Source organism: Nelumbo lutea, chromosome 2 (genome assembly GCF_056320005.1).
Source record: "Nelumbo lutea isolate HS-2025 chromosome 2, American lotus-T2T, whole genome shotgun sequence".
NCBI classification, from domain to species: Eukaryota; Viridiplantae; Streptophyta; class Magnoliopsida; order Proteales; family Nelumbonaceae; genus Nelumbo; species Nelumbo lutea.
The window spans coordinates 75,596,980-75,741,158 of NC_142685.1; the positions used below are offsets into that span (position 1 = coordinate 75,596,980).

Here is a 144,179-nt window from a genome sequence, read left to right on the forward strand (position 1 = left end):
CAGAGAGGCGACTGGGTTTTACATCGTGCCGAGGTCTCTTGTCAACTCGGCACCATAACCGTTAGGCTTCTAGGAGTGACTTAAGGTCCTCTCTCCACTTCGTTGTCCATAGGATCAACTCGGTGATCCTATGGACTTAGTTGTTTTTGCTTGTGTTGAGGTTTACAGGTAGTATCTCCTTAGGTTATCAATGTTCCAAACTCGAGGTATCTATTTCCCTTCCATGGTCTCAAGCTCATATGTTCCTTCTCCGAACACCCGTCTCACCCAGTAAGGACCTTCCCAATTTGGACTGAGCTTACCCATGCCAGGCTTACGTACCATTACCTTATGAAGGACCAGGTCGCTAACTCGGAGTAGTCACTTCTTGACCCAGGCATTATAATACCGAGCTACTTGTTGTTGGTAAGTTGTAGTTCATGTGGGCCAAATCGTGTACCTCCTCGACGAGGTCCAAGTTAGTTATAAGCTCGTAGTCGTTTGCCTCTTCGTTGTAAGCTTCGAGCCGCAACGTCGGTAGTTCAATCTCTGCCAAGATCACGACTTTCGTCCTGTATGTGAGGTTGAAGGATGTCTCACCAGTCACAGTCTTGATGGTAGTCCGGAAGGCCCAAAGGACACTGGGTATCTCGTTTGCCCACAACCCTTTAGCTCGCGCGAGGTGAGCTTTCATTTCGTGGAGGATAGCCCTATTCGTCACTTCGGCCTGTCTATTTGCTTGTGGATGCGCTATTGAGGTGAAGTTTTTTTGAATCCCCATCTTGGCGCACGAGTTCTTGAATTTGATGTCCTTGAATTGCTTCCGTTATCCCAAATCAAGACTTTGGGCAGTCCGAAATGGTACATGATGCTTTTCCAAAAGAAATTATGCAATTCGGGACTGTAATGCTTACCAACAGTTTGGGTTCCACCCACTTCGTGAAGTAGTCCACTGCCACGACCAAGAATTTTCTCTATCTGGTTGCCAGCGGAAAAGGACTGAGGATGTCGATTCCCCATTATGCAAAGGGCTATGGGCTAGTAAGATACTTCAAGTCGGAAGCAAGTTGATGAGGGATGTTGGTGTGCCCTTGGCATCTGTCGCATTTCTTGATAAGCTCGAGTGAGTTTTCCTTCATTGTGGGCCAATAATAGCCCTACCTTAATGCTTTTCGGATGAGGACTCTACCCCCCAAGTGTCATCCACAGAATCCTTCATGGATATCGCGAAGTACGAACTCAGCTTTTGAGGGTTGTAGGCAATGTAGGTAGGGGAGAGTGAAGGATCTCTTGTACAACGTCCATCTATAAGAACGTACCAGGCTGATTGTTGCTTAATCCAGCTCAGTTCCGCTTGCAACACGGGAGCGATCTCTTCTGCCCCCCGAGAATGCTGGGCCGAGGCAAGTCCTCTATGTACACAGTTCGCATGGTGTTGTCCCTGGTACTTGCTAGTCGTCATAAGGCATCGGCCTCAACGTTCTCAGACCTTGGAATTTGCTTGATGAAACAAGAGCTGAAGCCTGGTAGGATCTACCTGACTTTGGTTAAGTAGGCCGCCATAGTTGAGTCGCGTGCTTCGTAGTTGCCATTGGCTTGGTTGACCACCAGTTGAGAATCACTGCACATGACGAGATGTTTTGTTTCCATTTCTCTTGCTAAGTTTAGCCCGACAACTAGTGCTTCATACTCCGCCTCTTTGTTCGATGCCTCGAATCCAAACTGGAGAGCGTACTCCAACTTCACCTCACTTGGGCCATACAGTATCAGCCTTGCACCGCTTCCTCACTGGTTGGACGAGCCGTCTATGTGGAGGATCCAAGGCTCCTCATCCCAAGACGGTACTACTCTAACTGGGACTGGTATCACGTTGGTTGACGCCTCCGACGCGTTAGTGGGCTCAGTCAGTTCAGGGGCCGGTGTACTGAACGTGCATTCTGCTATGAAGTCCGCCAAGACTTGGGCTTTGATTGATGGTCGTGGCTCAAACTAGATGTCATACTCGCTAAGCTCGATGAACACTTCATCAATCTCCCTGACACCTCGGCCTTAAGTAGGATGTGCCTCAAAGGTCTATTAGTAAGGACGACGATGGTATGGGCTTGGAAGTATGGGCGTAATTTCCGAGCTGCTACTACTAGCGCGTAAGCCAACTTCTCGATGCCGGGGTATTTGGTTTCTGTATCATGCAACACTTTACTTACATAATAGACGAATCATTAAATCCAGTCTACCTCTCTAATTAGTACCGAACTGACCACTTCGTCACTCGTAGAGAGGTACAGTGCCTAGGTACCTCTTTAGCTCATCAAATGCGAGCCGTCACTCTTCAGTCCATTCAAAAGTTTCATTCTTTTTAATTGCTTTAAGAAAAGGGGAGGCACCGACCTGCCGATTTAGACATAAATTGGTTTAGGGCAGCTACCCGGCCAGTTAGTCGTTGTACCTTCTTGATTTTCCAAGGTGGTCACATTTCTAAGATAGCCTTGATTTTGTTCAGGTTTGCTTCGATGCCACGTCGGTTCACTATGTAACCGAGGAACTTGCCCGACATGACCTTGAAGACACACTTATTTGGGTTTATCTTCATATTGTATTTCCTTAAAATTTGAAAAACAACATCTAAATCATCAATTAAAGATCTAGAAAATTGGGTATTCACGACCATGTCATCAACATAACATTCCACTTTATTGCCAATCAAAGGTCCAAAAATTTTGTTTACAAGTCGTTGGAAAGTCATTCCAGCATTTTTTAAACTAAAGGGCATAACTTTATAACAATACAGCTCGAGCTCGGTTACAAAAGCAGTTTTGTCTTGATCAGCCGTGTCCATCCTAATTTGATTGTAGTTGGAGTAGGCGTCCATGAAACTCAACAACTCATGCCCTGAGGTCATGGCTACCAGGTAGTCAATTCTGGGTAGGCTCTATTCAGTCCGGTGTAGTCGACGCACATGTGCCACTTGCCATTGGCTTTCTTCACAAGCACGGGATTGGTGACCCAACTTGGGTAATGGACCTCCCTGACGAAGTCTATGGTGAGGAGCTTCTTGACCTCCTCATTGACTACCCTCCACCGCTCCAGGGAGAGGTTGCATTTTCTTTGTCTAACTGGCATGTCTAAAGGATCCACATTAAGTTTATGAGTTATCACACTAGGGTTGGTTCCGGGCATTTCTGCCGTGGACCAGGTGAAAACATCTAAACTGTTGAGTAAGAAACTTACCAGCTGTGTTCAGAGTGGTTCTCTTATCAGTACACTAATCTGGAGAGTCTTGGTCAATTCGGTCTCAGATACTGGTATGTGGGTTGTCTCTTCCATCGGGGCAGCTCGCTCCTCGATGTAGTCTACTAGTTGCTCTAGTAGACCCCTACTCCATAATCTATCAGAAATTTCATTGCAAGATAGTAAGTTGACACTATCGCACATAAAACATGTGTATTAGGCCGACCTATGATTGCATTGTAGGGGGATGGAGTCGTGACCACCAAGAATGTATGCTTGAACTGTACAATATTCGGCCACGTGCCTGCCTCCACTGGTACTATGACCCGATCTATAGGCCTAACTTCCTCTACGCTGAACCCTACTAGTGGGGCATCTACTGGTTTCATATTGCTCTGTTGTAGTTGTAACTTGTCAAAGGTTACTTTGAAGAGGATATCAGTCGAACTGCTTGAGTCCACCAAGATCCGCTTCACATCAAAGTCATTGATGATCATCTTTATGACTAGGGCGTCATCATGAGGATACTGAATCCCACAGACATCGTCCTTAGTAAAATAAATAGGTTCTTCGATCCGAGGTCTCTTGGGTGGGTTCTTTGCCTCGTGTTCCAGATCTCAGACTGAAGTTTTTCCTGTTGCTACTGTCCACCCCGCTACAATGGATCCTCCAATGATCATATTGATCACCACACAGATCAATCTTTCTTCTGGTAGCGGGTGAGGTGGTTGCTCATTCTACCTTTTGCTCTCCGGGGCATCTTTCTTCCGATCTCCCTATCGGTCCCCTATCTTTTCTCCTCATGCAAAATGTATTTCTTCAAGTACCCACAACGGATGAGTTCTTCGATCTCGTCGCAGAGGTTTCTGTAGTTCTCCGTGTTGTGACCATGGTCCCAATGAAAGTGACCATAGTCACCGCTGGTGGATTGTTCCTTGCTGAGGAATGACAAGTCTTGCCACGTCGCCGTTGTTGCTTCTTTGGTGGTGCAGCGTTTATACTGCCAGCCTCAGTGTTGTTAGGTATCTCGATCTTGCTCCAAATGGTGGGGCGAGGTGATTCAGGGGTTCTTCTCGCCGTTTCTTCTTCGTCGCGTGTCCGGTGTTAGCTGTCGTGGGGAACCGAGGGGTCTCCTCTCAAGCTTGTGCCTCAGGCCCCAAGCTGACGATCTACATTATCTTGACGCGGGAACTGTAGACTATGCCTCTCAAGCTGGCTGGGTTTGGGCCTATCCTTTGAGTTATCTCTTCGGGAAGCAGGGGAGTACGCCGATTGCCTACTATACTCCATGGTGGGGTCCGTCCTGAGGGAGGGACCGATACCTGCAAAGTTCTCTCACCACGGGGAGGAGACTGGCGGATGTTCTGATAAGCCCGGTGATAATTCTGGTTTTGAGTCTGCCCTTGATGTTGATTTGTCGACTGGTTCGGCTGCAGTGGTGTGAACTGCTACTGGTACTGTTGATAGAAATAGTACTGCTGAAACTACTAGAATTAGTGGATCTACTGTATTTGAACCTGCATCATCTAGACACTCTGGACGAGTTCGTTAAATTGGGAGTGCCCGACCCCAGGGGGAATCACGGAAGACTCCGAGAATGTGGCGCTCACTTGGGGGAGTGGGACACTCACCTGTTGGGTAGTGTGCGGAACTGACAATGATGAAACCCCGGAGATAGTCAAGTGGATAGTGAACTAGCCGATGGTCACTAAGGAACCCTGGGAAGTGGCTGTTTGTTGCTCTTGCCTCCCAATGACATTCATGTCGCTCTTTCCGTTGTGGCTAGAAGATGCCATTGAGGTTGATATTGGGATTAAGATTGTGACTAGGATTGGGATGACCTTTCGATCGGTTTCCATAGATGGCGCCAATTGATGATGCACAATCTGGAAGCTCCTAGCAAGAAGGTTGCCTAGACGTTGCTCACGTTGTGAGGTGGATCAAATTACAAAGCAAGGATCAGAGAGACCGGGGTGGATGACCCGGTGAGGTTGCTCCAATGCTTAAGTTAGTATTCTTGTTGTGGTTGCGAGCTAAAAGCTTGAATGCTAGAGAGCTTGTATGTAAATAATCATGCGTACCTAGACCCTGGAGGGGTTGATGCCCTTATATAGTTGAACTGCCGTGGGTCTCACAAAACGGTTCCGGGATCTTCAGCCTGAATAGGTGAGATCCATTTCCGCTTTAGATGGGGAGAAATGTATCAGCCAATAAAGTCTATCGTTACCGCCCGATCCGAGTGGGGAGAGGATAAGGCCTACCGTTACGTGGCATGATCCCGGAAGGCTTGGAGTCCGCTAAGAAGCTTCTGGAGTCGATTACGTCTCACTTCGGTTCCTGCGCCCCGAACTAGCTTATGTTCCGAGGTGCCTCTATACCAAGGTGACTCTATGCCAAGATGAGAAAACACCCGAGCTCTGAAGACTGCTGACTAGGCTCCTCTTGCTGAGTTGTCATCCTATGGGTAGATCACGTCCACGTGACCTTTACTGACTAGGTCGTGCCAAATTAGCCCTCATCAACCATCAAAGGGGATGGTTCTAGTCCCGGACCTTCTTCAAGCCATGTGAAGTCATCTTCTTAAGAGACTTTTATCCGAAGTTGAATTAGTAGTTCGATCCGAGAAAGAGAGTTTAGATAGTGTGTCTGAATTGTGTGATAAATTGCTAAGTCGTATTAAACATTTGTACGTCCAAGATGTTTAATTCCATGGGATCTGGTTTAAGTTCCTTACTGTTTGACCTGAACTACCATCTGTATGTCTAATAGTTGGTATGAATATTGTGTTATAGTGACTGATCCCCATCATTTGGGATACTAAGTTGGCATATTGGGTTATAGTGACTGATCCCCATTACTTAGGTCATTACATTTGAAGAAGATACTAAGGCTCAGTTTGGAAAGAGTACAAATGCAAATATATGTACAGTATAAATACATACAAAATGATACAAAATATAAGGTTTTGCACTCTACATATTTGTATTTATACTCCTTCCAAACTGAGCCTAGAAGGAGTACAAATACAAATATATACAGTACAAATTCAGACAAAATAATACAAAATATAAGGTTTTGTGCTCTACATATTTGTATTTGTACTCCTTCCAAATGGAGCCTAAGTTGCAAACATAAACCCACATATATTCAATCAATTCAATAAAAATTGCTCAAGTAAGTCATGAGCAATTCAATGAATTCAATTTTGAAGGCCCAGAAGTTGGTAAATTTTACCATGACTGAGTGAAATGCAAATACACAAACCAATCCAACCTAACTCATACCAATTCCAACCCTAGTGGATCAAGACAATGGTTAATATGTACACATTTTTTTTTCAATATCACTATTACTTTGAAGAAGTTTTGTGAATAATTTATTGTGAATAACTATCACAATTTGTGCACATCTAAAGGTTTATGGTGAACATAATTTCTTCATTTAGTGAAAGAAGTATACTTTCATGTATTAATCTAATAAGAGAAAAAATTGCATAGTTTATCACCGAAATATCCAAAACCAACAATATCATAACACCTACAACAATATGGAAAAGAAATAAAACTATTACTTAGTAATGTCAAGGGACTGGATTAGGTGTAGCTATGTATGTTACATATATATTATTTTTCTAACCCTTAAATGTACTGAAATGGAGGGGGGCACCTAAAACTTATATTTATTAAACACTAAATATAGGGAAAAATAGACAAATATTATAAATTGAATAATTAAAGTTCATCAAATGCCAAATATGTAGAGGTTCCTCTTTATTCTATAAAAGCATGGTGCATAATTGGTTCATCTGATATAAATTGTTGTAGTAATTCATTCTAACCTGCTTTTGCAATCAAAATTCTCCTAAACTAATCTAGGATTCTCATAAAATAGGGGTTTCATAATATAAGATTCACATATGTTCATTCACACAAAGCACAGGTGAGCAAAAAAAGTGAACATGGGTGTGTCAAAATGATGATATAATTGTGACTATCAACCATGAGTTTAAGTATACTTGAGATACAATGTGTAATCAGCTGTTCGTTCAAAAAAAGAAACAAAAAAAAAAAAAACAATGATTTGCTAAGCAAAAAAGATGCTGAATTGGTGACCGTGGGTATCACTATAGCTGCTATACATGGGACTATCAGCTATACAAAATATACAAAAAAGACAATGTAATGAGTTCATTGGATAGTCCAAAATAACTGTGGGACATGTCCCTTAGAAAACACGGAATGTACAGAGTTCTAGATGGTGTATAAATTTCTCATGATTGGGAGTATCTAAGCTACTGACCACATTGCTCTTGAACCTGCACATAATTTAAACATCTTACCACATTGTATCACATGGAGTATATAAATTAAAAAAAAAAAAGGAAAAAAATAACAAATAGGCAATGGTTGACTTACATATGCTGAACTAGAGGATAAGCCAACAACCCTTGTAGATGGGGGTGGGACTGGATTTTGATTGAGTAGGGCTGGAGTGAACTGACTGCATGAAGGAACCCTTGTCTAAGGGGCTGGGGACTGGAGTGGAATGATTGCATGGATGAACCATTGTAGATGAGGCTGGGCATGGATTTTGATTGAGTGGGGCTGCAGTGAACTGATTGCATGGAGGGACTTGAATGGGATGCCTCCCTCCACTTGCTTCCCTCTCATTGGAATTGCAGCCCTACCTTTAGAACCAGAACTACCTTTGGACTCAATCCCCAAACTAACATAGGTGGCCCTAGATGAAGACCTCACTTCATGTGTGCTATTGACATGATTGTGAGATGCACTCCCCACCTCCTTGGAGATAATATCTTTTGCCTTGCGAATGTGGCTGATTAAGTTTGACCAGGTACAGGCCACTGCATTATACATCAATTCAGTTAAATCTCAATTCCCTATAATACAAGAAATTCACATGGTTACTACTTAGTAATTGAACAAACTCACCTCTGCTCCCACAGTTGTTGAAGTATGGGTAAGGGGATCACACTAATTCTTTCTGTTATGAGAATACCCAATGAACAATGAGCAATTCATTGTCCTATTTTGGATGGGGCACATGATGATGGGCTTGATTCACCCTCTTCCCTTCTACCGAACCCTACAAAAAGGTTGAGCAAAATTTTAAAAATTTCTCTCTCCCATCTAGGAATCACATTCCTAGAAAACTGCATTTTCAATGATCATTCTTGAAATCAAAATCGGACCAGATTTGAAACCAAAAGGGAGTGAAGGTGTTTATGCCCAAGGAGAAGACCAAACCCCGCTTTCACTGAATATAACACAATGTGTGATGAAGCGGGATCAGTAGGATGGCTCTTTAGCAAGAACCAAGATTCTTCAACAAGAATAAAAAAGGGGCTGGTGAGCACGACTTTATATTGTTTCTTCAACCAATAAACAATATCAATAACCTTTCTTGATAAATTCTACAAAAGGAGGTCGAACTAGGTAGGGATGGCAAGAATATGAGAGAATTCTACAGGTTGTTGTGTGTTAAAACTGAGGAATTCGCCCCCTATTTATAGTCTTCTTTGGATCAACCTCCTAATCTAAATATGAGAGAGTTTCTTCATCCAAATATGATATTTGGATCTGGACTCTTAAATGGATAAGACTTATCTTATCGTTTTAGCTAATCCTAATCAAATTATAAATTAGATATGCTACCCAATTGGCTCTCTTTGTATAGCGTGGGACCCAAACATTGATCTATACATCAGCCACATGGGTTCAGCCCAATCTTTGTTACAAGGCTTGGCTGAATTCACTATAGGAGACACTGAACCCTTGAGTCCATCACCATGGGATCTTAATGGGCCCAACATTTACACTAAATGGTCCTTGGGTCTAGCCACCATATGAAAACCCAAGGATTGTGAGCAGATGCAAGATTAGCCCGTTAGGTATTACCTTCAATAGTCTTACACTTAGCCTCTCAGCCCATAATGATCAAACACTACCCGACAAGAGATGACCTCTCCCTCGGCTACAAAGAACAGTGCTACACTCTCTACTCATATGGATCCCGAGAATTAAAATATTTTGCAAACATTTTGAAACCATAATATATGTATATATTTTGCAAAACAAATCTCAACGTTTGAAATCAACTGCCGACATTTTAGGTTTCCATCAGAGAGAGTGCATTCTCCGATCATTCACTTTGTCCGACAAAGGGGTTGATCCTATCATTATGACCACCCACTCAGGTGAATACTCGGGCTATCCCAACATACCCAGGTTTTGACCCTTTCTAAGAATCTCACTAATTGGCATATCAAAGACAGCCCAATCCGACAGATAGTGCAGTACCATAATCGAGTCTAGGGGTCAGGTGTCACATCCAGTTTTGTTCATCTATATCCAAGGTCCAGGGTTTCAAGAAAGCCCACATTGCATGTACCTCAAGTCTCGCCCTAGCAGCTGAGATAAGCCACCCCAACCAACTTGGCGACACTGAAGGGATAGAAAATCCATCACATGGATGCCCAAAGAATGCGGAATAAGGGGGCAAATTTCAAAAATTTTTCTCTCCCTTCAACTGGGAATCGAATTCCCTATTTAAAAAATCATATTTTCAATGATCATTCTTGAACCATAAATTGAACTAGATCTGAACCAAAAGGAGTAGGGAGAGATAATACCTAATACAGAGAAGTAGTATCTCCCAATGGAGGTGTTCATGCCCAAGGAATGATCCAAAATCTGCTCCCACTGAAAATGGCATAATGCAAGGTGGAGCAGAATCAATAGTGTTCTTCCAAAAGAACTTGATCCTTCTCAAGAATCACCTGGACAGCTTGTGAATACAACTCCCTCCAATCTTTTCTCCAAAAGATTGGAATCAAGGTCCAATCTTGATTTCTCCCAAGAACTGGAGATCGAACTGGTGTAGGCGGCGGCTGCAGGAAGGAGGCGGCAAGAGAGTATTTGCAAGGTGCAGAATTCTCTCTTCTGTGATTTCAGCTCTGAAGGCAGGACTATCTGTTTCTTGCTTGTGATTGTGTCTAAAGGCTGCTGCCCCCTCTTCCTTTTATAGACTTAAAGGGATCAGCTCCTAATCCCATTAGGAGTTGCTAACCCAAATCATATCTGGATTAGAAGTCCCTTTAAGATAAGGGATAACCCTTATCTTATCTGCAGATTAGATCAGTCATCTCCTAATCTAATTAGGAAATTTCCAGATCTAAATCTTATTTAGATCTTGGACTCTCTAAGTGGATAGGTGTGGGCCCAATCCTATCAGCTGATCCATCTCAGAATTCGCCCCTTAAGTGACTAATCAAATTAGCCTAGTTCGAAATGGGCTTAAGGCCCATTTAAGTTATGTATTCATTTAGCCTTCCAAACTGCTGCCCAGTTGGGCTTCCTTGTATGGCGTGGGACCCTAACATTGATCTACACATCAGCCACATGGGTTCAGCCCAGCCTTCGTTATAAGGCCTGGCCGAATACACTGTTATGGAGAATGCACCCCCTGAAACCCATCAGATGGGCTCTATGGGCCCAACACTTACCCTAAGCGGTCCCTGGGCCAAGCCACCTTGTAACACCTAGGGACTGTGGGCAGATGCAAGATTAGCCCATCAGGTGTTATCCTTAATGATCTTACACTTAACCTCTTAGCCCATAATGATCATACACTACCCGACAAGAGAGGACCTCTCTCTCGGTTGCAAGGAACAGTGTTGCACTCTCTCTTGTATGGATCCCGGGAATTAAAACATTTTTCAAATCATTTCGAAACCATAATTTATATATTTTTATATCTCATATAAAATATATTTTGCAAAAACAAATCTAAACGATTGAAATCGGCTCCGGCAGTCTTGGTTTCCATCAGTGAGAGTGCATCCCCGATCCATTACCTTTGTCCAACAAAAGGGCTGATCCTGTCACTATGATCACCCACTCAAATGAATTCTCAGACTATCCCAACATACCTAGGTTTTGACCCCCGCTAAGGATCTCACTGATTGGTACATTAAAGACAGCCCAATCCGACACCTAGTGCAGTATCATAATCGAGTCTAGGGGTCGGGTGTAACTTTCCAGTTTTGCCCATCAATCTCCAAGGCCTAGGGCAATATTGGAAATCTGGTCCAGTTCAAAGATTCAATTAATCCTACACTCTATGTGCCTAAGGTCTCATCCCGGTAGCTGAGACAAGCCACCCCAACCGACTTGGTGGCACTACAGTGTCAACCTTGTCAAGATAGGTCTCCCCAGACCGACCCACTGGCTGTGAACATTCTAAGCTAACACAAGTCTCATTAAGTGTCCAATTTAAGGGTATTACACAGAAACATACCAAGGGAACATGAACCAAATATGCACTTTTATTCATTTACAATAAATTCATAAAGTACATCATTTTGATTGAATCTAAGGGCATACAAAACTGACTAACAGATACATTAGTGTCAGCCTTGGCAGGATAGATCTCTCAGATTTATCCAATGACTGTGAAAATTCTAAACTAACATGAGTCTCATAAGTGTCCAGTTTAAGGGTATTACACAGAAACACACCACAATGACATGAATCAATTATGTACTTTATTCTTTTATAGTAAATGTCAAAAGATACATCAATCTGATTGGAGCTAAGGGCATAATTATTTAACAACTCCCACTTGCACTTAGGTCCTATTGGGTACAAGCTGGAGTCCCATACTTTCCACATGTTTCTCGAACAATTTCTATGTCAGTGGCTTAGTCAATGGGTTTGACACATTCTCTGTTGATGCTACCTTTTAACATCAATCTCCCGTAGATCTAGTGTTGTCACACAACAGTGGAATGGGTGATGTGCTGAATTCCAAATTCTAGAATGAATACCTTCATTCATTAGGCAGCCTCAATTACGACAATGTGCTCAACTTGGGTTGTGGAATCTACTATTCTTACTACACAAGACCCCATCATAAAGATGTAACTAGATTTAGACATTCTACCATCTGGATCTGATTGGCAGTCAGTATCAGTATACCTGACGGTGTGTAGTGAATTATCATTGAATATCAGACAAAACTCATTTTATCCTTCGAAGGTATCTCAATATGTTTTCATAACTGTCTAGTGTTCCTGTCCTGGGTTAGACTGCTATCAACTTACCACATTCACTACCTGAGCAATGTCAGGACGAGTGCATAGCATGGCATACATGATGCTCCCTATGGCTGAGGCATAGGGAATCTCCTTCATGCCCTCAATCTCCTTGGGAATCTTGGGTGACATACCCTTGGAGAGAGTGACTCTGTGCCTGAAAGGAACATTTCCTTTTTAAAGTTCTTCGTATTGTATCTCTTGACTATTTTGTCAATGTAAGTAGATTTGGATAATCCTATTATCCTCTCTGATCTATCTCTATAGAGATGAAGTCCCAAGATATGAGTGGCTTCTCCAAGATCTTTCATGGAGAATTGTTGTGAAAGCCATACTTTCACCGTAGTTAACATTCCTACATCATTCCCAATGAGTAGAATATCATCTACATCAAAACCAATAACGTAACCTTATCCCCACTAGTCTTTATGTAAACACAGGATTCATCCAGATTTTGCTCAAAGTCAAACTGTTTGATAGTAGAGTCAAACCGGATGTTCCAACACCTAGACGCCTACTTCAGTCCATATATGAATCAGTTATATTTGCATACCATGTGTTCCTGACCTATAGCAACGAATCCTTACGGTTGTTGCATATAGATATCTTCAGTAAGATCTCCATTCAGGAATGCAGTTTTGACATCCATTTGCCAAATCTTGTAGTTATGGTATACTGCTATAGCTAGCAAGATCCTAATAGACTTTAGCATAGCCACCAGCGAAAAGGTCTCTTATAGTTGATTCCCTCTTTCTGAGTGTACCCTTTCGCCACAAGATGAGCTATATAGGTCTCAATGTTACCATCTGGGCCCTTCTTTCTCTTGTAAATCCATTTGCAAACAATTGCTTTCACCCCAGAGGGTGGGTCCACAAGAGTCTAGACCTTGTTAGTCTCAATCGAATTTATCTTGGCTTTAATGACATCTACCCACTTCAAGGAATCTATGTCCAACATAGCTTCCGCATAAGTCGTGAGGTCCTCCTCACTTGTCAACTTTCTTGGTCATAGCCATAATGAACTGGAGGCCTGGATACCCGGGTAGACCTTCTAGGTTGAGTATCTGGAGCTTGTGGGACTTCTCCCACTACTCCTAGGCTCTCCTCATCAAGAACAACTTCTTGCTGAATATTCTCCAAGATGTAATCTTCTTCTAAGAAACAGACATTTTGACTGCAAAACACTTTTTGTTCTTTTGGATCATAAAATAAGGTACCTATAGAGCCTTTGGGGTAACCTACAAATAGGCAACGACTAGTCTTAGATTCCAATTTGTCAGTACTAGTTTTTTTAACATGTGTCGAACAACCCCAAATTTTTAAGTGTCTCACACTTAGTTTATTACCAGTCCAAAGCTCATAGGGAGTCTTTGGAACGGATTTGGTTGGAACCCGATTCAGCATGTAAATCATAGTCTCCAATGCATATCCCCAAAAAGATGTAGGTAATTCTGAGTGGACGAGAAGTGATCGGACCATCTAATAGGGTCCGATTCCTCCTCTCTGACACACTATTTAACTGTGGTATAGCGGGAAGGGCTAATTATGATACTATCCCATTGTCCTTTAAGTAGTCCCTAAATTCATCAAAGAGATACTCACCACCTTGATTTGATCGAAGGGCTTTAATTTCTCTCCCTAACTATTTCTTGACTTCTTGTCTGAACTCCTTGAACTTTTCAAATGATTCAGATTTATGTCTCATTAGGTACATGTAACCATACCGAAAATAATCATCGGTAAAGGTTAAGAAATAAATGTGTTGATTTCGTATCCTAACATTCAAGGGACCACATACATTAATATGTATCAGGTCAAGTGTGCCTGTAGATCTTTCAGGCTTACCGTTAAACAGTCGCTTTGTCATCTTACCCTAAAGGCAAGGTTAACAGGTTGGAAGATCTTCTATGGTTAGAAAATCCAAAGGACCATCATTTACCAACCTTGTGATACGATCTATGTTAATGTGGCCAAGTTTGTAATGCTACAGGAACGTGGGACTAACTGTATCACGGTTTCTTTTCTTAGGGATTATTTCCGACATAGTTTCGGTAATGTTGGTTTCCAGAGAGGGATGGAGAACATAGAGACCATTCTCAAATTCCTCATATGCGAGGAATTTGTTATTTCGTTTAATAGTAATCACATTACTAAACAAAATAGAATACCATCCATGCACAATTTTGAGACAGAAGTCTAATTTCTTTTTAAATTAGGTACGAAAAGACAATCTTTTAGTACAATAATCCCTTCTCTGAAAACTATTTCTATAGTGCCTATGGCCGTAGCTACAACAATTGCAGAAGTCCCCAAGTAAAGTATCACTTCTCCATCACTCAATCTTCTGCTTATCTTGAACCCCTGCAGTGAGTTACACACATGAGTCGAAGCCCCGGAGTCAATAAACCAAGAAGTAGAACTGAGCAACAAATTGGTCTCTATGATGAAAGAATCGAACATACCTTGTTTCTTAGTCTCCATGTATTGAGGACAATTCATCTTCTAGTGGCCGGTCCGCTTGTAAAAGTAACAGGCATCTGATGCCTTGTCTTTCTTTTATTTTTGGTCTTGCTACCCTTCTTATGAGCCTTCATTTTAGCCTTCTTCTTTTTCTTACCCGATTTGCCACCTTCAACAAGCATGGCTATTGGTTTATTCTTCTTAATCAGTTCTTCAGCCCTCTACAACATATTGTTGAGTTCCTAAAGGCTAACGTTCAGCATATTTCATGTTATATTTCATGATAAACTGAATGAAGGATGGAGGTAAGGAATTGAGGACAACATCAATTTTGGTGTCATGATCTAGCCTTGACCCGAGAGCCTCCAGTTCATTGATATAATCTATCATCTTTAGACAATGATCATGAACCTATTGGTTCTCGGTCATCTGTGTCGTCATAAACAATTTTAAGACCTTTTGTTGAGTAGAACGATTCTGCTCTTCGTACATAGTCTTTAGACTATCCAATATATCTTTGGACACTTTGATCTTATCGAATTGTTGTTGTATTGGATTGTCTAAAGATGTTATAATATAACATCGGGCAAGAGAATTTTTCTCTTCCCATTCTTGATACTCTCTTCTTTGGGCCTTAGAAGCCCTGTCACCCGGACAATCCTGAGCAGGGTTCTTAGCAATTTTGTCCAATTTCTTGGGCATCAGAACCAACATAAGGTTTTGGAACCAGTCAGCATAATTAGGGCCCTTGAGTTTGTTATCATCCAACAACTTAGTGAAGTTTCCGTTTGCCATTTTTGGTAAAGGCAAAGCAGATTTATAAGTCTACAACCTAATTGATTCATGTCATTACATAGAAAGGGCTTTTAATCTATGTTCAATTTCCATTTTGGGCATCTTTGAGATTCCCTCCAATCTCAGTGACGGAGACAATTGTGTCTCTGGAAATGTGGAAATCCACATGGGGTGCATGGAGTCAACTGTTTCAACTACAAAACCCCACCACCTTCTGTGAAAGATCACATCCAATCATCTTATGAGCTTTCCCTTTGGCCTCTATCAGACAAGGTTCATAGCTATTTTAGGTTAAACATTTCTGTCCAGTAAGTGCTCACCTATCATGTTTGTGAATGCCAATGTATCGTGAGAGAGTCTTTCATTTTAGGATAAGCCTTTCCCACATCGGTCTATGACGCCTCTATCATCTCATGAAGCAATCCAATCAACTGCATTAGCAAATGGATAGCCCAATTTTATGGTGCATCTCCACCCACCAATACAGCCAACCTTCATACTAATGATGGAAGGCCTTTAAAGAATTCATCATATGAAATTCCCTCACATGCACTCATTTTTAATGGAGGGAACGAAAGTAGCTCCCACTGACTTTCATAAAGCTAGATTCAAAGTGGGCCCAAAACGGCTAGGGTTCCAGGGTGTTCCTCCTGGGGAGAAACTGAAGTGGGCCCCACTATGAAAGGGAGATCATTCAATGATCTTAAGGGCACCATGGCAATGATGTGCATTCATCCATAGTGTCCAAAAGAGCCATTATAGAATTAACATGGGCCAAACACCTATGGCCCATGTACGCAACACATCACATCACATACATCACATGCATGAAATCCAAAATTGATCCAATCAATTAAATAACTGTAAAACCCATAATCAAAAATTAAAAACCTTTCAGCCTATTTAAGCCCATAATATTATCTAGGTATATGGGCTGAACAACAAAGAGCAGTTCAACCCATATAGCATTTATGCTGAATTGGGCTAAATAAAATTTAACAAATCAAAACTGGGTTTTACAAATCTAGGCCAAATTGCATCTTACAATTAACCATTAAACCCTCTGCCCATGAAGGAAATTTTAGGGCTGAGAACAACCCCATCGAACCACAGATTCAGTCCAACTAGTTTGGTGCAATCTGGTTCGAATAGGTCCAGGATTTGATGTTTAATTCAAGATCCAATTCAAGAAACATGATCTAAAAATAAAGAAACTGGTACATGACAAACAATAGCAAGATGTCTGTTCGTAAGGCTGAAACCCTACAAAACAAAAGTTAGTTCGCAGTTTGCAGTTTTCAAAAACTGCAAATCGCAGATTATCGAACCCAAATCTACAAAATTTTCTCCTTCGCCCTTCCAGCTTCGTCTTCAATGAAATAAAATAGAAAACCTAATTTTTCTATTAATGTTACATCAGAATCGAATTCCTATACATTTCGTCTAAAATTAAAAAAAAATAATTACAGACCAAGAATGAATAGAAAAAAAAACGCAGATGCATAGATTTCTTACGCCGCAGAAAGATTTCGATCTCCTCCATACGAACAACCCAATGTTCAAGAAATATAAGTAGAACAATTCTAAATATATAACAGAATAATAAAGATTTATTTTCATATCATTCGCCCAAAACTAGGAACTGATTTCCCTGGAAAAATCGCTAATTGTGCAAATCGGGTAGAACGCCTTCTGCCCATTTGCGCAGATCCAAATCAGATTTAGTTCAGTTCAAAACTTGAAGCATGGCTCTGATACCACTGAAGGGATGAGAGATCCATCATATGGATGGCCAAACCCTACAGGAAGGTTGGGCGAAATTTCAAAAATTTCTCTCTCTCCTATTTGGGAATCGCATTCTCTATTTTAGAAAACTGCATTTTCAATAATCATTCTTGAAACCAAAATTGGACCAGATCTGAAACCAAAAGGGAGGAGAGGGATATACCTGATACGAAGTAGCAGTAACTCCCATTGAAGGTGTTCACGCCCAAGGAGAAGACCAAAACCAACTTTCACTGAAGATGACACAGTGTGTGATGAAGTAGGATTAATAGGATGACTCTTCAGCAAGAACCAGGATTCTTCAGTAAGAATCGAATAGGGGCTGGTGAGCACGACTTCAGATTATTTCTTCAACCAAGAAACAATATCAAGAACCTTTCTTGATCAATTCCACAAGAGGAGATTGAACTGAGTAGGGGTGGCAAGAATATGAGAGAATTCTACAGGTTGTTGAGTGTTAAAACTGAGGAATTTGCCACATATTTATAGTCTTCTTTGGATCAGCCTCCTAATCTAATTAGGAGAGAGTTTCTTGATCCAAATCTGATATTTGGATCTGGACTCTTAAATGGATAAGACTTATCTTTTCTTTTCATCGAATTGGGCTTCAAGCCCATTAAGCTTATGTGATAATTTACCCCTTAACCTGTTGCACAATTGGCTCTCTTTGTATGGCGTGGGACCCAAACATTGATCTACACATCAGCCACATTGATTCAGCCCAGCCTTTGTTACAAGGCCTGGCCAAATTCACTATAGGAGATGGTGAACCCCTGAGTCTATCACCATGGGCTCTTAATGGGCCCAACATTTACACTAAATGGTCTTTGGGTCCAGTCACCTTATGAAAACCCAAGGACTGTGGGCAGATGCAAGATTAGCTCATCAGGTATTACCCTCAATGGTCTTACACTTAACCTCTTAACCATAATGATCAAATACTGCCTAATAAGAGAGGACCTCTCCCTCGGCTACAAGGAACAATGTTGCACTCTCTACATGTGTGTGTGTGTGTGTGTGTGTGTATTTATAGAAATATATTTTGCAAAACAAATCTCAACGTTTGAAATCAATTGTTGGCAGTTTGGGTTTCCATCAGAGAGAGTGCATTCCCTGATCATTCACTTTGTCCGACAAAGGGGCTGATCATGTCACTATGATCACCCACTCAGGTGAATTCTTGGACTGTCCCAACATACCTAGGTTTTGACCCCCTCTAAGGATCTCACTGATTAGCATATCAAAGACAACCCAATCTGACACCTAGTGCAGTACCATAATCGAGTCTAGAGTCAGGTGTAACATTCCAATTTTTCCCATCTATCTCTAAGGTCCAGGGCAATACTGGAATTTGGTCTAGTTCATGGTTTCAAGAAAACCCACACTACATGTACCTCGGGTCTAACCCTGGGAGCTAAGACAAACCACCCCAACCTACTTGGCATCACATTAGTATCAGCCTTGGCAGGATAAATATCCCTAGATTTATCCAACGACTATGAAGATTCTAAAGTAACACGAGTCTCATAAGTGTCCAGTTTAAGGGTATTATACAGAAACATGCTACAATGACATTAATTAATTATGTACTTTATTCGTTTATAATAAATGTCAGAAGATACATCAATCAAATTGGAACTAAGGGCATAACTGTCTAATAGAGATAGCATGCACAAAGTTTCTATACACATTCTTGCAAGTCTGTCGATGGAATTCCTTATCACAAAAGTCCTTGGGTATGCCCTTGATGAATGTCAACATAGCCAGTGCATGTATACATGGGATGTCACTCACATCGCATACTCTACATGTGCATGTTTTGGCATCCATTCTAGTCACATGGTCAACTAGATCACTGCCTAAATTTTAATACTCATGTGGCCAATAACCCTCACATTCCTAGCATGAATAGGTAACCATGCTTAGAATAATATGCATTGACCATTCAAAATAGACAAAATGTTAGAAAAAAACATGTAAATGTGTATTACCTAGCTTCTTTTCATCTTCTATCAATGACACTCTATACCCTTGGCAGCACATCGCCATTGAAGGTATTGACTTTATCACGCTTTCAGTAATCTTCTCCATCCATCTCTTACGAATGTCTTCCAACATCTAAACAATTGGCTTTGCCCTGGCCTCCCCAATCCATGAGTTAAACGATTCAGTCCAATTATTGGTTAAAGTCATCTGACTTAACTATTGGATCAAAAGCATGCCTAGACCATGTTTCCTTAAAGGACTCTGCGAAGCCAGTCATAAGCATCCTCGGACAAACTCTTCACAACCTGTGTGTAAGCCTTACCAGAAACCCAAACATCTTTCAGTGACTTGCCTTTCAATATCTTCTTAAAATTGTCGTATATGTTCCTTAGGCAGAACCTATGATTAGCTCCAGGCATGCATGTATGGACACCATCAACTATCCCCTATTAGAAAACACCAACAACTATTAGTACTATATATATTAGCAAATATCAACTACTACTTTTAGTACTAGGCATGTATCAAAAAACACCTACCACTATGTTTAGTGAAAAGCATCTACAGTAAGGAAATTAACAAGTCAATGGAAATAATTATATAATAAGTTGATACAATACAATAACATGTGGTTCAATGATATAGGTGAGATTAGAGTTATAGCAATATGGCATATACCTTTTGCCTGTCAAATATAAAAGTCTACTTATGTGGATCATCGATACTCAATGCATCTCTTAGCTTTGTGAGAAACCATAGCCAACTTTCCTTGTTCTCAACTTCTATAGAAGAATATGCTATAATCTTCCTAGCCAACTTTCTTTGTAAGAAACCAGTCTTCATGTGACAGTCATCCAAACCAATAATCTTCCTACAACGCCCCAAGAATCCCCTCTTTGTTCTTCCTAGACAAATGAACAATCTTTTAAAGGTCCCAACTGAGTCTCCTTCTGAAGCAAGTGGGGCATGTAACTTTACAACTAAACCCAGATTTCTAGCCAACAAAACTATACAATACTATTTGTTTCGATCATTAAAAACTATACAATACAATACTGTACTGAGGCAGCCTAGTATATGACTGATTCAAACACTCTCTAATCCTATCAAAGGCCTTTAACTTGGCCCTATGAATTTTCTTCCAATATACCTCTATTCCAAACACTTTTTTAATCTCAGCCCTAAGTGCATGAACTGACATGTCTGCATCCACACACACAAATATTCCTCCATTTTTGTTGAAATCCAAATGCGATTGTCTTCAAGAGTATTCACAAAAAAACTACCTCCATCATGACTAAGAGACACATGTATCCTCCATTTGCATCCCTCACCAACACAAATTGTAGTGAACCTACTCTTTTCATTTTGTTTCTTATAATCTCAATGTCTTTAACCACACAATATTGTCTAAAGGAAACTCTGAATTCCTTAACATTGACATACTCCATACCAAATTAGAATCTTGGATGTTCAAAGTCAAATTCATTATCATTCCTCCTATTCCTCTTTTTCACCTTCCCATCACATGAACTTGTTGGACTCTCATAATCACTGACAGGTTCATAATTAGACAACAGATCATTCACATTACCATCAACCCCATTACGAATGCCTTCATTACCACCACCATCATCCTCTCCTTCATCTTTAGATCCTTCGTGTGAAAATTCATCATATTCTCCTACATAATCATCTTCCTCTTCATTATATTCATCCCCCTCTACCTTATATCCGGTTTCATCAGCTTGCTCACCATAATCACCTAAATCAACAAGTTCTACTTCATCTCTATCATCTCCTCGAATTGGATTAATACTTTTGGCTTCTATATAAGTGGCATAGAACAAAATCTAACGCAAGCTCCCATGGATGACAAACATTGCCAACAACTTTCACCACTCAACTGTCCTATAATCTCTTTTAGCTCACAACCAGGTATTTTGTATTTAATGGTTACCATACTGCTAGTAGGTATATCAGTTAATCCACAAAAGTCATCAAGAATGTCAAGGTAGCAAATCCTACCACTGTCAACATTGTCTACATACCCTACATGACCGTTCACATATTCCAGCTTCCCATTCTTTGTCCTCCACTCTCCATCATAATTTACAATAAACATATACTTGCCACCACCCATACCCTACAAATGAAAACACAATTCCAAACCACAAACATGGATGATGACTTGTTTAGACAATGGTTAATTACAATTTACATGGAGTGCAACTAAATGAAAAAGAAGAGTTATGTGACATATGCAAGTCCATATCAACATTAATTATGCAATAGAATATATATACATTTACATGAATGCAGTCCAACAACCATATATACATCCTAAATCAAACACATTATCTGCTTTCCCAAACAAAAGAAAAAAAGTGGGTATCTGTCCCATACGCACCCTGCACATATACATGTATATAATCAGAACAAGCTCGGGTTGGGATAAGGTTGGATTGGGTGAGAGTCAGGTTTGGAATTCCTAAGGGCTATGCCCGAGTCCAGCTCAAAAATTTTAAAAACCCAATCTTTTGGGCCCAGACCCATCCCAAAGACCGAGAATTTGGGAGGCTCGGATTAGGCTCACCCAAATTGCACCCCTAGCTAAATAATATGGTTTAGGGGCCCAGTTAAAAAATCAAACATATAATTTGTTTTCCCTAACTAAAAAAATCCTATATACACCCTAAGTCAAATAATAGGTTTTAGGGGTCCCTTAAACCATATGCACTCTAACAGCAATATCTTGATAATTATACCACTAAACAAGCTTAAATGAATCAGGATTAATTACAAAATGGGGTGCACCTAAATGAATCAGGATTTCACCTACATGAAATGCATGAATGTGGAACCCCCTATGCATGAACACTTATGTAGAATTTCACCTACATAAGTGTGTCCATCTCAAATAATATGGTTTAACGAATCCCCTATGGGGCATCTCATCGTTTTAGTATGTTTGTCTTGAATACACCCGAAGCCAAATAATATGGTTTCGGGGACCCCTAAACCATATACACCCTAACAACAATGTCTTGATAATCATACCACTAAACAAGCTTAACATCAACATAAAGCTAAACATGATTAACATAAACATAGGGTATAACTCCACTGTGTAAGTGTTGATAGTCATACCACTAAACAAGCTTAACATTAACACAGAGCTAAACATGATTAACATAAACATAGGGTATATCCCCACTGTGTAAGTGTTGATAACCATACCATTAAACAAGCTTAACATCAACATATAGATAAACATGCTTAACATAAACATAAAAGGTTAAGACAGAGATAAACATGCTAAAATATAGACATAAACACGGTGTAATTAAACATAACCCCACTGTGTAATTAATGTGTTGGGTGATAATCATAGAGATAAACATGCTAAAACATATGGTGTCTTACCCCAAGCTTAACACTTAACATTAACATAGGTTATAACCCTACTGTGTAATTATTGTGTAGGGTGATAAACATAGAGATAAACATGCTAAAACACAAGCATAATATGCAAGCCCATTTTTATCACTTCTTATATATTGCTTGCCCTTATTATATAAATTAAAATTAAAATTAAAATTAGTTTGTACACATGGGGTAGCAGCTATTTAAGGATCTCTAAGAGAGTGCTAAACAACCATTTATGGATCTTTGAGAGGGTAGGCATACACCAATCACCTATTCAAAACAGCTAAACATGGGTTCAACCATTCACGCATTATATCGAATACATGTTCCTATATACAAAAGAACTAGCTTAAACAACAATATAAACACATGAACGAGCGTCTTTTCCATACACATGCACATGATTGTTGGGATGAAGCCCCCAACACAAGGTCTAACCACCACACCCAAGGATTAAAATACTAACACGATATGCCCGATACAAGGCATATCGGTATCGGTAGGGGAGGATACGAGATACACCACGATTGGCATTGTATCCGTACTAGTCATGCGTACCAACACGTATCACACAGTTTTGGCCGATACGCATTGATACAAAGGCGTATCAAACTTGAGTTTAATAGAAAAGTGCTTCACTAGAAAAAGGGATTTAACATGATTCGATCCCTGAAACCTAAGTCGCCTAGCATCCAGGAACACAAGGATCTTAACCATCAAGACACCTTCTATTTCAATATAATAAGTGAAATAAATTATCATTTATTAAAACTAATTCTTATATTTAATTTAAACAAATAATATATTCAATAACTCCAAGTACAAATTAAAAAGAATAATATTCAAAATTATTATTTTATAAACCAATAAAATAAATAATTTATCAAATCCACATATATATATGAATGATTTTTAATTTCAATAAATTTATACAAATACAAATATTATTAATAGAATAATTATTTGAATACTTATAATTATTTGTGTAGACTTGATAAATTATAATAAATATTTTATAAATTATTAATTAATATTTTAATTTGCATTAAATAATAATATATTTATTAATTACAAAGATAAAATATTTGAGAATACAATATAAATTTAATATATCAAATACAATAATCTACATTTAAATAAAAGTTCATTTTTTATTTTAAAAATTCATAAAAACAAAAATATTAATAATGGAATAATTATTTTAGTAATTAAAATTTATGAATTTTCACACGATATGCATCTTAAAAAATTTAATAAATTTGGTATATTTTAAGTTAAGATTATATATTTTTATAAATTATTGATATTTTTTATTTACATTTTATATAAACATATTTATTGTTTACAAATATAAAAGTACTATTTACTGAACATTTGAAAATTAATTTTTAGTTGATTTTTTTTGTTCATGCTAAAAATTGAAAATAGTAAAATAAAAATAATTGATATAAATTCAAATATAATGGTTGCATATGTTTTGTGCCTTGGATTTTAATAAAAAAATGGTGCATTATCAATAAAATTGTATAATATCTATGCATCCCGTTATATCAATAGTAATATATTCTTTCAAATATACCATTAAAATATACAATTCCTATGTAGTTATACATTATTTATAGTTATTTTGACATTAAACTTAAAGTTATTAATATAATTATTAAATTTGTATGCATTTTCTTAACATATTCAAGCATTTCCATATTTTTCGTCAATATCCAATGGTTTCCCAAGCATATTCATATCCAAGTTGTCTAATACAATACCTGATACCGATACTTAAATCCTTGACCACACACAACAATTATAAAAGATTCCAAATGTATAGTTGCAAAGGTATTGGGGCCGATTGTTGGGGCCCTTGTTGCGACCACACCCTTCCTCTCTCTATAGCCATTAAAGTCACTGAATGTGAAAGTCAATGCCACCATTATCCATTCGAGACTGTTCCCCCACAAACAACTCAGTAGAAAAGAAGGAAAATAGGAAAAGGCAACAACAAGACACTAGGTACTTTGTGCAACCCTCGCAACCTACTGAACAAAACATCGAAAAAAGAAAAGAAATTAGGGCTTTAAAGTTACTGTCAACTATGCAAAATAAGGCTGAGGTTAACTTGCTTACCTCTAGCCAGTAGCATCGCCTTTCAATGGCACAGAACCGTCGAACGCTATAGCAACCACTGCGTTTGGAGAGCTTCAACAAGACGGGGAGTTGTGGCACTATTCACTTGACAAACTGGGTTGTCTAACCTTTTTAGGTGACTTAAACCGAAAGGGTAAGACAGTCATTTCCTAATTCATATGAATTTTAATTTTTCACATTATTTTTCAATAGTTTTAGTCTGGGGGTAAATGTGACATTTTGTCTTTTCTGTCAAAAAACTTGAGGGCACTTTAAGGGAATATGTAAACAGTAGGGATATAGTTGGTCCATTTCCTAATTAATATACTAAGGGGTAGTTTAAGAGAATTTCCCTTTGCTATACATATTTGTATTTGTACTCTTTTCAAACTGAGCCTCAATATAATTTTTAAGGATGATGTCAATTGTTAAAAAATCTAGGGATACTTTAAGGGATTTTACAAATAATAAGGGTATGTAGTATAAGTTCATTAGCTAAAACTTAGGAATAGTTTAGGGGATTTCCCCTTATGTTAATTGTGATGTATCCTTAGTTGGTAAGGTCTTTAAATAGTTACAAGAGAGACCCCAGGTCAAATCATATTGCTACAAGGGTTTGGGTTATGGGTATGGGGAATAGGAATGGCAATGGGACGGAGACCATACTCCCCATTCCCAATCTCAATTTTTTACTAATTCCTCATCCTTAACCCCAATCCTCATTGGGGAGAAAAATCAATCTCCATCCCTCACCCCGATAAAGATGAGTCCATAGACCCCAGTGAACCTCCAAAAAAAAGAAGAAAATCATATAGTGACTCATAAAAAGAACTCTCCCTAGTGAGTAGAAAGAAGTAGCCAATGAACACCTTGTAGGTATATGATGATCACCTAGACTATTAGAGAGCACAAAAGGTTTTAAACCAATACAACATGAATGCATGTGATGAGTTTATAACTCACACGCACATCTGTGATGAGCTCAGAACCCGCGTAGACATGCGATGAGCTCATGACATGAAATGAGTTGCAATGAGCTCAGGACCCATGTAGACTTGCAATGATCTTAAATCCATCGTACAACCGCGACGAGCACAAGTTCATTGCAAGTCAGAAGCAAGTAAAAGAAACACATGTGTCACTAATAATGTGCGTAATGGGATGCCTTGCAGGCTTAAAGAGGATACGCGAGATAAGTAGTAACATCATCCACGCCACATAGGTTTAAAAGGGTAGCGAAAGGAAGTAGCACACATGTATTATGAGAATCCTCAACCAAAAGGAAAGCTCGTCCTTGGGATATCTCATAAGACATGTGGCGAAACCCTAGCAATGTTCCCAGACAACTAACACTGAATCCGAGATTCCCTTCCCTAATTGGAATCAAACACTTTTGGCTCCTTCCTTTCGGGATCTCAGGATCTCTCCCTATAAATAGGGGTCCAACTCAACGCAATCATCATTCTATCATTTCATTCGCAATAGCCTTTAGCCTACCTCCTACTCCCAGCTTTCCTTTGTCCTTCAAGGAGACCCCCATACATAGCCTTACCTCCCTACTCACACACCTCATTACAAAAACATGTAGAAAAATGATTTTTAAACTTCAAAAGAAGATATAAAGTGAAAGTTTGAAACTAAGAAATCAATATAATGCTTGAACCAGAAGGAGACACCCTAGAGTCTTGAGTTCATAGAGACAAAAAGCTTCAGTTGTCGGAGACGAGAAAGAAGAAAAAAAGCTCTCTTCCTTTACATGTTTTGCTTATAGTTTCAGCTACATGGAGAGGACGCTTCTGTCCCTTAATTTAAATCTCAAAAGGTACTCCTTGAATGGGTTCGACTATGATATGGAAAAGATATGATATCCGAAAAACAACTGACCAATAAACTGGAATCATAAACATGGTAGCGAATCAAGTGTTATTTATCAAAATTCATGGGTGGGTTGATTGGTCAAAACTCTTTCCATATCATATCTTTCCCTAACATAGATAAGTTTTTTTTTTTGAAGCCAATAAGAGATAAGTTTGAACAAGGAAATCTATGTATGCTGATTAGTTGCACTAGGAAAAATCTATGTACGTTAAAGACTAGATTCTATGTTCGTACTAAGAGGCATGATTCTTCCTCCCACTCCCTGTCCCCAATTTGAATTGGGATCTGCTCCTCATAGAGCACGCCTCACACCGACCTTACAAGCGCATCCCACTGTGCATAGGGAACATCTCCCATGAATAGTAACATATAAATATGGGAGATGTTCCTGATGCATGGTGGGATGTACCTGTGAGGTCAATGTGAGGTGCAATCTATATCATAGTTTTTCCATATTATAGTCAAACCCTTTTATGTACCTACTAAGAGGCATGATTCCTCATCCCAATCCCCATCCCCGATTGGAATTGGGATCTGCTCCTCACAGAGCACGCCTCACACTGACCTCACAGGCACATTCCATCGTGCATAGGGAACATCTCCCATGAATAATAACATATAAGTATGGAAGATATTCCCAATGCATGGTGGGATGTGTCTATGAGGTCACTACGAGGCGCGCTCTATGAGGAGCATATCCAATCTCCCCCGATTGGGTATGAATTGCCATCCCTAATGGGAATGGGCTACATCCTATTGTAGCCCCATAAAAAAGGATCATTCCTAAAACTAAAAATGCTACAGATCATAGTTCAAACTATCCAACTATTGGGTCAGCCCATTAACCCATGACATCATTAAATAAAATATCATGCACATTATCTATGAAAAATTATGGTTATACGTTTTTCTTGGTTTTAATACAAGTGATTAGGATTTATGTTTTTTCAACTGATATTTTTATTCGAAGATATGTATTTATAATTTAATCAAATATTTCCCGTGATAAATTAATGATCTGGGCAAGTTGTTTCTTGGAGCCAATCAATTTTTTAAAATTTTGAGAAACCAATCTATATCTATATTACTATTTCAATTTTTCTTAACTAAAATACCCCTATTGTTGAATTTGGTCTCTCTTTATTATAATTCGTAAAACTACTATTAAAAATATGAATGAGGTTTAGATTCTAGAATTTTTTGGACTAAAATAACCTTACTGTTTAACTGATCCCTCTTTTATAATAGGCAAAAATATGTAATTTGAACTATACTTATAATAAATTCATCGATTCTCTCTTATTAAGTCTTGTATTCAAGGTATTAACTCACATTTCCTCATTAAATCTTGTAGATTTTTTCTTGATTAAAACATCCCAACTCTTGAATTTGGTCTTTCTCTAATTATGAGGAAAATATATTATTTAAATTATTACTTTTCATTTCATTCCATTCCTTCTCATTAAGGTGTTAATTCTCATTCTTCAATTTTTATTTCAAATGTTTTTGTTTCTCATTAATAAATTCTACTGATTAAATCCATACTCAATAATTTTAACAATACAAAACTTATGTATTCAAACCCAACATAAAAACTAAATTGTTTGTTTGTTTGTTTGTATAGTGGTTTAATAGTTACACTATTTGGGTAAAATGGATTTCATAGCTAAATAATAAAAGTTCAAAAATACATACAAATGTAAAAATTACAAAAAAATTAAACATATCTCTAAAATTATATACTTATCATGTTAAAAAAACAAATATAGTAAATAAGAAGTATTTATACTAATGATGGAAATAAAATACAAAATTTAAACATACGCATCCCAACATATTGTAATACATGTCTATTTCTTTCCTTGGGGAGTACGCTTCCTAATACTGATATTTGAGCCTTGCTCATGAACCATGTTACCATCCATGGAAATAAGCATCACCTCCCTTGTACAAGATTCTAAACGCTGTACATCTTAGAACTAATGTACAACATTTTCAATTTTCCAAAGAAAATAGCAGACCTCTCTTATCTCCCTGGTGCAGGAGGTTTCACACTCAAAACTTCCCATTCCTCAAAATCTTCTCAGCTTCACCTAGGGAGATGTGTACAATTCCATAGAGACGCATGCATTCACTTTTCTTTTCCTTTAATAAAATAGTATGGAAATGCTTCATATTATGTTCATCCATTTTCAACAATTTGAGAGAATCTTGGATACGAGGAAAAAATGCTTCAGGGCGAAGGCATAGAAGCTTGAAAACAAGGAACAATCCACGCATGTCAGCTTCAAATTGATCAGCCCCCCTTTTGGAGAATCTCGCATCATTCATGAGAATACCGTAAAAAATAAAATGGTCAAGCCCACCAGCAACACTTCTCCATAAATCCAAGAAATCTTTGGTATTGAGGCCCACCTTCAGAACACGGAATCTGTTTCTCAAAGTATCTAAAGCTTCGGCAAAATTGGTGGATATTGTTAAATCCCCAGTCCCCAAAACTCTATTCTGACCAAACTCTTCTACTTCTAGACTCCACTGTTCCTTGTTTTGGACATATTCCAAGGAAAGAGTGTTGAATTGATTCAGAAGATCAGTTATTAAATCCATGAGCCATTCGGTCCCTAGATCAATCAAGCACTCTATTTGTTCTCCAAAAAAGCAACTACGTTCATCTGGGATATTTCTTACCCCGTTTTCTGAATCATCTTCAGCAATTCTCATCTCCAAGAAGTTCACATCATCATTCCATTCCTGCAGAACGGATTCACAGTATCTTGCAGCATTAATAGATCCACATACTCTCATCAAGGCATCACTTTCTGCACCACAGGATATGACTTCTGCTTCCTTGCAATGCCGACGCAACAAATCAATGAAGTACCACAAAATCCTACAAGCTGAAGATCTGATAAATTTTTCTTTGAGATTAATGCTTGGTAAAGTTTGGCACCTTTCTATTACTGCCCATGTGAGTTTAACAACAGCCTCTGCAGCGAATGGGGCTCTGTAGTCTTCTCTAGTAGAGAGATGAAATGGTTCCACTTCTTGCTCAGTATTAAGCTCAGATTCTTTTTTAATGTCAATCACCCAAACCCTTTCATTTTCCATCTCTGCTTTCAGTTTCTTCCTGGCATCCTTGAATTCCATCCTGGCCCAAATTTTGAGCCAATCAGGCTGATCACAAAATATTGATAACATAGACATCCCTCTATCTGGAAGCCCGGCAGAGTCTCCCACAAGGTAAGAAGTTCCCAAATTTGTAAGTGCTTGCATCCGTTTATCAAAGGCAATAATAAGGTCAACCAGATGGAGCCATGAAGAAACAACCTCTGATTTCATGTTTCTATCCTTGTATTTATTAGCTAGAACAGTGAAAATTCTTTTTGAAAGATACCCTGAAAGCATTTTCACCATTGCTGATACCCAAGCTTCCCTAGCACTATAACCCACCAACCTTGCTTTATCAATCAAAGGCTGCAAAACATCATCCACTCCTCCAACAAAATCCCGAGTTATTTTATATACAAGAGCAAATATAAACTTTGGTTGTTCAGACCATTCAGAGAAGTGGTGCATGATTCTCGATGAAATAGGAGAAATAAGTTCATCAATGGTCCATAAACTTGGACTATGATCTTTTTCATGTCCAAAACCAAGTTGCCGTTTTTCTCTTCGGGTCTGCAGATGTTGCAAAGAACAGAGAGAGAGAAAGCTTTTACAATACTTATCTTTCTTATCCTCTTTCATCAGCACTAGGGGGTTAGGAAGGTCTAAACTTTTGTCACTTCCCAATTCCGATGCTAAAAGAGGTGGTGGCCATCCAAGAGAAGAAAGAAGAATTCGGTGATCTGCAAGAGCTTGGAGCCTTATAACAGAAAGAGTCTTGTCCACTCTAGCATCAACAGCCTTTGGAAGATGAATCCATTGTGGCCGACATTTTGCAACATCAATCAATATGTCCTCAATGTCATTCATTGCTTTTACAGAAAGAAGCAGATCATTTTGCTTGTGTCCAAAATCCTGAAACCAAGAAAAAGATATTAAGCTGATGGACCTATCAAAATAGGACTATCGTGCCATTCTAACTTTTTATATCTCACCAAAGGAACACAAATTGATAAAAAGAAAATAAAATTTAAGAGCAAAACATCTGAGAAGCCTCACAGTTCGATGGCTTCCATTTGAGAGATTTACAGAGAAAAGATCTTTGTTGCGGCTCATCACAAAAAAAGCAGCATCTTCCAGATCTCCTACAAGAGCTTCCAACTGTAGGGTGGTTTCTGTAAATTTGAAGTACAACTAGGATGAAACAGTTGTGAGACAAGATAGTAGAATCATGTTATGTTTCAAGATCCTAATTTCTGATAAAACAGACTATAAACAATGCACAAAAACATTTATGATAATTTAAGTGTGTAATGTAGGACCAAAAAGGGTAAGAAGCAGGTAAGAGGTGCTAAGTGAGATTTAACACAAAAGCCTGTTGTTTACCTTATCATCATCATCTAAGGCTTGTCCTGGATATATGGTGTCTCAGCTACATGAATACTTTTTCCCTGTTCCATTCAGTTCAGTGCCATATCTATCATCAAACTATGGGCACTTGCATTTCTTACTACTTCCACCCAAATCCTTTTCAGTCTGCTCCTTGCTCTTCTAGCCCCATCAACTTGTAACAGATAACTTCTTCCAACAGGTGCTGTAGATGTGGTCTTCTATGCATGTGACCAAACCACCTAAGTCCACTTTCTTTAATTTTGTCACCTATTGTAGCTACTCCTAGATTCCTTTATGACTTCATTTCTGACCCTATTGCTGTTTGAGTTCTAGGGTTTTCGAATGGAACCCTTATGTTCGAACAAAACAATGAGATGAATAATGAATTTTTATTTGGGCAAATTTCTTAAACTACCCCTAAGTTTTAGGAAATTGACTAACTCACCCCTACTGTTTATATATTGTCTTAAAGTACCTCAGGTTTTCTGACAATTGACTAAATCCTCCTTTTTTGTTAACATCTGTTAATGGAAAGATGAAAAAGACTATTTTACCCATCATTTTTCTTTAAATTTTCAAGATGAAACATTTGAATAACACCTTACTAATCTTCTCCATCTTCTCAAAGAGAACTTTGAAAAACAAAACAACCTCTCCATTCCCAACAACTCATTTGCTCTTCTATTGGCCACAAATGCTGCACTTAATACAGAAGATCAAGCATAAACAGGAATTGTGGCTTGGAGAAGGGAAGCTTCCATTGCAAACCACCACCAGTGTGCATCGAGTTGAAGGTGTTTTTACTTTTTACAGGTTCAAGGGAAGCTTCCATTGCAAACCACCACCAGTGTGCATCGAGGATACCCAGATTCCCTTTGTTGCAATTCATTCTCTTTTTTGACGGAGAAAAAAAATGAAGCCTCTTCAACCATTGACAAAAGTCACAAAATACAATAGCTTTTAGCAGAAACAGAATCATTTCTGCAGTCCCATACAGTAAAACTATGCTGAATCACCAACCGATCTAAAGAGGCATTCAAACAATTGGGGCATCACTAGCTTTGTAACGCCTCCAATAGTCAAACAAAAACATCAGGTCGGATTCAACAGTAGCATAGACAGCCCTTGCAGTGGGCGGTGCCTTCACGATGGGGAAAAGAAAATAAAATTGAAGGATGTCAATCTGGTCACCTCCACAGTAAACCTGGTAATCGATATAAGGAACCCCTTGAAATTTTGGAGGCAGACAAAAGGGTTCAGCTATGAGCCCACCATCTCATCTTGCAGCTCATTGTGAGGAATAAGCCTCTCTCTCTCTCTCTCTCTCTCTCTCTCTCTCTCTCTCTCTCGCTTCTTCAGCATAGAGATCTTTGTTATCCTGAGCTGAGAACTCTTTTGACTGCACAAGAGAGTCACAGATGTGATTCTTAAATGTGGAGAGATCGTTCTTATTCAAACAACCATTTACAAAACGAGTGACCTCTGCTGTGGTCATGTTAGGAAATGCTTCTCCCAAAAGCAGTCATGAACAAATATCATGTTGTTGGGATATGGATAAGGAACAGTTGAAGCATCCCACAAAAGTTCTATCAGTGCACACGACAAATGCTCAATTGTCAAAAAGTTAGGCGGAATTGAATGCAAAACTCAGAAGCCTGAAAATTCTTGAATGTTTTCTGATGTTTCCCTCCAGTCCCAATTGCTGTCATGCTCTGTAGTGATTTTCTGCAAAGCATTTCCACTGAGGTGCCACTGAGAAATCACCGGAGTTTGTCTCTTTTTTGTGGTGCTTGCATGGAGAGAGATAGGGTTTCCGAGGTTTTCATCTATTGGATTTTATTTTGAAATTTTGAGGAAGGGATCATTGTCTACTTCCATGCCAATAATCAGTGATGACAAAGAATGGTGCGTTTTATAGATAGAAGACATTGCACTTCAATAATCAGAGAAAGATGTTGAGTTTTATTTTGAAAATTTGAAGAATAAAGAAAGGAAAAATTGACCACAAAAGGGGTAATGGAATGCTAACGGAAGGGGAGGATCTAGTCAATTGTCAGAAAATTTAAGGATACTTTAAGATCATATGTAAACAGTAGGGATAGAGATAGTCAATTTCCTAAAACTTAGGGGTAGTTTAATAAATTTGCACTTTTTATTTTAATTTGAATTATATGTTATAACCTATAAAGGCGTTGCTAGTATGCATGATTCTCTATAAAAAGCCCATAGACCACAACAAAAAGCCTTAAAATGGAAGTTTCATGAAGATCTATGACGATATTGCAGAGCCTCACTTAAAAAGGCAATCAAATATTAATATATACCATTTGTATTGTAAAAAGAAGAATAATTATTAATGAAAAATAGAGAAAGAGAATACAATCATCAGGGAGGTGTTAAGACAACACCCAACCTAACATTTAACCCAACAACACCCAAAACAATAACCATTTTTTTATCAGCAAGTGAAAGATTAAATTTATTAAAAAGTAAGAAATGGATACAGATTACAACAAAGCAGAAAAACACAGTTAATACTACAGAATGGGATGGCCAGCACTAAAGATATCTTTTATTCTGTTAATTCTAAACTGAGTACAATTCCCTGGATGCCCTTAATGGGGCGGCCAGCACTAAAGAAATAATAAAACAAAAACAAAAGAGATCCATAATTGAAAGATCATAAACCTAAAACATAACTTAAAAGAAATAAAGACACTAAGGCCCATTCATCCCATTCTCACTACTCTCCCTCAAGCTGAGCATAGATGTCAATCATGTCAATCTTGCTTAAATAATGTTGAAGCTTTGCTTTTGGAACTCCCTTAGAAATCTGCAAGTTGTTATTCTAATGCAATGAAAGGAAGGAACACCTCTCCTGAAGCCACTCTCTCCCATATAAAGTGTATGTCTTCCTTGACGTGCTTAGTTCTATCATGCTAAACCGGGTTGTGAGAATTGTTAATAGTAGCCTAGTTATCACAATATAACATCAATGGTTGTCACATGAGACACCCATCTCATTGAGAAGAGATCTAAGCCATAATAACTCAGAAACCATGGGCCATAGCCCTACATTCTGCTTCAACTGAAGATCTAGCAACCATTGATTGATTCTTTACTCCTCCAGGAAACAATATTCCCAACTACCAAAGCACAATAGCCTATTGTGGACCTCCTATCATCAACATTACATGCTCAACTAGCATTTGTATATGCTTCTACCTTCATGTGATCATGTTTAACAAATAGTATACCCTTCCTAGGAATTCCTTTAAGATAGCATAGTAACCTTTCTGTAGCAACCATGTGTGTCTCTGGGAGCATGCATGAACTGGTTTATTACACTCACAACATATGAAATACCTGTGATCATGTTTAACAAATAGTATACCCTTCCTAGGAATTCCTTTAAGATAGCATAGTAACCTTTCTGTAGCAACCATGTGTGTCTCTGGGAGCATGCATGAACTGGTTTATTACACTCACAACATATGAAATACCTGGACGAGTCATACATAGGTAAAGAAGTTTCCTTGGTAATATCTGAAACACTGCCCTATTAGCTAAAAGTTCTCCATCATTAGCTTAGAATTTATGATTCACATCAATAGGGGTAGAGGTAGGTTTAGCACCAAGTTTTCCAGTTCAGTAAGAAAATCCAACACATACTTCCGCTAAGAAATAAAAATACCTTCTTTGGCCCTAGCAACCTCAATGTCCGGAAAATATCATCTAGTAACAACAAATTCAGAATTGAGGAACTTCTTGAGATCATTAACTTCTTTGATATCACTACCAGTAACAACAATATCATCCACATAAACAGTAAGAAATGTTACCAAAGTATTTCTCCTTTTAACAAAGAGGGTATGTGTGGTAAAGGTTTGGAAATGAGGGTGTTGATGGTGGAGATGTCAGACCTGTCCTCTCCTTGGTGATTGGAAGCACCTAAGACTCAATTGGAAATGTGAGACCAACCTGCGTCTACCTTATCCTTTGCCACTGGTACCACCTTAGGAGAATAGGATGAGTGGTAAAAACTATAAAACTAGCAAGAGGGGGAGGAGAAGGAATGGAAGACCTCGAAGGAGAGGATCCCTCCATAGGAGTGGGGGCAACTGTGGAGGGCTTGACACGAAACTCAACTGGTGCTAGCAAAGGAAAGGATGAAGAAAACAATTTAAGAGAACTCTCCCCCTTAGAAGGATTTCTATAAAAAGTGATTGACTCTACAAAGGTGGCATCCATGGAAACAAATTGGGTGCCACTAATGGGATCAAAACAACAATATCTTCCTTGGAAGCATAACCAAGGAAGATACACTTCTAAGCCTTGGGTTCAAGCTTATGTCTCTTGGAACTAGGAAAGCGGACATATGCAACCAAAGACATAAAGGAATGGAGAAAACCTCAACACCAGGAAAGAGGAGTCCAAAAGGATATCTTAACCCCAAGACTCGAGAAGGCATACGGTTAATAAGATAAGTGGCTATTAAAACGGCATCACCCCAAAATTTCATAGGAACATGAGTAGCAAAATTGCAAAAAGAATACTCTTTGCAACGTCCACAATATGTCTATTTTTCCTCTCTGCTACTCCATTTTTCTATGGAGTACATGCACAAGAGCTGTGATGAACAACCCCAAATTTCTCAAGGTAGGAGGTAAGATCCTTCTCAAAATATTCCTTAGCATTATTTGATTGGAATATTTTGATGCGGGTATCAAACTGAGTTAGTATATATTCATGGAACTGTTTCACAAGTTTATGCACTTCAGCACGAGAGCACATAAGGCAAATCCAAGTATATCGTGAAAAGTCATCAGTAAACAGGATGAAATATTTATAGTTACCCATACAAGGTGGTAAGGCCCCACACATTAAAGTGAACAATATTAAAAGGAAAAGTCGATCTTTTATTACAATGCTCAACAGACTTATTCCTTTAAAAAGTTCTATAAACAATTAACTCAATGAAGAGAAAGACAAATAACTCAAACGATTATGACATAACATAATATGACTAGTAGACTCTGACATAAATGCAAGTACTTGTGTTTAGGACTAAAAATATATGATGTAAAAAAAATAAAATAATATAAATAAATAAAGCTTGAGGGGGGGGGCAAATTTGACAGCTGGCCCACTCCACATAAGTTCAAATTTTAAGTTATGGTTATGGGAGGGAGTTAAGCAACCACCCCACGTATGAAGAGTGGGGAGGTTGCTCTAACCTCCCTACCCCATAACTGTTTCCCTCTATATAAGGAGGAGAGGAGAAGAAAATTGAGTCGACAGATAGAAGGGAGGAGAGAAAGAGATAAGAAAGAGAGAAAAAAAAAAGAGAGAGAGAGAGAAGAGAGAGGAAGAGGAGAAATAGAGGGACGCTGAAGTTTGGCTGATTAAGGTGCAAGGATAGGCTTACACAATTATAAATCTTATTCTTTTCTTCTATCTCTGTAAAATTTTATCTATTTCAATCCTTATCTTCTCTCTCTCTCTCTCTTTAGAGTAATGTTAGAACTCAAAAGCTTATTTCAAATTAAATATATATATGTATACCTAGGGAGCCTCTAATATCTCGATGGATCCTATCCACCCTAAAGCATTTCAGTAGGCTAACCCAGTGTTGTCAATACACAAAATGGGACAGGTGTGCTGATTTGTAACAACACTTTGCCACCTGTTGCACACTACAATCTACCTAAAAATAGAACAGGTATGCTGGTTTAGTACTTTGCCACCTATAGCAACACTGTTGCAGACCTAAAAATACCTATATTGCCACTTGTAAATTGCCAGTTGTTGGGTCCCACTGTCAGTGGATCTTATCCACTTAAAAAGGGGACACCACATGTGTTACAAACTTGAGGAGGACAGATGTACTAGTTTGCTGCAGTCAATATTGCCATTTGTAAATGACACTATAAGTGGGCCCACTATGGAATTTTCTTTTTTACTTTAAAACATTCAAGTGGGTTATGCCCACTATCAAACCAACCTAACAGGTCCCACCTGTCAGTGGTTCCCACTGTTAAAATATTCAATATAAAAACATTAAAGTGGGCCACACCCACTATCAAACCAATCTAGTAGGTCCCACCTGTCAACGGGGCCCACTGTCAAAATATTTAAGTTTAAAATCTCAAAGCGGGCCATGCCCACCATCAAATCAAACTAGTGGGTCCCACCTGTTAGCGGGGCCCACTGTCAATATTTAAGTTTAAAATCTCAAAGTGGGTCATGCCCACCATCAAACCAAACTAGTGGGTCCCACCTGTCAGCAGAGCCCACTGTCTAAATATTTAAGTTTAAAATCTCAAAGTGGGTCATGCCCACTATCAAATTAAACTAGTGGGTCCCATTGTCAAAATATTTAAGTTTTAAATCATAAAGTGATCTATGCCCACTAATAAGTCAACCAACTGGGTCCCACTTGTCAGTGGGGCCCACTATCAAAGAATTTAAGTTTAAAACCTTAAAGTGGGCTATGCCCACTATCAAACCAAACTAGTAGGTCCCACCTATCAACGGAGCCCATTGTCAAAATATTTAAGTTTTAAATCTTAAGGTGGGCTCTGCCCACTAATAAATCAACCTAGTGGGTCCCACCTGTCAATGGGACCCACTAACAAAGTATTTAAGTTTAAAACCTTAAAGTGGGCCATGTCCACTATCAAACCAAACTAGTGGGTCCCACCTATCAGTAGGGCCCACTATCAAAACATTTAAGTTTAAAATCTTAAAGTGGGCCATGCCCACTAACAAATCAACCTAGTGGGCCCCATCTGTCAGTGTCAAATATTTAAGTTTAAAATATTAAGGTGGGCCATGCCCACTATCAAATCAAACTAGTGGGTCCCACTTGTCAATGGGGCCCACTATCAAAATATTATATTCAAAACATTAAAGTGGGCCATGCCCACCATTAAATCAAACTAGTGGGTCCCACCTGTCAGCATGGCCCACTGTCAAAGTATTTAAGTTTAAAATATTAAGGTGGGTCATGCCCACCACCAAATCAATATAGTGGGTCCCACTTTTTGTCGATTAATGGGACTTACTATTAAGATGTATAAGTTTAAATACATAAGTACCCAATGGTATATGTGTCTCATGACCTATTTACCAATTGAGGGGCCCACTCATGGGTATAACCCACTAAGAGTCCAAGTTGATGGGACTGCTTATACCTATTATTGGGTTTAACCCTTACAAAGTAGCTCTTTCACATAAAATCAAAACCAAAAGGTATTTCCTTCAAGGAATATAATTAAGGGGTTTTAGCAGACAGTGCATACTTATACACCCTGAATAGGGAAACCCTAATTCTACTCAAGTTCTTTTTTTATGAATTATGATCAAAACAACTTGGCTCTACTCAGGCATGTCTAATAGATAGATCCCATTTGCCTCATGGCCACTCCCAGTCACCTTCTAAGATTTCATGTCCTTAAGAACACAATCTAGCACTTTCACTAGGGAAACTTCACAACAGTCTATTCCAACTCCTACCCCTACTTCTCAATTGGATATAAAAGCATTGATTGCAGAAGGAATTAAGGAGTTTCAGGCATCATTGACTCCACCAGTTTTGGGATATAGTAAGCCTTATCCTTCTCATTATGACACACTTCCTTTTCCTCCTGGCTATCAAAAGCCAAATTTTGAGAAATTCGATGGGATAAATGGATCCTCTCATGAACATCTTGCCCATTTCTATTCAGCATGTGGTGAATCTGCAATGTCAGATGCCTTGCTAATAAGGCAGTTTGTCCAATTATTAAAAGGAGCAACCTTCACTTGGTACACTCAATTAGCGCCAGAATCAATTATTACTTGGGATGACATGCAGTGTGCCCTTTTTGGCACAATTTGTTAGTTACAAAAGAAAGTTTTCAATAACAGACCTGGCTGAAACTAAACAAAGACCAAACGAAAGCATTAATGAGTTCATCACACGTTGGAGGAATATGAACCTTCAATGTGTTGAACAATTGAAGGAAACCTCAATTGTACAAATGTGCGCCAACAACCTCTTACCAGAGCTTGCCATGTTTGTAGGTACAGTTGAACCACAATCATTCGACGCATTAGTATCCAAGGCTAGCAATGTTGAAAGACAAATTGCTAGACAGAAGGTTGTAGCAAAGAAGCCTAATCCACCTCCAGAACTGAAGAAAGATGGCAAAAAGTTTACAGGCAAAAGAGAGGCAATGGCTACCTTTGTGAATGTTAAGAAGAAGGATTCAAGAAAAGGGAAAGGTGTATCCAAGCCTTTAACTCTTCAAGAAAGGAGGGAAAAGAAATACTCATTTGACAATGAGGATGTAGAAGGCATTTTTGAAGACCTTATGGCAGCGAAAGCTATTAAATTGCCATAACCAAAACAACCAAGTGATGCCAATAGGACAAAAGATCCAAAATATTGTCCTTATCACAGAATGGTCAATCATCCCTTAAAAGAGTGTTTTGTCCTCAAAGATATCATTCAAGCAATGATAGATAAAGGGGAAATTGAAATAGCAGAATGTCCTACAAAAGAAACAACTGCAGCTGCAAACAAAATATCCCTTGTAGAAGAAGAAAATCCAAACAATTCCTCATTGTATGAGTTGATGAAGGAACCAAGCATTTTGTGTTTTGATGATTCCTCCACATTAGAAGAGGAAGAAAATTGGTAGACAGTAATCAACAAAAAGCCAAGAGGGATAATTAAACCCCTACAAATAGAAATTTCTCCATCTTCGAGCATTAAGTTTAGGGGTCAAAAGAATTCCAAGAAGAGTAAAAGAAGAAGAAAAGCCAAGAAGAAGTCTCTAATGGTTTCAGATGATGAATATGAGCAGCCCTTGAGATTTCCTATTACTCTAAAAGAGTACATGCCAAAAGAAATACTCAATGAAGACTTAGCCAAAGTGGACATAACCCCAATAGCGTCATGCTATATGGTATCTTGCAATGAAGAAAAGATACATGAGGCTGAAAATGAGGTGGATCAAGTCACCCTACAATACAGCTGACATCGTGTTCCTCCACAAAAATCATCTTCAAACAAGATAGATGATGATGATAATGATCCAAATGAACAACCAAAAATTGAAGATGAAGGGTCCAAAGAAAATGAGGAGGAATTAAAAGCACATGGACAAAGTAAGGCAAAAGACCCTAAAACAGATATACCAATAGAGGATCAGCCTAGTTTTCAAAAGGCAGTGCGGGAAGCCCGATTACGTATTAAGTATGATATTCTGGTTCACTTAAAACGTATCCCCGCATTGTTAAGTGTTTATGATGCCCTTCAGCTTTTCCCAAAGCTGAGAAAAGCAATAATTCAAGCATTACTAAATCCTGAACAATTCAGGAATGAAGTTGATCAAGTTGAAAATACAACCCAATTCCCCCAACATATGTGCCTCATTCATGGCCTGCATTTCTTTTGATGATGAAGATATTCAACTTGGGACGGAATATCACAATCGTCCATTATATGTGTCAGGCATAGTAGGGGATACATCCATCAATCGAGTATTACTTGATTGTGGATCTGTGGTGAATCTCTTACCCTTGAAAACTTTGTTAATCATGGGTTTGACGCCCTGCCAGTTATATCCTTCATATTTCACTATTCAAGGGTTCAATCAAGAAGGGCAAAAAGCAATGGTAATCATTGCTTTAAAGGCTGAGATTGGAGAATTATATTCAGATGCTCTATTCCATGTCACTGATGCAGATACCTCATACAACGTCCTTCTAGGACGCCCTTGGTTGCATACATATGGAATAGTTCCATCACACTTCACCAATGTTTTAAATTCAGCAAGCATGGAGAGGTAAAGAAAGTTGTTGCCGACTTGGATTCATTCCAAGGAAAGGAGGTTCACTATGCAAATGCTAAGTTCTACAAAGCTTCCAATATACCTACATCCGAAGCCGAGAGAGACAAAATAAATGCAAAACTAAAGTCTGCTATAGAGAAGGCTTCGTCGATGACCCCAAAAGTCAAGATCACTATGCTTCCTCAGTGAAGTAAAAAAGAAACAAGGCCATCAAACTGACTCAAAACCTAAAGCCGTCTTTAGGCATATCCCAAAGAGTCAAAGACAGCTGGGGGAAAATACACTTACATCATTACAAAGCGTGATGTGAACGCTTATAACAAGTTACACTTGCCCATTGAGGAGGATTGACCAATCCATTCCTCAAACTCAATTGATTGTGTCAACTTCATTTCATGACAAGAATAAAAGGAATAAGAGGATTGTCTTTCGCAAATTCAGGCCATTATCTTTTGCAAATAGAGGTAATGACAATCCCACATATAGTGATGGGGCATCAACTTCAAAGGCACCGGCCTTTATAGATCAAGAAAAGGCTATTCTTAGCAAGCCACGAGTGTCTGTGTTTAAATGACTCAAAGGCTTGAAGGGTCATGAACTAAAGAAGCGAGTTTCTGTATTCAACAAACTCACATTTCCATCCCAAAAAATCATAAAAAAAGAAAAGCAACCAAAAGTCATCATCAAGAAACTTGAAAAGGATGGAGAGTTCAACAATGAAGTTAACCACATCTCCATTGAAGGAAATCAAAATACAAATCTTCAAAATCAAGGTAGAGTCTCTCGAAGAAGCTCCTCACTCAACCGATTTTCTTGATGAGGATCAATCAATTAAAGAAATCAGAGACATTCATCCAGCTCCACCAAAACTTGAACACGAAGGTCAAGCAACCGAAGATAGTCTTCGTGAAATTAACCTCGGTACTATCGAAGATCCCAAGCCCATCTTTGTTAGTGCTTTGCTTACTGAAAAAGAATTCAAGGCCTATGAAGCATTACTCTATGAATACCGAGATGTGTTTGCTTGGGGGTATCAGGATATGATAGGACTTGATCCTAAAATAGTTGTACATAGGTTAGCAGTATCTAAGGGTAAATGTCCTATAAAACAAGCTCAAAGCCGCTTTAGGCCTGAGCTTATAATGCAAATTGAGACTGAGGTTGATAAATTAATTAATGTGGGCTTTATTAGAGAAGTGAAATATCTTATTTGGTCGGCTAATATTGTTCTTGTTAAAAAGAAAAACGGACAAATACATATCTGTATAGATTTTAGGGATCTCAATGATGCTTGTCCTAAAGATGAATTTCCACTACCTATCATGGAATTAGTAGTGGATGCTACAACAGGTTTTTAAGCATTATCCTTCATGGATGGCTTCTCGAGTTATAATCAAATTAAGATGGCCCCAGAGGATGAAGAGTTGACCGCTTTTCGTACCCCAAAAGAGATATACTGTTACACGGTAATGCCCTTCGGTTTAAAAAATGCAGGAGCAACCTACCAACGAGTTATGACTGTCATATTTAATGACATGCTGCATAACACTATAGAGTGCTATGTTGATGATCTAATTGTAAAAACCAGGAAAAAGAAGCCATCATGTAGGCGATCTAAGAAGAGTCCTCGAAGGACTTCGAAAACATCAACTCAAAATGAATCCTTTGAAATGTGCATTTGGGGTAACATCAGGAAAACTTCTGGGATTCATTGTTTGACATCGAGGAATTGAGATTGACCCCATAAAAATCAAGGCAATATGAAGATGCCCCCTTATCAAAACCTACGAGAATTGCGAGGTTTACAAGGTAGGTTGGCATATATAAGAAGATTCATTTCTAATTTGTTTGGAGGTGTCAACCATTTTCAAGGTTAATGAAAAAAGATACACCTTTTGAATGGGATAAAGCATGTCAAAATGCTTTCCAAAGTATAAAGAATTATTTGCTTAATCCACCAGTGCTAACAACGCCTATAAAGGGAAACCACTAATTTTATATATTTCAGTTTCAGAAAAATCCCTGGGGGCATTGCTAGCCCAAAATAATGATGAGGGGAGAGAAAATGCCATATATTATTTGAGTAGAACATTAGCGGGGGCAATCAAAAAGGTGTGCCTAGCTTTAATATTTATTGTGCAAAAATTACGGCATTATTTTCTTGCGCACCCAATTACTTTGATTTCAAGAGCTTGTCCTTTAAGATATTTGCTCTCCCGACCTGTTTTAACAGGAAGATTGGCCAAGTGGACCTTAATTCTTTCAAAGTTTGAAATAAAATATATGCCTTCAAAGGCAGTTAAGGGTCAAGCAATAGCTGACTTTTCGACAGCTCACCCTATGCCTGATACGATGGAACTATTAGAACTCCTAGACGAAAGAGTTTTATGTATAGAGATTGCAAAACCATAGTAACTCTATTTCAATGGAGCCTCTTCAAAACATAGTGTAGGTGCAAGTATCATATTTATCACACCATCAGGGGATTTGATTCCTTATTCATTCTCCCTTACATCTTTATGTTCAAATAACATTATTGAATATGAAGCAATTATAATCGAAATGGAAATGGCACAAGAAATGAATCTTGAACACTTACAAGTGTTTGGCGATTCTCAATTGGTTATTAACCAACTAAAGGAAATAAATGGGGTTAAAAACTTGAATCTAATCCCTTACTATAATAAAGCCAAACAACTTATGGCTCAATTCGCTAACATTTCCATAGACCATGTGCCAAGGTCCGAAAATGATAAAACATATGATTTAGCCAAATTGGCTGCATCTCTAACTTTGCCTAAGCAAAGAGAATTGCAGATTACCATTGGTGAAAGACACATCCTCCCTCTTGTAAATGAAAGAGAACAAGAGATAGAATTTATGAATTTTGTCACAATTCAACAAGAAGTGTTGGAAAACGTGGGGTTACTGGTGCAGATCTATATTTGGTAGTTGTGTAAAAATAGAATTGTATATATTCCTAGGATTGTGGAATGATTGATTTAGAAAGTTTTTCTTTCTATTTTTGTACTTTCTATTTTCTTTTCTTTCTATTTTTCTACTTTGTATTTTTTCTTTCTATTTATTGCAGCAGCTTACTGTATAAATATGCCGATTGGCAATAGAATGAAATACATCAATATTCTACCATTCCAAAACATGGTATCAGAGCTCTAGGTTTGTCGACCTTGAGATTTTTTTTTCGGCCTTCATTGCCAGTTTTTAGTGTTTTTCTCTTCTGGCCTTCAGTGTTCCTTTATTCTCCTTTATTCCAACCAGCTCTTCCCTCCTTTATTCTCCTTTCCTGTTGGCCTTATTTTTCCTCCATTAACAATGTCCGACATGACTGCAACAAGTGCTCCCGTCCAAACCGATGAAGGAGCAACAAATTCTCATCCTCACACTGGTGATTTGCAGAATATTCAGGCAATATATAGACTGAATGGCCAGAACTACTTGAAGTGGTCACAACTAGTGCGTACCTATTTGAAGGGAAAAGGAAAAATTAGTCACCTTCTTAGAACAGGGCCAAAGTTGGGCGAGCCAAATTTTGATGCTTGGGACAAAGAGGACTCCATGATTATGTCATGGTTGTGGAGTTCAATGACACCCGAGATCAGTGATACTTGTATGTTTCTTCCCTCTGCAAAGGCTATTTGGGATGTTGTTCGACAAACCTATTCCAAAGCCCATGACGTTGCTCGTGTCTATGAGGTCAAAGTGAAGACAGTGGCGGCCAAACAAGGGAGCAAAAGTGTTACAGAGTATGCAAATCTGCTGCAAAATTTATGGCATGAGCTTGATCATTATTGGGTTCTTGAGACAAAGTGCCCTGATGATGTTGTGATCTTGAAGAATTTTATTGAAGAGAGATGGGGTGTATGATTTTGTGGTCGAATTGAATGCTGAATTTGATCAGGTCCGAATACAAATTCTTGGCAAAGAAGAAGTGGCTCCATTGAATGAAGTCATAGCCCTTGTCAGAGTTGAGGAAAGTCGTCGTGGAATCATGCTTGAGCCTAAAGATCTCGAAGGCTCAGCCATGGTGGCAAGGGGAGGAAGTTACAGTGGTTCAAAGAGTGAGAACAATCACAACTTGGCTAGTGACACAACTACCTGTGACTCTAACGATAACCTCTAGTGCACCTATTGCAAGAAGTCCAGACACACAAAAGATCGGTGCTGGAAACTTCATGTGAAACCTCCCACATCCAGCAAGGAATGGGGAAATCGAAGAGTTTCAAAAGGAGTTCAACAGGCCCATAATGTCTCCACAACCCCGCAACAAGAACACTCAAGTCAAAGACCATTTAATGATGAAGAAATTGAAAGGCTAAGGAGCTTCCTGAAATCCATGAAACCAAGAAGTGGTTCTACCTCTCTTGCTCTCTCAGGTGAGTCTTTATCTCGAGGATTACATGCCTCGGCTAGTGTTTTTCCATGGATTCTTGATTCTGGAGCTACTGACCACATGACACCCTCTTCACTACATTTTCTCACCTATACACCCTGTCCTAGTAATAGAAAAATTTATGTTGTTGATGGTTCTTTCACCACAGTAGCAGGGATTAGGAATATTCAAATTACTCCATCCCTAGTGCTTAAAAATGTGCTTCATGTTCCTAAGTTATCCACTAGCCTTATCTCTATACATAAACTCATCCAGGATGTGAATTGCAATGTTGTGTTCTTTCCTTCTTACTGTGTATTTCAAGACCAGGTTTCGGGGAAGAAGATTGGACTTGCTAAGGAAAGGAATGGACTCTACTACTTTGAAGCAACCAGCAAATCATCTCACATTGTTATGCATGTCACACACGAATCATTCTTATCTACCTCCAATAAAGATTTAATTTGGCGTCATCACTTCCGTTTCGGTCATCCTTCATTTCCTATTTTAAAAACAATGCTTCCTTCCTTGTTTAAAGGAATTGATGTTGAAACCTTTCATTGTGATATTTGTGAACTTGCTAAGCACAAAAGGGTTTCTTTCCCAATCAGCAATAAAAGATCTTCAACTACTTTTTATTTGATTCATTCGGATATATGGGGCCCTTCTCAAATTCCCAACATTACTGGTTCTAGATGGTTCGTCACCTTTATTGACGATTGCACTAGGGTCACATGGATTTTTCTTCTTAAGTCAAAATCTAATGTGGGTACGATTCTTCCCAACTTTCATAACATGGTCCAAACTCAGTTTGGTGTGAGAATTAAAAGGTTTCGGTCTGATAATGCTATAGATTATTTTAATCAGAATTTGTCCCCATTTTTTTAGAAAGAAGGCATTGTGCATGAATCCTCCTGTGTTAACACTCCCCAACAGAATGGGATAGCTGAGAGAAAAAATGGCCATCTTTTGCAAACCACCCGAGCCTTTCTCTTTCAAAATCAGGTGCCAAAACAATATTGGGGGGAAGTTGTCCTTACTGCTGCCTACACCATAAATACACTACCATCTAAAGTTCTTGACAACCGAAACCCAATACAAGTCCTTTCTCAATTTTACCCTGATATTCGAACCTAAAATAATCACACCAAGAATTTTTGGCTGCACTGCCTTTGTTCATGTCCATAATAAGGGAAAATTAGACCCACGAGCAATCAAGTGTGTCTTCTTGGGATATTCCCCAACTCAGAAAGGTTATAAATGTTATCATCCAGCCACCAGAAAATTCTACACCTCCATCGATGTCACATTTGAGGAAGGAAAATCTTTTTTCACTCAACCTTATCTTCAGGGGAGCCCTCATTAATGGAAGATAAGGCCTCGGATCTATGGGTCACAAGTCCTTTCTCCCTAGACGTATTACCCTTCTCACAGACATCCAATCGTCAAGAATCACATCCCTCTGAGTCACATTCCTCTGAGCCCCAGATTCCCGAGTCTCAACAAGAGTCAAACAACTCGACCATTGAATCAGACACTGTTAACCCCATGAATGATGTGCATGATAATGTGAGATATATGCAGGTTTACTCTAGGAGAAGAAATCCAGATCCTCAACTTGTGCAAGTCCAAGATTCAACTCCTAATCCTAGAACTAAGGAATGCTCAGAACCTAAACCTACACCTTCACAGTCTGAGTATGAGTATGACCTACCTATTGCACTGAGAAAAGGAACCAGATAATGTACCAAACGCCCATTGTACCCTTTAGCCAAATCTGTATCATTCCAAAGATTCTCTAAATCCCATAAAAGTTTTCTAACCAGCCTTAACACCATTCCAATTCCTAATACTCTAGCCGAGGCACTTTTTAATAAGGAGTGGAGAAAAGCCATGAGAGGGGAAATGGAGGCATTAGAAAAAAACAACACATGGGAAGTTGTGGATCTACCAAGAAACAAGAAGGCAGTAGGTTGTAAATGGGTGTTCACAATTAAGTACAAATCTGATGGGTCATTAGAAAGGTACAAAGCACGACTGGTAGCCAAGGGATATACACAGACTTATGGGGTAGATTATCAGGAGACTTTTGCCCCAATAGCTAAAATGAATACAGTAAGGGTGTTACTGTCATTGGCTGCTAACTATAATTGGGATTTGCAACAATTTGATGTAAAGAATGCGTTTCTCCATGGTGATCTAGAAGAGGAGATATACATGGACATTCCACCGGGTTTTGGAGAAGGCATTAAAGGGAACAAAGTTTGTAGGTTGAAGAAAGCACTATATGGTCTTAAACAATCTCCAAGAGCATGGTTTGGAAGGTTTACGAAGGTGATGCTTAGTACAGGTTACAAGCAAAGTCAAGGTAACCACACATTGTTTATCAAACACACATCCTCAGGGGGAGTTGCTGCACTATTAGTCTATGTGGACGATATAATCGTTACTAGGAATGATAAAAAGGAGGAAGCATTAAAAAACTGCCTTGCCAGAGAATTTGAGATAAAAGACTTGGGGAGACTAAAGTATTTTCTCGGAATTGAAGTTGCACATTCTAAACAAGGCATCTTTATCTCTCAACAAAAGTATGTTGTTGATCTTTTGAGAGAAACAGGAAATATGGCATGTAAACCAGCTTCCACGCCTATAGATCCCAATCATAAACTTGGAAAGAACAACAAGAATGCAACTGTAGACAATGAGATGTTCCAAAGACTAGTTGGAAAACTCATTTATCTTGCACATACACGACCAGATATTGCATATGTTGTAAGTGTAACAAGTCAGTTTATGCATAATCCTAAAGAAGTTCATCTACAGGCTGCTCATCGAATTCTGCACTATTTGAAAGCCAATCCAAGAAAAAGAATTTTATTCAAAAGAAATGGGGGACTAGCTATTGAAGCATATACAGATGCCGATTATGCAGGATCTCCAATATATAGACGGTCCACTTCTGGTTACTATACTTTCTTGGGAGGAAACTTAGTCACTTGGAGGAGTAAGAAGCAAAATGTAGTGGCTCGGTCACGTGCAGAGACAGAATTTAGGGCTATGGCACAAGGAGTGTGTGAATTACTCTGGTTGAAGATAATTTTAGAAGACTTGAAGATTTCACAAGAGCCTATGAAACTATATTGTGACAACAAGTCAACCATCAATATTGCTCACAATCCTGTTCAACATGACAAGACGAAGCACATCGAAATTGACTGAAACTTTATAAAAGAGAAACTGGACAGCAAGTTGATTTGCACTCCCTATGTGTCTACAAAAGGACAACTGGCCAATGTACTTACTAAAGGGCTCAATAGTACAGACTTCCGAAGAATTATAGCCAAGCTAGGAATGGAGGATCTCTATTCACCAGCTTGAGGGGGAGTGTTGGAAAACATGGGGTTACTGGTGCAAATCTATATTTGATAGTTGTGTAAAAATAGAATTGTATATATTCCTAGGATTGTGGAATGATTGATTTAGAAAGTTTTTCTTTCTATTTCCTTCTTTCTATTTTTGTACTTTCTATTCTCTTTTCTTTCTATTTTTCTACTTTCTATTTTGTCTTTCTATTTATTGCAGCAGCTTAATGTATAAATATGCCGATTGGCAATAGAATGAAATACATTAGTATTCTACCATTCCAAAACAAGAAGCTACAGATCGGAGAGTGCCCATAATTAATTATTTACAATATGGGCTGGCTTGTTCCATTAGATCCAAGAAGAAGTGCAAGTATACAACATCAATTTTCACACTTTAGATATATAAATGGTACTTTATACAAGAAATTCGTCAATGGGATTTTGTTAAAGTGTGTTTTTACTGTAGCCACTGTAGCTACAGTAGTCCGAACCAGTAAGGAGAAAAAGAAAGAGAAAAGAAGAAGATGAAAGAACTGTCGAACTTAATAGCTAAACCCTATCAGTCGACCTCTTAATAGTGGTTAGGCTTCTAATTAAATGTACAAGGACTAAACTGCCCCTACTTAAGTATGGGACAAAGAACCTTTAATAAGACTGCCACATAAGCTCATAACTTAACCAAGGTGAGATAACTAATCTACCCTTATTCGACTAACTCTAACACTCCCCCTCGAGCTGGAGAATATATATCATATAATCCCAGCTTGTTACATATATAGTTCACTCTCCCTGAGCTTAAGGCTTTTGTAAACAAATCTGCCCACTGATCACCTGAGCTTACATGTTCTGTGCTTATCTCTCTAGTAAGAACCTTCTCCCTCACAAAGTGGCAATCAATCTCTATGTGCTTTTTTCTCTCATGAAAAACAGGGTTGGATGAGATATGGAGCACAGCTTGATTGTCACAGTACAACTTCATAGGTTTACCCATGTGGAACCCGATTTCTTGTAGATGATTCCTCAACCACACTAATTCACATATAGTGTGTGTCATGGCTTTGTACTCTGCTTCAGCACTGCTTCTAGCCACAACCGTCTGCTTTTTACTCTTCCACGTCACAAGATTTCTTCCATGAAATGTGCAGTAACCTGTAATAGATCTTCTATCAGACATAGAGCCCGCCCAATCTACATCCGTGTACCCAACTACTTCAAGTTTTCCTCCTGGTTTATACAATAGCCCACGGCCTGGAGCTCCCTTCAAATATCTTACAATTCTAAGAACTGCATCCCAATGAGATATACGAGGGTTCTGCATAAATTGGCTCACCACACTGACTGCAAAGGAGATGTTGGTCTCGTGATAGTTAAATAGTTCAGCTTCCCCACTAGTCGTTTGTACCTTCCAGGATCATCAAATATTTCCCCTGTATCACCGCTCAACTTAACATTTGGTTCCATAGGAGTCTCAGCCGGTTTTGCACCTAACAGTCCTGTTTCGTCCAATAGATCGAGAACATATTTTCTTTGGCACAGGTTTACACCTTGTCTTGATCTAGCAACTTCTATACCCAAGAAATACTTCAATGTTCCAAGGTCTTTTGTTTGAAAATGATTTTGCAGAAAGACCTTGAGTTTGTCGATCCCCAATTTGTCACAGCCAGTTATGACAATATCATCCACATAGACCACTAATAAAATCTTTCCAGCTTCTGAGTCATACTTGAACATCGAGTGATCAACCTGGCATTGTTTCATTCCAAAATTCTTTACTACTTCACTAAACTTCCCGAACCAAGCACGAGGCGATTGTTTCAACCCATAAATTGCCTTTTTCAGTCTGCACACCTTACCAGCCTCCCCTAAGCAACAAACCCAGGTGGTTGCTCCATATATACCTCCTCTATAAGGTCACCATGAAGGAAGGCACTTTTTTATGTCAAGTTGAAATAAAGGCCAATCATACATAACTGCCAGGGAAATTAACACACGGACAGAGCTAATCTTAGCCACTGGAGAGAAGGTCTCCATATAGTCCACTCCATACAACTGTGAATACCCTTTAGCAACAAGTCTGGCTTTCAGACGCTCCACACTACCATCTGGCAAGTATTTAACAGTATACACCCATTTACAATCCACAACATGCTTACCAAGGGGAAGAGTAGTGAGCTCCCACGTGTGAGTATGTTGAAGAGCAGAGAGTTCCTCCTCCATTGCCTGCCTCCACCCAGGTGAACTAAGAGCCTCTTGGACATTGTTAGGTATGGAAATAGATGACAATAGTGAAACAAACTGGCGATGTGAGGCAGAAAGGCGAGATACTAAAACAAAATTGGAAATGGGATGGAGAGTAGAACTACGTTTACCTTTCCGTAAGGCAATGGGTAGGTCAAGTCCTGAAGGTTCAGCAACAGGAGCAACAACAGGATCCGCGGACAAAGTAGAAGCTAGAGGAGGGGCCGGTGTCGTTCGACGTGTATACACTTACCGAATTGGTGGTCGTTCAGTAGGGATCTGCACTGGATGAGATGACGAGTCAACTCCAACAGGAACACCCGGAACGGGATCACTGACCGGAAGAGGAAGAGGAAGTAAAGGTGGAGACGAAGATGCTTCAGTTCCTGAGAAGAAGGGAACAAACTCAAAAAATGTGACATCAGGACAGACATAACACTTTCGAGTAATGGTATTGTAACACTTGTACCCTTTTTGAGTCCGAGAGTAGCCAAGAAAGACACACTTAATGGAGCGTGCTTCCAACTTGTCTATTCCAGGACTCAAATTGTGAACAAAGCACACACAGCCAAAGATACGAGGTGTTAATGGAAAGGGAGACAAGGTGGGAAACAAGATAGAGAAGGGAGACCGACCATGAAAAATAAAGGAGGGCATCCGATTAATGAGGAAACACGCAATAAGTACAGCATCACTCCAAAACCATTTAGGAACACTCATATGATAAAGAATAGACCGAGTTGTTTCAAGGAGATGACGGTTCTTCCGTTCAGCCACCCCATTTTGTTGAGGAGTGTATGCACAAGAAGTTTGATGAATGATGCCATGCTGTTCGAAATACTATTGAAAGGAAGTTAGAAAATATTCACGACCATTATCTGAACGAAGAACTTTGATTGGAACACCAAATTGTGTACGTATTTCAGCATGGAATTTTTGAAAAATGGAAAATAATTCACTTCTTTCTTTCATTAAATAAATCCATGTCATTCTTGAACAATCACCAATAAAAGTGACAAAATACTTGTAACCATTATAAGACTCTATTTTGATCGGACCCCAAACATCTGAATGAACCAAAGCAAAAGGACTCAACATACAACTTTCAACTCTAGGACTGAAGGAAACACGATGATGTTTCCCAAACTGGCACGACTCACACTGTAACATTGACAAATGACTCAAAGACGGAACTAGTATCTTGACTGCCTTGAGAGAAGGATGTCCCAGTCGACAATGGCACTGTAGAGGAGTGAGTGAAGTCTGAAGTACAACTAACGATCCACCACCATCAAGGTAATACAATCCACCAGCTTCATGCCCCCCACCAATCTTCTTCCCCGTCCTGAGGTCCTGAAAAACACAAGAGGAAGGGAAAAAAGGTAACAGAGCAGTTAAGAGTCTTTGTTAATTTACTAACAGACATAAGATTGAATGGAAACTTAGGGACATATAGAACAGATGATAAAGAAAGAGAAGCCATGTCAACATTGCCAACACCACAGATGGGAGAGGAGGAACCATTGGCAAGGGTAACAGTTTAAGATGTGGAAGTTTCAGAGAGAGAAGAAAACACACCTGGAGTCTCGGTCATGTGATCAGAGGCTCTAGAGTCAATAATCCAATGAGAGGTTTTAGATGACAGGAAAGCTATACCTGAGTGGGCAAGAGTAGCAGTAGTGTGCTGTGAAGTGGACTGAAGGAACCGCTCATACTCATCACGCGGTACACTCACCATCTCCCTTCCGGAAACAAATGTAGATGTGGAAGGAGTTAGGTCTGCCTGTTGATTATCACTGACATCAACCCCACCAGCAATAGCATGATTGGCCCATTTAGAGGGAGGGTGGCCATGAAGATCATAACAGAAATTTACGGAATGTCCTTCCCTGCCACAGTGGGTGCACTTCCTTGTAGAGCTGCCTTTTTCTTTGCCACGGCCTCCCCCTGAGTCACGACCACCAACACGGCCAAATATGGAACCACCACGACCTCCTCGGGGGGCATGTCCTCCCCCTTTCGTACCACGTCCACCTCCTCTGGCTGTTACAAAAGTTGATCTATCAGACTGTGGGATTCTCTATCTGTCCCAAAGAAATTCTGCGGAGCCGAGCAAACACTTCCTCAAGTGTAGGAAGGGTAGAGCCCCCCAATATTTGGGCTCTAACTGGTTCATACTCTGATTTCAACCCCACTAAAAACCTTGTGACATCTAATTGTTCCCTCTGTTGTTGCTGAACCTTAACATCTAGAGTGAGAGGATGATAGACATTGAGTTCATTTTTGAGGTTCTTCATACTGGTATAGTACTCTTCTAGGGTTTTATTTCCTTGTTGCAGACCAAAGTACTCCTGATAGAGCCGATATACCGTTGTAGTATTATCTTGCCCAGAATACAGCTTCTTGGCATGTTCCCATATGTCCTTAGTTGTATCTAAGAACATGAAGTTGGCACTTATTTTGGGTTCCATACTGTTCCATAGCCATGTCATGATTTGAGCATCCTCCTGTTCCCAATCATCAAACCCTAGAGAGTCAGTTGGTGGTTTATCTTCTTTCACATGCTTCACTTTTCTCTTTGCCTTGAGAAAAACTTCCACCGACTTGGCCCATGGAACAGAGTTCTCACCATTCAGTTTAATTGAAGTCATCTGTACACCTAGATAGTCAGAGGAAACCACCACACTAGGTTTCTGATCACTACAACCATCTCCCATTGCTGCCATGATACTCTTTCAATGCTGCCTCTAATCTAAATTCCCAATCACCAACTAAGTGTTTCTGTCAAGAGCTTGATGTTCCAGAACCTACAGCAATCCCTAAACACAATGATAGATACACACGCCTTTGTTCTTATCCACACCACTACTGATTTCACAAAAAAAAAAAAAAAACAGACTACACCGACATTAATTCAGCACTTACTAACCACATGCAAGGTCATTTACAACTATTCAACAAAAACTCAACTAGCTGTCACACCACTACTGCTGTCAAGAGTTTGTGCATTACAAGCACCACCACACAGCCATAGCTGTCACACACAATACAGACCTGCTTTAACGCTTTTAAGAGGGCACCACAAGACCAACAAAAACTCAACTAGTACCATTGCATTACACCTTGCACCATTCGGCCACCTACAATAGCAGCCCTTACACCATTTGGTCACTGTAAACACAGCCTGTTCTTGGAATTTTTCCAAGAACCAGGGCAACAACCAACCTAGTTCTCTAGGTTCTGATCAGTCCTAGTTCTTGAAGATTTTCAACCCAGAAATACCAACAGCACACAGAGGAGAGATAACCAACCTTCGTTTGAGAGCTTCAGCCAACCATTCACTGCTGAAGTTGTTTTCTTAGGAAAGAAAGTTTTGTGCACCAGAAAAAAAAAAAAAAGAGCTGTGATGTTTCAGGCCTGGGACAAACCACTTTTCTCCATTGACAGCCTAGAAAAGAAAAGGAGAGAACTGAAGCACGAACTGAAGTTGTCACGAACTGAAACAGGTCACGAACTGAAGTTGTCACGCTCTGATACCATGTTTTTACTGTAGCTACAGTAGTCCGAACCAATAAGGAGAAGAAGAAAGAGAAGAGAAGAAGAAGAAGATGAAAGAACTGTCGAACTTAATAGCTAAACCCTATCAGTCGACCTCTTAATAGTGATTAGGCTTCTAATTAAATGTACAAGGACTAAACTACCCCTAGTTAAGTATGGGACAAAGAACCTCTAATAAGACTGCCACAAAAGTTCATAACTTAACCAAGGTGAGATAACTAATCTACCCTTATTCGGCTAACTCTAACAAAGTGCTTATCCAAAGATGAAGCTCTTCATGCCCAGCAAGAGGTGAATGCAAGAGAATGTTATGTGCACAAGGATGTCATAGAATTGGTAGGACATTAAGAAGAATTGGGTTATTTTTGGCCCACTATTATATTGGATGCAATGCAAATCCTAAAAAATTGCATCACCTGTCAAAGGCAGGAAGTAACAACTATGAACATGGTCACAGTTTATGAAGTTGAGGAAGATGCAGATTGGAGACAACCCATCATTGAATATTTACAACATGGGAGGTTACCTATCGATCCAAAGAAAAGGGTTGATATCCGACACCAAACCCCTCGCTTTACATATTTCGGTGATACTTTGTATAGGAGATCTTTTGAAGGAGTCTTACAAAGACGCTTATCGGATGCAGAAGTAAAGGATGCCTTATATGAAGTCCACTCTAGTACATGTGGAGCCCATCAAGCTGGACCAAAGCTTGCCGGTCAATTAAAAAGGCTAGGTTATTACTGGCCTACCATGGTCCAAGATGCAATAAAATTTTCAGCATCTTGTAAGTTATGCCAAATACATAGTGACTTTATTTACCAACCACCATTGCCCTTGCATCCTACCACATCTTCTTGGCCATTTGAAACATGGGGGATTGGATGTAATTGGTCCTATTAAACCACCATCCTCAAAATCCCACTCATACATTTTAGCAACTACAGACTATTTCTCCAAGTAGGCAGAGGCAATAGCATTAAAGGAGGTTAACGCAATTGATGTTGCTAATTAAATCCGAAATCACATCATATATAGATATGGTATCCCATCAAAAATCATATCTGACAATGCCACAAACTTCAAGTGTAAGGCATTGGTGAAATTATGCGAGAAATATAAAATCCATCATGCAAAGACCTCAGCTTATAACCCGTAATCAAACGGACAAGCCGAAGCCTTCAACAAAGTCCTATGCAAAATTCTTAAGAAAATGGTGTCAAGTAACAAAAGGGATTGGCATGAACACCTCCCAGAAGCCCTTTGGGCTTATCATACTATAGTTCGGACAGCTATAAGATGCACACCATATAACTTGGTATTTGGGGCAGAAGTTGTTCTTCCCCTAGAAGTTCAACTCCCTTCTTTAAGGATTGTTGTACAACTTACGCATCTTGAAGAAAATGCAAGAATAAGGCTCGCTGAATTAGAGGACCTCGATGAAACAAGGCTTGTAGCTCAACAAAGGCTAGAAGTTTACCAAGCCCAAGTTGCAGGTGCCTCATTTGCGATAGGAGATTTAGTTCCAACTATCCAAAGGCCTATCATAGTTACAAGGAAAACCTCAAGGAAGTTTGAGCCCAAATGGGAAGGTCCATATGTTATCACAAAAGTCTTCCCAAGAGGTGCATATGAGCTATCGGATCCCAAGGTCCAAGTGAAATATCGTTGTGTAAATGGAAAATTAAGCGTTTATATGCTTAAACCAAAAAAAAAAAAAAAAAGAAGCAAGCAAAACCACTGATGCCTCTTATGTGATTAAACTGATGAGACAAACCACCGATGCCTCTTATGTGGTTAAACTGATGAGACAAACCACCAATGCCTCTTACATGGTTAAACTAATGAGATGAGCAAAAAAAAAAAAAGTCCCACCATTTGTTCTCATGTGATTAAACTGTAGAATATGAACTATGTTGGCTTGATCCCTAAACGGGTACGTAGGCAGCTTAACACATATAGGTGCAGCCACAACATTGTTAAACATATATTGATGTTATACTCCTAGCCCGCATGAGTTTAAACTGTGAACAGAAAAATAAAATAAAAAATGAGTATTCATTCTTGAAACAAAAAAAAAAATGTAAATAAGTACTTCATTAAACATGATAAACATTCCCTAAAAAAATCTCTCTTCATTATTTATAAAAATATATATATATAAAAAAATGCATCAAGCACCATCAAAAAGAGTACCCCGAGAGGAGTACTTCTCTAGTAAGGAAGCTTTGGCTTTCTTCTTTTCTTCAAATTCCACAAGAATGTTTCCACCAGCCTCAAGCTTTGCTATCTTGAGCTCTGCATCAGCTTTTTCATGCCCTTCCAATTCTTGCTTCAAGGCCTCAATGTCACCTTGAAGTTTTAACTTGGATATCTTATCAGCTTCAAATTTCTCTCTTAAGGATTTGGCCTTATCTTCAATCTCTTGGAGCTCCTTCTCTAACATAATCAAATCAAAATTCTTGATATCCAAACTTCTCTCCCAAAGTCCCAACAGTCTCATTAACCTATTTAATTTGCTTCAAGCAGTCATGATGTTGAGAAGATACTTTCTCAAAATGAAGCATGTCTATATTTGGACCTTCTCAAATAATATCATCTAACTCCTCAATTTCAACAGCTTGTTGAATGATGATTTCGGTGTTCTTGATAATAGATTCAACCTTAAATTGCCACAAAGGAGACTAAAGGGCCATACCCTTTAACAAACTGATTATATCCTCAATCTTTGTCTACCCAAAATCAATGCCTTAGGAGATGCCTTCTCAACCTCCCTCCTTATCGTATTGATGGTAGTCTCAATCAAATTTGAAATAAGTGAATTTATGCTGCCATGAATATTAGATATTGCAGTAACAAAAGGATTTTCTTCTTTTGCATCACTTGGTTGTTCCAAATCCTCTGCTACAATCCCACCTATCATCTCCACTTGAGAAGAAGAATCAGTATGACGAACTATACGAAAGTCGTTTGAAAGATCATGTCCACCTACATTGCTACTTGGCATGATAATGGGATCAAGGTCATCAAATGGATGAGTGATATCCTCATATGCTCCATATCTAATGGTTCTTCATCAGAAATTATTATGGGAGAGTTAACAACCCTTGCCACATCACTTGTCTCTTGAAATTCATTGGGTCTTGGATATCTTGCCCTCTTGAAATTTATGTCACAAACTTCTTCATCTGAGAAACACAAAAGATGACGAATACCACATCCCTTTGAATTTGAGGAATCAACAATAGGTAAAGACTTCTTGCAGATCACTACTTGGGATTCTCGGTTTGTCCTCGGGACCAACTACAATAGAAATCACATCTCGTAGTGGTCTCATTAAAAAGGGACTAAGGTCAAGCCTTATCTCCTTTAACCTTATTTCCTAGATAAGAAGATAAGGCTTGAGGGGGCAGTCTGTTTAGGACTAAAAATATATGATGTAAAAAAATAATAAAATAATATAAATTAATAAAGCTTGAGGGGGGTGGCATATTTGACAGCTGGCCCACTCCACATAAGTTCAAATTTTAAGTTCTAGTTATGGGGGGGAGTTAAGCAACCACCCCATGTATGAAGAGTGGGGAGGTTGCTCTAACCTCCCTACCCCATAACTGTTTCCCTCTATATAAGGGGGAGAGGAGAAGAAAATTGGGTCGGCAGATAGAAGGGAGGAGAGAAAGAGATAAGAAAGAAAGAAAAAAAAGAGAGAAGAGAGAGGAAGAGGAGAAATAGAGGGAAGTTGAAGTTCGGCTGATTAAGGTGTAAGGATAGGCGTATACATGTATAAATCTTATTCTTTCCTTCTTTCTCTGTAAAATTTTATCTCTCTCTCTCTCTCTCTCTCTCTCTCTCTCTCTCTCTCTTCTTAGAGTTCTGTTAGAACTCAAAAGCCTATTTCAAATTAAATGTATATGTATATCTGAGGAGCCTCTGATATCTCGATGGATCCTATCCACCCTAAAGTATTTCAGTAGGTTGTTAGTGGATCTTGTGTGATGTAAATACATATAAAATGGGACAGGTGTGCTGATCTGTAATAGCACTTTGCCACCTGTTGTACTTTGTTAGTGGATCTCATCCACTTAAAAAGGGGACACCACATGTGTTGCAGACATGAGAAGGAGGACAGATGTACTGGTTTGCTGCAGCCAATATTGCCATTTGAAAATGACATACCCCTAGGACCCACTGTTTTAGTTTGCTGCCAATTGTTACAAAGGGACCCACTGTTATATAAAGTGGATCTTATCCACTTTAAGAAGATGAATTACATTACCCCTGAATTAGTTAAAATTCAATCGGTGAGATCCTATCCACCTCAATAATAAAAAATATATATCTAAATAGATAACTAAAATATAATCTAAATGCCCACTACCAAATTAACAGTGGGTCCCACCTATAAATGGGCCGACAATGGAACTTTTTTTACTTTAAAATATTCAAGTGGGTTATGCCCACTATCAAACCAACCTAGCGGGTTCCACCTGTCAGTGGGGCCCACTATTAAAATATTCAATATAAAAACATTAAAGTGGGCCACACCCACTATCAAACTAATCTAGTGGGTCCCACCTGTTAGTGGGGCCCACTATTAAAATATTCAATATAAAAACATTAAAGTGGGCCACATCTACTATCAAACTAATCTAGTGGGTCCCACCTACCAGGGCCCATTGTCAAAATATTTAAGTTTTAAATCTTAAAGTGGGCTATGCCAACTAATAAATCAACCTAGTAGATCCCACCTATCAATGAGGCCCGCTACCAAAGTATTTAAGTTTAAAACCTTAAAGTGGGCCATGCCCACTATCAAACCAAACTAGTGGGTCCCACCTGTCAACGAGGCCCACTGTCAATATTTAAGTTTAAAATCTTAAAGTGGGCCATGCCCACTAACAAATCAACCTAGTGGGCCCATTGTCAAATATTTAAGTTTAAAATATTAAAGTGGGCCATGCCCACTATCAAATCAAACTAGTGGGTCCCACCTATCAGTAGGGCCCACTATCAAAATACTTAAATTCAAAACAATAAAGTGGGTCATGCCCACCATTAAATCAAACTAGTGAGTCTCACCTATCAGCAAAGCCCGGTGTCAAAATATTTAAGTTTAAAATATTAAGGTGGGTCATGCCCACCACCAAATCAGTATAGTGGGTCCCACTTTTTACCGGTCAACAGGACTCACTATTAAGATGTATAAGTTTAAATACATAAGTACCCAATGGCATATGGGTCTCATGACCTATTTACCAAATTGTGGGGCCCACTCGGGTATAACCTGCTAAGAGTCCAAGCTGATGGGGCTGCTTATACCTATTATTGGGTTTAACCCTTACAAAGTAGCTCTTTCACATAAAATCAAAATCAAAGGGTATTTCCTTCAAGGAATATAATTAAGGGGTTTTAGCAAACAGTGCATACTTATACACCCTGAATAGGGAAACCCTAATTCTACTCAAGTTCTTTTTTTATGAATTATGATCAAAACAACTTGGCTCTACTCAAGCATGTCTAATAGATAGATCCCATTTGCTTCATGGCCACTCCCAGTCACCTTCTAAGATTTCATGTTCTTAAGAACACAATATGAAGGGAAACAAGTCACACAGCAATTCAAGGATTTAGTTAAATTACTGAAAGAAGATTGGTATTAAATTTAGGTACATGAAGAACAGATAAAAAGGTCAGGGATATCTTGTTTCGACCAGAAATGAGTTGATAAGAGGTGAATAAATGTGAAACACTAGTCATATGGCCAGAGGCACCAAAATCAATTATCCAAGAGATTTTATGAGTACCTGAAATAGTAGCATGATTTGTAGTGGCACAAAACAGATAATAAGGTTAGGGATATCTTATCTCGACCAGAAATGAGTTGATAAGAGGTGAATAAATGTGAAACACTGGCCATATGGCCAAAGGCACCAAAATCAATTATTCAAGGGATTCTATGAGAACTTAAAATAGTAGACTGATTTATAGTGGCACGAATACCTGAATGTGCATACATAGAGGAAGGAACTATCTGTGATGAAGTAGATGTTGTAGCAATAGACTCCAAATGACTAATTATTCAGCCATACTTCTCATACTCAGCCCTAGTGGCTGCAATTTGCTCTTCCACTGATTTGTCACCACTATGCCCTTATTCATGTTATGAAGAGGTGGTTACATTTGCATTTCCACCTTCATTCTTAATCCTCTTTCCATTGTTTCCATTATTGAGTCTACTAGGAATGAGTTCTGGATGCAACTTCCAACAATTGTCTTTAGTAAGGCTTCTTGCAATACTCATAGATAACATCTTCGTTAACCTTCGACTTCATTCCAACATTAGCATAGTGAACAACCTGCGACTCTACAAACTAAACCTATCTTCTGCTCTCCTCACTACTAACCGTAGCATAAGCCTGATAAAAAGTCACCTCATCCTTTTCCAGAACATTCTGCCTCACAATATCATCCTCTGGGTTGAGTTCAGTGAGGAACTCAAAGACTCAATTTATTTCCACCAACTTCCTATGTGTTTTTGAATCCTTTGTACAACACCAAACAATAGTTTCCATCAAATCAATCTCTTGCCAAAGAATTTTCAGCATGGAGAAGTAGACAACTAAGGGTTTCTCCCCCTGTCTTAGATTATTCACATCATTCTTCAATTCGTAGGCCCGAGCAACATTCAACTTTTGGGAATAGGTCTCTGTGACATTACCCCACACTTCCTTTGCAGATTCCACCCACAAGTAGTGCTGACTAATATGTAGCTACATAGAGCTCACTAACCAGCCCACTACTGTGTAGTTTTCCTGCATCCACCTTTCATAGGTAGGATCGTCCTCCATCGGTTTCTTCTTGCTCCCGGTGATGTAACCCCATTTTCCTCTACTACACATATTTTATTGATTAAGACTAAGCTAACTAAGTGGTTCCATCCAACTTCACAATGGTCACTACCTCTAACAAAGTCTCCACTAGCCCCCCATGTCCGAACCCGAAATATGTGGGATATTTGATTCTCCTCCAGTTTGCTCCACTGAGTGAATAGATGCAAACGAAAATCAAATTAGAGTTTTACTAAGCTTGATTTGTTGTTCCAAGCAAAGAACTACTCTTCAACCATCCAAAACTAGGGTTTCATAGGACTTGATAGGACGAAAGAAGGAGAGAAACTTCAACTGCTCTTACCAAAGGTTCCAGAATTCTGTCCAACCCAAACTGCCCTTAATAGAAATCAAAGAGCTCCCCTTTGATCCCCAAGCACCAGCTTCAAAGTGTCTCTAGGAACTATAACAGGATTTCTCCAACTATCTAGGGTTTTCGGAAAAAATCTCCAAGAACCTTCCTTAGACTTCAACTAAGGATGAAAATCTCCACAAAACTTTCCAAAAATCCTCCTAACTGGGCTACATAAGTTTCTGATTGATTAGCCAATCAGTTCTCCATACACACTGTATGGGCTAAGAAAGGAGAAAGATGTTGAAGGTAAGAACTTGCTCCGTATCAAGTTGTGAAACACACCTGCAATAATTTAGAAAATATAGAAAAAGATAAGAAAAGAAAGAAGAAAGAAAGGTTTCAACAGAGGTTTGTAGAAGAAGAAAAAGGAAGAAGAAAAGAAGGGAAAGGAGAGAAGAGAAAAGCTTGATCCTTTCTAGCCCCCCTAAGATATCTTTTATTCTCTTAATTCTAAACTGAGTACAATTCCCTAGATGCCCTTAATGGGGCGGATAGCACTAAAGAAATAATAAAACAAAACAAAAGAAGCCCATAATTGAAAGAACATAAACTTAAAACATAACTTAAAAGAAATAAAGACACTAAGGCCCATTTGGTCCATTCTCACTACAAGATCCAAGGAGCATTACCCCTAGTGCTAGACTAAGAGATTACCAGTTTTGAGTCCCCTTCAACCTTCGAGTTTTTTAAATCTTCTTGTTTGGAAAGTTTTAACCCCTAAAAAGAGGCTAGTAACTCAGCCTTGATTGAGCCGCCTACCCCTATAGGCCTTGAATACATTGCCAACATTTTGTCTGTTGAGTCTCTAAATACACCACGAATGCCTGCCAGCCCCAAGTTTCCTATGGAACTCTCATCAAAACTCAGCTTTAATTTATTAGAAGTCGAGTGTTTTCCATTCCATCCCTATCTTTTCTTTCTTCTTAAAGGAATAAGCCACTTCCTTCCATGCCTGCATTATATTAGCTATGGATAAGCGTTGGAAAAGCATACCCAATTAGCAAGTTTTATCTTTATGGTTTCCACCAATTCTTTTGGTCTGTACTTCTCATTGAATATTTTTGCATTCCTTTCCTTCCGTATAGTCCACAACATAGCCACCCTAACTGATTTCCGCATTGTCCTTCACCTTCTTGTTAATTGCCTTAAAAAGCTTGGGTTGAAAAGGCTCACCACATCCTAAGGAGTGCTCCACTTGCAAACAAAGAGAGAGAAAAAAGTCTCCCAAACAAAGAGCCCAAAAGGACAATAGATCAATAAGTGATGTAGGGATTCACCATTTGCATAACAAAGATAGTACATGTGAGGGGAGAGGCACTTGTGTGGTCTCCTCTTTTGCAGCATGTCACAGGTATTCACCTTTCCAAGAAAAACCTCCAAGCAAAGAGCTTGAATTTTGGGTTGAATGGGCTTGCTCCAAATCTCTTTCACTAGGAAATCCTCTCCCCCTACAGTTATTTGCACAAGGCAGTTGAAGAAAAAAGCACAGGAAAAAATACCATTAGATGTGTTGAAATTGTTAATATTTTATATAGTATGTGCCACAAGAACACTGTTGTCATTTTTAGATTTTTTAATATGTCGTCCCATATATATTGATTAGAACTGGCACCACCAGCACCGTTTTAGATCCCCAATCTCTCTCTTCTCTCCCTTCTCTCTTCTTCCTCCACTTTTTCTGCCTTTTTTACTGATAATATGGTATCAGAGCGCAAATACTAGGCCTAAGAGCAGATCGATCATCTTTTCTCTTCCTCTTCTTGCTGTCTTCTCCAGATTGGGCTCAAGAAACACACCAATGACTGATATAAAAGAAGTTTTTCTTCCTTTCTCTCTTCTTCTTGGGCATGTACCAAGAAAACCTATAAATCTAAGGTGGCTGAATGCTGTGAGAAGGTTCTGTGATTTTTTAACCACTTTGTGGATCATGTGATCCTTGTAACTGAATAAGAAGTTCCTGTAGGTCACATATGACCTGGTTTTTTTATGTGACAACACTAGTTGTGTTCTCTCCTGGTGGTTGTGGTGATTAAGTGGCCTGGAAGTGTGATGCACTGTGGCTGTTGAATCTGTTTAGACCTGAAAACAACCTAGAAACCTGTGTTAGAAGTGATCCTATTCTGCATCTTCCAGTGTTTCTGCAAGTCAAAATGGACTGATTGGGGAGGCTGCATATGAATTTCCCTATGGCTGTAATCGCCTTTGATGGACTTAACTACCTTGAGGGGTCTAGGGGAATTAAGCTCTACATTACTACTAGAGGGAAAATAGGCTATATCAATGGTAAAGTAAAGGATCCAAAGATTGGAAATGCTGAACATGACAAATGGGATCAAGAGAATAGTATGGTTATGTTGTGGCTCTTAGTTTCTATGCTGCCACAAGTGAGAAAGACCTTTATGTGGGATGAAACAACTTATGAAACATGGGAACAAACAAAATTCTAACTATTCAGAGCAAAGGCACTATGCAAAGATATACCAATTGCAAGCTGAATCATTCAGTTGTAAGCAAAGGGGAGAGAAGTCTGTCAATATCTTACTCAGATTTGACATTGATTTGGAAGGAGTTGGATCATTATCAAATTGTGGATTGGAAATGCGATAAAGATGCAAAAGCCTACAAGTGCCTTGTCTCCCAACATCGAGTATTTGCTTTCCTCTTGGAACTGAATCCTATGTATGAGTCTATCAGGGTGCAAATCTTGGGAAGTAAGGACCTCCCTTTAGTCCAGGAGGTCTATGCCTTAGTCCAGTTTGAAGAGAGTTAAAGAAATGTAATGAATTGTTCAAAGGTAGGGGTGAGCATTGTTCAGTTAAAACCGAAATTTGCAGTTTCAGTTTTCTTTGGTTTTTGGTTATTTCGGTTTCAGTTTCAGTTTTCAAGTCTGGAAATTCAGTTAGCCGAAAAAAAATAGTTAGCCTAAGTTCATTATCTATATAATATATATTAACATATAATACATATATAGCATGTATAATATATTATATTGTATTATATTATATATTAAAATACATAATTTATACCAACTTTATAATGAGTATGTGGCTGCTTATAATGCTTCTAGTAGTGAGCAATCCTCTACTAAAGGGAATGATAGTCACAAATCTTCTGTAAGTTCTAGTTCCAAATCTCAATCATCAAGTTCTGGATGGTCAAAATTGATGAATTATGTGAAGAGTTCAGACCATTCCCTCACCAAAATCAGAGTTAGAAATGTATCTTGAGGAGGGTGTATATATTTGTAAGGAAGAAAGTTCACATTATGACTTCAATAGTTTGGAATGGTGGAAGGCTAATAATTTGAAATATCAAGTGTTGACAAAGATGGCATCTGAGATTCTTGCCATTCCAATATCCACAGTAGCTTTAGAAGCTACTTTTAGTGTTGGTGGTAGGGTAATTGATCCTTACCGTGCATCTTTGGCTCCAGAAACTGTTCAAGCTTTGATTTGTGGAGGAGATTCCTTCATGGGGTGAAGAAGAAACAAAAGGTATACTACATTTAATTTCAGTTTATTGCTGCTTAGTGGTACCTCATTTATACTTTCATTTATTTATCACTAATTTAAACTATCCTTTTGTAGGTGAACAAAAAACAAACTGAGATAATTCTACCCATTTCTGGATAGTGGCTTGCAAGTTTCAAAGCTGAAAGTGTGCATACAGGTAATCATTTTTTCAACAGAAATATTGCATTGTTTCTTGGTTAATGGTTACTCATCATCTCAATGAGATAGTTTGGATTTATTGTAGCTTAATGAATTCCTTTTACCAAAAGGACAACATGTATTAATCAGATATCCTCTTTATTCCCTTATTCCTTAAACCTGAAATGCAAACTTCCCCAAATTTATAATAAATTTGACAAGGTTTCAGCTGTAGACAAGGAGTTTATTAGTGTATTTGAATCCTAATTAAATTACTTCTGATGCTAAATTTCTTAGCAAACAATATCCTAATTAAATCCTAATCCTAATTGCCTATTTTCTTTACCAACAGTTCCACCTATATTGGACTCTTATAACCATATGCAAAACCTCTTAACAGAGAAAATGGGGCAGATTGCATAACCCACACCAAGGATGAAGGAAATAAAATCTAACACGAACTAAATCAAGGCAAGCAACAACAAGATGCCAATAATCTAGTGTAATAATTACAGTTGAACTCTATAGGGAGTTGTTTACTGAAATGATCATAAAAACACTATACTGAACAAGGTAATTGAACTTTACATCCACAGGTGTTCAGTCTATCAATTTACCAAAGAAGTCATGTCTTCATAACTTAACAAATGCATCCTTGTCACATGAAAAGCATGCTAATAGCACATCCATGTGAAGAGAGGCTGACAGAAATATGAGCTATGTTATTTCATTCCAACGAAGTCTTTACTGACCTCAAAATTTTATCAAATATTAATTAAGAATCAAATGTTTCACTAAAAATATTATGATCGAATAACTAAAATAAATTCTAAGGAAAACCAAAGTTCTCACCACTTTCTGTACATATCCAATAAACTATCTTTATAAATAGTTTCTGAAGATAAAGAGAGAGAGAGAGAGAGAGAGAGAGAGAGAGAAAGAAATGAGGTTGAAGTCAACTTGGAGCTTTCAATCTTAAATAGGAGAAAGTAAGATAATATTTTCTTTTAAACACATGCTTGTTTCATTTTGTTGTCATTTGTCCAGATGGTAGGCTGTCATGATCTTGTCAAATAGTGCTGAAACTTGTAGGCCATTGACTTTGCATTCTCTTTTAAATAGGAAAGATTATCCTAATCCTGTTTTTATTTCTCTTTGATTGACATGCAGAAGGGAAGACAAAGTTGTGAGCTAGAGGATGTTTTTGTTTCTCCGGATGCAAACAATGTTTTGGAAGCTGCCAAGGGAAAGAGGATTTGTGCATTAGTTTTTTTTTATTAATGTGGATAAAATTTGACAGCTATATAATTTTTTTTGTCTCTTTATAAACAAGAACTTTTATTACAATGCTTCAGCCATCATTTAAGTTTAATCTAAAAAACTTTGCAGGATTTATCTTTGTATATGCATGCTTGCTTGTAGGAGGCCCATAATGTGTTGGATCTAAACTTAAGAGACTTAGAATAGCTATCTATGATAGTAGTGGGTCTGGATTTGTAAGGATTTGTAAATGCTTTTGATAGTCCCAAGTCAATGATTAAGAAACAAGTCCATGTTTTTTGAATTATATTGTTTTAATGGGTATTTTTTACAATATTGTATCTTGAGCATTTACTCTCCACTCAAGAAAGTTAACTTTCCCAAGTCAGAGAAGGGTAACAATTCCTCGGGTAAGTGATACCCAGGGAAAACATATTTATTGTGGGTCCCACCTAAATCTTCAAAAAGAACATGGGAGAGTCAATCAATGGGAATCACAATCACATTGACCAACTTTACCCCTAATAGAATCTGTTAAAGGAACGAAGCCTAAGAAATAAAAGATCTGAGTTTCCCTTTCACATTATTTATCCCAATGTTTGGGGCCCTATTACTCTACCTTTTTGAAACTAGCTATAAGTATTTCATTACATTGATTAATGACTGCTCTAGATATACTTGGGTTTATCCCATGATATCTAGAGATGAAGTGTCGAAGCTTGTAAAAGATTTTCAATGCTTTACTCAATTCTAGGCTAAGATTCACATTTTCCAGTCAAACAATGCAAAGGAGTATTTTCATAGTGATCTCATGAAGTTCTTTGCTACAAGTGGGTCTCTTCACCGAAGTTCTTGTGCTAAAACACCTCAACAAAATGGTGTTGCTAAAAGAAAAAACCGTCACCTTCTTGAGGTTGCTCATGGATTATTATTACATATGCATGTTCTAAAACGTTTTTGGATGGACATTGTTATGTGTGTTACATATACTATCAACAGTATACCATCTCAGTTGTTAGAATATAAGGTGCACATAAGCTTTTGCTTCCCAACACCCCTTTGTTCTCTATTCCAATGCGTGTCTTTGGGTGTCATTGCTTCATTCATGACTTGGTGCTTTAACCGTGCTTCTTATAAGTATTATCTCCATGGATGTGTCCTTTGAGAGTGAACCCTTCTTCCCTGTTTCTCTTCAGAGGGAGAGTAGGGTTGAGGAGAAACATGTTCAAGTTTAGCTTCCTCCTCAATTCCGTGTTTTACTTCGCCACTGCAAGGGCCAATAAAGTTCAAGAGTTGTGCAACCTAAAGCTATCTACCAACATCATCAGACTCTCCAGAGGTAGATCCTTTTAAGCTAGGTACTCTTATTCCTATTGATATGTTTGATCCTCTTGATATAGATTCTTCTACTATTAATGATGTAGATGTTCCAATTGCTAAGAGAAAGAGTGTTAGATCTTATACTACTAATCATCCTATCTCTCATGTTGTTTCCTATGATCATGTTTCACCTTTATTTTGTGTTTTTCTTACCTTCAGTGACAGTGTTCATATTCCTAAAAATGTGGCAAAAGCTTTATCTATACCCGAATGGATAAATGTAATGAAGGAAAAAATTAATGCCTTGCACAAGAATGGCACTTGGGAGTTTGCAGATCTTCCTAAAGGAAAATAACCAATGGAATGTAAGTGGGTGTTCACATTGAAGCATAAGGTTGATAGTACAGTGGAAAGATACAAAGCTAGATTGATGGCGAAAGGGTTCACAACTTCACATAGGTGTATGGAGTGGACTATGCGGAGACTTTCACCCCAGTAGCCACAATGATCGCTATTAGAGTCCTTTCATTATCATCTAATTTCAACTGGGATCTTCACCAATTAGACATCAGAAATGCATTCTTGAATGATGATTTAGAGGAGGAGGTGTACATGACTCAGCCTCTTGGTTTGTGTGCCAAAGGTAGTGAGCAAAAGGTGTGCAAGTTAAAAAAAAAAATCTTATATGGGTTAAAGTTAGTGTTTTAAAAGTGCAAAGCGCAAAAAAGGTGTAGGGATCAATTTGCGCCCAAGGCGCAAGGCAAGGCACGCATCTTTTGAAGCAAGGTGCAAAAATTTTAAAAAAAAAATCAAAAAAATCAAAAAAAAATGTTAAAAAATCATAAAAAATATTAAACATAATATTAATAAAAATATAAATTTTAAATTTTAAAATAAATATTTTAAAAAACCTATTATCTAAAATTAAAACACATAAACATAACATGTAAAGCATATTCAATAAAAATAAAATCAAACATATAAAACATTTTCAAGCATGTAAAACCCACAATCTTTTTTTCCTCAATTGCATTACTTAAAGTAGCTAATGTGATGTAAAACATATTACATTCCTGATTCTACAAACCACCTTTGTGCCACGCCCCTCGAGGCAAGCCCAAATAAGTCCATGTTAGGGTCCTATATTCTTAGTTCCCACACAAAAAATAATGATTTTAGAATTTTAATTGCTTTTTAAGAAGATATTTTAGTAGGATGAATGAATGACCAATATTACCAAATAGGGGGTTCTCGGAGCCCCAACCTCCAAAGCCATTTTCCTAACAACAAAGTGTTTCTTTGAACTATGTTCCCCAGCCCCAAACCTCCCTTTTCTTCTGACTTGCAAACTTGACCCCACTTTACTAAATGTTCTGTTTTTTCATCCCAAGCTCCCAAAGAAAGTCCCTCATAAATTTCTCTAACCCCTCTACTACCCTCACTGGAATTCTAAAGGAGGACAAAAAGTAAATTAGCAAGTTAGCTAAGGTTGGTCTTATCAAGGTTATTCTTCCACCAATGGATAAGTATTTCCTCTTTTACATAGCCAATTTCTTTGTCCCACCACTAGTTTCCGAAAGGCCTCTAATCTTGGGTTCCCTCCTAAAGGTAGTCCTAAGTATTCCGAAAGGCCTCAGCTATCACTCTCATGTTTTCATATTCCAAACTTATTCCTACTATACAACTCTTTCCCCAATTTATCTTCAGTTCAGAAAGTGATTCAAAGAATTGATGATTTCTCGTAGATTTATTATATACTCTTGATTGCCTCCCTCACAGAATAAAATGGTGTCATCTGCAAACTGCAAATGTGTGACTGCCGCTACAAGTCTTCTTACCCTCCATCCTCTAAACAAATTATTCTGATCAGCCTCCAAAATCATCCTACTTAGGACATCCACAATTAAAGTGAATAGGAAGGGAGATAGGGGATCCCCTTGTCTTAACCCCCTTTTTGCTGGAAAGTAATCTCTAGCCACACCATTATTTAGTATTGAATATTGTACTGAACTTAGACATCCTTTCATCCACTGATAGGACCTCAAATGCAAGCCCACAAACCCAAGCCCAGGCCCATCAAGAGGGGGTCCTGATACCCTGTGGACAAGAAGCCATCATCGTGGAATCACAAGGCCAAGCCCTCGCCAAAAGAAAGCCACCAGAAGCACTCGAGTCTACACTCGAAGGAAGCCTCGCCATGTCAACTGAATCCATTATCAGACACGATGGAGAATCAGAATTAGTTACGATTGTAATAAGAAGCATATGAATAGCCATAGCCCGAGAGTAGGGCATAATAAAGAGATATTTTTCCTTTCCTTATTCTGTATCTTCTTTTGAGGCAATGTTCCCTCGAAGAACACCTGATTTGGGCAGAAACCCAACAACTGGTATCAGAGCCTTGTCTCAATGCCGACCACTCTACTAAACAATTATACTTTGCAATTTGACCAGATCTGTTGTGACTATCCAATCAAAAAGTAAAACAGAAAATGAGGTCAGTAGATTTTGTTCTTTTCCTTTCTTTGTCTTTTTTTTCGGTGTGTGTGTTGTGGTCGGGGGGATCCGTAATCAACATATTCTGATATATTTGATCTGGTCAAATCAGAAAAGTAGAAAAAAAGCATTTAGTCTGTATTCTAAATTTTGGAAATTAATTCCAGAGCTGGTAGCAGTTGGAAAATATCACAGTTCATTAAAAATTCCAAGTTCACAAATCAAATAGTATGCCAAATTTCAGCAATTTCTATTAGCCTCACTAAATATGCCGCAGGCGATGGAACACATGGAAGGAATAAACCGTGATACTATAGAGTACAGATATTGACAGATAAAATGTAAGTTAGTACCAGCATAAATGCGAACCATCTCAATTCGGCGCACTTCCTTTGCAAGCAACGGCAGCTCCTCACCTAAAATCTTTCGAATGTTCTTCAGATCTACCCTCCCCGTCTCATCTAGCTCCATGCAAGTATAAACAATAAACGAAAACACAAAACACAGGTTCCTTTTAAAGGGAGAACAATCAAAACAAAATCCGTATCTTCATCATTTCCTCTAGAACCAATAATCCCATCAAAATCCATGAAATTAAAACCGAAGAAAATGTTTTTTTATTAAATGAAAACTAAATTCAGTAACAAACAAAACAATATGAAAAAAGAAAAAAAAAAGTGAAGAAAATTTAGGAGAAAGCTGCGAACCTTGAGATGGATAGAGGAAAAGATTACGAAGTTTGTGATTCAGTTGATGAAAGACGATCTTTGCGCCATCTGAACGAGCAGTCCATGAGGTAATAAGCGAAGAAATATTAGTCTGAAGTTTTATGAGATTTCTGTCCAAGTCAATGCAATTTTTCTTCAATTCTTTCGCCAGAGCAGGAGCCCTGAAAAGATCTTCGCGAGTCTTAAGATTCTCATCCAAAAACCGCGACAGATATGGCGGGAGTTCAGCGGGATTCGGCAAAGCTAACAGAGACTCCATCAGCGAAATTCGAAATTTTGAACTTCAGAACCTTAAAAACCCTCGCAAGCCGAGGCCCAGAGGTCCTCCACGCTGCTGTGAGCCTGTGAAGTGTGAACGTTTAAACGAGTGCTAAATTTCGCCAAAAAAAAAAAAAAAACAAATAAGACAGAGTTGGAACTGGGCTTGGATAAATATTGGGCTTGCTCATGGGTCCAAATACTGTTAAGGCTGCGTTTTGTTGAACCTGTAAGTGCATGGGAGTGCAAATGGGCTGTTGTAAATTCAAATTTGGTTTTGTTTCAAACTTGACCTTGTTTACCTGTGAAAAGTAAAATTGCACGATATTACCTTATGAGTATTCCTATGAGCAAAGCATTAGGTTGTGAAGAGAGTTCTCGACTCAAAAGTATCAAAAGGTTGTCAACCTTCAAACCTCCAACAATGGACAAATAGGTTTCTTTAGTTGGTGGCTGATTGAAGGGTTTTGGCGGACGATCAAAAATCAGTGGCACTCACCTATTATTCTTCTTCTTGTTAGCGTATTCTATCAAAATTAGTTTCATTATCTCCTTCCTTCTAGGAGATACCTATACATATCTTATCTTCTCCTTTTTCTTTATTGTATCATCTTTAGGTCACCGATCTTGTCTCCCTGTTGTATCCCTATTATAATTAGCTCTATTATAAATAGAGTTGTAGCCTATTGAATAGATAGATCAAGAGAAACTATCATCTCCACCCATCCTTCTTGGTTCGTATCATCCTTCTTGGTCCATATCATGGTATCAGAGCCAAACTGATACTTTATCGGATCCGTCCCTCCACTTGAGCTTCATTGGCGCCCTCTCATGAGTGCACACTGTCGTTGCATTGGTTATCGTAGCTCCCTTGCATAACTGCCCGTCGTGATCGTCGTCTTGTACACGACTTCTGGTGCACGCAGAAAACTTAGTACAATTCTTATTTGCTTCTTCTTCTTCAAGCCGGAAAGCAAAAGCAGGGTAATCTGGAGTTTGCCATATGGAGCACGGAAGATTGTCGATCTAGCTTCGAGGATAATCACGAAAAGCGCCCAGTTGTTATTCTCGTATGTGTTTCGCAAGGGTCTTCCTACTCCGTCACCCGGTACAAAGGTAAACAGAGAACTGAAGCTTGGATCCTCTGTCTTCCAAGTCTGCGACCAGAGCAACGGAATCAACGATTCCTTTGCTATGGTTGGCTGCAGAACAAACTTGGATCCTCTGCCCTCCATCTTCCAAGTCTGCGACCAGACCAACGATTCCTCTACTCCGTCTTCCTGCTCCGCCGCCCGGTACAGAGGTAAACAGAGAACTGAAGCATGGATCCTCCGTCTTCCAAGTCTGTGACCAGAGCAACGGAACCGACGACTCCTCTGCTCCGGTTGGCTGCGGAACAAGCTTGGATCCCCTGTCCTCCGTCTTCCAAGTCTGCAACCAGACCAACGATTCCTCTGCTCTGCTCCGGTTGGCTATGAAACAAGCTTGGATCCTCTGCGACCAGACCAACGGCCAGAATTTTGAACGAGATCTTACCGGAAGCAGGGTCATCGAGGTAGATATCCCAGAGGGTGACCCAACCTGAATCAAAGAGCTCCTTACTCTTGACGCCGATTAGATTCTTCACCCGGTGGTTCTCCACGAAGGCGATAATGTGTTGCGTTCTTCCTCCTTAAGCCAGATGAACCCGGCTTCCCTGTCATAGCCCACCTCCTCCATGCCGTCCAATGGCAACAAACTCTTGGGCAGGGATATCTCCTCCAGAAGCTACAGCGATTTTTTCTTGCAGAGAGCATCTCCGCCTTCTCTCTATAATTCTCAATCGCTTGACTTGCCATTCTTGTTGTCTGAGCTTGTCACTAAGGCTTAGTTGGGGGAAGACAGAAACAGAATTAACTGAAGAAAGCAAGAAAAGGAACACGGGTCTGAGCCTGAGCCTGAGCAAGAGCCCCGAGTCTACCTTGTTTTCTTTCCCGTGATTTGCGTTGCTCCAAAGTTCTGTGCTTCTCCTCATGGATTTGTCTGAAGCTGCTCAACATATCTCTCATCCCATCACCGTTACCTTCGATGGCTCAAACTATGATTTATGGTCCCAGGAGATATGCAGTTTTCTCAAGGGACGTCTTCTATAGCGAATTCCCAAATCTATTAAAATTGCTGATGAAACAGAACATAAATTTGTTGAACAAGTAGAAAAATGGGACGAGAAAATTCATCAAATATTGACCTGGTTTTGCAATATTTGTATTGCAAGCATCAAGTTGGAATTTCGCAAATATGACTCTCCTAAAGAGGTATGGGATAACAACTAAGGGATGGCAATACTAATCCGATGCAATCTAAGCTTTCCCATCATTTTATGATATACATATCTATATATTATCAATATATTCTAGCTCGAGTAGGGATGGCAAAAGAGTGGGGTCGAAAGGGGTTTTTTAAATTCTAGACTCTGCCCTCCTCCCTAAACCTCTTAACCCATACCCACCCCAAAACTCAAAGTGGGTTGGATTTTGCGAATTCAAACCCTCCCCAACCCAATCCTCCTGGCATTCAAGGGTAGGAATGAATTGGGTTTAGAAATTGCGTCTAATTTTCTATTATTTCTTGTTATATATAAGCAATAAATAAGTAAAGGAACATAAATAAACAACAATGTTTCCAATTATTTGACTAAGATGTAAAACACACATCAATTATCGATTACCCTTAACATCAATTTCAAAGTATTATCAAAATTCAACACCTAGTGCATAAAAGTTTATATGCTTTTCGACAATATGTGGATTGGGGATCAAAGGGTCGAGTTTAGTCTAATACAGTAGCCTACTCGTAACGTACAGGTTCTAGAATCCCAAAACCTGACCTGCCCCAAACCTGTCGTTCAAGAAAAAAAACCTGCCCCATCGGGTAGGGTAAAAATTGTTGTCCCTAATCCCAAGATGTTGAGCTAAGCTTGAATAGGGCCTAGGTTGGTAAGCTTGAGGTCGAGTTTTGACACTTAGGATTGGGTTGACCCTCAATCCGACCCAACCCACCCAAGTTGCACCCCAAAAAGGAGGATTGTGACATTCCTAATTGTATTAGTTTTTATTCTTTATCACATTGTTTTAACTTTTACTAAATTTTTATTTAGGAGTTCAAATTAATAATAATTAAGTATTATTAATCTAACCATTTCGGTTCAGTGTTTTGGAAAAACTGAAGGTAACGATTTGGTTTTGATTACATATAGTTCTAGTATTTATATTATATAATTCAAAAAAACTAAAGGCCAGTTCAATTTGGAAAAAAAAAGGCCAACTGAACTGAGCACCCATGTCATTGCCATCATAACTTTACCTTAGTGTAATGTTTTTCAACCCAGCATTGCCCAAGAGGTCGAAACATTCAAATTGTCAACTGACACTATTTTTAATGATAGTTGAACTGTTGATCCATTTGACCCAGTCACCGGATTACAAGTTACAAACTACAAATTATAGGAAAATTTTGGGATGTCATAACTTTGAGCTTGATTATCCGATTAGGGTGATCTTTTTTTTGTGTGTAAATTTTTGCAATCTATGCCCTCCAAAAAATGTTTATAGGTTAACCCACTCAACCAAGGCGGTTGAACCAATGACTCATGACCCAAATAGAATATAATTCAGCCTCCATGTTGGTTTTTAAAAAACTATCTTATAAGCAAGTTGGATCTCCTCTCCATAAAAACTGCTAACACTATTCCAACGAAATATGTGTCTACTCATATTGAGTTGGGCTCTCCTACCAATAATAACTGTCCCAACAAGATCTCAACATGATCTATGTCCAAACATCTCAAGATAAGAATGGAACTCACCACAAGATTGGGACCCACCATGCATGAGATGAGCGGGGATAAATCATGTAGGAACGGTTTTATGTTGGCACGAGATCTGCACTTGCACATATCACCAAAAGACTAGGACCCACTAAGTATGACACGTGCGAACATGGACCCTGTTGGAATGTGTTGGCGTGGTTTTTTGATTGGGAAGAGATCAGAACTCCACACAACATATACAAAACCCTTTTATAACCAATTTATAAAAAGGCAAGTTATTAAAACCTTCCCTAAAGTTTGGTATTTATAATTATCTCCCCTGAACTTTTTTGATATAGTTGCAAGTAGACCCCCTTTGTCCAAAATAACCATGAAATTACTATTGAAGCTGGTTTCTATAGCAAAAACAATACAAAGTTTATGAACAACAACAAAAAAAGAGTTTGATGTTGCAATTTTACCTTTGAGTGATTGATATGAAGGGGAAATTTAGAAAATAAATCAATTTTGGAAAAGAGATTGAAATGACTTGGGGTAGTGATTGATATAAAGAGAAAAATTAGGAAATAAACATTTTGGTCAAAAGCAACTGCATGGTTATTTTGGACATTTTTGTGCCTCTTGCTAGAGGATTCTAACAGATGGGTTCTACTTGCAACTATGTCAAGAAGTTCAAGGAAGGTTTTTGCAATTTACCATTTATAAAATGTTGTTCTCAACTTCACAAACTCTTTCTTTTCTCTCGATTGCTTTGACATTTTGTTTAAAGTTTTCTACAACCCTTCTTGTTGTAATAAATTCTTTTTTAACATGGCCAGAATAAGAGCAACAATGAAGGGGTTTGGGCATGTGAGAGAATGAGAGACATTAACCCCACTTTCGAAATTCACAATCTTTTCGCTTTCTGGAAGTGTTTTTGGCTTCCAAAAGAAATTTTAAATTTTAACTTACCCCTACTATTTAGAAAATTCCTTAAAGTTTCCCAAGTTTTTTAACATGGACTAAATCCTCCCTTGCGATTAGCATTCGTTAATGGAAAGATAGAAAAGATTATTTTACCCATCATTCTTTAAATTTTCAAAATAAAACATTAGAATAACACATTGCATGTCTTCTTCTCATAGCAAACTTTCTCTGCTAGCAAAGCTTCCCAACAAATAGAGACATCCAAAAAGACCATCTGCTACCCAGAGACTAGATGGAGTCATCTCCCTTGTTTGTTGCTACAAAGGCCTTTGAATAGGTGAAGAGGAGGGATCATTTTCCACTCGAAAACTGGATTTTGAGGATACCATCTTATCTCTTATTAGCTCCAAGTCCATCTATTTCAATATCACAAGAAACAATGGAGAAATTCCCTTCCATATTTTTGTCCACAAGGTGGGTGTTGAGTTTTATTTTGAAAATTTGAAAAATAATGGAGGGCAAAATCAACCAAAAAAGCATAATATTGGGTTTTAAAGGAAAGTCAATATATCATGTGGTGTCATGTGTGAATTTATTGTGATGGAATGCTAATGGACACTAACATTAAGGGAGGAATCAATTGTTATAAAACTTAGGGATACTTGAAGGCAATTTCTAAACATTAGGGTAAAGTTCATCAACTTCCTAAAACTTAGGTGGTACTAGGCAAAGTTGGTTCACATCTTCAAACCATTTTTTGTACTCTTGTTGTTTGTTTTTTATCGAGGTAAATGTGCATACAAATTTGGTGGTGTTTGGTTGACATCAACACAATGTATGAGAGAAAACATAAATGCTCCAACTACCTATTCCCCACTTTGTTTGAAACCTCATATCTACCTCGGATCTAGAGAGGGAAGACACTATTTGAAGAATACATGCCTTTCCTCACTGCAGGATCCCCGAAAACCAAATGAAATCTACAACATGAAGTAGGACAAAAAGACATAAAAATGACAATAGGAGATGAACAAAGGAATATGCCACCTGACCGACAACCGACAATGACCATGGCAAGGTCGGAGATAGTGATGACCATGCCCTGATCGGCGACTAGCAGCTCTTTGTTCAATCATAGAAACAACACAAACATATAGCCTATTTACATCGTCAACCAGAAGAGTGCAACTTTGTATCCAAAAAATGGGTACAGTAATGCACTCTTGAAATGTCACAAAGTTGACAGAAAAAACAAATTCACCCTCTTAATCGCTACAATTATGTATGTCAAACAAACACTTGCAAACACAATTTGGGGTACCTAAATACCCCGGTTCAGCATTTGTATCGCAAACAAACAGAGCCTATATAGAACCTGCTCCCATAGCACCTTCTCTTATACAAATAGGAAGAATAGAACCTACTGAAGCATGGCCCTACCCTATATGTCCATTGAACATACGTAGGATAGGGCCCAAGGGAGATTATCAAAAAGTAGAGGTGTAAATCGGCGCCATGCAAGGCCCGACATGATGGTCCGTGCCATGCTAGGCCTGGGGATCGAAGTCCACAGGCCGACATGGCATGGCCCGCAAGCTCATAGTGGGCTGTGCTTAGCCCGCCCAAGAACTAGTCGTTGGGAGCCCCCCCCCTCCCACGACTAGTTTTAGCTTTTGGGGTTTTTTTATAAAAAACCTCCCCAACAACTATAAACAACTATATAGGGGAGGTATTTATGTATTTTGGTTATGGGGGGAGAAAAAATGACACAAATTCAACAATTCTCTTAATAGGGGAGGTATTAACCCAAAAGTTATTTATCACTTTGGGCAATTGAATTATTTTCAATTCCTATAAATATCCCTATCCTCTACCATTCTCATCACACCAATTCAACAATTCTCTTAATCTCTTCCCTCATATTGTCGAACATTCTCTGAAGTTTGAACTCTCATTGACTAATTCTCTAATTCTTAACTTTATTGAAGTTTCAACAAGAAGAAGGCTTGCTCAACCAACTTAACTATCTCAAGTTTGCAATTTGGGAGGCTTGGACTCTTGAAGTTGGAATGCTTCAACCATTGAAATCAAGTTGAAATTCCGAACCGACAATCTGTGTATGTCCAATTAAATTAATATTCATTTTTTTAGAATTTAAAAAAATGGTTGGCTCCTTTCGAAACAAATTTCCCAACATGTTCAATGTCGACGATATTCATTCACATCATGATAGTGTTGGCACTGATATGGATGCTATTGATATTGATGGAATTTCCGCCCCTAGTACTGATACTAGGGGAAAGAAAAAGAGGGTCTCAAAGTTGATTAGCCTTGTTGGAAAAATATTTAAAGTAGAGGAGGTTGAGGGGAAGGAAAAAAAAGTTATTAGCCATTTGGGCATACATTTGCTCAACCATGAGAAAGAAGAAGAAGAAAAAGGGAGAGAAACAACACAACACAAATTGGGTGGGGGTTTTTCTACATTTAAATATTCTCAAGAAAAAATAATGCAAGAATTAGTAAAATACATTGTACATGTTGAACAACCATTTTTGCTAGTTGAAGATACTAAACTTGAAAAATGGTTACATAATTTTGTAAATCCACAATATAAAAAGTTTCTAGGAATACTATTAGATTAGATGCTTTACAATTTTTTTACATATAAACAAATTTTAATTTTTATGTTATCAAATCTTAATTCTAAAGTTGCAATTACTTATAATGTTTGCACTACTAAATTTAACATAAGTTATATTTGTGCTATCGGTCATTTTATTGATTAAAATTGGATTTTAAATAAAAGAAATTTAAGTTTTACTAAGCTTGAGTGGCCATAAACTGGCCAAGCTATTGCTGTAAGCATTTTAAATACTTTACATGCTTATGAAATTGAGAATAATTTATTTTCTATTAGTTTTGATAATGCTAGTAATAATGATTCTACAATAAATATTTTAAAATTTCAATTAAAACCATGTTTAAATGGTAAATTATTTCATATCAAATGTGCATGTCACACCTTAAATTTATGTATTCGGGATGCTTTAAATATTATTTCTACTCATAATTTTAAAATTAGAAATTGTATAATATATATTAAAAGTTCTAGAGCAAGAAAACAAGAATTTAAATATTTATGTCAAAATTATGGTTTAAAATATAAACATTTTATATTAGATGTTAAACAGAGATAGAATTCTACCTATGCTATGTTATCAAGTTGTATTTCTTGTAAACAAATTCTGACTAATTTTTATACTGAAAAAATGCCTAATGATATTATATTTCAGGAAGACTAGGAAATGACAATTTGTAAAAAAGATTTATAAAAACCTTTTTATGATGCAACTAATGTATTGTCGAGTATTTATTATCCAACTAGTTGTTGTTTACCTTATCAATTAATGGTCATTAGTGATTGTTTTGCAAAATATAGAAATAATCCACAATTTAAAAATATTGTTGAAATAATGGAAAATAAATTTAAAATTTATTAGGAGAACATTTCTCCTCTTTATTGCTTAGCTACAATATTAGATCTTAGGATTAGGAAAGATGGTTTAGATATTTTACTTGAAATATATTGTGAAAATATGAATATTAAAATTGGAAATAAAAATGAAATTAATAGTTTATTATTTGAAATGTATAGTTTATATGAATAAGAACTAATAGGAAATAATTCTATAAGTTGTTCAATTACATCTTCTACTTCTAAACTTGAGCCTAATAGTAGAAGAGAAAAAGTTTTTTATTTAATAATTAGAAGGTAGAAATTTGCTACATTAACAACAATTTCATATACTGAAATTAATTTTTATTTACGAGCAAATTTTTCCACTTTAAGTGAGGGAACCAATAATTTTGATATTTTAGTCTAGTGGAGTAAACATTTAAAATATTATCCAATTCTTGCCGCCATGGCACGTGATCTACTAACCCCTTTGGGGTGTACAATTCCATCAAAGTCTTGTTTTAGTGCAGTATGAATGATAAATGATGAAAATAGGGTATGAATGATGAAAGTATAAAAATGTGCAAATGTTTTAAAGATTAGGTGGATGTTAAAGACAAATTACAAGACAAAGGAGGGTGTGACACTACACCCGATATTTCACCTGAAGCACTTGATGAAAGCCATGAACAATAGTTGTATAGCATTTTTTCAAATTATTGTAAATCTTGTTTTAATTTTATTTAATTTATTTGCTATTTTTTTAAGAATGTAATATTGTATTTTCAATTTGTAACTATATTATATTTTTTATATTTATTAATTTATTCCATTTTCCAATTTTCATATTTCATTCATCCAAGTATCCAACCATTGTATTTGTAATTCATATCATTCAAATTTCAATGAAATAAAATTCCTATTTTTCTTCTAATTTGTTATTCCATTCTTATTTGGTTAAGTATTTTTTTCATTTATTTATTAGATTTCTCATTTCTTTTTTTTTTCAAATAGTTCCCAAAGCCCCCAAAGGAAAATTAGATATTTTAGTTTTACACTTTTACTTAGCAAAGAAATAAAAAATCAAAAAATTAAAAAAAAGGTAAAAAACCAGTCTGGCTTGGTTCGGCCCACGCCTAAGGCCCGACCTGTGGCCTAGGCCCATAGTTTGGCTTGAAGCCTAACACAACACGGGCCCGGGCCGTGGGCAGTGCCAGGCCGACCCCCTAAGTTATCCCTGGGGAGGGCGGCACGGCCCGCCCACAGACATGTTACAACCCGTTTTACACCTCTATCAGAAAGACAATACGGTCTAGTTGCTCAAAATTTGTGAGCCAATTGGTAGCTTGATTTCCTTCTCTTCACGCGTGAGAATACACTATATAGAGAGCATTTTCAACCTTTATTTTTGTTTGCATTCCTGATAAGCTAATTACATCTCCACGACAGTTGATCTCTTTGTAGAATACAATCTATGACAAACTTTGGACCTCCATCAATCCAAGTGTTGTTGTAACTACTATGGATCACTATCTTGGTTTTGGAATTCACATTATACATTTTGTTAATACTTTTGCATAAATTTCCACAATCCTACCCAGGTTCTCATCTTAGTTTTGTAAAATTTTAGTGCATCCACTTTTCCCATATGTACTAGAAAAGATATCAGATTTCTTTTCACAATAAAATGGCCATGATTTATGAATTTTCTTTCCTGCAACCGGGTCCACCACTGAAGGGTGCCCGCTTCCATGGCCCCTTTTAGGGGTGAGCAAATGGGTAGGTTCAACCCAAAACCAAATGGAGCCGACCTCGAATCGGCCTTGAACTGACCCCACCTGACCAATTACAGAGTAGGGTTTGGTTCCAAATTCTTGGAACCGACTCCCACCCAGGCCGATTCTAGGGTCTAGGGGCTTAGCCTACTCGAACCACCTAATCAACCAGCCTTGGTTGGACTTGGTGGAACCGACATTGGTGGAACCTACCTTTGAACCGAACTTGCCTTGAAATAGACTCCAAAATACTTTTGGGGATGTAAATATTTGAACCCAAACACTCACGGTTAGAAAGGCCATGGTCTCACTTGACCATTGAGTTCCTTAAGTGATTTGATCATTTGTTTTCATGTTAATATTTGAATGTGGATAATAGTTAATGTAAAAGGTAATGTTTACAAAGTTTAAATTTAAATTATAAGTTTTGAGCCATATAATGATATTCTACATATTAACTTACTCAATTTAATCAATAAAGATGGCATGACTTTTAACTAATATATATTATATTTATTAAAAATAAAGTTTTTAAAAAACATTTTTTTAGAGGGGAAGTAAACAAATAACAGGTTCCATAGGTAGACCTTGGAACCAACCCTGAAACATAGAGGCGGCCTAGCATGAAATTGGACCAGCCCGGCTCGCCATGGCACGACAGCCCACGGGCCGTGCCAGGCCCGACACGACTGTTCGTGTAGCCCGTGTGCCATCATGGCCCAGCCCGCGGCATGGCCCGCAGGGCCCGTAGTGGACCGCACTCGGCCCGTCCAAAAACTAGCCGTTAACCCCTTCCTCCAACGGCTAGTTTCACTTTTTGGTGGGTTTTTTACATAAATACCCCCCAACAACTATAAACAGACATATAGGGGGTATTTATGTATTTTTCTTATGGAGGGGAGAAAAAATGACATAAATGCCCCCAACAACTATATAACTAGTTTATGGGGCTTTTTGGATAAAATTATAAATAACTTTATAATGACAAAAATACCCCTCTCAACAACTAAACCAATTCAACAATTGTCTTAATCTCTCTCTCTCTCTCAAAATCATACATTCTCAATTCTCTACAATCTGAGTAATTTTGATTGGCTAATTGTCTGATTCTCCATTCTCCAATTCTCAATTCTCAACTTTATTGAAGTTTCACCTTTCAACAAGAAGAAGGCTTGCTCAACCAGCTCAGGTATCTCAATTTGGGAGGCTTGGACGTTGAAAGGCTTCAACCGTTGAAAGGCTTCAACTGTTCAAATCAAGCTAGGATTTTGAACCGGCAATCCTGGTAAGTCCATTTAAATTAATTTTTATCTTTTTAGAATTAAAAAAAATGGTTGGCTCTTCCGAAAACCGATTCCCCAACATGTTCACTATTGACGATATTCAATCGCATCATGATAGTGTTAGCACTAATGCTATTGATATGGATGGAAGTGGAACTTTCACCCCTAGTACTAATAGTAGGGGAAAAAGGAGGGCCTCTAAGTTGAGTAGCCCAGTTTGGAAAATTTTTAAAGTAGAGGATATTAAGAGGAAGGGAAAAGAGCAGTTTGCCAAAAATGTAGAAAATACTTTATCTATTGTAGCAAGGGTGGTACAGGTCATTTGAGCAAACATTTGCTCACACATGAGAAGGAAGAAGATGAAGGGAGAGAAACAACACAAACACAAATTGGGAGGGGGAGTAGTTTTGGTACATTTAAATATTCACAAGAAAAAATGAGACAAGAATTAACTAAGTATATTTTACATGTAGAACAACCATTTATTAGCTGAAGATTCAAAGCTTGAAAAATGGTTGCGTAATTCTTTAAACTGACAATAGAAAAAAGTTTCTAGGAATATTATTAGAATAGACGCTTTAGAAATTTTTTATTCATATAAACAAAAATTAATTTCTTTGATATCAAATCTTAATTCTGAAGTTGCAATTACTTCTAGTGTTTGAACATCTAAATTTAATTTAAGTTATATTTGTGTTACCGGCAATTTTATTGATGAAATTTGACTTTTAAATAAAAGAATTTTAAGTTTTACAAGACTTGAATGGCCACATACTAACCTAACTATTGCTGCAAGTATTTTAAATACTTTGCAAGTTTTGATAATGCCAAGAATAATGATTCTACAATAAATATTTTAAAATCTCAATTAAAACCATGTTTAACTGGTAAATTATTTAATATCAGATGTGCATGTCACATCTTAAATTTATGTATTAAAGATGCCATGAATATTATTTCTACTCATATTTTTAAAATTAGAAATTGTATTATATATATATTAAAAGTTCAGGGGCAAGAAAACAAGAATTTAAATATTTATGTCAAAATTATGGTTTAAATATAAACATTTTATTTTAGATGTAAAACATAAGTGGAATTCTACCTATGCTATGTTAGAAAGTTGTATTTCTCATAAACAAATTCTTACTGGTTTTTATAATTCAAAACTACCTAATGATATGATATTTGAGGAAGAATAGGAAATGGCAGTGTGTATAATGAATTATCAAGTAATTATTATCCAAATAGTTGTAATTTACTCTATGAATTAATGGTAATTAGTGATTGTTTTGCAAAATATAGAAATAATCTACAATTTCAATGTAATGTTGAAATAATGGAAAATAAATTTAAAAATATAGGGAGAACATTTCTCCCCTTTATTGTTTAGCTACAATATTAGACCCTAGGATTAGGAAAGATGATTTAGATATTTTACTTGAATCGTATTGTGAAAATATGAATATTGAAATTGGAAATAAAAAATATTAAATTAATAATTTATTATTTGAAATGTACAACTTATATGAATTTGAAGTTGTAGGAAATATTCCTACAACTTGTACATCATCTTTTACTTCTGATCTTGAGCCTAGTAGTAGAAGAGAAAAACTCTTTTATTTAATAAGTAGAAGGCGGAAATCTGTTACTTCTAAAATAAGTTCATTTACTAAACTTAATTTTTATTTACAAGTAAAATTTTAGTGGAGTGAACATTCAAAAAAATTATCTAGTTCTTGTTGCCTTGGCACGTAATGTACTAACCCCTCTGGTGTCTACAGTTCCATCGGAGTCTTGTTTTAGTGCAAGTATCAGGGTGCTGAATGACAAGAGAAGCTACATTACGATGAAAGTATAGAGATGTGCATATGCTTCAAGGATTGGCTAGATTACAAGACAGAGGAGGGCATAATATTACATTGGATATTTCACCTGAAGCAGATGATGTAAGTCATGATTCATGAAGTTGACTAGTTGTATAGAATTTTTTAATTTTTTCAAATTATTGTAAATTTTTTAACTTATTTTATTTATTCGCTATTTTTACAATGTAATTTTGTATTTTCAATTTGTATCTATAGTGTATTTTTTATATTTTATTAATTTATTCCATTTTCATATTTCATTCATCCAAGTATCCAATGATCCAATCATTGTATTTGTAATTTGTATCATTCAAATTTAAATGAAATAAAATTCCTATTTTTCTTCCAATTTGTTATTCCATCATTCTTATTTCAATTTGGTTAATTACTTTTTTTTTCATTTATGTGTTAAATAACTTATATTTCTCATTTCTTAATTTTTCAAATAGTTTCCAAAGTTCAAAGGAAAGTTAAATATTTTAGTTTTACACTTTTACTTAGAAAAGAAATCAAAATTTTCAAAAAAAAAAAAAAACAAAAGAAGTAAAAAAAAAAAATCTAGCCCAATATGGCCCAGGCCTAAGGGCCACCTTGTGGCCTAGCCCAGCATGGCCTACAACCCAACCCGGCCCAGGCCCATAACACGGCACGGCTTGACATGACCCACTTTACACCTCTAACCCCTATCATTTTCTCCTACAATCTCTTTTGATCTTTCCTAATTCCTTCTATAAGTAACTCTCTCATATTAAATCTCACACTTTAACACAAACTTTACCCTAGCACAACTCACCACAACACTCTCCTATATGGCTGGATCCTTTTAAATTATTTATATTTTCTAAATTTTTAAAAGATAAAAGTAACTAAAATACGTTAATAACTTAATTGTCATCAATTGAAAGAGAACTCACGAAGTCAAATCCCATTAATTGAAATGTTTATCATCTAGAGTTGTAATGTGGGTCAAGTTAATGGCGGGCCGGCACGACCCATTATTATAGACTCTGTGCCTAGTATGACACAGTTGCTACAGTACCATGCCAGGCCTGGGCTACAGAAACGAAAATATAGCTGGTGCAATAAATATATTTGCCCTTTTGGGGGATATTTTGACTCAATTACCTCTAACAAATATAAACTGTCACTAGAGGGGTATTTGTGTATTTGTGTATTCTCAACGATGGGGGCAAAAATAACTTATATGCCCCCCAACAGCTAGCAATATAATAGTATGTTTAGAGGGTATTTATGTGAAATAACATATAACTCCTAAAAATGATCAAAATGCCTCTCCCAACAGTCAGAGAGTATTTTGGTTAAATTAATCTCCCCAAATCCTATAAATACCTTACCCTCCCCCATTTTCACCATAACAATTCCCATAGTCTCATAATCTATTACTCTCTACAATCTACATACTCTTAATTTTTTTTTTCAATTTTTGTTTTTATTCCAATTTACAACTTTCAATAAGGAGGAAATTGCTTCAAATGTCTGAAGTCTGTAAGCAAAAGACTCCAATTCGGGAGGCTTAGAAAGCTTCATTGGTTGAAATCATGGATACCAATAGTTGGACCATGTAAGCAGTAGATTAAGTTTATTTTTTTCTAAATTTTAATTTTCATTATAATGGTTGGCTCTTCCCAAACTCCCTTTACTTTTGTCGATGAAGCCCAATCTCAATATGACAGCACCGAAAATATCAATGTCAGTAACAACATTTTAAAAAACGACTCGGAAGCGGAACCGTTTTGGGCACCGGTTTCCGGGTCAACAATCCGACCATCTGGTTCGAATGGACATCCCGATCTGACAGTAAAATTAAAAAATAAAAAAATAATTAAAATAAAAAAAAAACAGTCAAAAACCACTGAACAGGTTAATGGTTTGACCACCCAGGTCAATGGTTTGTTGACTTTTTCAATGATTTTTTACCAAATATCGGGTTTTAGGTAAAATAGAAATGGTTGCCTGGACGGTTCCTAGGCCAAACGGTCCAACCGTCTAGGTCAAAAATGGTTCAAAAACGTTGGTCGGTAATACTGGTATTCCATATTTGACTTCTCCGAGTGGTGCTACTACTAGTTAAGAAGAGTAACAATGCCTAGACTATGTTTGATATTGAGGAATTCCCTAGAAAGTGAAGAAAAGCAATTAGTAAAAAATGCAAACATGATTTCAGTTGCCACATCAGTGGTGGCATGCACACTATCCATTTGTCCAAACACATGTAGGAATGGCAAGAGGGCGGGGATCATATTCCCCATCCCCAACCTTGATTTTGAAATTAACCCCCATCCCCATCCCAGATCCCTGTCGGGGATAAAATTTGTCCTTAAATTTTTTTTAACATAACAGTATTTTTTTGAAAAACAAACTTACTTACAATAAATGAAAATTTTAATTATAAATTATGTTTTAAATATATTTTGATATATATATATATATATATATATATATATATATATATATATATGTATGTATGTATGTATATAAATACATAACTGGGGTCAAGGCAGGGCGGGGACCTCAATCCCCATCCCTGACCCCGACCTTGATTGGGGATTCCTATTAATCCCCGCCCACGTTCCCACCCCGCCAAAACAATCCCCATAAGTCAGGTCCCCACCGGGGATGGAGAAAATTGCCATCCCAAAACACATGGGATCTCACCTGAGATAGGTAGATGATGACTCAAACCAAATGTAGATTTTTCATTGGGTATTTGGTAACTTCCAATATTCCCAAGAGAAAATTAGGCAAGAATTGTCTAAACATATATTTCATATGCTGAATAACCCTTTATGTTTTCTAAAGAGACTAGGTTAGAAAACTTTTTGCAACATTTTTTTTATCCACAGTTTAGGAAAGTTTCTAGGAAAACAACTAGAAATGGTGTCTTAAAAATTTTTAAGAAATACAAGATTTCTCTAATTTTAATTCTTTCTAATTTAGGTTCTAAAATTTCTCTTACATATGACATATGGACATCCAAATATGATATTAGTTATAGGGCAAATTTCTTAAACTACCCTATGGTTTAGCGAATTGACTAACTCTACCCTTATTATTTACATATTGTCTTAAAAGACTCCTACTACTTCTGACAATTGTCTAAAACCTCTCTTACCGTTAACTTATCGTCAAATTCTGCTCACATGTGACTACGTAACTGATAATTTTTTGAAATTCCTAAAATACCCTTCTTATGAATTGTTCATCGTCCTCAACCTTGAGACGAACAACAAAGTGGCTGACAAGAACCCCTTCTCCTTCCAATTCCTCTCAATCCTCTCAATGTCTCCATCCCCACCCAAGCGTAGGGCAGTGTGTACCCCACCATAGACGATTTTAGGCAGTAGCAACAATGAAGAGGTGGGAACTGAAGAGATTTCTCCTGCCATCAAACGGATGGCAACATGGAGTAACCCATTCTCTCTTGACTTGACCGCCTCGATAATGTGTTGAGGCAACTCCTCCCTTGATTTCTACCCCAAGAGACTAGAGAAGCATTTGCCGTCCCATTGGACATGTCATGATGGAGACCGAAGCCCCACAAGAAGGGATTGAAGCAACTAGTCAAATTATGTGTAAAAAGAAAGCCCAAACCAAGGATGGATCACATGTTTCTATATAATTTCGTTGTATCACTTTTTAAAGGGTAATATAAATGGGTCTGATGTGCTTTATCACCGTTCAACTACAATCAGAGGGTTATTAGTTCATGAAAAAAAAAGAGTGTGACATAAGCACAACATTCGACTGCAACAGTGCTTTTTATCACCGTTCGACTATTTTTCATCTTGTGCCACAATTTAAAGAGTAGTTTTTGCCTGATCAACGCCTCTATTAATATATAATGTAGGGATACTTCTGGTCTCAGATCGTGCCACGTGGTGCCGGCCATATCAAATCTTTACCACACATCACCAACTGCTTTCAACCACTCCTAAGACAAGAGTATCTATAAAAGGGGCATTCACCTCATAGGTAAAGATCCTAAGAACCATTCTTGGCTATTAAGGACTAAGCTATGAGATCTCATCTCTTGCCTAATTCGACCATTCTTTAAGCACCCGACTAACTTGACTGTCAGAGTCTTGCCCCTGGGATAACAACTAAGGCCTTTGGCGTGTGTTGTTCTCCTATTTACATATCGGACCTGGCGGCCTCGGGAACTAGCGAAATCACCTTGCTGCCCTTGGCCTCATATTTGGCAGTAACAATTGGTGACGTCTGTGGGAACGTTTTCAAGACTTCCCTCTAAAAACAACATAACTTAATCCATCAAGTTTCTAATATGCCGATAAGCAAAACAACACTTCTAACGCTCAGAACCTAGTCACGATGGACCAATTCAAGCTGGTCCTAGACAAGATGGACAACCTAACCCAGCAGTTGGATGAGGTAGGGCGTCCGATAAGAGGCCGCCTATAGGGTGGCTGCCCTATTGGAATCCATGGACAATATAGTGGATGATCCACCCATGCACCACCAAGCCAATGCCTGATCGCCAAGGGAAGGCTGACCCCACAGAGTCCAACAACAACAGCCAATGGGCTAGCAAACCTCCGTCAAAGACCTTTTGGCTCCCCATCTAGAGAGGTGAACCCGTGGGATCCCAAACCAAACATAGGGACCACGATCTCTGCCATTGCCACACGAAGAGCAACAGAGACAACGGCAGTCGCTTCGACCACTACAATCCTCCTCCAAGGGCTAGAGGTTGATGCTATGCCCCTCCCCCACCAGTGTTTGACATTCACGATCTCCTCAACGAATGCCAAGCTTGTCAGTCTCAAGATATACCGGCATCCGAGTACTCCGGAAATAGGGCCCACCCGTCCCACGTGAAAAAGAACCTAGACGAGGTCAAGGCCCTGGTTAACTGCTATCTCGGTGATCTTCAGGCTTAGATAGGTGCCATCCAAGATTAGATCCGACAAGTGAAGGAGGGCCGAGGTGATGCCTCCACTAGTCAGAACCTCTCATCTACTCGAATGGAGGCCTTCACCAACTCAATCACCTTGAAGTCGCTTCGGATGGGAGCACAGATCCGGACGACTCCCTGATGTGCTGAGCTTTCCAAGCCACTTTCAAGGGAGTAGCACGCAGATGGTTCTCCACACTCCCCCCGATCCGTCAACTCTTGGGACTAGTTTGCAGATCTCTTTATCTCCCACATCGTCAACAACCGATGGTGCCAAAAGACTGTCGTTTCCCAAATGTCCATCAAGTAGAAGTGCGGGAAAGCCTTAGGGAGTACATGGACTAATTCAACCAATAAGAGCTTGAAGTAAGGGATCTCGACCCCTCGGTCTCTATGCACGCAGCTATCAGTGGCCTTTGGCCCGGACCCCTCAGCTGGTCCATCTCCAAGACTCTGCCCAGGAACAAAGCCAAGTTCTTGAAGAAAGTCAAAAAGTACATCGCCACCAAGAAGACCGAAGCCAACAAGCGCCTTTAGCAACCAAGAGCTGAAGCCAGTTGAGGAGCCACTAACAAGAAGAGGAAGGAAAGGGATGGCCACGACAACATCCACACCAGCAAAGATAGTGAGAGAAAGCCATCAACCCCTTCCTACAACAAATACACGCCATTGAAGACTATCCGAATGCATATACTAATGCAAGTAAGGAAGGAGGAATACATGAAGTGATCGGCCAAGTTGAAGGTGAACCCTAAAAGAGGTAACCCCAAAAGTACTACAAGTAACATCGCGGCACCGTCCATGATACTGAGGACTGCTACGAACTCAAGAACGAGATCAAGTTCCTCATCCGCCATGGGCACATGAAGGAGTATGTTGGGGGCAATGTCGGTGCCTCATCTGTTAGACAGTTTTGTATGCCCGTAGCTTCAATCAAAATGATGTACTTTATGAGTTTATTGTAAATGAATAAAAGTGCATATTTGATTCATGTTCCCTTGGTATGTTTCTGTATAATACCCTTAAACTAGACACTTAATGAGACTCATGTTAGTTTAGAATGTTCACAGCCAGTGGGTCGGTCTGGGGAGACCTACCCTGACAAGGCTGACATTGTGGCGCCACCAAGTCGGTTGGGGTGGCTTGTCTCAGCTACTGGGGTGAGACCCTAGGCACATACATTGTAGGATTAATTAAATCTTTAAACTGGACCAGATTTTCAGTATTGCCCTAGACCTTGGAGATTGATGGGCAAAACTGAAAAATTACACCCGACCCCTAGACTCGATTATGATACTGCACTAGGTGTCGGATTGGGTTGTCTTTGATGTACCAATCAGTGAGATCCTTAACGGGGGTCAAAACCTGGGTATGTAGGGACAGTCTGAGAATTCATCTGAGTGGGTGATCATAGTGACAGGATCAGCCCCATTGTCGGACAAAGGTAATGATCGGGGTTGCACTCTCATTGATGGAAACCAAGACTGCCGACAACCAATTTCAATTATTGAGATTTGTTTTACAAAATATATTTTATATGACATATAAAAGTATATAAATTATGGTTTCGAAATGATTTGCAAAAGGTTTTAATTCCCGGGATCCATATAAGCAGAGAGTGCAACACTGTTCCTTGCAGCCAAGGGAGAGGTCCTCTCTTGTCTGGTAGTGTATGATCATTATGGGCTGAGAGGTTTAGTGTAAAACCATTGAGAATAATACCTGATGGGCTAATCTTGCATCTACCCACAGTCCCTGGGTGTTACAATGTGGCTTGGCCTAGGAACCACTTAGGGTAAGTATTGGGCCCATAGAGCCCAATTGATGGGTTTCTGGGGGTGCACTGTCAATAGCAGTGTATTCGGCCAGGCCTTGTAACAAAGGCTGTGCTGAACCCATGTGGCTGATGTGTAGATCAATGTTTGGGTCCCACACCATACAAGGATGCCCAACTGGGCAGCAGTTTGGATGGCTAAATGAATACATAACCTTAAATGGGCCTTAAGCCCATTTCGAACTGGGCTAATTTGATTAGTCACTTAAGGGGCGAATTCTAAGATGGATCAGCTGATAGGATTGGGCCCACACACTATCCACTTAGAGAGTCCAATATCAAAATAAGATTTAGATTTGGAAACTTCCTAATTAGATTAGGAGATGGTTGATCTAATCTGCAGATAAGATAAGGATAATCCCTTATCACTTAAAGGGACTTCTAATCCAAATATGATTTGGGTTAGCAACTCCTAATGGGATTAAGAGCTGATCCCTTTTAAGTATATAAAAGGAAGAAGGGGTGGCAGCCTTTAGATAAGCAATGCAAGCAATACACATTCTTGTCTTCATAGCTGAAATCACAAGAAGAGAGAATCTGCACCCTGCAAATACTCTCTTGCCGCCTCCTTCCTACAGCCGCCGCCTACAACAGTTCAATCTCCAGTTCTTGGGAGATATCAAGATTGGATCTTGATACCAATCTTTTGGAGAAAAGATTGGTGGGAATTGTATTCATAAGCCGTCCAAGTGATTCTTGAGAAGGATCAAGTTCTTTTGGAAGAACACTACTGATTCTGCTCCACCCTGCACTGCACCATCTTCAGTGGGAGCATATTTTGGATCCTTCCTTGGGCGTGAACACCTCCATTGGGAGATACTACTTCTCTGTATCATGTATCATCTCTCCCTACTCCTTTTGGTTCAGATCTGGTTCAGTTTATGGTTCAAGAATGATCCTTGAAAATATGATTTTCTAAATAGGGAATCCGGTTCCCAATTGAAGGGAGAGAAAAATTTTTGAAATTCGCCCCCTTATTCCGCAATCTTTGGGCATTCATGTGATGGATTTCCTATCCCTTCATCATCCTCGTAGCAACAGCAACAGGCCAAGCCCTAGGACCATCACCCTCTTGCTAGAGTTATTGAAGTCACCGCTGAGGGCTCGGCCTCAGGTGAAGCATCAACCTCGGCCCGAAAGGTATATGCCAGGTAGTACAATGTCTAGAGCCTAGTGCCTAAAAGGCCGAGGACAAAAGACTCCATCTCCTTCTTCAACGATGACCTGCAAGGGGTCTCGTTGCCCCATGATGACGCATTGGTGGTGTCTATGACTATCACTAACTAAATGGTGAAGAGAATCCTCGTGGACAGCAACTCCTCAACCGACATCTTGTTCTACGACACATTCAAAAAGATGCAGTTGATGCTAGGTCGACTGCAACTTATGGACATGCCACTAGTATGGTTCTCGAGAGCAGTCATCAAGCCCGAAGGAAAGATAACCCTACCAGTCATAGTAGGGACTAAGCCTCAGCAAGTCTTCTGGATGACCAAGTTCTTGGTCATGCGATTATAGGGAGGTCGACCCTTCATGCACTAAAGGTGGCCATCTCGTCCTATCACCTCTCCATGAAGTTCCCCACTAAGCATGACGTGGGAGTAGTTAGGGGGAACCAACAAGCTGCCAAATAGTGCTACATTGTAGCATTCGCCTGTTAGCCCAGGGTCAAGAACAACCCAAATCGGGTCCCCCTCTGCACCATTTCATGCACGGCCTCAACCGAACAACAACAATGCCCGTCCCGTGTATGGACCTGCACAGGATGACGTTGGCACCCATACAGGGCACAGCCGACGAACGCATACATCCCACACCTGTGCAGTAGGGGTGAGCAAAAAAATTGAAATATCAAACCTACCGAAACTGAAACCAAAAAACCGATTAATCGAACCAGTCGGTTCGGTTACGGTTTGATATTCTTAAAAAACTGATAGTTTCGGTTAACCATATAAAAAAACCGACGGTTAGCCAAATCAACATATATATATATATATATATATATATATTTGAAATTCGAACTAAGGAGTTTGGCATTCCTTTCTCTTTGAAATTTGGAACTTTCAATTGAATGTTCGGCAAAGCTAGACTACCAATCTAATAGTCTCCATAGCCCATTAGTTTTCTCTTTTATCTTTTCCCCAAACTACTAGTCTAGCAGAGTGGTGGTCTCTCTCATTTTTCTACTTTTCTCTTTTTGTCTCTCTCACTCTCTCAGCCCTCTAACTCTTCTTCAGTTCTTCTTCTACTCTTCATATTCCCCAATCCCAACTCCAGATGGATGCACGGCCCGCACCAACTACTAGCATGGTTGCAGCCGCAACACCAAGCGGCAATGCCGGTCGTCGCCTCGCCGACAAACAAGCACCAACGATCCAACGCCAACCACCAGTGCGGTTAAATGGCAGCACCAAGCCCGTCAAACAGGCTTCCATCCCTCTTACCTCTCCTCTCTGTGTCTCCACCATGCACCACCTCTTAAGTCTTAAGCTCTCACTTTAGGCGACAGTCAACACTTGATAGCAACCACCGACACTAACTAGTCTAGCACCGACAGCAACCACCTTCTTCATGAAGAATCCACCATCTTCATGAAAAATGAAAAAATAAATGAAAAATCCATCATCTTCACAAAAAATTTGGCACCGACAATTTTAGTTTTTTTTAATTTTAAGTGCATAAAAAAACCAAAAAATCGAACCACCAATTAACCGATTGCATTGGCTTGGTTTCGGTTTGGATATTTAAAAAAACCAATAAGGTCAATTTGGTCTGAAAAAATACCCCACGGTTCGGTCCCTACCGTGGAGGCCACGATCACGCGTTCCTGGCCCATAATGATCCTCCATTGAGATGAAGAACAAAGAAGCAATCTCTATAGCTGCCAAGAAGAGTCCTCTGAAGTCGAGGCTGACAACTTCAGAGTGGGGGGCAACTGATGTAGGGATACTTCGTGGGACTCACATCACGCCACATGGCGTTGACTAAATCAAGTCCTAGCCGCACATCACCAACTGCTATCAACCTCTGCTAAGGCAAGGTTAGCAATAATATGGGCCACTCACCTCAAGGTAAAGATCCAAAGAACCATTCTTGACTATTAAGAACTAAGCTCATAGTTCTCATCTCTTGCTTGGTCTGACCCCTCTTTAAGCACTCGGCTAACTTGACCATCAGAGTCTCCGCCCCTAGGATAACACACAGGGCCTTTGACATGTGCTCTTCTCTTGTTTACAGATCGGATTGATCGGCCTCAAAAACTAGCCAAATCACCTTGTTGCCCTCGGCCTCATATTTGGCAGCAACAATGCAGATACTCGTCTCCCTCTTGCTGCTACTATCTCTCATTGCATGTACAACACAACCATCACAATTCAACCCAATTCACCAAACAAAACCAGGAAATGAGAAACAAACACAAGATGAGAAGTCTCACTCTGGCATGGGCGTTGTCGACCCCAGAAGCATCAAGAATGTCATGGAGGACGTATTGGTGGTCGTTGGAGAGGTTCTAGCATCAAAAGAAGAGGTGAAGAGAAGAAGAGGAAGGATTCAATCACTCCATGTGTTGCAAGGTCCAGTGCAATACAAGATAAGTTTGGTTTTGCTATAGAGATGATGAATCGGAATCTAGAGACATATAATCTCACAACGAGATTTCTCTTTGTCTCTCCTGCCCCTATGAACTCACCACAATTATAATTGCATCTTTCCTTAGATCAAAACTCCCCACTCATTGCCGCCACCCTGGGTTTTATTTTGAAAATTTGAGAAATAATAGAGGGCAAATTTGACATTTCATTTCTTTCCATTAACACTTACCATGGTGTCAATTGTCAAAAACAGTAGGGGTACATTAAGACAATATATAAACAGTAAGGGTAGAATAGGTCAATTAGCTAAACCATAAGTGCAGTTTAAGAAATTTGCCCTTAGTTATATTTGTGTCACTATGCACTTTATTGATCAAGATTGAAATTTGCAAAAACAAGAATTTCAAGTTTTAATAGACTAGAATAGCCACATAATGGCACTGCAATTTCTAGAAGTATTTTAACTACTTTATATTAATATAAATATGAAAATAAAAGAGTTTTATTACTTTTGATAATGTAAATAGTAAGGGTAGAATAGGTCAATTAGCTAAACCATAAGGGCAGTTTAAGAAATTTGCCCTTAGTTATATTTGTGTCACTATACATTTTATTGATCAAGATTGAAATTTGCAAAAACAAGAATTTCAAGTTTTAATAGACTAGAATAGCCACATAATGGCACTACAATTTCCGGAAGTATTTTAACTACTTTATATTAATATAAAATTGAAAATAAAATAGTTTTATTACTTTTAATAATGCTAATAATAATGATTCTGCAATAAATATGTAAAAGAAAATCAATTAAAACCATATTTCATATTAGGTGTGCATGTCATATATTAAATTTATGTATACAAGATGGATTAGAATTTATTTCACCCCTAATTAATAAAGTCAGAAATTTTATAGTATGTATTAGAACTTTAGGGGTTAAAAAACAAGAATTTAAAATTTTATGTCACCAATATGGAAAAAAAAAAGTATAAAAGATTTGTATTATATGTACAACATAGGTGGAATTCAATACATTCTATGTTAGAAAGTTGTTTATCATATAAAGATATTTTAACAAGTTTATATAATGAAAAAATGACAAATGATTATATAATTGATGAAGATTTGGAAATTGCAATTTGTATAAAAGATCTTTTACAAACGTTTTTATGCAACTAATTTTTTTTCAAGAGTTTATTATCCTACTTCTTGTGTATTAGTTAATCAATTGTTTATAATTAGTGATACTTTTTCAAAATATAGAGATATTCCATAATTTCAAGAAATTCTTGAAATAATTAAAACAAAAGTTATAAAAATATTGGGAAAATATTTCTCTTTTATATTGTTTAGCTGCAATTTTGACCCTAGAATTAAAAAAAAATAAGTTTAGGTGTTTTACTCGATCTTTATCATAATAATATGATAACTCAAATTGGAATAAAAAAGATTATGTTAATAGTTTATTATTTCAAATGTATGAAATATATAAGTCTCAAAGTTCATTAGGAAATAGGAGAAGTTCCAACAACCAAACTACGTAAAAGTGGCAGTGGAAATAAAATTTGGTCAATCATAAGTAGAGGAAGGCAACAATCAATTGACACCACTTCATCAAGATCATCATTTAGTGAACTTAAATTTTATTTGCAACAATCAAGCATGTCCTACTACCTCAGCTTAGAGGAAACAGACGAAGTTGATATTTTAGTTTGGTAGAGAGGAAATGGGAAAAAAATCCATTTTTTCTGCCATGCCACTTGATATACTAACCCCTCCAGTGTCAATAGTTGCGTCGAAGTCTTATTTTTCTACAAGTAATTCAGTTCTGAACAAGAAGATGAACAAATTGAATGATCAATCATTGGAAATGTGTATTTGCTTAAAGGATTGCTTAGATGCAAAAAACAGGGTACAAGGCAAAGGAGACATGACACCTCAATGGATAATTCATCAGATGCAAAAGATAACGGTGGAGCTTGAAAAAGTGTTTAATCCAATATCTTTTGTATTGTTGTAATTTTTATTTTTCAATTTTCTTGGATAATTATTTGTAATATTTTCCAATAATCCAATTCCATTGTAATTTTTATTTTCAATTTTAACATTTTATTAGTCCTTTTATTATTTTTTCAATGTATTTTCTTACCTTTTTTGTACACAATAAATTTCAAATGAAATAAAATTCTCATAGAATTTTCAACTTATTGTCCATTAATGCTAATTTTCTATTGTTATATGTTATTTTTTCATTTTTTTCTAGTTTTTTTTTTTTGAGCTTAGGAAAAGAAAAAAAAAAACTGAAAAGGCTTATCTAGGCCTGCCACAAGACAATTCCTTAGATCCACATCATGACTGGGAACCAGGCCACGGGCCATGTCAGGCCTAACCTAGGAGGGGGATTGTGCAACCCAGGCATGGCAGGAGTCCCAGATTACACCACAGCCACCTTAAATCCGTGTTGTCTCAACATATCACAGCCCACATTACAACTTTATTATCATCTCAATTTAATTTAGCACTAGTGGATTGATGCACGGGCTTTGTTAAGCAAAAGTGAAATAATAGAAACACATAAGTATAAACAATTTTTTTATTCTTTAACTTTTTAAATAATTAATAAATATTTATTTTTATATACTAAATTTATAGTCTAATCTCTAATAAATAAAAACATTTTAATCTCTAAATATTATTTAAAATTCATAACGAAAATACATAATTAATGAAAATACAATAAATACTAAAAATATATGAAATTAATCAATAAATATTGTAATCTCCGATAATAGTTTACTAATCAACAAATTATAATGAAAATACATAAATACTGAAAACAAATATATAACAAAAATACAATAAATCCAAGAAGAACAATAAATTAATTTCAAAAAGTTAAGAAACAATAGGTCAATCTCCAATAATTATTGCAAATTTAAAATTAAATAACAAAACAAAAATAACTACTACACAATTTTATTATTTAATATATTTTTGTTATTTAAATAATATTTAAAACATAATTGTTATCAAAATTTTCAATTTAGAATATTTCTATTTATTTTTTAAAATAATCATGTTATTTAAATTTTTAAAATCTTAATTATTTATTAAAATACATAAACTTATACTAATAATACATGATTTGATTATTAATTTTGTAAACTAAATTATTATTAATTTGAAATTTTGAAATATTTTATAATTATTTTTAGATTTTTTTAAATAAATATACTACATAACTTCATTATTTTAAATATTTAAATTTACTTATGCAAAATATTATAATAATATTTAAAATATTTAAAAACTTTCGTATTTAAATTTTATTCAGTTTAATGTTATTACAGAATATTAAATATTTTGTTATATAATTATTTTTGTTATTTTACAATTTTATTATTTAAATAATTTTGTTGTATAAATTTGTAAGATATTATTCAGTTATTAAATTGAATAATCTATAAAGTCATAATTTATATTCTTGTTACATAATTTCATTATGAATTTCATAAAAATATAAAATTATTAATAATCTGAATACTATTAAACCTATTATAATCATTTCTGTGTCTTTGATAAATATTTTAAAGTTATTACATAATTCCATTATAATATTTAAATAATTCTGAATTTTTTTTAATTCAAATTTTCTTTAGATAGACATAGATGAGAAAGTGGGGACAGGATAAATAAGAATCTATTATATATTATCTATATATTAAAGGAATGTGGTCAGACTTTAGTCTCCCTGTTAAACATGTGGCATTCTATTTTTGCAGGAAAAAGAATTACATTTGCAAAGCTGGACTTAAGTATATCAGTTACATACAATTTCTTATGCTTGGGTAAGTTCCTTAATGGAGGAAGTCAATTCAGGACTGGTCTTCGGAGATGATCTTGATGGCTGAGTGGGAGTGGTTTTGTTTTCCCTCTGCCCAAATGTTGGGAAAATGGGGTCACTGAAATTTGGAAGAGAAGCTCTGAGGTGCGTCTGAAGACACTGTCTTTACAACGTTATTTCCCCCCCACTCAATTTTCATTGAGTTCGTTGTTGGGTTACAGGCATATTCATTCCCATGACACAACAAATCATTGGGCGAGAATCTGCATCCATAAAAGTTGAAGAGTTTCCGAAGAAACCTTCTGTGAGACTGTAGCAAACCGGAGAGAGAGAGAGAGAGAGAAATTGAATTTTGAAATTGTTGTGTGTGTGAAAAACCTGATTCATACTCCTTAAATAGTTTTTGAAGAGTTATGAAGATAAAAAATAGGTGTTGGTTCAAAGAATGCTCCTTGAACAATCACAATTTCAAACATTGTGACTGTTTAAAAGGTAGTTAACAGTTAATAACTGTTAACTTTGAATTGTGCCTCTTGATCACACCCGATCGAGAGGTCATGGCCTCACTGTAAGTCTTTAGATCATTTTCAATGTTAAGTACAATGGATATCTTATTTAAAATATTTTCTCTATCAGCCTCTACCAAAAAAATAATTGGCTGAGTAGAGATAAAGTCTAAACCTAAGTGTTTCTCTGTTCTTTGTCTTTAACTTTGAATTGTGTCTCTTGATCACACCCGATCGAGAGGTCATGGCCTCACTATAGGTCTTTGGATCATTTTCAATATTAAGTACAATGGGTATCTTATTTAGAATATTTTCTCTATCAGCCTCTACCAAGAAAACAATTGGCTGAGTAGAGATAAAGTCTAAACCTAAATGTTTATCTGTTCTTTGTCTTTAACTTTTTCTGTGTTCTACTGTAGGTATTACAGTTGTGTCATTTCTTCTTTCAATCTCATTATTACCGATGGGTATTCAGATCTAAGTTTCTCTTTTAGGTTCTCTATCATTTTTTGTAGATTCAAAGCATAGTTTATTTTCAAAGAATCCAACATCTCTACTTTCAATTATTATTTTGGATTCTAAGTCTAGAAGCCTATAGGCCTTACTATGTTCTACATATCCAACAAATATACTTCTCTTTACTCAGTCCTAACTTGGTTCTTTTAGGATCTGAAACTCTGCAATATGCTAAGCACCCCTACACTTTTAGGTATATTAAGTTAGGCTTTCTTCTTATCCATAATTCATATGAACATTTACTATTAACTCTAAAAAAATTTTGTTATGTAAATGGCAAGCTATTAGGAGTACTTCCCCCACAAGTTTAAGGGTGCATTAGCTCTCATCAACATATAATTTATCATTTCTGTAAGTTCTATTTTCCCTTTGGGCCAAGCCATTCTGTTGAGGGGTATAGAGAGCAGAACTCTGATGTATTATTCTAAATTTTTCAAAGAAATAATTAAACTCATTTTCAAAGTATTCGGCACCCCTATCACTTCTAAGAATTTTAATTTTCTTTTCTAATTGATTTTCAACTTCAGTCTTGTATAGTTTAAACATGTCAAAGGCTTCATCCTTAATTCTCATAAGGTAAACATAAGTATATCTAGAAAAGTCATCTGTAAAAGTTATGAATTATCTCTTACCTCCTCTGGTTAATACACCATTGAATTCACAAATATCAGAATTAATTAGTTTTAGAAGTTGAGAATTTCTCTCAATACTAGGAAAATGTTTCTTGGCCATTTTAGATTTTATACGTATCTCACAGTTTTCATTTGATTCATTACTATAAGCAATTATACCAAGTTTACTCATATTCTTAATGGATTTAAAATTCAAGCGGGTTAATTTATCATGCCATAAAAAAAAAGAATCAACAATATAAGCAAAACATTTTCCTTCATTAATACTTAATTTGAACATAACATTACAACCATATCCCTTTCCAACAAACATCCCATTCTTGAATATGATTAGTTTGTGGGATTCAAAAACAACTTTGAATCCTCTCTTACAGACAAGATTTACCGAGACCAAGTTATTTTTAATGTCAGAAACATGAAGAACATTCAGGAATGTCAATGTCTTTCCGGAGGTAAAATTCAATTCTACGTTGTCCCTTCCAACAAATTTGTCATATGTTTGGTTTCCCATCTGTACCTCCTAACCATTAGTCAGTTCTTCATATGTCTTAAACAATGACTTGTCCTTGCAAACATGGATTGTGGAACTTGAATCAAACCACCATCCAGAAGACAATTCTACCATGTTGACTTCAAAAATCAAGGCCACTAGATTGTCTTCCACCATGTTTGCAGACTTGGTTCCACCTTTCCGGTGTCGACAGACTCGAGCATAGTGCACATTCTTTCAACAAACATACTAGGATCATTTCTTATTGTTGCTCTTCTTGAATTCTCATCCTTCTTCTTTACTTGTAATGCAAGGTTAGTCTTCTTCAATCCATTTTCCACAAAATTGGCCTTAGATTTCAGCATACCGGCCAGGGTCTTATCCCTATTGTCTCTAATCTGATACTCTTCTTCAATATGAAGGTGTTGCTGAATTTGTTCCAAGGTAAGTTATTCAGCCTTGTGCAGAAACTTCTTCCTGTAATCCTTCCAAGATGATGGCAGTTTGGCAATGATTGCTCCCACTTGGAAAGATTCGGGAAGGATAATATCTAGGAATCAAATTTTGTTGACTATCACTTGTAGTTCATGAACTTTCTCCAGTATGGGCTTATGGTCGTTCATGGTGAAGTCAAAGTATTCTACAATAAGTTACTTATTCATACCTGCTTTTTCAACCTTGTATTTTAATTCCAAAGCCTTCCAGATTTTTTTGGGAGATGAAATTCCTTGTAGAAGTAGTAGAGTCGGTCTAATAAGGCGTTCAATATATGTCATCGACACAGAAGTGAATCATCTTCTCAGTTTTCTCTTTCCTTCTTCAGCTTCTCTAAGTCTTTGTTAGTGGGTTCAAGAAGTGATTGCAGATTCAGATCCAGAAGATAATACAGTTTTAGATTGGTCAGAAAGAATATCATCTTGTCTTGCCACCGGCTCAAGTTTGCTCCATCGAACTGGTCCAATCAAACAAGATCTTGGTTCATCATCTTGATCGAAGTCATGCTTGCTTCCGCCTCCATTGCAGAATAACGTTCTAAAATTGTTGGGAAAATGGGGTAATTGAAACTTAGAAGAGAAGCTCTTTAGCGCGTCTGAAGACACTGTCTTTAGAACGTTATTTGTCCCCACTCAATTTTCATTGAGTTTTTTGTTGGGTTATAGACAAATCCACTCCTAGGATATAGTGGAGCCTTGGGCGAGAATCTGCAACCAGCAAAGTTGAAGAATCTCTGAAAAAACCTTCTGTGAGACTATAGCAAATTGGACTAAGAGAGAGAGAGAGTGTGAGTGAATTTCAAAATTGTTGTGTGTGTGAAAAGCCTGATTCATACTCCTTAAATAGTTTCTGAAGAGTTATGAAAAAAAGGTAGGTGTTGGTTCAGAGAAGTCTCACAGTTAATGACTGTTAACTTTGACTTGTGCCTCTTGATGACACCCAATGAAATCGTGACCATTGATCACATTAACGGTGATCAACGGCCAGCATCGCACCAAAACCAAAGCCACCCTTTGTGAGTCACGCGGGTGCGTGCGAAGTGCGAGCAAAGTGTGCCTCTAAAGCATCTCATTGCACCGCACACACACGTGCGTGCATGGTGCAGGGTATCAAGTCTCCATACTCTCCTCTTCTATTTCTAAGGAATGTAAATCAGCTCCTATTAAAAAACCCAAAACAAAACTTGTAAATATCCAATGTTAGACAAGTTCAAAACATGTTTTAGTAAGAGAAAAGTCATTTTCCAAAACAAGTGTTCAGGTCCAATTTCTCATGTAATTGACCAATCAAACCCATTGGATTTAATCTCTAATGAGATTAAAATCCAACAATTGGGAGCATGGTGTGTTTCTGTAAACTATCTTTAGTCTACTCTTGTTGTTGTTTGGACGTGAAATTAACTTGTAGAAACTGAGAAACTTCAATAATCTGATCTACAGAGAAGTAGTTTAAAGTTCAAACTAACTGTGAATTATGTGTTTAATTAACCTTAAGAAAAAGCAAAGCAGGCTGACGTCGGGAGGAGAGAGCTAGTTCTAATAGCATGACTGGTTCTTACAGGGGCATGTCAGGGAGACCAAAAGAAGAGGATGGAGAGAAAGAGAGAGAGTTCGGTGATGTTGATCTCTTTGGTGCTTGGCCCATCAACAACTACCATGTTCAACATGATATGAAGTTGCACATCTACCTCTCTCATATTCAATATGAAATCCCCAAATTTTCATATTTTCTCATGAATATATTTGTAGATTCAAATTTTACCACCATAGCAAGAAAGTTTAGCATAACAAAATCATTAAAAATGATTGGTCAAGTAAACAATAATCAAAATAAAAATTATCAATAAAATAATATCATTATTAAATTTAATATGACTATTTAAATTATAAGAAAATGACTGAATAATTAATGAAATAGTTAAATAATAAAACATTAATAAATATTATATAAATGATTAAACAATTAGAAAATAATTAATTAAATGAAAATATTAAATGATTAATGAATGGATAAACCCAATATATAAGACTACTTTAAAGCGTCATTGTAAATACTTTATATGGTGTTGGTCTTTTAAAAATAGGATGTTGATTACAAATTAAACCTGATTTAATTGTTTTTAATTAAACAAGAAACTTAAATCGAACTTATCATATAAGCATAATTTGTGAATCTCAAATGAAATAATAAATGGTGTAGACCCATTATTCTAAAATATGGTAAGTATCTTAAATCAAATAAAAACCTAAGCTAAATTTCTAATATAGATAATTTTTTAAAAACTTAAACAGTTCAGACCAATGGCCCCGTACTTTGAATGGGGTCATTCCTAGTTAGAGATAATTTAGGAGAGAATAATGGGTGAGTTTTTAAAAAGAGAATAGAGGGGAATTGGAGTGGGACTCTAGTAAAGAGGATAATGGTGCCATGTGGCTAAACATAAGAAAAGCAACTCTCTTTTTTCTTTATTTATAGGTTGTTTATAAAAATGACATGAAATAAAATAAAATATAAAATATTGAATTTATTAATTATAAACTTTATATAATCATATATCATATCTATATACATATAGAATTATATTACATAAGTACAAAAACTTGCATAAAATATTGTTCATGTCTATGATACTATATATTCATGAAACTAAACAAAAATAAATATGATAAACAAAGATTATTTTATTATGATGGAAAGGCTAAATACCAAAAAACAACAAAAAAGGGATTTAATGTCTAACATGTAAACCATTGACTGTGTCAAAAATATTAATTGTTGAACCTAATGGATCACCCGAATCCCGGTCATGCCTGAGTTCATTTTTTAAGTTTTTGAGACAAATACATTGCTCATCTCTAGCATCAATTGACAAAAAGACATGGTTAATTGTTCTTCATGTTAAGCCTAACCGTATACCAAAAAAAAAGGTCAAATTAGTTTCCAATTTTAAAAAGGTCACAACCAATTAAGAGTCTCATTTTGAAATAAGTCCATAAACATTATAAAAAGGACTATCAATTTCAAGAGAAATAAGTCCATAAACGCTTTGATCTGACAGTTTAGGAAGAAAAATACTAGATTATTCAATACACTAGTTAAATTCTATGGAACTATTTTATCCCTTCTCCTTTAAGTTTTGTTTGGTTTGAAGGAAAAGATAGGGAAATGAAGGAAAAGATAGGGAAACCTATACAAAGTTTATATAAGTTTCCCTGCCTTTCTCTTTCTTTCCCTGCGTTTTCCTTCAAACCAAACACAGGGTTAATGATCTATGGAGGAACTAGACAACAGTAGCAAGCTGCTCATCCATAAAGGTCAGGGTTTCTACAAACTGGCCCCCTCCTCCACAAGGTTTTCTAAAACTGAATTTTGATGGGAACAGCTAAAGTTAACTCAAGGCCCTCTGAATTGGGAGGAGTTTTGAGAAATGGGGCTGGAGAGGTCATCCTTCTCTACTCTGGCCTATTGGGAGTTGGGAATATAGTTAGAGCAGAACTATTAACTGCCATACAAGGACTCTTTGCAAAAGAATTGTGTGTGGAGCAATTGCTGATTGAATGGGTCTCTAAGATAGTAGTGGGGTGGCTAAATAATTCAGAGGAGGTTGCATGGATTTACAAGAACGAGTGACTGACAAGAAATATATCTGTTACAGTACAGTGGGTGGGAAGACCTAGGAACACCCTCGCTGATATCGTGGCAAATCAAGGGACAAATAGGGAAATACTGTTATAGGCTCAACTATAATATTGTTGTAGCACTATTGTACTCGTTGTTATAGTTTTTATAAATCTTTTATTTGGGTTTCATGTGTTGGAGAGGCAGCATCTCGCACCTCCCCAAGGGTCTGTATTTCCCTCTTGATCTTATTGAAATGTGATTTTATTTATCAAAAAACAAATCTCTCTCTCTCTCTCTCGACATATTTCTGTCTACATTTCTATATATAATAGAAAGATGAAAGAAGTGAAGAGGGAGGTGAGGGTCCTCCCACTATAAAACTCACACGTACCTCCTCTTCTCCTTTCTCACACATACGCATATTTATATTTATAAAAAATCATTAAAAACTTCATGGGTCGTATTGTCTCAAAAAATCCATATTTATTCTCCAATAAATTTCTTCCTCTCTTGCCTTAATAGTCAATGTTTGTAATATCTTCCTTCCCCGTTAAAGCCTTATTTTCCTCTTAAATATATCTTAGTCCTTTTGGTTCTCTCTAATAAAGAAGGGTGTAAATTAGATGGGTTGGTTTAAGTTAAGGGTCAATCTAAATATGAACCTTATTTCGGACCCAAATTTGCCCACTAGTACATAGAGTGAACCAATCTAAAGAAACCATTGCTCCTGTATAAGTTATTGGTTTATGTGTTTCCCATAATACATACTCTATATAAAAAGAAAAGTTTGAAGCTCAATAACTAAAAATGAAAAGAAAAACATTTTCTATTATCCTACACATAAAAAAGTAGAAATACGTCCCATGCATCACACAGGTCACTACTAGTATATATAAACCAAGGTTGTCCGCAACACATGGCCTCTCCTTTCATCAAACCTTCATGCATTCTCCTTAATTCTCTCCTTTCTATGTTCCTCTCTAGTCGAGTCTCGAGTCCAATCAACAAGCCTCGCCTCTCCATGCTCTTATCAATTACCTAAAAGCTCTCTAATTGACTCATGTTTTCTCCAGAAATACTTTACAAAACCTCTTGATGTAAAACAATTTATTGGGAGGAAATTTTAGTTCATTTATTGGTAATGGATTGCCGATTACACTAATATCCCAAATTACACCCCTAACTCCAAACCAATGCAAAATTCAGAAGAAAAATCCACCTTCCATACACCAAGAAAATTATAGTATTATTTTAAAAAATCAAAAAAAAAAACATGCACAAGTGTAATGTCAAATAAAATTATGGAAAAGGAAAATTTTAAACAATGCTAATTACATAATTCTTCAATTAGTTGACTTCAAAAATAAATAAGTCTTAAGTTAATTTATTTCATTGACTTACTTGAAGTCATTACCTTAATTAATTAACTTCATTATCTTACATAAATTAAATTAATTAGTTAGTTATTAGTTAACTTTGTGTATGCCTAACCTTTACATGGTTATTTAATTAGTTACTTTTATTAATTAATTAAAATAACAAATTTAGTTGAACTATAAAATGGTTATAAAATTAAAAATATTAATTAAATAATAAGAAATATATATTAATTAACTAATTATAACTTAATTACTAAAACTTATTTACTTAGTTAACTAAGTATTTAATACCACAATAAATTAGTTAATTAATGAAGTTAATAATGTGATAAAAATATAGATAAAAAATAACATGGATTGACAAAAAATATTTTAATAATTTTTTATTAATACAAGTTTGTGTTAAAATAAAGTTAATACAAATTAATACATACCTATTAATAAAACAACCAAAGAATAAGAAGGTTTCAAGAAATAAATCTTATATTTTGATATTCATTTAAATTCAGTTGAGAAAATAAAATTATACTACAAATTTGTTCATAAAATTAAAAAATAACAAAATTATTAGTTTTAAACTTAATTATTATAAATTTAAAATCCTTAATCCATTAAAATTTAACAAAAATTAATATTAAATAAAAATAACAAAAATTAAAACAGTTTAATAAAAATGCAAACTAATACAATTAGGAATGTCACAATGTTCCTAAAGGTGCAACATGGATAAGTTAGGTTGAGAACCCAATCCCCTTAAAAATACAAAAACTCAAATCCAACCTGTACTAAAACATTGGTTAAACCAAGTTAGGCTCAAATTGGCCCCATCCAAGTTGCACCCTAGCTCCTTTTGCCCAAGGTTCAAAGTATAGATGCATGCTTGATACATACTTTTTTTTTAGTTTTTTTTTTCAAAGTTTAGTTTTTTGGGAAGCTTATAATATATTTTTTATTGTTAAAAAAAATTGAGGGTCCAAAACACCTGGAAACGGGCATTTCACAACATCTTTTTCAAAAGATACAATACGATACGCCCCATATCGTATCGAGCATATAGATACTTTGAACCATGCTTCTGCCTAAAATTCTTTTAATAAAGCCCAAATCCCCACTGGTAATATATAAAACAAAAAGAGACGGATGCTTTTTTGCTATTCGAGATTGGACTTGGTGCAACAAAATGGTAGCTCCACTCATAAAAAAGGTAGGGTATTGGTAGGACATGGAGGCTGAGTAGCACAGCAAACAATCCATCCATACCTATTGTTAGACGTCTATTATAAAAGCCCTAAAAGACAACGTAATTTTAATTTTGTAAGTATTAAAATAGCAGCACAAACCAGGGGCTGTATACAAACGATGAACTGTAGTCTACAGACACTAATCTTACCGTGGTCCTAAAATCGGGCCAGCGAACGGAAAACTTAAATCAATGAGATCCAAAGAAAAATGAATACACACAACCGCAAGATTATATTTAGCTCACTCGAAAGCATTCTCTCAATTCCATATGCCTGAAGGCTTTTATGAGATGATTTTAGTGGGGCAACAATGGGAATCTCCCATCTATTGGGCATAATAGTCCATCTCATGTAAGCCTGATAAAAAAGAAAATTGGGGGAAAGAAGAATGGTAAACCTAGGCAACCATGACAAACATACCTTCATAAAGGGGAAATACTAACCTAGAAAATAAAATTACAGCTATGCTTTGGTCTCAGATTTTGTTGAAGGCGACAATGTCACAGCTTTGAATATATTCATTGGCAGGCTCAGCTGTGAGATAATCCTCAATTAGGTTGTCCACTGAGACAAGGTCATCAACAATGGTTAACATAATCTGTAGCTTTTTAATCCCATAACCAACAGGTACCAGTTTTGCTGCAGCAAAACAAGTAGTTAGGTTTCCTCTTGTAATGTTTATTCATGTTAGCAAAAAGGCAAAAGGATAGAATGCAAACCGTACATGCTCCCCACAGAAGGCCCGGCATTTCAATGCTGCGAACAGCCTCTTCTAGTTTCTTCATGTCAGTCTCATCATCCCAAGGTTTAACATCCATAAGAACAGAGGATTTTCCACCTGAGAAAATTTTCTAGCTATTATCGTTTGCAAAAAAAACCTACGGATGGTTCCGTAAACACTTCCATGAAGAACTAAACAACCCAGTATCTTCCACATGGCAACCTAGTTTCAAACAGGAAGGCATCTGTCTCCTCCCTACCCATTCATGAGTTGCATTTTATATTAAAAATTAGTAGTACAGACTGGCTAATAGTAATTGGGAAAACTTCTTCCCAAAAGAATGGTGATAGTAAGAACAATTCTGGAACTGGAATGTACATGAATACATCAAACTAACGAGTGCTTACAAGTAGGGCTAACAGATCAAATTGGATCAGATATATGCAGATCCAATTTATATTTGAATTCGAAGCAGATCTTATACATCAGATTTTTATTGGACACTAGTTGAATTCATGTTGCTATCAGAGATTGAATTGTATAAATAAGTTATACTTCAATACTGCATTTCATTAACAAAATAAATTGAAAATAACTTGTAAGAAAATTAAAACTAGATAATTTAATAAAAATGCAACATTTAAACCAACTTTATCAATAAATACAATATAAATTTGATGTATTTATGAGCATATATATATAAATCAAATAGGATTAGATATTATCAGGTCAGATAGGACGAGAACCATATTCAGTCCAATCATAAACAGATTAAATTCGGATCACCCTTAATGGGACCAAATTCAAATTCGAAGTCAGACAAATGGAATCAGAGATGGATACCACAGACTGTTACAACCAGAAAATGCTTGTTCCTATTGAAAGTTACCTCATGCATGCTGGAAACCATGGTGGAAACAACCTATTTCCCATGGCATTAGCCAAGATGAGATAGAATCTATTGGAGGATAGACGCAATGGAAGGAAGGAACCCAGGGGTTGTGAGGCATGCAGAAACAGCCACAGGCTTTACTCTGTTGACAAAGTGGGGGAAGGAGGTGGCAGTTGAAAAGAAAAAATTATTGTTTGAGGAAACGAATCGAAGGTCAGCGGTGAAAATCAGAGAGGATAAGAGATCAATGGTGATTCTGTTCAACGATTCTTTGGACTGGCTTAAGGGATTCATTGATGGAGTGGTGTTAACCATCACTTCACCAGGTTGGGAGAGACTAGCAAGAAAGGGAGGAGTACTCCAAAACTGTGAAATGTAATGATAGGGGATCTTTCATCATGTTGACTGAAACTTTTGGAAGCAATCAAGAAAACTCATTAGCATTCCAGGGTGAACGAGAAAACATGGCTGGGTCAAGAGAGTCGAGGTGTTAGAGGACCTAGTACGGAGAAGGTAGCAGAACAGGCCAGGGCTTGAGATTTCAACTGAGCAAACTTCCAAGCGGGGAGTGGGTCATGATGAAAAGAAAAAAGAAGAATTAGAGGAAACAGCATGCAGTGGTTTGACACTACTGAAGATCATGGAGGGAACACTGGAAGATTGGAAAAGTGAGTAATCTCTTCAAGGAAGAAAGTAGTGGATTTCTTAGAAAGGTGTTTCCATGGAACTCTTAGCAGTTAATCTCCCTGGTTAATGCCGTTTGATGAGAAGAAAAACTGTTAAGAGACTTTGGTGGAGCCATTGCTGAAACAATGAAGCTTTCGACCAGAGAGGACTGGAGGTTGATTGAAAGGTGGAATCCTTCCTGCAATGAAAAGGAGTTGGATGAAGGACGAAGAGAGATCGGTATTTCCGGACTTCCCTTGAATCTATGGAAATTTCGAGTTCTGGATAAAATTACAGCAGTTTGTGGAGGTATTTTAGTAGCTTTCAATCTAACCAACGTCAGAGACGTGAGAATGAAGATTTTGGTAGCAAAACCAGATTTGAAGTCTGTGAGAAACCTTAAAGAGTCTGAAATCCCATCAGTGCCCAACCTTACGAGTATTTTGCATAACCTGGTTTTTGATGAATCAATGGAGGATAGATGAGCATGGGCTCTCAGTCCTAGGGATGGCACTTTCTAACCTACCTACCCGGTGAGCACCTGGCCCGATGGGGTGGGGTTTTATTTATTTTTGCTTGAAAGACAGAATCTTGGGGCGAGGACAGGTTTTGGGATTCTACAACCCATACGGGTACAGGTAGGGTACAATATTAGGCTAAACCTGACCCTCTCCAACCCACATATTGTTAGAAAGCATATGAACTTTATGTATTAGGTGTTAAATTTAATAATATTTTGACTTTTATGTAAAGGATAATTGATAGTTTATGTGTTTTTTACATGTCTTAATCAAATAATTGGAAATTTTGTTGTTTGTTCATGCTATTTTACTTATGTATTGCTTATATACAACAAGAAATAATAGGAAATTAAAAGCAGGTTCTAAACCCAACCTGCCCTACCCTTGAATGCAAGATGGGTAGGGTCGGGGAGGGTTTTGCATTTCCATGTGTAGGGAGGATTTTGGATTCTCAAAATCCAACTTACTACGGGTTTTGAATTTTATGTAAAGGATAATTGATAGTTTATGTGTTTCTACTTAATCAAATAATTGGAAATTTGTTCATGTTATTTTACTTATTTATAGCTTATATACAACAAGAAATAGTAGGAAATTATGAGTGGGTTCTAAACCCAACCCGCCCTACCCTTCAATGCAAGGAGGGTAGGGTCAGGGAGGGTTTTGCATTCCCATGTGCAGGGAGGGTTTTGGATTCTCAAAATCCATTCTACTACAGGTTTTGGGGAGGGTATGGGTTGGAAGGTTTACAGTTTACGGAGGTGGGTAGGGTCTAGAATTTACAAAACCCTCCCCAAACCCACCCCGTTCCCATCCCTACTCAGTCAGTCCCTCTGGGTCATTTACTTGTAAATCTTTTTTCCCTTCCCTCACAGCCATTTCCCCTTTCCATTCTTCCCTATTAAAGTAGTTTGGTGTACCTCTATCCCCCCAAAAGTCAACACCTTCTATTGGGATATCATGGGAGCATAAACATGGGTGATTTGCTGCAAAAGGAAAGACCAAATTGGTGATTGTCTCCTAATTGGTGCATTTTGTGTAAGTTGAATGATGAGAGTTCTTTCCATCTCTTAATCTCCTGTCCTTTTCCTTGTATTCGGGAATGGTTTTGCTCTCTCTCCCTTTGGTTGTAGGTGGATCCCTCCTATTTGTTTGGACAGACTTTTCAGCCCATCCTTTATAAGAAGCACAAGGAAAAGAGGTAGAATCTTGTGGAAGTGTACAAGGGCAGCAACTACGTGGACAATATGGGAGGAAAGGAACTTAAGAATCTTTGAGGAAAAGAAAGAAACAAGGAAGCAATCTTGAAGCTTGTTACAGTTAGAGTTGCTCACTAGGTGTAGATTTTGAAACTATTCACAAATTTCTCAATGGAAGACTTTTTTCCAAAGTTGGGGCCTAGGGTGTCAATTGTCCATTCTTTCTCTAGGAGTCAAAAGGTACTGGAGTTTTGGTCTCCCCTAAGTGGGGTGGGGGATGGATGAAACTTAAAACTTTGATGGAAGTAGTTTTGCAATCTGGTTCCCTCCAAAACTGGAGTGATTAGAGATGGGAGTGGGAACATTTGCGGCTTGTTTTCAGGGCCTATTGAGCAGGGTAATTCAGTGAGAGCTGAAATCATGGCAGCTATTGTTGGGGAGCAAAAAGGTGAGGAAAAGACCGGTTAAAAAAGGAGTATTATGGCACTTCAAAAATGAATTCAGGTGGTTCAAGTTGCTATCAAGACAAATGCAAATTCAGTTAAGATGGATTGGCGGATATACTAGATAAACAAGGAGCTAGCAGACATCATTTGTCTTCGGGGTGTTATTTCTAACAACTTGTTACTATCCTCTTTTTAAGCTTAAATAAAATTGAGTTACTGATCAAAAAAAGTCCCCAGAAATCAGTTGATACTTTCAACTTATTAGACATTTCTTACTCTCACCCTACAATTGCTTATATATTTGACAGAAAAAATAATGATGTAAAATTTTAAGTAGCTCCAAATAATAGAAATTGCATGTCAATGGATGAACTCATAATAGCCCTCAATGTAAAATAATTTCCAGGTAAGAATAATAACTCTCTTTCTTCTTGGCGGATGCCTTAGCAGCTGCCTCCCTCTCCTCTGATGCTTTCTTTTCCTCCTCAGCCTCATCACCAAAGAGATCCAAGTCATCATCATCTCCCTCAAGAGCATCCTGACAAATTGGGAAAGGTTTCTGTTGTCATGCCAACTTAGCATCAACATGGAACTAAATACAAATCCAAATACAAACAGCTATTTAAGACAACTAGCCACCACTTTATAACCAAACAAATGCATGCCTTGGTGGTTGGTATATTTACCATTCTTATTTCAAACTAAATCAAACAGCCTGCCCCAAGATACATAAAAAGACCAATCCCACCACATATATCTTACAGACCCCCAAACTGAAATATTTTACTATTACAAAGACACTCACCTACAACCATGACAGTGCCACGCACCCATAACAATAAAAAAGGGTCAAAGACTTGAACTTACCCTGAAGTTTAAGATAAATACTTATACCTCCCCTGTGATTTTTGAAGGACTTAAACTCCCTTGTCATAATATGATACCACTATATTTAACGGAATCAATGAAAAGACTTCATTGCCCTTCATTATTTTTCAAATTATAAAAAAAAAAAAAGAAACACCAAAGAACCAGGGCAGATGCCTCTACTGATTAATGAGGTACTTGTAACCGCAAAGTGATAAATAAGAAATCTTCTAACCCCACATCACAGCATCAACACAACAACAACAATCAGATCCTTCATTTTCAACTAACTGTTTTGTTTTAGGCTCCTCCACTTTGTTATCATCACTGATGGGTTTGAATTTGACGGCAATTGAGTGGAGAGATTGGTGAAGGTAAATAACAGGTTTGAGTGCTTTAACAAATAAGTTGAGGTGTCAGAGTTCAAGTGCAGGTGCAGAATTCTGCATAGAGAACAGGTTCCGAGACTAGAACAGGATATGGATTAACATGCACAGGTATACTTTATTTCACGGTTATAGAATGAGATACAATTCCCAAGGCTAACCCTATGATCAAGTCAAACAAGATTAACAAGTTCTGAGACTAGAACGGAAGGCTTCAGTCCGCTTATCTCATCTTTATTTGCAAATGGTACTTTATTCTCCCAATTATCAAAAAAAAATGGCACTTTATTCTCCCCCTTTAAATTGAAACCAGAAGGCTTCAATAATGATTTGATATTCCTTTTCTTAGTGTAGGTGCAAATTGAATAACATGGTTTTGCTAATTGAGAAATAATTTATTACCATAATAAGGGCCCAGGAATTGTGAAGGGTGGAAATTCATGGAACAATTTGGTGTTAGTTTGTTCCAGAACACTGATCGTCTTCGTTGTTACCTTTCGGTCATTTCTGGAATGACATTTTATGGAACGATGGAGGGGTATTGTTTGGTGCTTTGAGGTCACATTCTGTTCGGTAGTATGGGAGGTTGGGGTTCTTCTGTTAATGTGGTGTTGGTGCTCCACACTTGGTTTTTTCAATGCAAATGCAATCATACCTGTTCTCTGAAGTTATCTTCTTTTTCCCTCCAATTCTGATATTAATACAGAGAAAAAGACAGTGCTAGGGAGATAAAAACAGATGATTCACCAGAACTTTTGATGAAATAAAATGCATACCATCTCCAGTGGCAAGAAAATGGTTCCTAAACACAGAGGAATACACTTTACAATTTTCTGTGTTTTTTGAATCATGGCCAAATGGGCAAATTTGGAATTTTAAAAACATTTTGGGCACAAGTTATATAAAAAACAAACAATCTTGATGGGTTCTTACAAGAGGGGAGGCCTTTGTCTGATGACATCATCCAACAGGGGAGGTCTCAGTCCATTTTGAAAAAAGAGGGGTAGTCTTAGTATTTAGTAAAAGAATCAGGGGAAGTTTAAGTCTTTTACACTAAAAAAATCACGACATCATACCCCAACTCTAGTAAAACACCACAAGCTCTTCCACTTACTAATCTCATAGAATAAGCAGAAGACAAAAACCAAGCATGCCCAAATGTGCATATGGACGCAGACATAGACACATACGGTAAGTCTTGTCAAAACTAATTAAATTTCTAACATTTGCAAATTATCTTGTAGTAGAATTTATTAAAGCAAACCACTAAATCTATTTTGGAAGTGTTGATGCTATAGGATACATCCAGAAGTGTTCATGCAGTATCCAGTTACGGTAGGCATGTACAGGTATCCAGGTATCAAAGGTCTGAATTCCATAATATATCTACAGTCAAACCAAGGTTGGGGAATGTATCCAAGCATCCGACCACCAAATGTGCCATATCAGTGTCTGCCTCCATAAGACATTTAAACAATCAAACCAAACTTGAGGAGCAGATGTGGACTGCAAATGCGACAAGTAAGGTACTTGGGAATTGAGAACCACCATTGATGTTTCAGATCAAGGTCCGAAGTGACTGACTTCTAATATTATATTAACACAATTAATCCAAGGTGGAGTGAATGTAGTTACCCATCTTGTGTATATGCAACACAGGGAAGTAATGAATTAGGATCTAAAATTGGATGTACCAATATCAAGATCACTAATGCCCAAAATTAATTGATGCTTAAAGATCCCAGTGTCCATTCTTCATTTATGTTATAACTTATACCCCATATATATTTGTCTTCTATGTAAACAAGTGGCAGGAATGAGAATGTGCACCTTTTTTGCCTCCACTGGTGTAGGCTCAGATTTGGCAGCTTGACCAGCTATCTTGACTCCAGCAGGTTTTCCAGCAAACCTATCAAAAAATAACTATAAAGTAAAAGATGAAAATACAGTTTTTAATCAGCTACGAAAATACAGTTTCAATGAAGAATATGTTATTAGATGTAATGGAGTGCCCTGAACCCCTTGTATGCATGATCCACCTTGACCATGAGAAACAGAGAATACAACAATACAAATACTACAACAACACAGATGCAATTAATTAACACTCTAGTGAAATTTTGAATTTGTTAATAGCACCTAGCCACCTATAAATAGCCATACTTAGTGCCTGCAGAGCTTCTATGCCCCATAACTTGTTAAGATGCATTATTAGCTGCCAAGATAATTTCCTTATTTGTTTTTTATTTATATGTGCTAATGTTAATAATCTAGTGCACTAATCTAGTTAAATAGAGATGCAATCAGTTGACACTTGATAGTCTAGTACACTTCTTACTTTGTTAATAGCACCTATAAATAGCCATACTCCAGTTCTGGCAGAGCTTCTATGCCTAGTAAGTTGTTAAGATGCATTATTCATTGTCACTTTTACATATTTTTGACTTACATGGGCTAATGTAGAAATGTAGATTGCTAGATTCTTTTTTCAATCAGTACATCTACAAATCAAAGAGAGAATTTCTTCATATTCTAAACATCACCAAAGAACTGACAGCATACTTGTGTTTCATTGGGAAAATTATACGACATTTAAGATCTTTATACCTTCTTGCCTAATAACATCAACCAATCAGCTAGTAAATTAGAACTAGTTTAATGTTTGTCTGCTGCTGTTCAGAGAGGTGGCCTAACATTTTTAAGGTCAGATTTGAGGATAGTCAGGACACACTTGTATCCTGGCAAGTACCAAAGAGAAAGAACATCCCAATTAATAATAGGCAAACAAACAGGTCATACAGACTGCAAGGTCAAATATTATACGTCCAGATCACAAAAATCCCACTAAATTTGCAAAATTACAAACAATCAAGAAAAAGTAAAATACTACTTAGAGAAAAGAAAAACGCAGTTGAGAAGGAAACAATCAGGATCACAAACCTTGCAGCCAATTGTGAAGAAACACACTCGTACCACCGACTCGCATTAGGAAATCCATTGCCCGGTTTTTCTGAAACGGCCGCATAAACCTTGATATCATCCCTGGTGAGTTGATCTCTGCAACTCCAAACGGTCAACAACGATGAGAACAGCAGATATGAAGAAGTAATGCTTAGTACAAACCAAAAACCAGAACCTAAATCAACTAGTACATAGTAAATCTAGAGAGCAAAACGAATAGCACAAACGAAACACGAAAGATAATTGTGAATTAACAAAACACAGCAGATAAAGAGCTTTTAGAAGCAACAGAAAGATACCCCGAAATATAGGTTTTCCCAGACAGGTATTGTTCAAGAGATTTAAGACCAACTTCTGTGTGGAGATCTGAGAAAGAGATGGCCATTGTAGAGTACGCAGAGATGCAAAAACGAGGGAAACCCTAGATACGGATGCAAGATACCTATGGAGATATAAAAACCCTAAGCACAGGAAAGAAGTGTCATCAAGTATCAGTTGTTATTTTATTGCTTGCGCGATAGAATGTCTATTATATATCCTAGCTGAATGGCACGTGCGAAGCACGTATAAGCAATATAATAAATTATTAATTGAGGCTTTATAACAGTAGAGTGGCACGTGCAACTGAATATTTTATAAGAAAATAAACAAAAATATAATCAATATATATATTAGCGGAAGCTCGTGCGATCCACGGGATGCTGACGCTTCTTTGTCTCTCTTTCTCGTACTCTACCATGATTTTCAAAATGCGGATTCAAGCAATAGTTTTGTTAACTAAAAGTGAAATAGTAGAAATACAAAGGATTGAATTGTTTAAATTATAAGAATTATAATCTATACAAAAAAAGATCAATGAGGCTAATGTAATAAAACAATATAACTCAATAATGCATTGTCCATGCAAATAAAAAATGTAATTTAAATTCTTCACAATTTTTAGTAATTACTATTATTTTTTGAAGATTATTGATAATTAGTAATTGTTTTCACAAAGTACTTTTAGTTTCACTAATAAATTCTATAATTTGTAGAATAAGTATAAGAACTAGTAAAAACAATTTGATAATTAATGGTTACTTATATTGATATTTTGGAAAACTATCATATATTTTGGAAATAATGTTAATCTACTTTTTGGAATTTTCTTGGATAATTTCTGATAAAGTGATTGATGAGGGGTAATTTGGCACGACCCATTGGTACACGGACACGTGGAGTGACCTGATGATCAAATGACAACTTAGCATTTCCGAACACCTCAGCAGGCCAGGTCAGATCGGGAACCTCAGCTAAGACTGAGGTCCGAGCAGCTTGTGGTGTCCCGACCTGCCAAGGAGCCATGTAGCCCTCTTCTAGAAGCTAGCCAACCGTCTCCGATCCTTCTAGGATCACATTGCATGTCAATGAGCCTTATCTTTATCCCGCCCGAATCGGACGGACTCGATAAGCCTTATTAGCTCACACGAAGTCCATTTTCGGGTGCGAAACAAACTCTTGGTTATGTGGGTCGGAGATCTCGGATATGTTTCGTGAGGCCTACAACAGCTCGCCTATATAAGGGCATCACCGCCACCCTCAAAAGGTACGTGCGATTTAGCTCTCTCGCTCTCTTATTCACAAGCAAATCAGCTCACTACAACACTTTTCGCTAACTTAAGCATTAGAGTGCCCACACCGGGTAAAGCACCCCAGGACCTCTGATACAGTGTTTCTTGCTATTCGACCGGCCACGTGTTAGTCCGACATCCGAGATGACTTCTAGTTAGGAACAACCAAATCGCGCATCATCAATTGGCGTCGTCTGTGGGAACAAGCGACAAAAGCCTAGTTATCACCCTCACTCTCTCTCTACTTACTGATCAAATGGCTTCTTCAAGCAATAACCCACCCACCAATGTCAACAACAACAACATGCAAGTCACTAGGGCAAGAACAACCTATTGTCCAACCAGAAGTGCCCTTAGTGACCATCGGGCAAATGATAGTACCTTTGCCACTACTTGGAGTGCCAGCAATGTCGAACCAACCAAAAGCACTTCCCGCAAGGATTGACGTGTGGCAGATCAGCGAACTGGTGCAATAAGTTCGTGGCATGGCCCTCCAGATCTGGGCTTGGGAGGAGAGGTTTGATGCTTTCAATCCACCATAGTACCCACAACAGCCACGACCACCCTGGCCAACCGTGAAACAACAACAACAACAGAACAACCAGCAGCCTAGCGATTAGTAACCCGACGTTAGAAACCAGAACCAGGTTCCAGACTCATCTCGTCGTCCTAACAACCGAAACCAGGTCTCGGTAGAAGATAACACCAGAGCCACAACACTAGCAAGCACAAAAGTGAATAGTACTATTGAGGTGTTGAAGAAGAGATGCCACAAGCGCAAACATCGTGGCACCGAAAAGAGCCACCTCACGCCTACCAGCAACAAGGAAGCTGAGAAGGAGGAAAAGGGTGACGTTAGCTCAGTCATCGCGCAGCCAGCAACATCACGCATGACCCGACCCTCACCTCTAGCATCGAAGATTCTTATGACCCACGTCCTAAAAATTTTAAAGCCCCAAACTCGGAATCATTTTACTGGACAACCAATCCGATAGATCACGGTGACTAATTTTTAGGCCCTAATGCAGCTCCAAGGGGCAAACGATGCATGCCTCTGTATGGCATTCTCAACAACATTCTGAGGTATAACTCGATTGTAGTATTGGGGATTGCCCACCGGCTCAATAAAAAATTGGAACCAGTTCGCGGATTTATTCACCACGTACTTCGCCACAAGCAAGAGGCGCCCTAAGTCCACGACCAACCTCTTGAATGTCGTCCAACTACATGATGAAGCGGCTCCAGATCCTAAATCTCAACCTAATAGTATAGCTCACTATGGCGATGAAGGGTGTCTACCACCCCGACTTACGCTGGTAGCTCGAGTTAAACCCTCCAACCTCCATGGAGGCATTCACTAAGGCGGATAAGTTCACGGAGGCGGAGGAGGCACTCGGATCCCAATTAGAACTACAACTATCCAGGAAGAGAAAGTTACCAGAGGAAGAAGTGGGGAGTAGCGAATAAGCAAGTCGCCAAAGAGAAGCTGGTCGCCCCGTGGCAGGCAAAGCAGATCACCAAGGAAGAGTGTATCACCTCATTGAGGTTCCAAATCAGGACCCCACTAGTCCAGACCCGCAGTTACACCACCCTGAATGCAAAAGGGGGCGAGATTCTAATGCAGATAAAGGTACTTGAGTACATCAAATGGCCGCCCAAGATGAGAGGCGACTCCGCCAACTGCAACCCAAACAAGTACTGTCACTTCCATCATGACATTGGCCACAATACAGAAATTTGCTCGTACTTGAAGGATGAGATCGAGGAGTTGATCTATCGCGACTACCTTAGGCAATTTATTAAATGCAACGAGAGAGATGCCTGACCCGCTGACCAGCCCAGAGATGCACTAAAATCAAGCATGTTACATGATCATGACCAACTACCTCGGGATCCACCAGTACCGAAGAGGCCGATCCGCGGCATGATTAACATGATCATAGGAGGATAAATAGTAGCAGGGTGTAGCATGGCGGCAGGGAAGAATGTTGTTTGGGAGCTCGAGCATGAAGATGAGAATCCACCGAAGTGCCCTCGGGTGAAGGAAGTCATCTACTTCACCGAGGACAACACTCGCGGGATCTAGTATCCGCACGATGACGCCCTTGTTGTCAAAATGATTATAAACAACTTCAAGGTAAAGCAAATTCTGGTCGACTCAAGGAGTTCGACGGACATCTTATTCTTGGAAGCCTTTGAAAAGATGGAGTTGGGCTGGAAGAATCTATAACTAGACCTGTTCATGGGTCGGGAAGGGTCAAGCTCAGGCTGGGCCCGAGCCCAAGCCCGGTCCAACCATCTGGCTTACAACTTGGGCCCGAGCCCCGCCTTCATAAAAATCCCAAAGCTTGGGCCTGGGCCCAAGCCCGAAGTCTAAAGTTCATGCCGCTGCTATTCTTGAAGCGGCTGAACAGAGAGAGAGAGAAATTATAAAGAAAAAATAAAAATTATATATTAATATATGTGTATATTATAATAAATATTATATATTTTATATTATATAAATTAGTCGGGTCGGGCTTTTTTGATAATTCTTGAGCCCAACCCAAAACACAATCGGGCTTGGTGTTTTCGCTAGTCAGGCCCATGAGCCTAACTACATGTCCAAGCCCAACCAGGGTGCGGGCCAGGCTAGGTCGTCAGGTTAATCGGTCCATGAACAGGTCTACCTGCAGCCAGCAAACGTACCTCTTGTCGGCTTCAACGGAGACGTAGTGAAACCCTTAGGTAGGATCAAAGTATCAATCGTAGCAGAGATGGAGCCCAACACTGTTTGATTCGAGCACACCTTCCTGTTGATTGCCACCTTGTCCCCCTATAATGCAATCTTAGGTCAACCCATCCTACATGCACTTCGTGCAGTGGTGTCAGCCTATTACCGGTCGATGAAGTTTTCGACGAGGCATGAGGTAAGGGTAGTATGGGGCAACCGGTTGGAATCTTGGAAGTGTTATGTCATAGCTTTGAAGGACAAAGCAAAGCTGGCAGTTGATGTTGAGCTGGAACAACCCTCGAGCACACAAATGAGCAAGCTCAACCGGTAGAGGATACAATCTTGGTTCCGGTCTCCAATACCAAGCTCGTAAAGACTATCTAGATCATAGCCCGCCTAAAGGAACCGCTTTAGTCTACACCGGTAATTTTTTTACTTAAAAATTTAGATGTTTTTGCATGTTCGACAGTAGAAATGCTTGACATACGCCCACCAGTAATAACTCATAAGTTTAAAATGGACCCTTTAGTCAGGCCAATTAGGCAAAGAAAGAGAAACCTCGCCCTAGAGAGGTTGAGGGTAGTAGATGAGGAGGTCGGGAAGCTCTTTGCAACAGACTATGTTAGAGAGGTCCAGTTCCTGAGCTGAGTGGCCAACCCTATGCTCGTGAAGAAAGCCAATGGAAAGTGGTGCATGTGCGTCGACTACACTAACCTCAATAGGCCTGCCCAAAGGACAGCTTCCTACTCCCCAAGGATAGATCGCTTGGTAAAAGCAATCTCGGGGCACGAGTTTTTGAGGTTCATGGATGCTTATTCCAGCTACAACCAAATCCGATAGACTTAGCTGACTAGGAGAAAACTGCTTTTGTAACTAAATTCAAGCTATACCGTTATAGAGTTATGCCCTTTGGACTGAAAAACAATGGTGTAACTTTCAAGTGCATTGTAAATAAAGTTTTTGAACTGCTTATTGGAAATAAAATCAAATGTTATATTGATGTCATGGTCATAAAGACCCAATTTTCAAATTCACTTATTGATGATTTAAATTGTATTTTCAAATCTTAAAAAAAGTATAACATGAAGATCAACCTGAATAAATGTGTCTTCAGGGTCACATCGGGAAAATTTCTTGGCTATATAATGCACTAACGTGGCATAGAAGCCAACTCGAACAAAATCCAAACAATCTTAGATATGAGACCACCTAGATCAATAAAAGAGGTATAATGGTTAACTAGCCAAATTGCCACCTTGAACCAATTTATGTCTAAGTTGGCTAGGCGGTGCTTACCCTTCTTTAAGGCTATTAAAAAGAACTAGGACTTCGAGTGGTCCAAAGAGTGTCAGCTCACGTTTGACAAGCTCAAAAAATACTTAAGTTCACCACCTATGCTAACCCAACTTGATCCAGGAGGCGAGCTAAAACTCTACCTCTCTACAAGTGACGAGGTAGTGAGCTCGGTATTAATAAGAGAAGTAGACAGGTCTAGAGACTCGTCTATTATATAAGCAAGGTTTTGCATGCAGCTGAGACCAGGTACCCCAACATCAAGAAGTTGAACTTCGCCTTAGTCTTAACAGCTTGAAAGCTACGTCCTTACTAGACATGTTCATGGGTCGGGCCGGGCTAGGCTTTTGCTCTTCATTAACAAAATTTTTTCAGGCCCGAGCTCGAGTCCAGCTCGACCAACAGGCCTAAAACTTGGGCCTGAGCCCGGTCCTCATAAAAAGCCCGAAGACCGACCTGGGAGTATGAGTACTGATGCCCTATGAGATTGAGAAAATGGTGCCTGAGCTGAGTTCACCGATTCCTAGGACTCTAAGAGTGAGAATGGAAACTAAGAAAGTGAGAAGATAGAAGATGAAAACAGTGCCAGCCAGAGAGAGAAAGAGAGAGAGAGCTCACCGTCGGAGAGAGAGACGACCTAGTTCTGGTGGCGCTAGTCACTGGTGCCTAAGTTCATAGAGTAAAAACGCTACACTTGGGTTTGCCGGTTCTAAGAATCTAAGAGAGAGAAATTGAGAATGAGAAGAAAAGTGAAACTAAGAAGATAAAAGATGAAAACATTGTCGGTTGGAGAGAGAGAGAGAGATAGAGCTCATCGCTGGAGAGAGAGACGACCTAGTTCTGGTGGCGCCGACTACTAGTGCCTGAGTTCGCATGTGCAGTTGGGTTCGCTAGATCTGAGAGTCTGAGGGGGAGAAATGAGAGCCGATTGTGAGAGAGAAATGCGAATGAAAAGAAAAGTTTTAAGATTTTATGGTTAAGGTTAGGCACTTTAGGAATTTAGGGTTTAACTTATACAAAACTCAGGCCGGGCCGGGGTTTTTTAACAAGTCCCGAGCCCAGCCCATAAAATAGTCAAGGTTAGGCTTTTAGGCCCGAGGTCAAGCCCGCAGGCTAAAATACATGTTCAAGCCCATCTAGGGTTGGGCTAGGCCGGGCCGGCCCATCGGGCTATACCTGACCCATGAACAGGTCTAGTCCCTACTTCCAAGCCCAAACCGTTGTTGTCTTAACTGATTGACATTTGAGGCATGCTCTTCAGAAGCCTGAGTTCTCAGGATGGTTGACGAAGTGGGCAATCGAGATGAGCAAATACAACATCCAGTTCGAGCCGCGCCTAGTAATTAAGGCATAGGTCTTTCTAGATTTTGTCGCCAAGTGTACGTTCAACATGTCAGCTCTGAAGTGACTAAGCCAATTAACACATCAAATGCGTCAACTAGTGCAACACCCGTCCCAGTCAGGGAAGCTCCATGATGGGATGAGGAGCCTTAGATCCCCTACATTGATAGCTCGTCTAATCAGCGAGGAAGCAGAGTCGGACTCATACTCTACGAACTTAGCGAGGTGAATCTGGAGTACACTCTCTGGTTTGTGTTCGAGGCGTCGAACAACAAGGTAGAGTTCAAAGCATTAATAGTCGGTCTGACTTTGGCAAGGGAGGTTAGAGCGAACGACGTCGTGGTGTGCAGTGACTCTCAGTTGGTTATGAACCAGGTGAATGGAGAGTACGAGGCTTGGGAACCCACCATGTTGGCTTATCTAGCCAAGGTGAGAGAGCTCCTCCCTTGTTTCCACTCTTGGTTCATCCAACAAATACCAAGGACAGAGAATAAAGAGATCGATGCGTGACCTAGCATTGTGAGGGTGTTGGAAAAGGTCACTCTCATGTTGATAGAAGAAATGAGATGGATAAATCCACTTATTGATTATCTACTCCACAAGACCCTACCAGCAAATTGTAACGCAGCCTAGAGGGTAGAGCATCAGTCAGCTCGTTATGTCCTTATTGTTGAGCAGTTATATAGGAGATCCTTCATGCTCTCTTACTTGCGTTGCTTGCGACGTTCAGAGGCAAGCTAGGTGCTATACGAGATCCATGACAAACTTTGTGGAGGACACCTGGAGGGTAGGGCGCTCGCCTAAAAGGCACTAAGGCAAAGCTATTATTGGCCTACGATGAAGGCGGATGCACTCGAGTTCATTCGAAAATGTGATAATTGCCAGAGGCACGCCAACATACTTTACCAACCCACTGTAGACCTTAAGTAATTGACTAGCCTGTGGCCCTTCGCCCAATGGGTAATAGACATCCTTAGTCTGTTCCCACCGGCAATCGAGCAGAGAAGGTTCTTGGGCATGGCGGTTAACTACTTTATGAAGTGTGTAGAGGTTGAGTCACTGGTGAAATTCGCAACCCAAAATGTACATAATTTCTTCTAGAAGAACATAGTATGTAGATTCGGACTACCAAAGGTGCTGATATCCGATAACTGGTGTGCTGGTATGGGGATCCAACAGAGTTTCACTTCGATAGCACATCCACAGGCAAATGGATATGCCAAGGTGATGAATAGGGCAATCCACCATGGACTCAAAGTTTAACTCTCCCTAGCTAAGGGTTTATGGGTAAACGAGCTGTCCAACGTCCTTTGGGCTTACTGTACTACAATCAAAACGGCTATTGGAGAGACCCCATTCAACTTGGTGTGTAGTATGGAGGTCATCATCCCTGTTGAGGTCAAAGTACCGACCTTGTATATATTATATAATATATATATATAATATAATATAATATAATACAATATAATATAAAAGTTAAAAAAAAAAAAGAAAATGAAAAATAACATTAGTTCGAAAATCTCAAAATTGAATATTACATTCAAACTCTTTTAGTTTTTTCTCTCAAAACCCTAAAGTAAAACCATAACCCTTCATCACTCCCTTCGTCGTCGTCGAACGCAGCCCGAGTAACCCCCATCGATCCATCACTGGTCACTGCCCCTCATCATCCAACCAATCACTAGCCTTTCATCCTAGTTCGGACATTGTTGTCGCTCATTTTGTCTTTCCTCTTAGGCTCTTACCTCTATCTCTCTTCTCTCAGTTTGTGACTCGCTGCCCAAGTAACCACCATCACCAGCGGCAGCGTCAGTGATTGCGGTCGAGCACCAGTCACCAGCCATAGCTCAAGCTCAAAGCTCAAGATCAACACCGTCTCTTTCTCCTAATCGCCCATTCGTCGCTGCTCCAGCTCAAGCAACCCTCAGGCCTTAATTGTCCAACATCACCAGCCTTGTGTTGTAACCCATGACTGCCACCAGGAACCCATCGCATTCGCATCGCTGGGAACCCATGCTTGCCGCTGTCCCCTCCCTCTTTTCTCAAGGTAATTTGATTACAGTCTTATAGTTACAGATCGGTTCCTATGCTAAATTTCTCAGATTTTTAGCTCTTTTTCTAATGATATAGTGATTTAGATTTTTCAGCTCTTTTCCTATGCTAAAATTTTTAGATTACAAATTTCTGATAGTGATTTAGATAATGATTTATTGGTTTTTTGGTTTTTGGTTATGAGCTAGATTTTTTGGATTAAATGAGATAGAATAGATTACATATTTAGGAATTGGTTTATTCATTTTCTTATTATAAAGAGATAGAATAGATTACAAATTTTTGAATTCTGAAAGTGTTTTAGATAATGATTTATTGGCTTATTGGTTTCTAGTTATGACTTATGAGCTACATTTTTCAGCTTAATTGAGATAGAATAGATAGAATAGATTACAGATTTAGGAACTAGTTTATTCATGTAGATAGTGGTTATGTTGCAATTTTTTTGTCCTAATTCCTAAATGATATTGTGAATATTTATCGCTTCTCATTTTTAGTAATTTTATTTTATGATTATCCATTACCTTCTAGTTTTAAGCTTCTAATATTTTTTAAACTTTATTTTGTGTAATCTTTATTTAGGTTCCATTTTTGAAGAAAATATTAAATGTTTGGATCGGTTAATAATTCTTAATTTAGTACTGGACCAAATGCCAATAGTGAAAATGGTTAAAATGTGAATAGTCCTAGTGCTGCATTGCCTCCATTGGTCCCTAGAAAAAGAAAAAGAACATCTGAAGTGTGGAAGCATTTTGACACAATCCTTAATGCAAAAAATGAGGAAAGAGTTGTTTGCAATTATTGTAAACAATATTTTAATGTAGTAAGCACTAGTGGGACCACTTATCTAGCTAATCATGTCTTGAGATGTTCACAAAAATTCCCAAAAGGACAGAGAAATTGGACAAGAAATGTTGACAATTTCTACAAATGTAAGTGAGTCAACCCGTAGAGTAGAGGGATGGAGATATCATCCCACAAAGAATAGATATGACTTTGCAAACACCTAATCCACCATAACCAACCCTTTAGCACAACATAGCATGAGTTTCTTGAGATTTGGGCTACTGGTCTTAATCCCATGTTTAAGATGGTTTCATGCAACACAATTATGAATAATTGCATGAAAATCTCACTATTGATATGTGGACATCAAGGCAAAATATTGGATATTGTTGTTTAACTACACATTACATTGATGGTAAGCGGCAATTGAGAAAAGAAGATTATAGGTTTTCAAACTGTCAAAGAGAAGCATGATGTTGTAAACCTTACTAGAGTCATTAAAGATCTTGTTCTGCATTGGAACCTTGATAGTAAAGTGATGGTTTTCACTGTTGATAATGCTTCTGTGAATGATATTGTAATTAGAAACATAAAGGAGTGGCTTTCTGGGCAAGGTAAACTTCCTTTGTTAGGGGAATTCTTTCATGTGTGTTGCATAGTACATGTTTACAACCTCATTGTGCAAGATGGGTTGAATGTTGTTAGGCACTTGATGGGAAAAATTAGAGAATCAGTCAAATATGTACAAGGTTCAAACTAAAGAAATCTAAAATTTGAAATGGCAAAAAGTCAATTGAAGACCCTATGCTCAGAAACTTAGATGTTTTCGCTTGGTCCGCGGCAGAAATGCCTGGCATAGACCTTATGCTCATAACTCACAAGCTCAATACCGACCCTATATTCAGACCCATTAAACAGAAGAAATGCAACTTAGCCCCAGAACGATGGAGTGCGGTCAATGAGGAGGTTGAGAAGCTTCTCGCAACAGACTTCATAAGGGAAGTTCATTACCTAAGTTGGGTAGCCAACCCTGTTCTAGTAAAAAAGGCAAACAGCAAGTGGCGCATGTGCGTCGATTACACCGACCTGAACCAAGTTTGCCCAAAAGATTGCTTCCCCCTCCTCAGGATTGACCACCTAGTGGACGTGACCTCGGGACACGAGTTGCTAAGCTTCCTGGATGCCTACTCGGGCTACAACCAAATCAGGATGGACCCGTCCGACGAGGAAAAAACCACTTTCATAACTGAGTTCGGCCTCTACTGCTACAAGGTTATGCCCTTTGGACTGAAAAATGTTGGGGCAACCTTTCAAAGGCTTGTGAATAAGCTGTTTCAGCCCTTAATTGGCACAAAATTAGAATGTTATGTAGACGACATGGTCGTCAAGACACAGTTTTCACATCAATTAGTACAAGACTTGCAATCTGTCTTTCAAATTCTGCATCAATTTAGCATGAAATTAAACCCAAACAAGTGTGTCTTTGGTGTCACCTCGGATAAGTTCCTAGGATACATCGTCAACCGGCGTGGTATTGAGGCCAACCCGGACAAGAACAAAGCCATACTTGATATGAGACCACCCCGAAAAGTGAAAGAGGTTCAGAGGCTAAATGGCGGAATAGCCGCTCTGAGTCGTTTCATGTCTAAGTTAGTCGACCGTTGTCTGCCCTTCTTCAAGTCAATAAAAGGCAAAGGGTTCGAGTGGAACCCAAAATGCAAGCTCGCATTTGACAAGATCAAGAGATACCTCGCCAGTATCCCAGTGTTGACCCGACCCGAAGAGGGAAATGTTTTAGAATTGTACCTCTCGGTAAGCGACGAAGTGTCAGTTTGGTGCTGGTAAAGGAAACAGATTAAGTCCAACCACTCATCTACGATGTTAGTAAAATATTGCAGGGAGCAGAAACAAGATATCCAAAAATAGAAAAGATAGCCTATGCGCTAGTCATTACGGCCCGCAAACTCCGCCCGTATTTCCAATCTCATACCATCATCGTCCTCACCGACAAACCCCTGAGGCAAGTATTACTCAGGCCTGAGGTCTTTGGACGATTGATGAAGTGGGCCATCGAACTCAGTGAGTACGACCTATAGTACAAGCCCCGAACCGCCATCAAAGCCCAAGCCTTGGCGGATTTTGTTGCAGAATGCACGTTCAACTCTGAGGACCGTAACCCAGTTGAACACAAGGCTCCCGATTCTGGTGAGCTCGGTGCTCCCAGATCAGCTGAATCCGAGCCCCGTGAGGTTGCACCTAGTTCGGTATCTCTCCTGGTTAGGCCGAGTGCGAACTGGGATGAAGAGCCTTGGATCCTTTATGTAGATGGCTCCTCAAACCAGCAAGGCAGCGGAGCCGGTGTAGTTCTTCGCGGTCCGAGTGGCATGAAACCGGAGTAAGCACTATGCTTCGAGTTCACGACATCCAACAATGAGGCAGAATACGAGGCATTGATAGTCGGACTAACTCTGGCGCAAGAGGTAAAGGCAAAACACATAGTTATCTACAGCAATTTCCAACTTGTGGTCAACCAAGTTATAAGGGAATACGAAGCCTGCGAGCCAACTATGATCGCCTACTTGGCAAAGCCCATGCCAGGCAGCCAAGTACATCATGAAAGACGGACGGCTGTACCAAAGATCCTACACGCTCCCCTACCTGCGCTGCTTCTGACCTCTTGAAGACGAGCTCGTATTCCACAGCATTCATGAAGGCCTATGTGGCGGACACCTGGGGGCAAGGCCGTCGCCCAGAAAGCACTACGACAGGGGTACTATTGGGCAACAATGAAGGCAGACGCCGTTGGGCTAGTCAGGAAGTGCGAGAAGTGCCAAAAGCATGTCAACATTCACCACCAGCACGCTGTTGACCTCAAGTACCTCACCAGCCCGTGACCCTTTGCACAATGGGGTATCGACCTACTTGGGCCATTCCCGCCAGCAACAGGAGGAAGGAACTTCCTAGTAGTAGCAGTAGACTACTTCACTAAGTGGGTTGAAGTTGAAACTCTCGTAACCATCCCAACTCAAAACGTCCAGAACTTCTTTTGGAAGAACATAGTGTGTCGTTTCGAGCTACCTCGGGTGCTGATCTCCAACAATGGCAAGCAGTTTGAGGACATCAAATTCCAAGAGTGGTGCCACGACATGGGGATTCGGCAAAACTTCACGTTGGTTGTGCACCCATAAGCAAATGGTCAAGCAAAAATCACGAACAGAGCTATCCTCCGTGGACTAAAAGCCAGGCTGGACCGAGCTAAAGGATTATGGGCAGACGAGCTGCCCAGCGTCCTATGAACATATCGAACTACATAGAAGACCGCCACCGGAGAAACTCCCTTCAACCTCACCTATGGCATGAACGCAGTCATCCTAGCTGAAATCGAAATCCCCTCACTTCGGTTGGAAGCATACAACGACAATACTAATAACGATGAGCTACGTACCAACCTCGACCTACTTGACGAAGTAAGGGACCTCGCATACATCAGAACCATGGCATACCTGCAAAGGGTTGCTCGGTACTACAACGCCAAAGTTAAGAAATGAAACTTCCGCATCGGTGACCTGGTTCTCCACACGGTCATGGTAACCAAGTCCGGCGTTGGCAAACTCAGGCCGAACTGGGAAGGACCCTACCGAGTAAAGAGAGCACTTGGAAGAGCATACGAGCTCGAGACCCTGAAAGGTAAACAAGTACCCCGAGCTTGGAACATCGTCAACCTAAGGTGATATTACCTATAAGCTACCGAACTGGGCGAACTGTGAGCCGCTCCCAAAACCTAAGGGCCAGAACACCGAGGTAACAAAGACCTCGACACTACAAGACCAATCGTCTCTTTGGCATGGGAAAAAAAACTAGGGAAATATCCTACTAGCTATAACACCGAGCTGAGAATGACCTCGGGGCCTCGACAAGAAAAACTAAGTGTTAAATGCCAAGAGAGCAGGCAGCACGGGTATGAAACCCGGGGTGCAGATCGGGCATATAGTCACTTCGGGCATATAGTCAGCTCGACAATATAGTCACTTCGGCAAAAGGAGAATATTTGCACAACACTTGAACAGAAAAAGTATTCATTGCTAAATGTTTGCTTTACAGTGTTAAAAAAAAACACAAACAAACAAAAACACAAATGACCTCACAAGCCTGGAGGCACATCTTCCTCGCCTTTAGAAGGGACTTCGATAATACCCGAAGGTCCCACTTCATCTTTGGAATCCGGGTCGTCATCAGCTGTGGCAGCCATCTTCTGAGTGATGCGCGAAGTGGTTATGGCACTAACATCGAGCTCGTGGTACGTGTTCCTTATCATCCATCGGCTCAACTTGAAACCCCCTCTGTACGAGCCCACCATCATATCATCGAAACGCAGCGAAGTGATATAATCCTCGACGACTTTCACCATCGCCTCCTCGACGGCCTGAGAAAAGATCTGAGTCTTCACCCTATTATCTTCCTGAAGGTACTCGACCTGATGCTCCAGGTCCAACTTTAGGTCGGCCATATGCTGCTTCAAAAGCTTCAACTCACTTCAAGCCCCTCTCCGCCTAAATTGGCAAAGCATGGATAGAGGAGTTCACCTGCCAGAACGAGGACAAATCAGCTCGGTAAAAAAAAAAGAGGGAGAGAGAGAGAAGAAAGAAAGCAAACACTACTCCGACTTACCACCATGGTGTGAGTTGCAGCACGAGCGCCTATTAGATTTGTAGGAAGATCGGCCCACTGCGCGACCTCTTCAGGGCAAATGGCCTTCTTGCTTTTTCAGTGAGTGTAGCTCGGCGTCAGCACACTCCCAAACTCCTCGTGACTTCCCGAACCCGAAGGCACAACCCGAGTATAGGCAGTGTCATCATACGGAGCCCCTGCTACTTCCTGAACTGAAGGGGCCACCTCGGACTCCCTAGGAGGCTCCATTCTCGGGGCCTCAGGCTTCGCAACCCGGGAAGGATTGGTGCGGACCCGCTTAGCAGCTCGCTTCCTCCTTTTCATGCCATTGAATAGACTCGCACCTCGAGTATTCTCTGCCTCCATAACACCTGCAAAAAGGAGCTCGGTGTCAAAAGACGAGAATATAAACAAAAGCAAAAGTACCTTTATCTGAGCAAGAAACCTACCCAAACTCAGACCGACCTGAATGAGTTTATCCTCAATTAGGTAGACTTTGCATTGTAGCCCAAGCCGGGCCCAGTTCCGGAGGCCCTTCACTGTGTCTTCATCTAAAGTGACACCGGGGTCAGGAACAGCCAAACCCCACTCAGTAGGAAACGGCCACCCTATAGCACTTCGAACCACAAAGTAGTCCCGCTTCCATGCCGGGACCTTATTTGGAAAATCGTGTAAGAGCTTGAAGCTCGGGCGAGGTGACAAGTAGTACGCCCTCCTACGCCCGGGCAGGGGACCCACTTGTTTCTTAAGCATAAGGATAGCAGAAAAAACTTTCAAATCTAAAGGAAGGTAGTGTTCACAGCACAGGGAGATGGTCCCGACAAGGTTACGGATAGAGTTCAGGTGAAGCTGACCTACAGTGACGCCGAAGTGGTTCATGATTTCAACGATAAGAGGATGGAAGGGAAGGCACAGCCCGGCAACAAGATACTCCCAGAATATCACGATCTTGTCCGGACCATGCTCCCAAGGAAAGTCGCCCGAGGGCAAGCTATAGGCATACTCCCCGGGCAGGTTGAACTAGGCAATGAGGGACCAAAGCCTCTAGGGTGTCATAATGGAAAGCCCGAACTTATCTGGCACCTGAACTTGGCGGGAGGTGGATGCCAAGCTACTCGAGGTGACCCGACCTACGGGCTCGAACTTGAGCTCTTCCTCAAGTTCTACCTCGGGCCCTGCCTCGGACTCACTAAAGATGTCGGGGGCAGCAGCTCGGTTCGTAGAACCAGCATCGGACCCCCCCAGAGGACTATCCGAACTACTAAAACTAGACATCGAAACAAAGAGGGCTGAGGACTCACCAAGAAAAGCTATCAGACTACGAACAAGTGACGCGAGCTGACAAGCTTGGACGCGAGCTTAAGGATCAAATGTTGAAGGATGATGAAGGAAAGTGACCAGGGGCCCCCCACTATTTAAAGCCACTATACCTGCACATCAACGGCCAAGATCGAAACCATCCAACGGCTCCCCGCGAAATCAGTTGCGCACTCCCCAAGGAAAAGACACTTTGGTGCGTGTTATTTACATTCAAAAATTTGAAATTGTTTACGCGTGTGAGCTACACGCAGCCCAGGACTAAACCCTGGTCGAACCAAGCGACCCCGGTTGAGCCAAGAACACAAGTAGGTTAGATCAGAGAAGTCGCAGATCGAGGCCAAAGTGTCTCGAGGCGAATCCACCTGTCATCCCGTGAACTCCCCACGCCGGGTTAAGACCTCGAGCATGGGGAGTGGGGGGCAATTGATGGAGGAAGATTTGACCCGACCCCTTGGCCATGCGACACGTGGAAGCAACCGAGAATGACTTGGCAGAAGCGTCAGCTCGGCATGGTAGCGGGCCCACAACCCGAGCTCTGAAAAAAAGAGTCACGAGCTCCCCCAAAGGAACCTACAGCCCGGGCCCCGAGCTCCCCCAAACAAGGAATCTACAACCGAAGCTCCACAAGGAGGAACCCGATCCTTACAAGGAACACAAAAGGCAAAAACTAAACTTTTATCCGAATTCAAGACTTCACCTCACACATCACTTTGGCTCCGAGTCGCCTGACTGAACAACCGTACCTGACACCCAGGAAACCCGTACATGGAGGCGGCGCACCTGACTGATTAGGGTCCGACACATGACAGCCGCCCTCCAATGGCCACCTTCCACCACCATCTCAGACGGGGCAGAGATGGCCCTAGCAACTGGCAGTGGAGGTTATGACACCCGATCTGGTAGAGGAAGTGACACCCGATTTGACAGAGGTAATGATACCCGATCTGGCAGAGGAAGTGACACCCGATCTGGCAGAGGTAATGATACCCGAACTGGTAGAGATGGAAGTAAGTGTACAGGGTGATTATAAAAGGCCCCCACCTCTCAAAGATGGAGGTATGTGATTCTTGCGCTTTCTGGTCTTGAAATTCTTCATTTCCCTTGCCTTCTCAAGAGCATTAACTTCAGCTTCGGAGTGTTCCAATTGGGTTCCTCCCCGGAAGTCTCCGTTTCCTTCCTTATTTCAGGCACCCCCGATTCCATCAGAGGCAAGATAACCGGCAGCTAGGACTGACCGGATTGCACACCATCAATCATCATCTATAATATAATTATTTTAATTAGTTATTTATTTTTTTGCTACAAGGGGCTACACAATAGGGGTAGTGCATCCCTTAAACCCATAAATCCCCCCAACCTAGGAGCGGGCGGGATTTGATCCCAAGATAATTATTTTAATTACCTATAATTAAATATCCTATTATAAACTTAAACTATTATAAGATAATTATTTTGATTATTTGTAATTAAAATAATAATAATTATAGATTATTAACAATTTAAATATATAGAAATTAGATACAACTTAAAATATAATTTAAGTTTATCTATAATTAAACTTATCTAAACAATTAAATTAATATTATCTAATTAATCAAACTAAAGTCAAATATAAAGTTGTATAGCGTTAAATTTATTTAAAGAATTATTTATATGATGTTAAATGGCATCCAATCAAAGAAGTAATTTATTAAGGTATGAGAAAAGACTATTTATTATAGTTATCTAAAACACATTATTAAATTAGCTAATATGGCTATATGGGTTTTGCTTATGGCAGAGGTTGACCCTTGAACAAATGTTTAAATGGGTCTAGAGAGACTAAGTTGATCTTCTTTTTTACCCATAAATAGAAAAATGGGTCCTCGTTACAGGCTAGGGCAGGATAAAAAAACCCAGGTTATCTAAGCGATGTTTGGCATCGATGTCGTTGGTCCAGAAAATGGTGAGACATCGGCACCATGTTGGAAAAATCGGTGCTCCAGAAAATGGTAACATGTTTGGAATAGTTTTTCCATAAAAAATGGCGCTCCAAGCCATGCCTTGGAAATCGAGAAGTCATGGTTTGGAGCAACGCTAAAATTCAACATTTTCTCAATTTGGAGCTTGTTACTGCCAACGAGGACATGATGTGAACTTCCTATAATGGGTATTAGTGCTGATAAAATATATGGAGCACAGGTACCAAACAAAAGGTTGTTGCCCCAGGAAACGTCTTAGCTGGTAGCAACATTTCCAAACAAAAAAAAAAAGACCTTGTTTTCTCATATACAACTACAACATCCATGCCAAACATATACCTAGGTTTAGGAATTACCCCACTATTGCAACACTATTGGAAACTGGCAACTGTGAAAGGGAAAAAAAAAGAATAGGTAAAACTTTTCGTCACAACAGATCTATGTTTCTTATTCTAGAATAGGCCTATTAGGATTCACAAAGATTCTTAGAGACAAACTATTGAATAGAGGCTGATGTTCATATACAAATCAGTCAAACTACCAATTGTTGACAAGATTAACCGTTCACGAACACATTGATTATTCAGTTCACAAACACAATAAATAAGGGTAAGGAGAACATACCTGGTTTGGCCACCAATTTTTTAGCCGAACTCAATTTTTTAACTTATTGAATAACCCAAATGGATTTGCAGCTATTGTAACTGGAGAGATTCACCAAGTATGAAACATAAATCTAATATGAAAAACAGAAAAAAAAATTAGAGTGTTGGAACATTATTTAAATAGTGGAAGCAATGCACAATTGTGTTATAAAAACAAATAAAAGGATGGTAAACATTTTGCAAATAATATATGAGTTAAATAAACAAAGATAAAAATTGGCATTTTCATAAAGATATGAAACAAAAGGCAAAGGAAGAACATCAGACACTATTGTTGAACAGTGCCTACAAATGAAAGGTATTCTTTTGGAGATGGATGGTAATCGTCCACATCCACTAATGTGACGTGATGGAGGCCAAAAGGAAAGATCTCTGAATCGTTCATTAATGACACTCCACATGAACACGTCTCGTCTAATTTTTTCATGAGGATAAGAAATAAAATACCATTAGTGATTGTTGTCGATGTTGACAAACCAAAGGACCATTTATTTAAGACATGAATGAATATTACATGGAATAAAAAAATAGAAAAAGGAGAACATTTCTTCACTCCTGAATCTTAGTGTTTATATGTGTGTAGGTATGTATAATTATGAAATTGGAGAAGGGAAAGGACAACATGTGGCGATTTGTTGTGGTTATTTGTAGGAAAAGACTTATGCTCACTGCATTCAAGAAATGGAATCATACAGTAATTGGATTAGATATTTGGTATTGAAGGTGGTGTATTGAAATAATACACTCTTGCTAGTAGTCGACTACTAGCAGTATACTGTTCCTAGTAGTTGACTACTAGATGATTAGATTTTCTAGTAGTTGACTACTAGGGCACTGTTGTAATTTTTCTCTTCTATTTTGATCACCCCAATATATAACATAATGTAGGTGTCACCAACATTGCTTTTTAGTCTCTCATTCTTTTCTTTCATCTTCTTCTCTCTTTTCCTCTCTTCCCTCTTCTCTTCTACTATTATTTCCAAGATAATACAGAACAATATGGTATTAGAGCAGGTCTGATAATCCAAAAGAATAGAATAGATCGAGTTTCAATTTCCCATTTTTAGTTTTTTTTTCCTCAAAAAACTTGAGAACATAGATCAAATAGGTTTAAGAGTCCTCTTCGGCCTTTTTTCTTCATTGTTCTTGGTTGTGTACCAAGAAAAAAAACTATAACAAGTTTATACAATTATTGTGAAGGGTTTAGACCTTGTTTTTTATATGTTCTATGGATCCTATGATTCTTTCTTGGAGAATTTCTGTAGGTCATAGATGATATGTGCTCATTGTAACAACAATTAAGTGTTTCTTGATGAATACAGGTCCAACCTTTTGTTTCAGAAGTGATTGTGGTGATTATTTTATTGATATCTGAGGCTCCATATTTCTTTCCAAAAATTGTTACTATGCTTGAATTAAAGAAAATTATCAGTGTTTTGTTTCCCTTTAATGTTGGACTATATGTCTTGGTTAAGAACATTTTTTTTTCTATTATGGCATGTGAGGACTTTGCCACTTTTGGCACATCTTCTATTTACAATGAGGGAATTGGTTTGAGTTTTCCTATGACTATTATTCCCTTTGACGAGCTTAACTATTTTGAGTGGTTGAAGGAGATTAAGTTGTATATCACTGCAAGGGAAAAAATAGGGTATATCAATGGGAAGAAGAACCTAGCTCAGGAAGGGAAGGAGATAAAAAATGGAACCACGAAAACAACATTGTCATGATGTGGCTATTGATATCTATGTAGCCTTAAGTGATGAGGAATTTCATGTGGGCACAGACAATTTGTGAAATCTGAGAGCAAACCAAGTCTACCTATTTTGAACAATAGTACTATGACAAAATTTATCTATTACATGTAGCATCACATACTTGTATTACTCTGACTTGACCTCCATCTGAAAAGAGCTGAACCATTATCAGAATATGAATTGGAAGTGTGATGAGGATGCACAAGACTATAAGAAGCTTGTCTTACAACCATGGGTGTTTGCCTTTCTCTTGGATTGAAACTTGCATATGAATATATTCAGGTTCAGATCCTAAGAAGTAAGGACCTTTCATCAGTCCAAGAAGTGTATGCCTTGTGCAATCTAAGGAGAGTATGAGAAGTTTGATGAATAGTTCTAAGGGTTAATCAATGGCCTTTGTGGCAAAAAGTGGAATAGGTACTAGTGAAAGAAACTCATTTAAGAATGGGGAGTTTTAGAAGAAAGTGGATGACAAAGATAAGTTATGGTGCACTAATTGTCAAAAGTCAAGGCATACACGTGACACTTGTTGGGAGATTCATGGGAAACCAAAATGGGCCCAAGAGTTAAGTAGGAAATCCGGTTCAAACCAAAACAAGAAGACAGGGAACCAGGGTTAGGGTACACATGCACAATGTACTCGGTAACATGTCAAATTAGTAGTGTCCTATTGAAAAGAGTTTGAAAAGTGAAGCCATTTGATGACATAAGTTATTTCTTTCATTCCTCTTTGAGGTATAAAAGATCAACACAAGCTCAAAAGGAAAAAAAAGTATTAGCATGCTAAAAATGAAAAGTGCTATCCTTCGACATTTGGCATTGTTAGCACCTAATGTTTGCTCAGTCCCTCCATCCTACCTCTTTGTACTCCACTCTTGCACTCCAAAAACTTGAAATACAACTAGATCAATTTAAGACTTTCCAAAGCCGAAAAAACCCTCCAATGACACAATCCACAAGACAAATAAGAACCTTGATCAGACATCATCCCAGACTTAAAAAATTATAACTTAGTTATACATCAATTTTCATGACTAAACTCTAAAGATCTATCGTTTATCATGCCAACTTCCTTTCTAACGGCCCCGATCTATGCGATATCCAAATTCCAACTCCTCCAAAATCAAATCCAAAATATCCATTACCCCAAGATCACTAGGAAATAATCAACTAGTGAATTCCACCACTAATCTTCAACAACCAACGGCAAAAACATCAAGATCTCATTTAAATGACACTGAATGATTACAAAGATCGGCCATATATTTTTCAGATGAGAACCATCCACTTGACTTCTCACCCTTATCCATGCTTACCCACCAAATTGTAACTCAAAATTCATTAGTTTAACCCATCATCAAGCCTAGATCCCATTTCATCAAATCTCATTAATTAGAGCTTACCATCCATCATCCCAACATTGTATGACCAATTAGACCTCACCACTGTGTTAAGAGACCTAGAAAACCTCACCATGTCAAATTTTATGACCAAACACCTCTGTTTGACCATTGAAAAAGTTAGATTACATTTTGAACCATCTCGTTGATTGGGAAACCATAAACTAAGACCATAATCTGAACTAAATCAATCAATCTACACCTCTGATCAATGATCAATCACTTCCATTAGATTCAAGACGATCAAAAGTGCCAACCCACCAAATTTCATCCCAAAACTCCCCCATTTGACCTTTCATCAAACGAAGATTATGATTCAGCAAATCTCGTTGATCCGAACTTGTCAGCCTTAAATCTCAATCATCCTGACCCCATTTGTCCGATCAGACATCACCACTTTGTTTAGAGACTCAAAAAACCCTAGGACACCAAATTTCATGACCAAACTCATTCATTTGACTATTAAGCTAGAAAGATACAATTTTGACACACCATATTAAATTGCCACATCATCAGGCCCAACCTAAAGCCTTAAAAGGTGATTGCTAATGTCAAACCCATTCTTGATCTATTAAAACACCTGGACCAATCAAACAAAGCCTAATAGACCCAAAAAGCTCAAAATACCAAATGGATCCCTAATTAAGATCAAGAAAAGACAAACTAGCTTTAAAAAGTTCATCAAATTTACATTTTCTGCCACTATTAGCCCCAAATACGGGGTTGGCACACCCCAAGCTCCCATTGGACGCACAAAACCTATGTAAACCAACCCCAAATCGAAGAAAGAATTTCACCAAATAGGAAAGCTTGACTATGCATCTTTTTCTTTGAAGAATATTTGCCTATTTGTGTGTAAAACCTTTGTTAAATCCCAAGCACTGTGGCTGAACGAATTCAGACCTGATCCCCCTTCCTTTCTCTATAAATACTAATCTAATCTGAACTTAAACGGGGGGGGGGGGGGGGGGAGCGGATCAGGGAATAAAAAGAGAAAGAGAGAGAAAGGAAGCCCAAGAGAGGCTCCTAGAGAGAAAGTAAAAGAGAAGAGGGCTTTCTCACAGACCATATGCTGCTTCTTGTTCACCCAAAATCCGGAGGTGCTTTGAACATCAGATTCTAAACTCATCTCCTCCACCTCCAAGCTGAGGTTGTTGCAACCAGAAACACTCCTAGCTCAAGAACCCATTTAAACTTCGTTATGTCGCATCCTTAGCTGCTGGAAAACTCCCGTCAAGGAACATATGAAAGGTAAGTCTTTCTTTAGTTTTTCTGAGTTGCTTGAGATTTTGAAATGTTTGGAGAACCATCATTTTCAATTTCTTCTTGATTAAGAGTAGAGGCAGAGAGGCGAAGGTCTTAGGGAAATCTGTACCTAAGATCCGATAAAATCACCTCAAAATCGGTCTTAGGAGGAGTTGAAAGCATGTACCTCCAGATTTAAGTAATTCTTGCATCCATTTTTGTTTTACTCCGAAAGAAAATGAGCCTGAATAACTCTCGTATCGAGCTGCTAAGCAGCTTGGAGAGAGGGGTGCCTAATATCTTCCCTCACCCAATCCTTAGAACCTGAAATCTCTTGGTTGTGTGCCTTTCCCATAGAAAACAGAATCATTATCAAAGACTTAAATCGAGCTTTTCAAACCTAAAAATAAGGGCCCATTTCCTCTAAAAATGGGTGGCGACTCCAACTTTTTTGAGCCGACCATGAGCTTCCCGTAACTCACAGGCATCCTTTAACACAAAAGGAGATATCTTGAAATCTTAATTTCTCTCAGTTTGATAACACATTAACATTTAAAATGGTAAAAATCTTGTTAATGCACATAATAAGTGCTAAACTATTATAGTCCCATTGGTTGTTGATCAAGAACAATATTAAAGAAAACATGTTTAAGGGGCTAATTAAGTTAAATATTAACAAGTAAATCATAAATAGACTTAGCAAGTATATATCCTAGATTGATATAAATTTTGAAGATTGGACTGTGGTTATAGACCAGTCAGTTGTATATCTAGATATAATTGGAATTCTTATGGTGAATATCTACATGTAAGCTTCCAAAAAAAGGGATATCAGTAATTAAAAAAAATCAATAAATTTCTATTCATAATTAGTAATAAATATTAACGTTTATTCCTCCTTTTCTCTTGTTGGTAACCTTATTGATATATTTTGAATAAAACCATAAAAGTTGAAATGCATTTGCATTAAGCATATAAAACAAGAGATCTTGTGCTTTATCCATTTGAAGAACTTTGTAAAAAGAAAAACCTTGGAAATGAAGTGTTTGAAATCACAATCATAGTTTTTTTTTTTCTCAAATACCATAAGTGTAAACACTACTATGAGTGTTTGGAAATGGCTCACTTGGGTTGAAATGGAGTCGCCACCCATCAGTTAAGAAAATGGAGGTGATGGGACCTTCGAGAATGGCATAAAAGAAAGCAATTTTATCAAATAGTTACTTCGATGGCCTAAGGCACTAGCTAAACCAGTCTAAGTAAGATTCAAATGAGAGAGGAAAGGGGCTAGGAACCCCTCTCCCAGGTCTAATAGGCAGGGCCCGCATGGTATCTCAAACAAAACATAATCACATAATACACAATTAAACAAGGAAGAAAATAATAAAGATAGCAAACCCAAGAATAAACCAACATAGAAGAAAAACCATTTTTACTTACCTATTTTTTATTTTTACTTTTTATATTTTGTCTATTTATTTATCTTTTATTTTTAATAAATTAGTTATTTTTTATTATTTGTTTTTTAGTTTTTTATTCTTTATTTATTTTTATTTTTTATTGTTACATTTTATATTTTATATTTTTCTCTCCTTTTGTTTTTATCAATTAATTTTTTTATTGTTTTCTTATGAAATCCCATTTAATATATTTATTTTCCAATTATTTACTAGCCCATTCTCTTCTCTAAATTTTCCTAATTTGCCAACACTTCTTAAGTTCTATGCTAACTATTCGAATTCATAGTACCATTATCACATGTTTTGTCATTATTTTTTATTAGTACAACAATTATACTATTTATTTGTTCTGTTGACACCTTTCTAATTCCCATGATATCAAATTGCCCTATAGATTTATTATTACCTTATTACAGTCTGAGAACCCAATTTGAATGACCTCTTGGCTTTAACCATGTCACTCATCTTACAAGGGAAGCAAAATATACTATTTAAAATGAACTTCATACCCAAGTCAATCTCCACAAAACCAAGATGTAGTAAGCCACATATGCTATTAGATGAAGTGATTATAGATGTATAAAGTCATCTATGAGCTAAAATAATCAAAATAAAATGAAGAATTGAATCAACATCTCGCAAAGGAGAAAATTAACAAATAACTTTTGCGGCATAGAGATATACTACTATAACAAACCTAGGTCATTTTTAAATCTCATGGAACCTATGTCGTAGAATCTTCATTATCAGCTTCGAAAACCGCCCGAATATCATTCCATGGCAAGACATGTAAAGTTATGAATAGAAATAGAGAGATCATTGAATTGAATATATGCAAACAAAACTTACATGGGTTGATTGTTATCCTAGTATGAAATGATGTATCGTGGGATATGAACTTACTGGTTCAGACTGTTCAAAACCAAAATCCACAAGCTCGCAACCGAGAGCTAATGGGAGGAGTTATTCTAGTTCGATGCTAAGAAAGATGGTAGAAATATTGAAGGGGAAACTAACAGATTTTATGTGGATGGCTTCGTGCAATGAGAGGCCACAAATAAGGACAGAAAATGTCGAAAATGTCACCGTTGTGAAGTTCTTGCCCTCTTCTCAGTCGTCATGTGAAACAGAGGTTAAAGGATGGGACAGGGAGACTAAAACGGTGAATGGGATTACAACAGATAATTGAGAATGAGAGAGACATAAGAAAAACAATGAGAAACCATAAAAAAAATAGAGTAACCCAAATGAGTATCACCGATGTGAAGTGTTTTTTTGGTGACTGAGAAACATAGATGAAGAGTGGGCGATGATATGGAGAAGGGGAGGAAGAAGAAGGAAAAAGAAATGAGAAGATAATGGAAGAAAGAAAAGAATGAGAGGAAGGTAAAGAGAGACCGGAGGCAGAATTGCCACTGCTCAGGTTCCGTTGGAATGAAAGAGAATGAATAGTGTATTCTCTTCGGATTATTGGGTTTAAGGTGAACGAAACATTGGGTTTAATTTATATGGTAAGTCAGGGGCATTTTCATGATTTTTAGGAATATGGGTATTTTTTAAATTTTGGGATATATGGGTCAAACCAGGGTTTTTGATGAATGGATGGGATTTTTGGTCAAAAAATAGAGGGTCGAGATGAGTTTAATCACAGAGAAGGGTTTTGTGTGTGCGGGCTAGTGGGATTGACCGAAACATAATCTTTTTTTATGAAAGGGAAAACAAGGGTATTTTCATTTGAAATTTGTCTAGGTGGGGTTTTTGTATGTTTCGAGTTGATTGGTAGGGTTGGATTGGCCCAATAGGGCTCGGATTGGGCAAATCTAGAAGGGTAGTGGTTTGATCAATTTGGGGTTTTGAAATGGAATCATAGTGCGATTAAGGGGTAAATGAGGGCATTTTGTGCTGAAATTGTAGAGGTGGGCATTTTAGAGTATTGAGGATTTGGTGGTAATATCTAATCAGTTTAAGGATGTCAAGATCGTAGGAAATTGGGTTAACGAGTGGATATGTAATGAAATTTTGTCTCGATAGAGGGGTAAATGGGGGAATCTCGAGTTTAAACTCTATGGGCAGGTGTTTTGGTGTGTCTAAGGATCAATTGTATGGTATAATTAGCTTAGACGTGCTTGGATCAAGGGTATCTAGGTTATGGGTATTTCAGGCTAACGAGATGGGTTAAAATGGAACATTTGCTTGGTAAAAGGGTAAACAGAGGAATCTTGAGTTGAAATTTCATGGGTAGGTATTTTGAGAGGTCTTGAGCCTGATGGTTGTGTCTGGTCTAATGGTTGAAGTATAAACAAGGGGTTGATTGAGGCCATCGGATTGATATAGAATATGCTTAATGGTAAATTTGAGGGCTTTTGGGCTGAAAGTTGTTTTTTTTTTGGGGGGGGGGGTTGGGCATTTCGGAGAGATGGGTTTGATCGGCATTCAAAGTGAATCAGGGGATCAAGCGGTAGACCGAACAAAAATCGAATGTTGACAATTACCAAAAGGTATAATCATAAATAGAAAAATGTCACTCTTGAATGACATCACCATGCAACTTTTGTCAACATAGTGATATGACAACATACAAACCAATCTTAGGAATACATGCATCTGACTTAGTTGGTCAAAACTTGATGCTCTGCAATAGAGATATAGATATATAACTGTCTTCCCCAGAGGTGATGGCTCATCAAACCCAATATCATCAATCACATTAGCTACCGAGGAGGATACAAGACCTCCTCCCCCACAAGAACTTTGCTTGCACCCTAACTTGTGCACATAATAGGGTGACAAAGAAAAAAAATTAATGTTTTGCCACTAACAAAGGCACAAAAAAAAATGCAAGAAACCTAAGGCCCACTTTGGTATCATTTTTGTGCATTTATGTTTCTAAAAAAATAAGAAAAGGAGAGTTTCTTTGTTTTTTATTCTTAATTAAGCATGGAGAATAAAGCAAATTTGTTATAAGTGCTTGTCTACATACTCGTTAATAAATTTTATGATCATCCTCCAAAACTATAAAACAATTCAACAGTAGGCCATATCTCTTATGTTAAAATAGATCAGTATCACGTTAGAGCAACAAATAATTAAGAATACTACTACATAAATGAACTGAACTCACTACTACATAAATGAAATGAGCAACAAATTATATAATCATCCTCCAAAACAATAAAACAATTCAATTACAGGCCATATCTCTTATGTTAAAATAGATCAATAGCACGTCAGAGCAACAAATAATTAAGAATACTACTACATAAATGAACTGAACTCACTATTACATAAATGAAATGAGCAACAAATTATATAATCATCCTTCAAAACAATAAAACAATTCAATAGCAGGCCATATCTCTTATGTTAAAATAGATCAATAGCATGTTAGAGCGACAAATAAGAATACTACTACAAAAATGAACTGAACTCACCACAAGTTGCAGGTT

The 144,179-nt window shown here is 38.2% G+C and overlaps 2 protein-coding genes across 3 annotated transcripts; both read right to left on the reverse strand.

Moving 5' to 3' along the window:
- Nucleotides 1-28,544: 28,544 nt before the first annotated feature.
- On the reverse strand, nt 28,545-71,762 carry LOC148871557 (RINT-1 / TIP-1 family). 2 transcript variants are annotated; one of them, XM_088967164.1, is made up of 4 exons: nt 71,344-71,762; nt 70,990-71,097; nt 30,943-31,058; nt 28,545-30,798 (listed from the first exon to the last, which is right to left on the reverse strand). In XM_088967164.1, the coding sequence occupies exons 1-4, from the start codon at nt 71,621-71,623 to the stop codon at nt 28,834-28,836; spliced, it is 2,469 nt and encodes an 822-aa protein (XP_088823290.1). In that variant the 5' UTR covers nt 71,624-71,762; the 3' UTR covers nt 28,545-28,833. The 2 variants fall into 2 exon arrangements, with proteins under 2 accessions (XP_088823290.1, XP_088823291.1); XM_088967165.1 differs by having other exon boundaries at nt 30,943-31,077; nt 71,344-71,708.
- A 36,257-nt stretch (nt 71,763-108,019) lies between these two features.
- Nucleotides 108,020-116,982, reverse strand: LOC148871558 (elongation factor 1-beta 2-like). Its single transcript, XM_088967433.1, has 6 exons — nt 116,762-116,982; nt 116,442-116,558; nt 115,332-115,410; nt 112,669-112,786; nt 108,528-108,641; nt 108,020-108,442 (listed from the first exon to the last, which is right to left on the reverse strand). The coding sequence occupies exons 1-6, from the start codon at nt 116,845-116,847 to the stop codon at nt 108,279-108,281; spliced, it is 678 nt and encodes a 225-aa protein (XP_088823559.1). The 5' UTR covers nt 116,848-116,982; the 3' UTR covers nt 108,020-108,278.
- Between the last annotated feature and the right edge of the window lie 27,197 nt (nt 116,983-144,179).

What these genes read in the sequence shown, in the direction of transcription:
- LOC148871557 (XM_088967164.1), bottom strand. Translation starts at nt 71,623, where the DNA reads ATGGAGTCTCTGTTAGCTTTGCCGAATCCCGCTGAACTCCCGCCATAT. An exon ending in TTTCCTCTATCCATCTCAAG is followed by an intron (nt 71,098 to 71,343) that starts GTTCGCAGCTTT and finishes GCATGGAGCTAG; the next exon opens with ATGAGACGGGGAGGGTAGAT. An exon ending in CAAATGGAAGCCATCGAACT is followed by an intron (nt 30,799 to 30,942) that starts GTGAGGCTTCTC and finishes TCTTGGTTTCAG; the next exon opens with GATTTTGGACACAAGCAAAA.
- LOC148871558 (XM_088967433.1), bottom strand. Translation starts at nt 116,847, where the DNA reads ATGGCCATCTCTTTCTCAGATCTCCACACAGAAGTTGGTCTTAAATCT. An exon ending in GGGAAAACCTATATTTCGGG is followed by an intron (nt 116,559 to 116,761) that starts GTATCTTTCTGT and finishes TTGGAGTTGCAG; the next exon opens with AGATCAACTCACCAGGGATG. An exon ending in TCTTCACAATTGGCTGCAAG is followed by an intron (nt 115,411 to 116,441) that starts GTTTGTGATCCT and finishes ATTTTTTGATAG; the next exon opens with GTTTGCTGGAAAACCTGCTG.